Source organism: Lethenteron reissneri, chromosome 54, assembly GCF_015708825.2.
Source record: "Lethenteron reissneri isolate LAM-NWPU_2019-01 chromosome 54, ASM1570882v1, whole genome shotgun sequence".
NCBI lineage: Eukaryota > Metazoa > Chordata > Hyperoartia > Petromyzontiformes > Petromyzontidae > Lethenteron > Lethenteron reissneri.
Window position 1 is genome coordinate 3,503,375 of NC_083832.1, and position 133,107 is coordinate 3,636,481.

The window sequence follows — 133,107 nt, forward strand, 5'->3', positions numbered from 1 at the left end:
CTGTCAACTTTTCTCTTTTTTTTTGCAGTCGCCATGGCAGAAATAATTCGAGAAGGGTTTGTGGCACGTATGCAAAGCCAGAGGGCATTAGAATGGTGCTGCCACCGTGTGGCGGAAGGAGGAAGTTTTATGATTTATTTATTCTGACAGAGATAGCGAGCCATAAAACAGGTCCCTGCGGGGTGGGCTGGTAGGAACGAACAAGTGAATGGCTATAATAAAATGAAATGGTGGGGGTACGATACGAAGGGAGAGTTTGAGGCCTAGTTCTAGGCTTTAGGCCTAGCTGTAGGCTTTAGGCCGCTGTGAGTTAATTTTTAATTTAAATGTTTTAATTAAAAACTATCTCAGGGAATTATAAGGGAATGTTACACTTGATAAGCCAGGAAAGCCTCACTGAGTCTAAAGGTTTTTGTAGGGTCCTGCCAAGTGTTTGCAGTAGGGGGCGATGTTGCTACACCTAATTGGACATCGGACTGACGGACGGACGATATAATCTATTGTAGGCTGGTTCACTTCGTTCCTACCAGTATAACACATTATAAGAACGAAGCTGCGGGCCGTATGAAATCTGACCGCGGGCCGGACTTTGGACATGCCTGCCGTAGATATTACTGCAAGAGGAGGGGGGGAGGAGCCAAGGAGGACGGGTGCTGGATACTGTACCACCAAAGATTTGTCAATGAAGCCATACAGATATACAAACACAGACATAACTTCAACCGAGAAGATGGATTCAAATTGAGCAATTATTGGAAAGATGTGATTAACCATGTTAGACCTCAACCGCTACGCTCCCCCGCTCTGCGTCCCACCTCCACCATCCGTGACGCAGTCTTTTAGTTCCACCTTCACCTTCCTGGCTCCACCCCCATCCTGCACCTCGTCCTCCTTGGCTCCTCCCCCCTCCTCTTACCCTATATATTAATGCCCCATCACAAATAACTCACACTACAGTTATTTTGCTGTGTCCTTTTACACCTGATGAAGGAAGCTTGTGTTGCCTCCGAAAAGTCGTGATTGAATTTATTTATTTTCATATATTTTTTTTATTTTATTATAATTTTTTACCTACGTGAATTTACCGAAAAAACATCTAAGAGTACTTATCTAGGTTGTCACGTGGTGTCTGAATTGTGCGTTTTCACGCTGAACTCAGGCCAAAGCCATCAACTCGGTTGATTTGTCTTCTTGGTTCTTTCGGTAAAGTCACGTAGAAGGGAAGTAATAAAATAATAAAAATAAAACATAATAAAACAATTCTCACGACGTTTCGGCCACAACGCAAGCAGCCGTCCTCAGGCGAAGAATGAAACACCACCAAGCTTGGAGCGTATATTTAAGCTGGGTTAGAGGGGGGGAGGTGGGAAGAAGAGCGCCTAAACAAAATAATTTGCATATCAAGATGAATTCAGCATATGGAAAATGCGTAGGAGGTGGGCGGGGGGGGGGGTTCCAAATCAATACTATGCCCGTGCATTATGCAGGATTAGCAGCATCAAAAGGGGGGGGAGGGGGGTAGCATTAACAAAGGAGAGGAATGTTAATAGTATGTAGCTGCAGTTACTAAACAACCACGTAAAAAACTAAAGTATAAACTGCATAACAAAATAAAGTATAAACTACATAGCATCATCAGTATACTTACTATACTCTACAATAAGCTGAGTTACTAACAGTAAGTAATACATAAAAAATTTCTACGTTGTAAAAAATTATATAATATGCTTCTATCTAAACTTTATTCTCTTACATCACACGCGTCTATACCGTACTATATACTGCCATAGGCAAACCCAACATTAAATTACATACTGTATTGCTATAAACCACTCTATACCTTATACATTTTAATATAACACTATGTATTATTCTACCCACCCTAATGTGTATCAAAATGGTTTATTACGTCCTTCCAGTGATTGCTAAGCCAGAATCCATCTTCACGGTTAAAATTGTCTCTGTGTTTGTATATGTGGATCGCCTCATGAACGAATCTCTCATGATAGCCAGATGGCTTGCAGAGAACCTCTGTCTTGGAGAAGTCAATGTCATGTGAGCCCACTGAGTTGTAACAGTGATCTGCCACGGCTGAGGTGTTTGTCCTACCGTGTTTCAGGTCAGCTTTATGTTCACGGATGCGGTCCGAGACATGTCGTTTGGTTTCCCCAATGTAACTGCTACCACAGAGGCAACTTAGTTTGTAGACACCAGGGCACTGTTGCTTGCGTTGTGGCCGAAACTGCTGCTTGCGTTGTGGCCGAAACGTCGTGAGAATTGTTTTATTATGTTTTATTTTTATTATTTTATTACTTCCCTTCTACGTGACTTTACCGAAAGAACCAAGAAGATGAATCCCTGCAGTCACGAAAGCTTTAAATCGGTTGATTTGTTTTTATTTCTCTGACCGTTAATGTCTTGGCCAATAGTTGTTAGCTTTGCATAGAATAATCAACATTACGAATAGCAGGCGAATGTGCGTGTCTGCATTGTCGTCCGTCTGGGCAGCAACATCTCATTATTAGCACCGGAGCAAACAAATCCGTTCAACTCATATTGTTTGGGTAAAGTTATTCCTTCGTACCAGGCAAGAGTTGTATATTCTGTGTACCGCAAGGCCGGAGCCATGGAGTCAACATTGGAGGGGACCAAATCTTCCAGGGGATCTGGGGGTGCCCACCCCCCCCCCCCCCAGAAAAAAAAATCTAAATTTGAAAACGAATTTCCTGCCATTTCCTATCTAAAATATAAGAAAATTCACTAACGCATAGGATTGACTATTTATTTTTAACAATAATGTCTAATAGTGTATTGTATTTGTGTATTATGTTGCTCTGTTTTTTTTATCGTTTCTTGTTTCATTGTATGTAATGGTAAAAATGAGGGATTTATAAAGTACAACCATTGCCACAATCATATAAACAGAAATCTTTTTTATAGCAATATATTGGAAGGGAGGGGGGGGAAATTTTTAGCATATTTGAATATTGGGGGGGGGGGGGGGAATGTGTGTGTCCCCCCCCCCAATATGTATGATAATTACGGTCTTGGTGTACCGTGCCAGACCTCAACTCCGGATTGTTTTTCAATACGTGAGACGTGTGATGTGTGAGTAGCAATGAGTGACAGATGCAATGGGTGAGATATGCACTGGGTGAGAGATGCAATGGGTGAGAGATGCAATGGGTGAGAGATGCACTGGGTGAGAGATGCAATGGGTGAGAGATGCAATGGGTGAGAGACGCAATGAGTGACAGATGCAATGGGTGAGAGATGCACTGGGTGAGAGATACACTGGGTGAGAGATGCGATGGGTGAGAGATGCAATGGGTGAGAGATGCACTGGGTGAGAGATGCACTGGGTGAGAGATGCGATGGGTGAGAGATGCAATGGGTGAGAGATGCACTGGGTGAGAGATGCAATGGGTGAGAGATGCAATGGGTGAGAGATGCACTGGGTGAGAGATGCGATGGGTGAGAGATGCAATGGGTGAGAGATGCGATGGGTGAGAGATGCAATGGGTGAGAGATGCACTGGGTGAGAGATGCACTGGGTGAGAGATGCGATGGGTGAGAGATGCAATGGGTGAGAGATGCAATGAGTGAGAGATGCAATGAGTGAGAGATGCAATGGGTGAGAGATGCGATGGGTGAGAGATGCAATGGGTGAGAGATGCACTGGGTGAGAGATGCACTGGGTGAGAGATGCAATGGGTGAGAGATGCAATGGGTGAGAGATGCACTGGGTGAGAGATGCGATGGGTGAGAGATGCAATGGGTGAGAGATGCACTGGGTGAGAGATGCGATGGGTGAGAGATGCAATGGGTGAGAGATGCACTGGGTGAGAGATGCGATGGGTGAGAGATGCAATGGGTGAGAGATGCAATGGGTGAGAGATGCAATGGGTGAGAGATGCAATGGGTGAGAGATGCACTGGGTGAGAGATGCAATGGGTGAGAGATGCACTGGGTGAGAGATGCAATGGGTGAGAGATGCACTGGGTGAGAGATGCAATGGGTGAGAGATGCAATGGGTGAGAGATGCACTTGGTGAGAGATGCAATGGGTGAGAGATGCGATGGGTGAGAGATGCAATGGGTGAGAGATGCAATGGGTGAGAGATGCAATGGGTGAGAGATGCAATGGGTGAGAGATGCAATGGGTGAGAGATGCACTGGGTGAGAGATGCAATGGGTGAGAGATGCACTGGGTGAGAGATGCAATGGGTGAGAGATGCAATGGGTGAGAGATGCACTTGGTGAGAGATGCAATGGGTGAGAGATGCGATGGGTGAGAGATGCAATGGGTGAGAGATGCAATGGGTGAGAGATGCGATGGGTGAGAGATGCAATGGGTGAGAGATGCAATGGGTGAGAGATGCAATGGGTGAGAGATGCAATGCGTAAGATTGTCCAGAGGGAGGCGTGAGAGTGGAGGAGACGCAGGGAGCGATGGGCTTGAGAGGGAAGGGCGGAGCTGCGAACAGCGGGCAAAGTGCAGCCTCTGCCCTTTCCGCTTCGCTCTCCTCCTTCCCCCATCATCATCATCAGCAACATCATCACCATCAGCAACATCACCGTCACCGCCTCCCCACCCAACGGATCTTGAATTTATCCGCCACGACCGCGGAGAGGATTGTGAGCGCCGTGAGATCGACGAGAGAAGAGGATTAAACCCGACAAACACGGGGAGGGAGAGAGAGAGAGACAGAGGGACCGAGAGTGACACAGTGACACGGACACACACGGGGGGACACCGTGGGAGGAGGAGGGGGACGCAAGGTGAGATAGATAGAGAGACAGAGACACCGAGGTAGGGACACGGGCTGAGACACGGGGAGATGGAGGCCTGCGGGTGAACGGAGGGGGGGTTCCACAATGCGTTGATTCGAGCTCGCAGTGCGTGAGAGGGGCTGCTGCTGTCGTTGTTGAGAGAGAGAGAGGAAGAGAGAGAGGAAGAGAGGGAGGGAGGCTGCCCCAGCGATGGCGAAGGCGGCGAGAAGACGCGCTGCGTGGGCCACGCGAGTTCGGGACGTGGCCCTGTGGCCGGGCCCCGCGGGGACCCTGGGGGGCCTGGAGCTGAGCGGCGGTGCCGAGCGGGGCCTCTTCGTGTGCGTGGCCGCGTGGACCCCGGGGCCAGAGCGGTGCAGCAGCAGCGGCGGCAGCAGCAGCGGGGTGGAGCAGCAGCAGCAGCTGTGCCCCGGGGACGTCGTCCTCGAGGTGGACGCGACCCCCGTGGCCGGCTTCATCCTGCACGACGCGCGGGCCCTGCTGCAGCAGCTGGTGCAGCAGCAGCAGCAGGAGCAGCAGCAGCCGGTGCGGGTGAAGGTCGTGAAGCCTGGTGAGTCTAGCGCCCTGAGTCTAACACTGCGAGACTAACACAGCCTCTAGTGCCCTGGGTCCAACACTAGTAACAGTCTAGCGCCTTGGGTCCAACACTGCGGTACTAACACAGTCTCTAGTGCCCTGGGTCCACCACTGCTAACACAGTCCCTAACGCCCTGGGTCTAACACTGCGAGACTAACACAGTCTAGCGCCCTGGGTCCAACACTACTAACACAGCCTCTAGCGCCCTGGGTCTAACACTGCGAGACTAACACAGTCTAGCGCCCTGAGTCTAACACTACTAACACAGTCCCTAGCGCCCTGGGTCCAACACTACTAACACAGTCTAGCGCCCTGGGTCCAACACTGCGAGACTAACACAGTCTCTAGCGCCCTGAGTCTAACACTGCGAGACTAACACAGCCTCTAGCGCCCTGAGTCTAACACTGCGAGACTAACACAGTCTCTAGCGCCCTGAGTCTAACACTGTGAGACTAACACAGTCTCTAGTGCCCTGAGTCCAACACTGTGAGACTAACACAGTCTCTAGTGCCCTGAGTCCAACACTGTGAGACTAACACAGTCTCTAGCGCCCTGTGTCCAACACTGCGAGACTAACACAGTCTCTAGCGCCCTGAGTTTAACACTGTGAGACTAACACAGCCTCTAGTGCCCTGGGTCTAACACTGTGAGACTAACACAGTCTCTAGCGCCCTGAGTCTAACACTGTGAGACTAACACAGTCTCTAGTGCTCTGAGTCCAACACTGTGAGACTAACACAGTCTCTAGTGCCCTGTGTCCAACACTGTGAGACTAACACAGTCTCTAGTGCCCTGGGTCTAACACTGTGAGACTAACACAGTCTCTAGCGCCCTGAGTCTAACACTGTGAGACTAACACAGTCTCTAGCGCCCTGAGTCTAACACTGTGAGACTAACACAGTCTCTAGCGCCCTGTGTCCAACACTGTGAGACTAACACAGCCTCTAGTGCCCTGGGTCTAACACTGTGAGACTAACACAGTCTCTAGCGCCCTGAGTCTAACACTGTGAGACTAACACAGTCTCTAGTGCTCTGAGTCCAACACTGTGAGACTAACACAGTCTCTAGTGCCCTGAGTCCAACACTGTGAGACTAACACAGTCTCTAGTGCCCTGTGTCCAACACTGTGAGACTAACACAGTCTCTAGCGCCCTGTGTCCAACACTGCGAGACTAACACAGTCTCTAGTGCCCTGTGTCCAACACTGTGAGACTAACACAGTCTCTAGCGCCCTGTGTCCAACACTGTGAGACTAACACAGTCTCTAGTGCCCTGTGTCCAACACTGTGAGACTAACACAGTCTCTAGTGCCCTGTGTCCAACACTGTGAGACTAACACAGTCTCTAGCGCCCTGTGTCCAACACTGTGAGACTAACACAGTCTCTAGTGCCCTGTGTCCAACACTGTGAGACTAACACAGTCTCTAGTGCCCTGTGTCCAACACTGTGAGACTAACACAGTCTCTAGCGCCCTGTGTCCAACACTGCGAGACTAACACAGTCTCTAGTGCCCTGTGTCCAACACTGCGAGACTAACACAGTCTCTAGCGCCCTGTGTCCAACACTGCGAGACTAACACAGTCTCTAGCGCCCTGAGTTTAACACTGTGAGACTAACACAGCCTCTAGTGCCCTGTGTCCAACACTGTGAGACTAACACAGTCTCTAGTGCCCTGTGTCCAACACTGCGAGACTAACACAGTCTCTAGCGCCCTGTGTCCAACACTGCGAGACTAACACAGTCTCTAGCGCCCTGAGTTTAACACTGTGAGACTAACACAGCCTCTAGTGCCCTGGGTCTAACACTGTGAGACTAACACAGTCTCTAGCGCCCTGTGTCCAACACTGTGAGACTAACACAGTCTCTAGTGCCCTGTGTCCAACACTGTGAGACTAACACAGTCTCTAGTGCCCTGTGTCCAACACTGTGAGACTAACACAGTCTCTAGTGCCCTGAGTCCAACACTGTGAGACTAACACAGTCTCTAGTGCCCTGTGTCTAACACTGTGAGACTAACACAGTCTCTAGTGCCCTGAGTCCAACACTGTGAGACTAACACAGTCTCTAGTGCCCTGTGTCTAACACTGCGAGACTAACACAGTCTCTAGTGCCCTGTGTCCAACACTGCGAGACTAACACAGTCTCTAGTGCCCTGTGTCCAACACTGTGAGACTAACACAGTCTCTAGTGCCCTGTGTCCAACACTGTGAGACTAACACAGTCTCTAGTGCCCTGAGTCCAACACTGTGAGACTAACACAGTCTCTAGTGCCCTGTGTCCAACACTGTGAGACTAACACAGTCTCTAGTGCCCTGAGTCCAACACTGTGAGACTAACACAGTCTCTAGTGCCCTGTGTCCAACACTGTGAGACTAACACAGTCTCTAGTGCCCTGAGTCCAACACTGTGAGACTAACACAGTCTCTAGTGCCCTGAGTCCAACACTGTGAGACTAACACAGTCTCTAGTGCCCTGTGTCCAACACTGTGAGACTAACACAGTCTCTAGTGCCCTGTGTCCAACACTGCGAGACTAACACAGTCTCTAGTGCCCTGTGTCCAACACTGCGAGACTAACACAGTCTCTAGTGCCCTGAGTCCAACACTGCGAGACTAACACAGTCTCTAGTGCCCTGAGTCCAACACTGTGAGACTAACACAGTCTCTAGTGCCCTGAGTCCAACACTGTGAGACTAACACAGTCTCTAGTGCCCTGAGTCCAACACTGTGAGACTAACACAGTCTCTAGTGCCCTGAGTCCAACACTGTGAGACTAACACAGTCTCTAGCGCCCTGTGTCCAACACTGTGAGACTAACACAGTCTCTAGTGCCCTGAGTCCAACACTGTGAGACTAACACAGTCTCTAGTGCCCTGAGTCCAACACTGTGAGACTAACACAGTCTCTAGTGCCCTGAGTCCAACACTGTGAGACTAACACAGTCTCTAGCGCCCTGTGTCCAACACTGTGAGACTAACACAGTCTCTAGTGCCCTGTGTCCAACACTGTGAGACTAACACAGTCTCTAGTGCCCTGTGTCCAACACTGTGAGACTAACACAGTCTCTAGTGCCCTGTGTCCAACACTGTGAGACTAACACAGTCTCTAGTGCCCTGTGTCCAACACTGTGAGACTAACACAGTCTCTAGTGCCCTGTGTCCAACACTGTGAGACTAACACAGTCTCTAGCGCCCTGTGTCCAACACTGTGAGACTAACACAGTCTCTAGTGCCCTGTGTCCAACACTGTGAGACTAACACAGTCTCTAGTGCCCTGTGTCCAACACTGTGAGACTAACACAGTCTCTAGTGCCCTGTGTCCAACACTGTGAGACTAACACAGTCTCTAGCGCCCTGAGTCCAACACTGTGAGACTAACACAGTCTCTAGTGCCCTGTGTCCAACACTGTGAGACTAACACAGTCTCTAGTGCCCTGTGTCCAACACTGTGAGACTAACACAGTCTCTAGTGCCCTGTGTCCAACACTGTGAGACTAACACAGTCTCTAGTGCCCTGAGTCCAACACTGTGAGACTAACACAGTCTCTAGTGCCCTGAGTCCAACACTGTGAGACTAACACAGTCTCTAGTGCCCTGAGTCCAACACTGTGAGACTAACACAGTCTCTAGTGCCCTGTGTCCAACACTGTGAGACTAACACAGTCTCTAGTGCCCTGTGTCCAACACTGTGAGACTAACACAGTCTCTAGTGCCCTGTGTCCAACACTGTGAGACTAACACAGTCTCTAGTGCCCTGTGTCCAACACTGTGAGACTAACACAGTCTCTAGTGCCCTGAGTCCAACACTGTGAGACTAACACAGTCTCTAGTGCCCTGAGTCCAACACTGTGAGACTAACACAGTCTCTAGTGCCCTGTGTCCAACACTGTGAGACTAACACAGTCTCTAGTGCCCTGTGTCCAACACTGTGAGACTAACACAGTCTCTAGTGCCCTGTGTCCAACACTGTGAGACTAACACAGTCTCTAGTGCCCTGTGTCCAACACTGTGAGACTAACACAGTCTCTAGTGCCCTGTGTCCAACACTGTGAGACTAACACAGTCTCTAGTGCCCTGTGTCCAACACTGTGAGACTAACACAGTCTCTAGTGCCCTGTGTCCAACACTGTGAGACTAACACAGTCTCTAGTGCCCTGTGTCCAACACTGTGAGACTAACACAGTCTCTAGTGCCCTGTGTCCAACACTGTGAGACTAACACAGTCTCTAGTGCCCTGTGTCCAACACTGTGAGACTAACACAGTCTCTAGCGCCCTGTGTCCAACACTGTGAGACTAACACAGTCTCTAGTGCCCTGTGTCCAACACTGTGAGACTAACACAGTCTCTAGTGCCCTGTGTCCAACACTGTGAGACTAACACAGTCTCTAGTGCCCTGAGTCCAACACTGTGAGACTAACACAGTCTCTAGCGCCCTGAGTCCAACACTGTGAGACTAACACAGTCTCTAGTGCCCTGTGTCCAACACTGTGAGACTAACACAGTCTCTAGTGCCCTGAGTCCAACACTGTGAGACTAACACAGTCTCTAGCGCCCTGAGTCCAACACTGTGAGACTAACACAGTCTCTAGTGCCCTGAGTCCAACACTGTGAGACTAACACAGTCTCTAGCGCCCTGAGTCCAACACTGTGAGACTAACACAGTCTCTAGTGCCCTGAGTCCAACACTGTGAGACTAACACAGCCTCTAGTGCCCTGTGTCCAACACTGTGAGACTAACACAGTCTCTAGTGCCCTGTGTCCAACACTGTGAGACTAACACAGTCTCTAGCGCCCTGTGTCCAACACTGTGAGACTAACACAGTCTCTAGTGCCCTGTGTCCAACACTGCGAGACTAACACAGTCTCTAGTGCCCTGTGTCCAACACTGCGAGACTAACACAGTCTCTAGCGCCCTGTGTCCAACACTGCGAGACTAACACAGTCTCTAGTGCCCTGTGTCCAACACTGTGAGACTAACACAGTCTCTAGCGCCCTGTGTCCAACACTGTGAGACTAACACAGTCTCTAGTGCCCTGTGTCCAACACTGTGAGACTAACACAGTCTCTAGCGCCCTGTGTCCAACACTGTGAGACTAACACAGTCTCTAGCGCCCTGTGTCCAACACTGTGAGACTAACACAGCCTCTAGTGCCCTGTGTCCAACACTGTGAGACTAACACAGTCTCTAGTGCCCTGTGTCCAACACTGTGAGACTAACACAGTCTCTAGCGCCCTGTGTCCAACACTGTGAGACTAACACAGTCTCTAGTGCCCTGTGTCCAACACTGTGAGACTAACACAGTCTCTAGCGCCCTGAGTCCAACACTGTGAGACTAACACAGTCTCTAGTGCCCTGTGTCCAACACTGCGAGACTAACACAGTCTCTAGCGCCCTGTGTCCAACACTGTGAGACTAACACAGTCTCTAGTGCCCTGTGTCCAACACTGTGAGACTAACACAGTCTCTAGTGCCCTGTGTCCAACACTGTGAGACTAACACAGTCTCTAGCGCCCTGTGTCCAACACTGTGAGACTAACACAGTCTCTAGTGCCCTGTGTCCAACACTGTGAGACTAACACAGTCTCTAGTGCCCTGTGTCCAACACTGTGAGACTAACACAGTCTCTAGTGCCCTGTGTCCAACACTGTGAGACTAACACAGTCTCTAGTGCCCTGTGTCCAACACTGTGAGACTAACACAGTCTCTAGCGCCCTGTGTCCAACACTGTGAGACTAACACAGTCTCTAGTGCCCTGTGTCCAACACTGTGAGACTAACACAGTCTCTAGTGCCCTGTGTCCAACACTGTGAGACTAACACAGTCTCTAGCGCCCTGTGTCCAACACTGTGAGACTAACACAGTCTCTAGTGCCCTGTGTCCAACACTGTGAGACTAACACAGTCTCTAGTGCCCTGTGTCCAACACTGTGAGACTAACACAGTCTCTAGTGCCCTGTGTCCAACACTGTGAGACTAACACAGTCTCTAGCGCCCTGTGTCCAACACTGTGAGACTAACACAGTCTCTAGTGCCCTGTGTCCAACACTGTGAGACTAACACAGTCTCTAGTGCCCTGTGTCCAACACTGTGAGACTAACACAGTCTCTAGCGCCCTGTGTCCAACACTGTGAGACTAACACAGTCTCTAGTGCCCTGTGTCCAACACTGTGAGACTAACACAGTCTCTAGTGCCCTGTGTCCAACACTGTGAGACTAACACAGTCTCTAGTGCCCTGTGTCCAACACTGTGAGACTAACACAGTCTCTAGTGCCCTGTGTCCAACACTGCGAGACTAACACAGTCTCTAGTGCCCTGAGTCCAACACTGCGAGACTAACACAGTCTCTAGCGCCCTGAGTCTAACACTGCGGGACGAATACTGATTTTAGCACCATCCAACATCACACGAAGAGTCGAATGTTGATAGTTTAGCACAATGGGTCTAACGCAGCAAGTCTAACACTGAGTCTCTAACACCACCGGCTGTAACACCACATGGTTCCAAAGCATAACCCCACACACACAACCACGCAGCTACAACGACAACCCTTTACCCCTAAACACGTACCCTCTACTCCTAACACCACCCTATACCCTAAACACCAACCCGAAACACCAGACATTCACCCTAAACCCCTAAAATAAACACTGCCTCTCACATGCAAATACCCCAAACACTCTACTCTTAAGATTATGACTGTACCCATAACACGCATGCTATACCCATGACACCGACCCTGTACCCCAAACAGTGACCCCACCTCCCTTAACCCATGACCTTGACCCTTATAACAACACTGGTGGGTGGAGAGTGGAGACGCAGTCGCTAATTCACTGCGCAATGATCTTAGTGATCTGCGTTGGATTCTCGGCCACGGCTGACGTAAGTGACGAAGTGAGGTGTGAGCCGGTTCTGGGACCCATCTTCTTGGTTCTTTCGGTAAAGTCACGTGACTTTACCGAAAGAACCAATAAGATGAATCCCTGCAGTCACGAAAGCTTTAAATTGAGGTTCTGGGACCGTTCTCTGCACTGGGCTGCATCTACCAGCACGGCGAAGTATGGTCACGCAACCCGATGACCAACACGGCGATGGTTCTGTTCATGCTAACAACAATTCCCCCCATGCCTCCTGTCCAACAGCATCTACTCCGAGCCCAAACCCCAACACAAGCCTCGAGCGAAAGTCGCGCGTTGTAATCTGACTTTCTGGCTTTATTCAAATGTTGTTCAATGTAAACCCTGCAACTCGGTTGTTTCTCTTGTGCAAGGCAGTTGCACGTTACTGAGCCATGGCGATTAATTTGTGCTCGAAAGTGCTGCCCCCAACTTCGTGGACCAGAGGTGACTTGAAGGCGATCTCAGTGGAAGCTCTCTGATATCCACTTCTGCGGGCAGTTCTCCACCACGATGTTGTACGGTGCATCTGAATGAATTTAATCGTCTCGTGGTGCAAAACTGTGGGGGGGGGGGGGGGGAGACAAGTTTACAAAGAGAACGAATAAAATGGATTCGGTCACATTCCTAGTCTTTAATGGTTGATTCAGCTCAGGCTATAGAGGCCAGAGTGCTGGCATCAACATCCTCCCCTTGCCTGAATGCCCAGCCCTGGGAGCTCACCCGCACTCAGCAGAATCAGAATGTTTATTTATCCCCGAGGAATCCGATGAGCTATGAAGCTTTTTTTCACAGATGTCCAATAGGGACGGGTCAGAAAGTTACATAAATGACATGTGCCTACTTTGTATAAGGGTGCAATCATGTTAAGCATTTCAGATAAATGAGGTGCATATATTACATAAAGGCCCATTTACACGCACCTTTACATCAGCCGCACCTTAACGACTCTTGGAACCTCCGAGTTCAACCAGTCTACACAACAAAGGCTCATTCCTAACAGCGTGCTTCAGCCTCACCGAACCTCACAATAATAATATCCAGTGCCTACCTTGGCTCCTCCCACCCTCAACCAGTATATATACAAGGACTGTTTTCTTGGAATTTCTCTCACTTGATACAGCTATCGTGCTGTGACGGTTCCACCTGAAGACGGAAGCTTGTGTTGCCTCCGAAACATCGTTATTTTTATTTTATTTTTATTTTACTTTTATTAATTTTATTTTTTTACTTACGTGACTTTACCGAAAAAACCTAAGAATATGAATACATAAAGGCAGATTGATCACGCCCCTAGGCTATAATACAAATAAATCTGCCATGTTGAACTTTGATGAGCCATGTGCCCTCGTCTAGCCAATCACAGCACATTTGAACGTGCAAACTTCTGCAAATAAAGTTATGTTGCCAATGCACGTGCAACTGACATTCTCCCCAAAAAACCCAGCACATTCGACAAAAAACACTGGCTTTAAAAAGGACGAAAACTCGCCGAGTATATTGTATTTTTTAACACCACTGTTATTATTCATATTCTTAGGTTTTTTCGGTAAAGTCATGTAGGTAAAAACATAAAAAGTAAAATAAAATAAAAATAAAAATCACGACGTTTCAGAGGCAACACAAGCTTCCGTCTTGTGTTGCCTCCGAAACGTCGTGATTTTTATTTTTTATTTTATTTTACTTTTTATGTTTTTACCTATGTGACTTTACCGAAAAAACCTAAGAATATGAATCATTGCAGTCACGAAAGCTTCAAATCTAGAACCACTGTTATTGACGCAATGTTTTGCTTGTGCACCACTGCTAATGCAGCACCATCACCAAACAACATATTTCCCCCAGTGTTACCGCACACACAAATATGCCGTGCAACAGGACCAACACAGTGCTGTTAGCAACAATGTTGCGGCAACGTTGCACTGGTCAATGACACAAACCCCTACTCCTTTACTGTACCTCATATCCACGACCCCAGCTTTACGCTCACTCTGTCTCTTAGACCTGTGCCCTGACTAACCGCCTCAACTTGAACGCTGACCACTGACGTTCACATTAGCCCAAACACAATATCCACAAAACGGTATTTTTTTTTACGCTGCCCTTTTCCCATCTATTATTAGATGATTGCTTTGTGTATAATCCCAATTGAGTAATTTGAAGATAATTATTTGGAATTGATCACAAATTTGAGCCTGACACAGGCACACGATGGGCTACTTTTGTGAATGACGTCTGGGCATCGTTAGCGTCCACTCTGAGTGAAGTAAATGGCATGGATTACACTGGTCAACAAAAAAAACTCATTTTTTCTGGCTTGGACTTTTACAGCTGTTTTAGACAAATTTCTGGGTGCTGATTCCAAATCTGAACTCAGATTTGCTCTATCACATCTCATTTTTATGCTATCGCCATACCCCATTTTCATCGATTTTACCCGAAATTAACTCTGTCACTTATGATTGCAAGTTGTTGCGAGTCGGTGACTGCTTTAGTGTTAAAATTTGGTGCTGTATTTTTAGGATAGTGTGTTTTTAATATCATTTTATGTAGATATCCACATTTATTTAATATTTTTCTTCTGCAGTTTTTATTGAAAATGCAATATTTGATATCTCAAAAACCTGATGTGATAGACAAAAACTGATGCCAGATTTGGAATCGGCACCCCAAAATTACCTTAAAACCGTTGGAATACCTTATGCTAGAAAAAGTGTGTTGACCAGTGTTATTATTACGGTTATTCACACCCGCAGTAACGATCAGTACGATCTCTTAGTTGACTGCAGTTATTTTGACGATGATGACACCAAAATGCGTGTGAATCTTGCCCACGATTCAATCAGGAACCAGCGGTACCGGTTTCGCCCATCATAGTATCAGGCTTGAGCCACGCCAGGAGTTAAAGCCAGAACTCCCATCGCCTCGTTGTGGCACTTGGCTCCGTGTGGCACGCCCACCATCTCATTATTGCATTACTGTAAATTGCGTTTGATTGGAGACAGAATCGTGAGTGTGGCCGGGTGATTCAAAAGTTATTGGTAAAAGTGCCAGGTATGGTGAAAGTGCCCCGTAATCTAACACAGATGACCTTTGCCGATAAACGTCTGACAGTAGTTCACAGTATTTTTTAAAGCAAGGCTGACTGCTGATGAGACACCAAATGTCAAAACCGGTCCAGAGTTTGTAAGTATTAAACCAGTGCTACGAAAACATATCTATCCCCAGAAGGACATGTGGCTCATGGGATGTTTAAAAATATACATTTTTTTACGTGGAGAAAGAAATGTGGGAAGGTGTGTTATTGTCTGCTTAATTATTTTGACATTGTTGAGGTCATGGATTGAAATTCAGAAAACCAACAATGATTAAACCTGGTTTACAAGCGTAGTAAGTGTAAAATTAGTCACCCATGACTGCACCGAGTGTTTTTTCAATGTTATTTGCCTTCTCACGTTACTTAACATGAGCTGTCTTCTGAGGTTGTGGGCGACTACTTTGTAAGGAGCATACAGGAGCGTCGGTGTTGCACATAGGCCTATGGAAGTAATGCCAGGAGTGATTCCTAGTTTACCTGTCCCTCCGTAGTCTTGCCCCCCTAACCTCTCCAACTGAGTATGTATGATGTTCAACTTCTTTTGCACATTTCGATTAAAAGTTTTCGTGACTGCAGGGATTCATCTTTTTGGTTCTTTCGGTAAAGTCACGTAGAAGGGAAATAATAAAATAATAAAAATAAAACATAATAAAATTATTCCGACAGACCTGTTCTTCACCTGAGGACGGCTGCTTGCGTTGTGGCCGAAACGTCGTGAGAATTATTTTATTATGTTTTATTTTTATTATTTTATTATTTCCCTTCTACGTGACTTTACCGAAAGAACCAAGAAGATTATTTCGCACAGTACGTAGCCAACCGTGCTAATCGGATGTGCGGGGGAAGGACAAGCTAAACGTAAAAGTCATTTTTAAAAGAAATTAGTTTTAACTGTAGATTTAAAAGTGCATAGCTCCAGTGACTTTCTAATATCGGAAAGAAGAGCGTTCCAGACGGCCACAGAAGCGCATGTGAAAACACAAGATGCAGTGAGCCGTCTTTGTTCGATGGCAAGCCAAAAGCCACTGCGAGGATGACCGGAGTTCACATGATACCTTATGCTCCTTGACGAGATCAGCAAGGTACTGTGGTTCATTCGTGACAAGCACTTTGTGTGTAATGAGTGCGACCTTCTAATGTATTTATTTGGCAACCGGAAGCCAATGCAGCTTGGCGAGCACCGGATGGACATGGTCAGATCTTGCAGTTCCGTCACGACATATGTTAACGAGTGACTCGCTCCAAACATACTAACCCGCCTGCTTACTTGCGCGCCCTCTTCGCAGGGCCCACTCTGGCCTCCTCTGTGTCCTTTGCCCGCTTCAGGCCTCTATTGGTGGTCGCTCTTTCAGGAACTCCGCCACCGCCCTCTGGAACTCCCAACTCCACAACGCCCCTCCACCTCTTCTTGGTTCTTTCGGTAAAGTCACGTAGAAGGGAAATAATAAAATAATAAAAATAAAACATAATAAGGTAATTCTCACGACGTTTCGGCCACACAGACCTGTTCTTCACCTGAGGACGGCTGCTTGCGTTGTGGCGGAAACGTCGTGAGAATTATTTTATTATGTTGTATTTTTATTATTTTATTATTTCCCTTCTACGTGACTTTACCGAAAGAACCAAGAAGATGAATCCCTGCAGTCACGAAAGCTTTAAATCGAAGCCCCTCCACCTCTTTACTTCCAGCATCGATGCTTATACTTGATACCTATCTGTTTGACAGTCCATGCTTTCCACCCTTCCCAGGTTTCCATTTTTCCTGGCCGGTGTCCAATTCGCCCATTGTGCGGCGTTTGAAGACGTTTCGTTACGCGATTTAGCGCCGTTATCAATGGAAGGCATTGCTGTGTTGTGTTGTCTTGTGGGGCCGATAGCCGCTGCTGAGATACGCAGCTGTGATAACGAGGACAGAGGCTGAGTGGGGTAGCAGTGAGTGCTGTCTCGCCCCAGCTGTCGGGATGAAAGCTGCTGGGTGACAAGGAGATGGATAAACGTATTGCCATGGACACCGCTGGGTACATTTTGGGCCACATTGGGGGGGACCTTTCTGTGGTTACATGGCTAAGTTCACTCCAGGTCCGTTTTTACCCATTTAGCTGAGCACAGGCTTAACGATCTAAAGTCTCACTTGGCCAGTTACAATCAGCATGATCAAAGTTGTACTAGACAAAGAGTGTGACACGTTTATTGAATTGAGCAAGGTTATTATGAGAGCTTCGGGGAAAAGAGACGATGGGAAGGAATTCCAAAGTTAAACGAAACGAGGGAAGACGCAGCAAGCGAAGAAGTGTTATGACCTGCAATGTGGTGAGTGGGTAAGCAAGTGAGTGAGTGTGTTGTGATCTGCAGTGTGGCGGTGGATGACCAAAGTGTGGATGAGATGAAACAGTCAGTTTGGTAGACAGTCAATAACATGGCTAGAGGCATCAATGAGTGAAGTGTGCTCACACTCATCTCGATTCAATAGCGCCAGAGGAGATTGTTGCTTACGATTAAGCGAGCGATGAATTTGACTCGACAGTGTGGCGCACAGTGTCAACACTCGCGTCTCACAACAACGACTACCTGGGTTCGATTCCCGACTCGGGTCTCTGTCTGTGTGGAGTTATGTTCTCCCCCTGTCCTGCATGGGTTTCCTCCTCTGGGTTCTCTGGTATCCTCATAGTTTAATGAACGTACATTGTAACCAGTATTGGCCAAACATCCCAATAAGGCTGAAAAAGTTACCTGCAAATTACTCAATATGGATTACGCATAGCAACATCTCCTACTGTGAAACTTGGCAGGACTCTCTTGAAAATGGTCTTGAGAATAGTGGATACTTTTCTGGGCAATGCAGGTGGAATAATAATGAATAATTCTTTAAACTCGCCGAAGCAATGTTGCTTAGGTGTGAACCGGCCTAACAGGAATCACCGCTGACATCATCACCCGCGTCGCCGTTTAATATTAGACGGCTCTTCCCGTGCGGCATGGGTCGCCTTTCACCACGTGGCTGCTGCTGCTGTGGTTGACGTGCACGTTCTCATCTGGAACCACAAAATGCCAGCGCGTGACTGTGGTTCTCTCAGCCAGAGTGTGTCGGGTATTTTTAGATAAACCTGATTTTCCTGTCGCACCTGAGCAGCGCGGCATACCTGAGCAATGGCCACATCCGATATATATTCCTTCCTTCTGCGTTGTATAACAACCCAGATGCACCTACTGTGAGTTTACCTGGTCACGAGGTGTTCGCTACGTGCCGTGCGCATGACAAAGTGTGTTACAAGGCCGGATGTGGAATGCGACACCTCTTGGGCTGCATCTGCCGTTCACGTTTTCTCAACAACAGAGAAGGAATTGGCCTTGCCGAGCTTGCTTGGTTCTGTCCAGATAGTGATGGTTTTAGTTTACTGTTTGCTTCCCGCTACACTAAAATGGCTGTCCATGTTTCTAGATGGGCAACAGTTCATGGGTTTATCCAGCAACATTAATTCTGTGCTCACAACACACACATTGGAGCGTGCGTATGAGATTGGTTATTCGTGATCCATGGGCTAATGAAGCAAACAAAACTGTACAAATGAGTCAGACGAGAGAGGAGCCAGTACTAATGAGACAATGGTGCGTCCCCTCTGTGTTTGGTGGCCTATCTAGAGCAACTATCGGGGAATCAGTTGTAAGAGATGTAGCAAATAAATGGCATCGTCTGGTGAATTTCAGACACTCACCCCCTCACACTCACCCACTCACACTCACCCACTGCTCACCCACTCACATAATCACACCCATTCATGCACCCACTCACCCACTCACTCACTCACTTGCTCACACTCACTCACCCACTCACCCACTCGCTTGCGCACTGACCCATTAATCAGCCTACCCACTCGAACTCATCACTCACCCACTCACTCACCTACTCATCCACCCACTCACCAATTCGCTCGCTCACTTGACCCACGTACCCACACGTTTTCACCTTCCCACTCACCCACCCACTCACGCATCCACTTACCCACTCACGCGCTCACCCGCCGCCTTCATGTGTATATCTGGGGCAGAGTGTGCTTTGCATGGTCCATGGTTTGGAGTTCATAGCCTCAGTCACGCAGAGTAATATCGGCTTTGAGAGGAAGTACAACCGAGACGAAATTAATTAATTCTTGATTCAAGCTATGACCCTGACTCGTAACAGTTTGTGGATCCTCACGTGCCCAGTAATGTCGACGGTTATTGCTCCCGAGTGTCAGAGTCTCATCCCGGAGAGGCCGACACTGGCTCTTTGAAGTGTCTCTCCGCTCCAGCACCCATCCTCGCTCGGCACGTGGGCCCTCACGCGGAACGGGTTGGCACGCAACTCCCCGGGCACTCGCGCTACTCGGCTGTGAAGCCTACTCCTCGCAAGTGCTTCTTGACATGAAACAAACCTGCACGCGTTTCCTAACACGGCGCATTTAACCAGCTAGATCTCTTTGAGTGTTCTCTGTCATTTAATGGAATTATGGATGAAGTGGGACCCTTGTCTTTAGATCTACAGACCAGTGTCTTCGGGGTCTCGCGACAATACACTAGCAGAACTGTCTCTGACGGGATGTCAAGGCAGTAGATTGACAGGCCAGTCTGCGATGGAGTCTCTAGGGAGTAGACTGGGAGACCGTACTTAAAGAATTTCAATAACGTAGATCGGTGGCTCGGTCACTGGTCTCGGCCATCTGGGAAGAGCTGTGGTGAGTCATCAGAGCGATGCCCCACCGGGGTGAGAAGGTGGAGCGTTGTGGGTGAGAGAGGGTCGGCAATGGTTCAGGATTCTGTACAACTAATCATGCACGTTAATGACCCAAGCGCATCTGTGGCCTCGTACAAGCGACGCTCCCTCCGACTAAACTGGGAATTTGTGTAATTGACAGAAAATACATGAAGCTGCCTGCCAGCAGTGTCTGTGCACGACCTCCACTGCCACTGTCGCATATTATTACTGTGTGCCAGGGACTCTATGAGATGATAGGACAATAGTCTGAGTCCATAATTGGCAATAAGTAACGGCAAAGCAGTTATAAGTGACTCACATAATTGTGCGCAGTTGCGTATACAGTACACGACTTCCCTGAAGGCATTCACCTTCAGCGAGCTCGATGCCGATCACACAACGCGGTTCGAATTCGACCCTCGATCAATGGCTGCGCCATCGCCGCACACGCGTCGAATAAAAAGCAAGGGACAAGTCCTTAATTCCTAACAGCTCCTCTATCATTTTTCATTGCTGGAGGGGTTGCCCCCCCCCCCTACCTGAACATCCTGGCTCTGCCATTGGTTGCGATTGTGTGAGTGAGTGATGTGCATCCGCACGTGTTTATTTTATTATAGACAGGTACTTTAATTCTCAGCCCTAACATGAATTTATAATCAGAAGTTAACGTTTCGGACTGAAATCGCAATTTTTGGAGAATGAAAAGCCATGTGACAGTGCTGTGTGAGAGTGAGTGCAGTGTGCAGGCTGCACTGTGTGATTGTGCAGTGTGCAGGCTGCACTGTGTGATTGTGCAGTGTTCAGGCTGTTTGTGCGCTGCGCTCTGAATCCGGTGACCCGAGTTCGATTCCTGCTCATGACCAATAACAACGGAGATTATCTGAATCAATCTCGTGCTTCCCCAAGGTCTACTCAGCCTTAAATGAGTACCTGATGCGGTGTGTAAACATCGCCACTGGGGAGACAAAGTTGGCGTGGTGCTGGCCCACCCCCCACCCCCTCATGTGCCATGCCGGCCTTCGTAGGCGCTCGCTAACCACTTGCTCCAACAGTCGTAAAGGCTTAAGAGGAAGGGGGGATCCTTGTCCTTATGTTTGTGTCGGCAGTGGAGCTGTGCACTGTGTGCGTGAGTGAGCAGCGTGCAGGCTGCAGTCCCCCGATCGTTCATGCTGGGCTTGTGTTGTGTACTGTGCTATGAGTGCCAGGCCAGTGCCGGGCCCATTTCGATAGATAGCCCTGGTATTTGCTGAGAGCATTGGAATGCGGTGAATGTGATCCGGTTTGAGGGCAGCTCCAGCAGGCTGTGCGTGTGGCGGCGCTGTCCAGTCGGCACCAACGCTTGTTGACACATTCTAACAAAAGCGCGCTCGTGCCAGCGTCCAAACGGGGCGAGCGGCCGGGTTCACCGTGGCGGCCGCCGTGGTATGTGCGTCACCGCGGGTGATTGAGGATTGACAGGACCGGTGAAGGCCTAACTTGGGCATCTCTCTACTCCCACGGGCGGCACTCACCTCTGCGGCCGTGAGCCAGCAGAGGGGACATCACTTTCCCATCGTCGAGTTTACTGAATTTGTTACGTAAACGATAGTGAATGGTCCTTTTCAAATCCACTGCTGGATGAAGTCCTGTGCATGTCGTTTGGTTGTGGGAGCTGACCATAGTCGCCACCAGTGTCGAATAATTCAGAGGAAGGGCCCAGTACCGGTTCAGATACCACTCGCTCCTGATGTTAGCCGTGGCCATAAATCAACTCCAGATTGCTGAGTTTATCACGCAGTGCACCAAACACTGCACCACTGCACTACTTGAGCAATGAATGGCCTAAATGAACTATAATATACAGTGGTACCTCGGAATACGTCGTTAATTCATTTGAGAAGGTCGGACTTATACCGAAAATGACGTATACCAAACGAATGTTTCCCATAAGAAATAAAGGGAAAGGAAATAATCCGTTCCAGAGTATAAGAAATGATATTTTATATGGCATATTATACATTAATGGGGTTGTATAAATAATTTAAACACTACTTATTACATAAATAAAAATAAATGCATAAATACATTTAAATAAAAATAAAATTTAACATCACTTTACCTTGCTGAGAGTAGTTGACAGCCTACGAGGATGGTGGTGAGGAAGGGGAGGAGTGGTGAACGGGGTCTACGCGGGTACGCGGTGACTCATCCCGACCCATACAAGTTCTATCGAGCGCGTCGTATCCCAAGCAAGACGTCGTATCCCAAGACATTTTCTCTCTCGTCAAAACACGACGTATACCAAATTCGACGTATTCCAAAGTGGTCGTATACCGAGGTATGACTGTTCCCCAGTAGCGTTTGTCTCAACAAGCGAACTCTCAAGTCTCATCAGCAAGGTGTAGCCTCCTGGAGTAATCCCACTGGGTGGCATCATGAGAACACTGGCTTTACGTGCTCAGCAAAAAACCTCTCCTGCCCACGTCGCGTTCCTGTTTGAAATCTCTGCTCTCGCTCTGTGATATGAGCCGGTCGTGGGGTTGTGGTCGGTTTAATAGTAATAATAATGCAATTTATAACGCGCGCAAATTTGCGGACATAGCGGCCGCAACTCAGAGGCGCAAAGCCAAGCTCAGAATCGCTCGAAAGCGTGGTTATAGAGGTGAGTTTTTAAGTCTCTCTTGAAGGAGGCGATTAAGGTGATGCTGCGAATGTGCAGAGGGATAGTGTTCCAGACTGTTGGGGCTGCCACCGAGAAGCAGCGCATAGACACGATGACCATCCTGGATCTTGGTATCAAGAGGAGGTCGTGAGTCGCGCTGCGCAGGCATCTGCCGTGTGCTGAGCTGCAAGTTGTCAATAATGAAGAAAGGTACGGCGGGCAGGCAGAGAGTAACCTTTGTTCTGGAATCATGTCGGCACATATGGTGCATTCTGGGTTGACAACAGGTGTACTGCTTTGTTGGAAGCTACAAGCGTTCCCTCCTGAATTGTGCCAGCCGCTCGCCATGAGAATGTGGAATCTGCACCACTAGCTTGAGACAACGGACAAAGATGAGCCCCTTCCCAGTGTTTCCCATTATTTGTGTGAGCAGAGCAGACTTTGCCAATCCTCGCCACGTTTCTTTGTAAACCATTGCTAGCAGTGGGGGGATAAAGGTGGCTGGGCGCGGCCCTGCCCACACTGCCGACTCGTGTGCCACGCCGGCCTTAACAACAGAGGTTGCAACCGGGTACCCGATACCCGTACCCTACCCGATACCCGGCTACCCGTACCCGGCCGGGTACGGGTACGGGTAGCCGTTTGTGACCCTGGTGCGGCCGGGTACGGGTAGGCCGTGAGTCACTGGTGAGTAACTGTTTGTCACTCATTTCGGGTAGGGTACGGGTACGGGTAGGGAACGGGTACCCTTACCTGGCCGGGTACGGGTACCCATTTGCGACCCTGGTGCGGCCGGGTACGGGTACGGATAGGCCGTGAGTCACTGGTGAGTAACTGTTTGTCACTCATTTCGGGTAGGGTACGGGTAGGGAATGGGTACCCATACCAGGTCGGATACGGGTACCCATTTGCGACCCTGGTGCGGCCGGGTACGGGTACGGGTACCCATTTGCGACCCTGGTGCGGCCGGGTACGGGTAAGGAATCAAAACCCGTTTGGGACCTCTGCTTAACAGGCAGTCGCTAACAGCTCTTGTTCCAATCGAGCAGGTCTACAGGCCTAACAAGATACGTCTACAATATATATTTTTGGGTTAGATCTCGCAAATATAAATGTGTTGTAAATGTTGTGGATTTGCTCTCCAACACACTGTTGTGCTGTACTCGTAACGAATTGGCATGTTCTGTTCACGTGACAAACCTGACTAATTGTCTGGTGGGGGGTTTTTACGACACATTTATATTTATGCAATCTAACCTCAAAATAAAAACCTATATTTAGGATGATGTTGGTCGCGAAATCCTACGTGTTAAAGATTAGTCTGATGTGACACATGCTCCAATGCGAGCCAATCTTTAACGTTTGCGCTGGGCATAAAGTTGTCCGGTATATACATAAAACTCCAGACTCTACGTGGTAATTTTTACTTCACATAGCTAACCTAGCAGTGCCTAGTGGTCAGCATGGTCTCCCTGAACCGGTTGTCATGAGATCTGTCGCTGCACTTTGCAGCAATGCGCCAGTGTACGAGGGGATTGGACGAAGTCGGCTGCGTGGCGTCGATATAATCTCGAGTCCAGGTTACATCACCAAAGAATAGAGCATTACCTGTCACAGCATTGCAGCCAAGCCATTCAAGCCGAACCATCGCCCGCATGTAAAAAAAAAATAGAATTGCACCATGCCTGGGGGGGGGGGGGTAGCCATGGTTACTCAGGTGTTCAACAATTAATCTCGGTGGACTCTCACCCGCTTGCATAAGAGTCCCGGGCCTGACTGCACGACTTCAGCAGTCAACGTCATCCGACGCACCATGACGATCCACATCAGCCGGGTGGCAGTGGTGGCTATGCTGCATGTGGCCTGTAGCACTGCACCGTTGGAGCGGCGAGGGTTGGTGGGTCTCACAAATCTTGCGAAACTCTCTTCTCGTGGGCGTTGAGGTGGTGCCGTACCCTGACCCGCCAGGAGAATGCGGGCCCGCAAAGTGCAGAGTAATATAATCTGCACCTTCTGTACGGGATGGTGTTTCCCCCTCGCGTGCGTGGGATTCCTCACATTTATAAACATTCATTAATCTTAATATACAGGGGACCTCAGAGTTTGGGCAATTGTTGGTGCCGGCTTACCGTGTGGCGACTGCCTTACAGCTCCAGTCTGTGGCTCTTCAGTGATTGTGAAATGCAATTTGCATGAACGAAAACGCTACTTCTAACACTAAACATCTTCATTATGCGCTAGCTTCCCTGTCCTGCAGCAGTCACAAAAGGAAGTACCTCGCTTCATGCACAGTTATGTTTACACTGTGTCTATGAAGGGGTATTCCATTACGAAGGAACCACAGGCAGAAACTTGGCCTACGCTGTTTAACGTTGGGGTTACGTCAGAGGTCGCAACCGGGTACCCGATACCCGTACCCTACCCGATACCCGGCTACCCGTACCCGGCCGGGTACGGGTATGGGTAGCCGTTTGCGACCCTGGTGCGGCCGGTTACGGGTACGGGTAAGGAATCAAAACCCGTTTGTGACCTCTGGGTTGCGTTGAGGTTGGGCGGCAGGGTGGCGCAGTGGAGACACTGGACGGAACGAGGAAAAGGCGGTTGTGACGACGTGATGGCTGGGGTCACGCAAACTAGCAGTGGAGCGGGGCGTACAGGGCGGCCACTCGGGTCGGGTAGCCGCCGTGTGGGTGTCGTGGCACTGCCGTGAGGGTAGGGCAGCGCTGCGGCGAGTGACCCTGGAGGTCACCTGCCTGCTTTGTGTGTGAGCTGTTAGGCCTGGCCAAGCCTGACCTGCTTTAGCGTTGCAGGGATGCACCATCATTGGCTGGGACGAATGTGTGACGAGTATGTCCGCCGTTGCGAGCTGGGTGCAGCAAAGTTTGTGAAGTGGCAATGTTGAGCGGAGAGGATTGGGCCACGCGCAGAGTGGTGGCACAGCTGTGCGGGGCAGACGTCGCCACAGGCTGCGTCCTGCGCATGCCGAGCGTCGCCGAGTTTCCCGCTTCTTCTAGATTTGAAGCTTTCGTGACTGCAAGGATTCATATTCTTAGGTTTTTTCGGTAAAATCACGTAGAAGGGAAATAATAAAATAATAAAAATATTACATAATAAAATAATTCTCACGACGTTTCGGCCACAACGCAAGCAGCCGTCCTCAGGTGAAGAACAGGTCTGTCGGGAAGACAGGTCTGTGAAGAACAGGTCTGTCGGGAAGACAGGTTTGTCTTCCCGACAGACCTGTTCTTCACCTGAGGACGGCTGCTTGCGTTGTGGCCGAAACGTCGTGAGAATTATTTTATTATGTTTTATTTTTATTATTTTATTATTTCCCTTCTATGTGACTTTACCGAAAGATCCTAGAAGATGTCCCAGGATGTCTCTGGATGACCCTGCCGGCCGTGTTCTGTTTGCCATATGCCCAGTGGGGAGACGACCATGGGCAAGGCCATGGCCTGTGACTACAGCTGATGATGAGGAGCGAGGAGAGGGCTCATGCAGCGAGAGAGGGGGGGTCCATGCGGGAGAGGGAGGGTCGGCTCGTTTGGAAGATCAGGAGCAGGAGTTGCGTGCTGCTACGTTCTGCCTGGGCGTGGGCAGTTCCACAAATAAGGAACCTCAGTAAAAATGTCAAATTACCCTTGCAATATACATGGTTGTAGTAATGCTGTATATTTATGTAAGTTATATATTATTATTGACAATGAATGCCTTCTGGTATAAGTGAGCGGTTGGACACGTACACAAAACGGAACGCACTCGCTAGCCCAGCGAGGATGAAAAGATCCATTTGTGTGAGTGCCTCTTGACACTGCGGTGTTTTACGAGCGTACCTCCCTGGCCAAGAAGGGTGGACACAATGATTTCTGTCCGACTTGTGGTCTTTGTTGATGCATACTATGCCCGACTAAAAATCCACTTTGTGATTGCACTGATTAATTGCTCACACATTTACTGTGTCCGAGATTACGGAACCGCTCCTGTGCATGCACCATGACCCATGTAATGCCAACCCCCTCCGCTCCGCCCTCATCCTCGCTTCCCATGGACGGACGCCCCTACGCAGGGCGCGGCGGGGCCCACCTCTACCCACGGCAGCGATTGCCGCATCGGGGAAGTTCGCATGAATAGCCCAGCGTCCGGGCCTCACGGCCTAACACTCGGCGCTCGCTTTAACAGTGCATGCCCCAACGGTCTGCTGCAGGCTGCAAGGGGAAACGCTGTCTTCGGCGTGCCGATTTACGTTGTTTTAGGAAGGAGTAGCTCCCTTTGATCGTGGTTGTTACTTCCATGCAGACATCTCATGCATAATGAGTGAGCGCCAAAGAGGGCTCTTTGAGTCTAACAAACTCGTGTTTATTTCATGACTGTGTGATGATGGGAGGAGGTGGAAACCGTGGCTCTACTGAAGCATCCAAATCAAATCGACTTCTCCGTCTAGTAGAACTGCATGGCCATAAAGAGTTGCTTTCTTGTCGAGAAGCATCATCAGCAGCAGCAGGAGTAATGGTCAATCCACTGCTGGATTAAGGCCGCCCCAAGCTGTTGCCATTTTGCGGTCCTGGAGTGCAACATTCCATCTAGCATAATATAGGTTTTTGGGTCAGATCATGTTATTTATAAATGTGTCGTAACCCTCCACCACCCGACACGGCCAAACAGTAAAAAATGTGTCACGTTTTTCAAAGGACAAAATAATTCACTTCATTAGCCCACCGGTGTGTTGAAGAGAGAATCAACAGCATTTTAAAAATGAGTACGACGTTTCGCTGGTAATTACAATCAGCTTCATCGGGCAAGAATGGTGAAGCTCTCCTGTTGCTCCCGGTATTAAATAGAGCAGCAGCAGGGTGACGTCATCATTTAATTCAATCTGGTGCAGTGATTCGAGGCAAAGAGGGGGGGAGGGTATTGTGATTATATAGATTGGTAATATTGCTCCGTCTATGTGGTGGACGTTATTTCAGGTGCGTTCCCCTACACTAGACCACTGGACGTCATCCCTTGCCGCAATGCCCAAGGACAGTGACTTTCCTTGTCGACACACGTGCAGCGAGCGTGCTGGGCCAGGGATGGACGTGCATCGTGGGTGGAATTGGTGGGACTTGAATTGTTCATGTGCCAGGTGTGTGCCTGTGAGGTGATTGGGTAATGGCAGCACAGTGAATGTTCATCAGCATTATTGTTCATCAGCATCACACCAAATGTGTTGTTAACCTGTTTGAATGGATGTTTAAGTGTTTTCCTCGTTGTTATGCGTGGGCGTTGTTAGCACAGTTTGGTTTCCTATGAATCATATTGAATGTCTTCCAATGGAAGTGACCAAATTGTCCAATGCCGAGCATTCCTAAAAACGAATCTGTAGAATGGCCGAGGCTCCGTTGTCTTCGTTTTCTCTGCTTTCCACAACATCGAATCTTGTCGTTCCAGTCCACGCTCAAACCCTTTTACTGCGTCCATCACCGACACGTCAGTGTCCCCCGTTGTGGGTTGCCACCAGTCTTGAAAACGGCATCTGTGATCAGGTGGCAGGAATTGATTTGTACCTATATCTGGTACCCGTCTTCTGTTGAACGATATTGCACGATACTGCACAGTTTTGAGACTGGACCTCCCTCGGCTGGCTGAGAATTTCGTCTCGGGTCGATAGTGAAAAATGTGGCACTCCTAGACCTGCCCTCGACTTTCATGTTGCCTGCGCGGTGGTTCCGTGTCATCCCCGCCCTCGGGGCCCCCCCGGTTCCTCACTGCACGGCACACGGCATCTCGGTGCCACCGTTCGGGACCCTGTGGCAGAGGTCGCAAACGGGTTTTGATTCCTTACCCGTACCCGGCCGCACCAGGGTCGCAAACGGGTACCCGTACTCGTACCCGGCTGGGTACGGGTAGCCAGGTATCGGGTAGGGTACGGGTATCGGGTACCCGGTTGCGACCTCTGCCCTGTGGGCAAAGGCCCTTGCTGTTTTGTTGTGTGACGGTGTCCGCCACCTTGGCTGCACGCAGCCGAGGCGGCGGTGGACCGTGCGTGGAGCAGATGAACCCGTTTTTCAGGTCAGGAATGCACGCTCTTTTTAAGCAAACTGTTGCAGTTTTAAGTCACGTTATGGAAAAGTTTACAAACCAAACGAGCGTTGCATAATTTATTTCTATGTTTCTGCCCGGCCATGCTTGACAATGGTCACGTGCTGCAGGGGGGAGACCACGGGCAGTAGCGAGCATTGAGTCTGGATGCAGCCTACGCTGAACTTGTCTCACTTATGTGCAGTTTTGTTTGCTGAGCACAGGCCCATAGGCATATAATGTCAAACAGGCAGCAACAAACAGCACTATTACATGCATAATAGAGGTTTTTGGGTTAGATCGCGTAAATATATAGATGTGTCGTTAAAACCCTCCACCACCCGACACAGCCAACTAGTAAGGGTTGTCACGTAAACAGAACGTGGGTGCTCAGTTTGTAAATGTTGTGGCTTGGCTCTCCAACACACCGGTTAGTGCTGCACTAGTGACGAATTGGCCACGTTCTGTTTACGTGACAAACCTTACTAGTTGGCTGTGTCGGGTGGTGGCGGGTTTTAATGACACATTTATATATTTACGTGATCGAACCCAAACAACTCTATTATGGATGATATTGGTCGCGAAAGCCTGCCACGTGTTAAACTGAAACACTATTACAGTCGTTACAGTGTGAAATCAGTGAGTGCTGGAACATCAGGCAATCTGACCCTTGTGCATTTAGGTTGCAGTCAGAGTTCAAAGCCATTGGGACTGTGTTGTGGGTGGCAGAGGGCAGTGCAGAGAAACCCATTGTTGTGCTGTACTATGCTCCGCTGTCTGCTGCCCGACTATATCAACCCACACTGAGCAGCATGGGAGGTGGGGGGGGCGCCTGGTCTAGTAACCCCTTTGATGACCCGCACCACGGCATGGGGAGGCCCTCATCCAGCAGTGGACTGGCTAAAGGGGATGTGCATGCTCAAGTTCGTCGCAATAAGTCGACTTTTCTCATATCCACGGGATAGTATTTACTGCGACAGAATGTTGTTTCGTAGTGTGTGGGGTTTTCCTGCCATGTGTGTGTGAGCACGTGATTTCTGTCAAGTGTGGCGCTCGTATCTGGCTCCTAGCACCAAAATCTGGGCCTCTCTCGGTGAGTCCTGTGACACAGGCCTCCTCCTTGCTGATATAGCTGTGATGTTGTCAGTCAATAATTGCACTGGTCAACAAGAAAAAACATTTTTTTCTGGCCTGGACTTTTGAAGCTGTTTTAGACAATTTTCAGGGTGCTGATTCTAAATCTGATCTCAGATTTGCTCTATCACATCTCATTTTTATGCTATCGGCATACCCCATTTTCATTTATTTTACCCGAAATTAACTCTGTCACTTATGATTGCAAGTTGTTGCGAGTCAGTCACTGCTTTAGTGTTAAAATATGGTGCTGCATTTTTAGGATAGTGTGTTTATAATATCATTTTATGTAGATATCCACATTTATTTAATATTTTTCTTCTGCAGTTTTTATTGAAAATGCAATATTTGATATCTCAAAAACCTGATGTGATAGACAAAAACCGATGCCAGATTTGGAATCCGCACCCCAAAATTACCTTTAAACCGTTGGAATGCCTTATGCCAGAAAAAGTGTGTTGACCAGTGTTGTCTTCGTGGTTGGCTCCCAATGTTCTGAAGAGGGAGATGGGTGGGAGATGGGTGGGAGTTGGGGGAGGAAGGGACGCAGGGATTGTAGGCCACCTGCCTTATTTGTGGGCGTCACTGTTTCCTTTATTTAAGCAGGAGATGAAATGCAGGCTCATTGAGACGCAATGGCACATTACCACTTTGGCAAGAGTGACTTGGGTTACATCAGACAATTCACCTCCCCATATCTGTCCCATAAGTCTTTTACACATTTAATCAGCTAAGCAGCCTTCTGTGAGCCCATTTCATCGGCATTGCTTCAATACCAGCAACTCGTGACCGGTTTCAACAGTTCGCCACCAGCATCAGTTCAAGCTCGCCTGGCTGCTGATGAGACAGATGTCAAAACTTGTCCAGGCTTGCACTGATTCAGTGCTGCTGAAATTATGCACTTCCAGAAGGTCGTTTGTGGAGGGACAGATTGCGTGAATTTGCTGCCCGTTCATTTTGTTGCTTATGTTCTCCACAACGACGTTCATAGTTGCAATATGCTGTGGTGTGTATCGTTGTGTGTATTAGGGAGCGGTGGTGTAGCGATTAGCGTGCTGCGCTATGAACCTGGGGACCCGGGTTCGTTTCCTGCTCACGGCCAACATCTGTGGCGATTATCTGAACTGGTCCTGGGCCTCCCCTAGGTCGACTCAGCCTCACATGAGTACCTGGTGCGATGTGTGAACATCATCATCGGGGAGAACAAGTATAACCCGTAAAAACAAAGTTTTTCACTATAAATCCTTTATATGCGTGGCGGCTAGAGTCCTCTCGTCCTCTGGCTTGAGATGGCTGCCACCTATGGGTCAGATGATTGCATGGCAGCATTAAGCAATTGGTAATTAAATATAATATTTTTGTCCTAAAAAGTGTAAAATTTTGGGAAAAAAATTTCACGAACATTAATTGTCACGCACAACGAGTCTGTGTGCAAAATGTCGGCTCGATTGGATCACGGGAAGTGGGTTAAAAAATGACCGAAAGATTTGCACGGTCGTAAGCGCGCAAGCAAGCAAGCGAACTTAATATAAAGGATTTAAAAAGGAGGCCGGGCGTGGTGCTAGCCACCTAACCCCCTCGTGAGTCGTGTGCCGGATTTCATAGTGGCTCACAGTTAATATTTGTTCCAACAGTCTTTTCAGGCGATACGGGGTCTTTGTGTATTGGGAGACAGGAATGTTGTTCAATCGTGGGGTGTGTGGTTAGATTGGTGATTGCTGCTCACTCGGAGGAGGAGTTGTAAGCGCTCCTTGCTGAACCTGGAGTGTGCTCCTAAGAGGTGGGCTCTTAACCATCAGCCCCACCAAAACTAAGCACCTGCCTGGGTATTTTGTGTCACCAAACACTCCACCCCCTCAGCTGTTGATGGAGCAGTTGTGGAGAGAGTGGAGAGTTTTCTATACCTGGGCAGTGTGCTTATGACTAGCTCCAGTTTGACAGCAGAGGTCTCACTCCGAATCAGTCGGGTGGCATTCATTTCATCAGCTGCACAATGCTGTGTGGAAGCTACCCGGTCTGTTCCTCAGCACGAAGATTCGGGTCTTCTCGGCCACAGTCATGCCTTCCCTTCTCTATGCTTGTGAAACGTGAAACCCTCTAATGGAACATCTGTGCTGGTTATAAACATTCAGGCTGGAATGCCTACGATCCATCTTGGGTTTAACCAGGCTGGATTGTGTGAGGAGCTCACAAATTCTTGAAGGATATGTACACATTCCCATCAGTGAGCTCCTCCTGCAGGCAAGGCTGCATTGGCTGGGTTTTGTAGCCCGCATGCCCAGTCCACCGCATGCCCAAGCAGCTTTTCTTTGGCCGCATAGAAGGGGGCTAAACGGGCACGACATCGGCTGAAGAAGAGATGGACTGATGTGATACGGGAGTTTCAGTTTCATTTATTCGGTATAGCCCTGTGAGCCATGCGGCTCTTGACTCGGGTGCAACCGCAACAAACAAAAACATGAACGAAGAACATCTTAAAGTGACGACGCGCAGCAGAAACATCCAGGAAAAACCAGCAAAATTTTCCAGAAAATAGCACCGTATATCAAGGCTGTGTGCAAAAATCCCAGGGGGATGCAAGTCAAACAATAACAACCATAAGACATATTCATATTCTTGGTTCTTACGGTAAAGTCACGTAGAAAGGAAATAATGCATTTTCTTGCTGTGGTTTTCACACCTGATGGTGATTGCTTGTGTTGCAATCGAAACGTCGTGATAATTTAATTGTTTGATTTTTATTCTTTTATTATTTCCCTTCTACGTGACTTTACCGAAAGAACCAAGAATATGAATCCTGCAGTCAGGAAAGCTTTAAATCGAAACCATAAGACAATTTATATTAAAGTTATCAGGCTAACTCCGTACTTCAACAAACAAACATGGCTTCACCATACGTTTTCCGAAATTGTCAAAATAAAGCTATAAAAACAATGTAACAGTGATCATAGGAACTGTGATTCAAGTTTAACAATAAACGATATACATAACATGTATGACCCATCTTTGCAGCCATAGCTGGCTGCATGAGTCACTCCATAACAGCAGGAGTATCAGCAGAAGTATCAAAAATTGCAATGTACCTTTAAAGATCAGTACACTGTAATCAAAACTCAAGATCATACTTTGCAGCGGACATCCGGAGCGATACATTTGATTTCAGGCCACTCTGCATAGCAGTGGCAGCTAAGGGTGTACAGCTCCTCATGAGCAGTTTTGAATGCAGATCTCAGGTAATGATCCAAGTTGCAGTTTATTGGCGATAGCGTTCCAGACCCTGGGGGCATCAACAACAAATGCTCTTCCTCCAGTATTTGTACGGCAATAGGGAATGTGAAGCTGGTAAATGAACGAAGACCTTAGGTCAAATTTGTTTCTTTTAAACAGTGAGGAGATCCAGCAGGTAGTCTGCGGATTTTTTTGTAAGTACATCGTGAATAAATAAGAACTCATGATGCACAAGCCGTCGATCATTAAGAGATGTTAAGTTTGACCCAATGTAGAGATCGCAGTGGTTGGGTCCCATATGGGCAGTTCAATGCAAATCTTAAGGCCGAGTGATAAATTCGGTCAAGCTTCTTCAGTACAGTACTGGGGGCTGATTTATATACGATGTCACAGTAATCAAGTAGAGGATGTATGGTAGCTTTTATCAATTCCAAATGGAACACAGGGGGGAAGCAATGCTTGTGTCGATAGAGAAAACCAATTTGGATGTGGAGCTGAGTGGATTTGCTGACGACTGGTACCAGCGGTGTCAAGATCGGCCTCTGTGGAGGAGGCTCGTGAAGGACGCTACTGGGCAGTTGGAGGCAGTCACCCTCCAGCATCAACGGAGGGTGGAAGACCGACACTCACAACAACGAGCGGAGCGTGGGTGGTTAAAATGTTGGCACAGTGGGGGGTACAGCTGGTGCATCTTCCAGTCATCTCAGTCGGCCAACCCATGGCACCTGGGTCTGTCCCGAGACCTCGACACTTCACCTGGCCTAAAAGTGCACCTGGCCTGGCACAGGCGCCATGGTGACGTCACGGTCACTTAGTGGCGAATGGTGGGGCGGTTAGAGTGGTGTGTGTGTATTGGGAGACGGGAGTGTATATCGTGGTGTGTCTTAGAAGAGGGGTGTCTGGAGAGTGGGGTAATGAGACAGGAATGTGGTGAGAGAGAGCAGGGTGTGTTTTGAGTGGAGTGTGTATTCGGAGAATGGGGTTGTTGCTCGAGCTGGGTGTGTGTACTGAGAGACAGGAATGTGGTGAGAGAGCAGGGGGGGGGTGGTGGGTGTTGTGTGGTTGATCTTGCTATGTGGAGTACGGAGGCGTCACCGCGTTGCTGTGAGACCCAACGCGACCACGCGACCCTCCGAGCGCTGCTGCTGTTCTCACAGGTGGGGCCTGTGTGCGGAATGTGGCCCTGCCACTTTCCGGCAACACAACCTGGTCCCTCCAGGGCCTTGCTCTGCACGTGTGCTGCGTGCCGCTCGTTCCAACTCCCGCTGACCCGTGATGATGTTGCAACGTTGATAGTGCGGTTTGTTCCTGGTCACTGGACGTTTTGTTCCGTTAAGCCTGTACTCAGCAACTTTGTTAAATAGAAATTGTGTGCACGGTAGTAATTTGCGGAGTGCATTTGTGTGGGCTGTGTTTTGTTATCATGTGTGAAATGCATAGTCACGGTTTGACACGGAGACTTTCGCGAGCACTTTTACATCCATAATAGAGGTTTTTGGGTTAGATCGCGTAAATATATAAATGTTTTGTTAAAACCCGCCACTACCCGACACAGCCAACTAGTAATGGCTGTCACGTAAACAGAACGTGGCCAATTTGTCACTAGTACAGCACACCGGTGTGTTGGAGAGCAAAGCCACAACATTTACAATCTGAGTACGACGTTTTGCCAGTAATTACAACTAGCTTCATCAGGCGATAGCCAGATTTGTGGCGAAGTCTTACTGTTTTGTTCCTTACATAGAGGCTTAGATGTGGTGACCACGCTTCTGCGCGCTTGCATAATGTGGAGGAGGGGGGGGGTGAATTACTGAGTCAATGTACATTATGCATGTGCATTATGCAGGCCCTTTGAACTTGTCCTTCCTGTTTATTAAGATAGCCCTACCAACGGTAATCCCCGATTGAAGTACGCTGCCCTTTGTAGGCATGCATTTGTAGTGGATTCAACTGAGTCACAGACGTACTCTTTGGAGGCAACACATTTATTAACACCAACACAAAGGGGTAACTGCCCCTTCACCGGATAACAGCCTATGGTGGTGGACCAGCAGGCTAACTACACCCTATGGTGGTGGACCACCAGGCTAACTACACTAATCACACTGTGAGTAGCTACAACGGACAGGACCCCGTCTCGGACGTAGAACGTAGATCTTCAGGATGACAACAGCAACGCTGAACCCCGGTCCCTCTGGGGACCCGGCTTATATCCTCTGTGGCGTGGCTGGCCCCGCCCTTGGCCACGACCACCTCCAATCCTCTAGCAGGATCTCGCCCGGCACGTGACCACCCCTAGCCCCCACGTGGGGCCCCTGTGTTGATTTTACCTGCCACGTGCCTTCCACGGTGAACCAGAGTGCCATGGCCTACATTAACCCCATTCATGGCCGGCACCCTCACACCCCCTCCGATAGGGGACAGCACTGCACGCCGAGCGTGGTGCCACTCAGCGCTCTCCATCAGTGCTCACCGAGCCCCCTCTAGGGCTGGTACTACACCCACATGTACAGCGTGTCCGCGATGGCAATACATCGCACGCCGTGCCTGCTAGAGCCGGCATTACCCAGCGACATCCACTATACCGCCACACTTGTGATGTCCGCGATGGCAATACACATTTAAATAACGTATTATTTGATGATTCGCTTCTACGCAGCACTAAGGCGGTAGCTATCCGAACGGTTAAAGTTATTTTGACTTCTTTAAATTTCGATAGATTCTCTAATTAGTCTTGGCCAGTCGTAGCTAGTTTTGCACAAAACTTCAACGTTATCAAAATAAATTGAGTGTCCTTGTTGGCACGCATGTTTTGTTACTTCTGACAGTTGTATTTGGGAGAACTTATTATTTATCTGTTCTTTTAGTATCGTGCTGATCATTCGTCCTGTTTGCCCAACATAACATTTACCGCACGTGCAGTTAATCTTGTACACACCTTCTGTTGATAGCTTCGGTAATACATGTTTTGTATTTTATGTACCATGCCAAATCTGACTTGGATATTTGTTTTTCCAAACATCTGGCTAGTTTATAAGTTACTACTGCAATTGCTTGGGCAGTTTCACTGCTCTTGTTATTTGATTTGATATTCAATGCCCTGTTGATTTGTGCATCACTGTAACCGTTCATTTGCAGCGCTTCTTTAACATGTTGAATTTAACTTCTCCGACTCTCACCATCTGACACTTTCTTTGCTCGATGAATGAGCGTCTTGATAAGAGCAGATTTCTGTGCGGGGTGATGGTGTGACTCTGCATTCACATAGGCGTCAGTAAGCGTTTTCTTTCAGTAAACACTGTGTTATTTTACCATTTGATTTAGAAATGCATTCAGTGTATCTTTGCCGTGTGGCCAGACCACCAATGTGTCATCCACATATCTAAACCTAGCAGATGGTTTTAGTATGCTTGAAGCTATTGCTTTTGTTTAAAAATCTTCCATGTACAAATTCGTTATCACAGGAGACAAAGGAGAGCCCACTGTTGCTTCTTCCTTTTGTTTATAGAAGGCACCTTGCCACAAGAAGTAGATGTTCTTTAGACAGTGTTCAGCTCGTCTTGGGATATCTTTGGCTAATCCTTTGTTCGTTACCAGAGTGTCGAGTAATTTAATTGACTCGTTGACCAGAACCCTCGTGAACAGGGAGGTCACATCAATACTTACGAGAACATCATTAGGGTTAAGCTTAATATCTTTAATCATATTTCCGAGATGTTCAGAGTTTTTGAAAATGTCCTATCGATGTAGGGCTGTATTTGTTTCGTGCCGTATTGTGCTAATTTGTAAGTGGCAGAGCCGATTGTGCTAACTATGGCTCTTAATGGGACATCAGGTTTGTGAATTTTTGGTAGCCCACAAAGTCTTGGTGGTTTTGATGCCCTTGGGTTTGATCAGGTTTTGCTCTTCCTTGGGAATTGATGACTTGGCAATGATCGCCGTTGTTTTACGTTCCAAGGTGCTGGCTGGGTCTCGTTTAATTTTAACGCAGGTACCTTCATCGAGGAAATCTTTCATTTTATTATCGTTGACCTCACGGGGCATCACAACAGTCGATCGGCCCTTATCAGCAGCAAGAATTTGGATATCTTTGTTTGCTCTCAATTCTCTTCAGACTTTTGCTTCACTGAAGTTAATATTTGTTTTTGTCAATTTGCTGTTCTCAATCGTTTTGGCAACCTCATGACTATCGTTTCTGTGAACCAGGTTTCCACCGCATTCCCATGCGTTTGTAATCTCCCCGTAGTTTCCCTGGTGCTCGTCAGTGAAGGAGCTGGATTATGTGAGTGGGGCCTTGCCTGGCTGTCTGTGGCATTGGCGAATGAATTGTCCTAGTCTGGCTTGCCAGGCCTGGCACCTTAAAAACCCTTTTTTCCCCCATTGGAACCTCATTTGCCAGTAGCAAAATATGATAATTGTTTTTTTACCCTTTTATCTGGCAACAAAGCTGACACCTTTTTTTTACAAGGAGTCATGTTTGCATTGACCACAATACCTGCAGTCGGAATGCAAACAAAAAACACAATTCTGATAATGTATGCACTGTCCTTGAAATTGATTGGTCCACACCCGAGACAGCTTTCTTTAGAGCCTAATCTCACATAGTGTTGGACCAGATGACGCCAAAAGGCGCACAACTCAAGGAAAATGCACTATCAGAGTATGAGAGCTCGGGGTAAGCATTTACACCATTGGAACCTCATTTGCCAGTAGCAAAATATGATAATTGTTTTTTTACCCTTTTATCTGGCAACAAAACTGACACCTTTAACCCTTATCGCCATTGAGGTGAATGCTCGTGGTCTAAGTGGCTTCTTTCTCTATTACTCTTAGTTCTTTCGGTAAAGTCACGTAGGTAAAAAAGTAATTAAAATAAATTTCATGTTTTACCTACGTGACTTTACCGTAGGTGAAAAATGAAATTAATTTTAATTTCATTTTTTATCTACGTGACTTTACCGTAGGTAAAAAATTTAATGAAAATTAATTTCATTTTTACCTACGTGACTTTACCGAAAGAACTAAGAGTATGAATCCTTGCAGTCATGAAAGCTTCAAATCTAGAATTCTTTCTCTATTGCAATGGCACAGTGGCAAGTGCAGCGCGCTATTAACTCAACGACTTGAGTTAAATTCCTGGCCATCGCCGTGAATTGCCAGCAAGGTAGCGTAGTCAAAACACTCATGCCTCAGCAGTATGTATGTTCTTCGTCTTGGTTCTTTCGGTAAAGTCACGTAGAAGGGAAGTAATAAAATAATAAAAATAAAACATAATAAAATAATTTCGATTTAAAGCTTTCGTGTGACTGCAGGGATTCATCTTCTTGGTTCTTTCGGTAAAGTCACGTAGAAGGAAAATAATAAAATAATAAAAATAAACATAATAAAAATCATTCTCACGACGTTTCGGCCACTTGACAGACCTGTTCTCCACCTGAAGACGGCTGCTTGCGTTGTGGCCGAAACGTCGTGAGAATTATTTCATTATGTTTTATTTTTATTATTTTATTATTTTCCTTCTACGTGACTTTACCGAAAGAACCAAGAAGATAATAAAATAAAATAATAATAATAAAACAAAATAATTAAATAATATGGTAATATAATTGAATTAAATACTATTTTTTTATTATTTTATTACTTCCCTTCTACGTGACTTTACCGAAAGAACCAAGAAGATGAATCCCTGCAGTCACGAAAGCTTTAAATCTAAATTATGTATGTTCTTCCCCTATTCTGCATAGGTTTCCTACAAGGTGCTCCGGTTTTCCTCCCATAGCTAAAAGAAACACACAGGCAGTATCACTGAAAAGTTGGATCGCACACAGCAGCATCGCCCCCTATTGCAAAAACTTGTCAGGACTCTTCTGAAAAAGAGTCTTTGGACTCAGTGGGGAGAGGCGGTAGGGAAGAGGGAGTAGTCGTGAGTGTGGCTCCCACTGCCGAGGGGGGTGCTCATTGGAATGATAATGTGAAGGGTTTCTCCTGGAAATCTGTTATTAAGCACTGTGAGGCCTTGTGTGACTGGCACTATATAAAACTGAGTTTTACTTTAGGAGGCATCCATTGCTGTCTCTCGGCGCTGATTGTGGCTCGCTTGTGCCTTGCAGGGAAAGACATCAACAAGGACCTGAAGCTTTACCTGAACCAGCGCTTCCAGAAGGGCTCGGTGGACCACGACCTGCAGCAGACGATCCGCGACAACCTCTACCTGCGCACCGTCCCCTGTGAGCTTCGCACCCCCCCCCACCACCACCACTGTGTATGACACATTTCTGTGACCGTTGTGTGTGTGTGTGTACCCCCACCTCCCCGTGTTTGCGTGAGTGAACCCCCCCCCCCCTGAGTGAACCCCCCCCCCCGTGTGTGTGTGAGTGAACCCCCCCCGTGTTTGTGTGAGTGAACCCCCCCCCCCACCCCGTGTTTGTGTGAGGTGGCTCCGTGCACGGCTCTGAGTCCACGCAGCAGTCGCGCGTCTTCGCTGCCACCGCACACGGTTAGGGAAGGCCCACAGATTCGGCGATTTTAATTTGTATGATTACGTGGTGCAGCCGATCCTACAGGCGGGGTAAATGGTGCCCAGCCAACGGACGACCCGCCCTCGACTCCATCCACTCCCTCCACTGCCCATACAGCACCACAGTCCCCACACCCTCCCCCATACCACTTCCCAGCACCGCTCTCCAATTAACTAACGCATTGTAGATTATCATTAACGTCGTTTGCATTTAAATTTAAGTCTGCGTTACCACGCTGACGGCCACCTCGCATGGTTCTTCCATTGAAAACGCAACATGTTATCGTTTTATTTTGTAGATTTAGATTTGTGATGTAGAGTAAATCCTCCTTATGCACGAGTTCTGGATTCGTGAGTTTCGCATATTCGCAAGTTGCTAAATGCATACTAATTCCCTATTTTTGACCCTCCGAAAATCAGTATTCACTCGTGTACGTAGTGCCAGGCAACCTACACCGGGGAGGTGTGCGCAGAATGTTGTTACATTTGAAACTTTCTGGGAAAATGAGGCACGCTACCCTCGGCTGCCAACTTTGTTCTCAGTCGCGCAGTGATCCCGCTCTGAACTCACATTTTTTACTGAATATGTACTTGGTTGGTAATTTCCTTTTGTCGTGGTTCCCAAGCATCCAGTGAGAGAGGAAAGTGTGTCTTCTGAGAAAAGATAGATGAAAGTGATGCGTTTGAGTTAAAAAAGGTAAAAGTGTTAGATAAGCTAGATACCAGTGGGACTCCATCTGTGGTAGGCCGACATTTTGGTTTAAACGAGTCGACTGACGTCCTACTAAAAAGAAAGCCAATGCAGTCAGGGAAAGTGTTGCAGCTAGCGCTCACCAGAGTGTTAAAATGATAACAACTGTGTATCATATGAAACACCTGCATCTCCTGAGGAGTCATCCTCCTGAAATCTTCACCACCACCTCCATCGTCGGTATATAATCATCATCATCATTAAAGTAATACAAAATACAGTAAAACCTTGGATTGCGAGCATAATTCGTTCCGGAAACGTGTTTGTAATCCAAAGCACTCGTATATCAGTTGTGATCACGTGACGCTTGGCAGACAAAGCGTAGACACGTACTACTCGTATTGCAAGACCTCGCTCGTTTATCAAATTAATATTTATTTAAAAAATTTGCTCGTCTTGCAAAACACTCACAGACCAAGTGACTCGCAATCCAAGGTTTTACTGTAGTGTGCTTTATGCAAGATTATTTATTTGTTGTAGTCATTGTTATTCAACATTTACCATTTCCCCCCCTATGTTCACTCATACCAGGAACGTAACCTCATTTTTCCTGTTGAACAAGGTTTCTGCAATCTTGATTTGAAGCTTTCGTGACTGCAGGAATCCATGCTCTTTGGTTCTTTTGGTAAAGTGACTTTACCGAAAGAACCAAAGAGTCGGGTTTCTGCATTCGAGAATTCTGCATTCACGAGCGTTTTAAAGAACGCAACCCTTGCGAATAGAGAGGGTTTTACTGTGTTCTCGCAACTACTGTTCTAGGGACGTGACCAAAACGAGTGGTTTTCAGCTCGTTGTTTGAGTGGAAGAGGGAAAGTCTAGGTAGATAAAAAAAAATGTACGTGCCAAAAACCCACACCTCTTATTGTGCTTGGTGACATGATCAGCCACGTCACACTGGACGTGGCTTGCACGGAGTTTCCTGCCTTCGGAAAGCGGGGTGTTGTGATGATCGTGCTGCCGTGGCGATGGTGGTGGTGCTGTGCGCAGGCACGACGCGGGAGCCGCGTGATGGAGAGGCCCCGGGCCTCGACTACGACTTCATCTCGGTGCACGAGTTCCGCCAGCTCGAAGCCCAGGGCAGGCTGCTTGAGAGCGGCACCTACGAGGGTGCGAGGGCCCGTGGCCTAACTCACACACACGCGCGCACACACATGCTGTGTGTAATTGTGGCCAGTGTAACCGTGTTTACGTGTGGTGTGGCTGTGTGTGGACGTGTGTACTTGTGACCATGTGTACGTGTGGTGTGGCTGTGTGTGGCTGTGTGTGGCCGAGTGTACGTGTGGCTGTGTGTACGTGTGGCTGTGTGTACATGTGTGTATGTGTGTGTCATGTGTACATGTGGTGTGGCTGTGTGTGACCGAGTGTACGTGTGACCGTGTACGTGTGGCTGTGTGTACGTGTGTGTGTCGTGTGTATGTGTCATGTGGCTGTGTGTAGCCGTGTGTACGTGTGGTGTGACTGTGTGTGGACGTGTGTACATGTGACCATGTGTACGTGTGGTGTGGCTGTGTGTGGCTGAGTGTATGTGTGGCTGTGTGTGTGTGTGTGTGTCGTGTGTATGTGTCATGTGGCTGTGTGTAGCCGTGTATACGTGTGGTGTGACTGTGTGCGACCATATGACCGTGTGTACATGTGGTGTGGCTGTGTGTGGTCGTATGTACATGTAACCATGTGTAGGTGTGGTGTGGCTGTGTGCGACCATGTGACCGTGTGTACATGTGGTGTGACTGTGTGCGACCATGTGACTGTGTGTACGTGTGGTGTGACTGTGTGCGACCATGTGACCGTGTGTACGTGTGGTGTGGCTGTGTGCGACCATGTGACCGTGTGTACGTGTGGTGTGACTGTGTGCGACCATGTGACCGTGTGTACGTGTGGTGTGGCTGTGTGTGGCCGAGTGTACGTGTGACCGTGTGTGTGTGTCGTGTGGCTGTGTGTAGCCGTGTGTACGTGTGGTGTGGCTGTGTGCGACCATGTGATCGTGTGTACGTGTGGTGTGGTTGTGTGTGGCCGTTTGTATGTGTGACAATGTGTACGTGTGGTGTGGCCGTGTGTACGTATGGCCGTGTGACCGTGTGTACGTGTGTGCTGCACGCAGGGAACTACTATGGGACCCCGATGCCGCCGGAGGAGCCGGGCGTGGACCCCGCCGGGAGCCCCGCAGAGGCTGCTTGGAGGCCGGGCTCCCTGACCGCTCGCAGGCGCAGCAAGTCTGTGAGCAACATGGAACCTGTGGGCACAGGGGGCCGCGGGCAGCGCGAGCCCGGGCACCCCGCGCGAGCAGCCGCACTCGCCCATCAACAGCAGTGAGACGGCCAGCGTGCTCACAGGTGCTCGCCGCTCCTCACCGCCAGTAGCAGCAGCAGCAAAACCGGCAGTGCGCAAGCAGTAGAGAGGTTGTTTGTGGTGGGTAGGAATACTGGCAGCAGAGATGTGTGTGGTGGGTAGGTATACTGGCAGCAGGGTAGGTTGTGATTCTTCACTAAAGCTTTGTAATTATTCCATGACGAGTTATGGTGTGTCGAGCCACGTGACCACCGTGCCTAGTCTTGTGATCACAGCGCCGAGTCACGTGACCACTATGCCACGCCACGTGATCTTCGCGGAGAATCACATGACCACCACGGCCAATTGCGTTTGAGCAGAGAGTTAATTAGTTGGTTCTTTCGGTAAAAGTCACGTAGAAGGGAAATAAAAAAAGATATATTAAAACAATAACAAATTCTCACGACGTTTCGATTGCAACACAAGCAATCATCATCAGGTGTGAAATCCATTCTACGTGACTTTACCGAAAGAACCAAGAATATGAATCCCTGCAGTCACGAAAGCTTTAAATCAAAAGTTAATTAGTTATTTGACACCGAATATCACGAAACAATAAGAGACTCAATAATAAGGCCTTCAAACAAAAACACCCAGCTTCACACGACAGCCGAGTGTCAATTGTCCGGGGCTATGTGGCAGAGGGGTGGCCAAGGCAAAATAAACACGCAGGCAACGCAAACGCTCAGAGAATGCCGGCGATGAAGTCGTGCGCGTGAAGTAGTGTTCATATTCTTAGGTTTTTTCGGTAAAGTCACGTAGGTAAAAAATTAAAATTAATACAAGTAAAATAAAATAAAAATCACGACGTTTCGGAGGCAACACAAGCTTCCGTCTTGCCTCCGAAACGTCGTGATTTTTATTTTATTTTACTTTTATTAATTTACATTTTTTACCTACGTGACTTTACCGAAAAAAACCTAAGAATATGAATCCTTGCAGTCATTAAAGCTTCAAATCTAGAAGTAGCGTTCGCCTCCCGGATGTGGCGTCGACCCTGCGAAGCGCTCCGTCCTGAGGGCACGTTGTGCCGTGTTTTGTTTTGCAGACTCGAGCGAGCACGACGAGCAGCTATCGCAGCCGCAGCCTCCGCACGCGAGCCACGCGCGGTACGCGCGGGGCGGCACAGACGAGGAGGAGGACGAGGACGAGGAGGAGGAGGGTGACGACGTGAGGAGCAGGGGGAGAGGAGGGGAGCTCGACGAGGGGGCCCTCTTGCCCCCCGCGCACCATGTGAACGCGGGGATGGACGACGACGACGATGAGGATGACGACAGCCCCATGCCCGACAACTGGGAGAAGACACGGACAGAGGACGGCACGGTCTACTACATCGAGTATGCAGCCTCGAGCACAGCAGGGATTACAGCATAGAGCACGGCAGGAACTACAGCATAGAGTAGGCAGGGGTACAGCAGGGAGTACGGCATAGAATGCAGCAGGTTCAATATTGTCGATAGCAGCATCTATGGCAGGAACTACAGCAGGCACTATGGTAGGGTCTATTGCAGTGCCTATGACAGGGACTATATTAGGGTCCATGTCATTCTCTATAGCAGTGGTTCTTAACCTGGGGTGCACGCACCCGAGGCGTGTGAGATGCTTATTCTGGGGGTGCGAGACTCCCTTTCTGGGGGTGCGAGACATGCCATATTTTTTTACAAGGCAAATCATCGAAACACAAATTAAGCACGGGCACGTAAGCACAACTACTTTGTTCCATCAAACCCCTATGTCTTTATTAACATTATAAATGTTTTAACGGTTGAGAACCAAAGGGGGGTGCAAGGATGCAGTAAACGCTAAGAACCACTGGTCTATAGCGACAGTGTGAAGTGGACGCAGGGAATCTCCACGGAGTGTGTGGGTGCGTGTGCGCGTGCGTGACGGGTGTTTGCGTACGTGCGTGTGTGTGTGCGCCTGTGTGACTGGGTATTTGCGTACGTGCGTGTGTGTGTGCGCGTGCGTGACGGGTGTTTGCGTACGTGCGTGTGTGCGCCACAGCCACAGCACCAAGACCACCACGTGGCTTGACCCTCGCCTCAAAACCCAGCTCAAGGCTCCCTGAGGACTGCACCGAGGATGGTGAGGGCTGCACTCGCAAAGGCAAAGATCCCCCGTGTAGCCTTAACACACCTTTGGGGCAAGTGTTGTTAGCTCGTGCCCGTATAGGCTGGCACTGAGTGTGAGAGGTAGGTGGCCAGCACCGCACCCGGCTTCTTGTCTTCCCGATGCAGAAATATACACATCGCACCTGGTGGTCATCTACAGCTGAGTTAACCTAAGGGAGGCCCAGGAACATGGTTCAGATATCACTTGTCACTGATGTCTGCTGTGGCTCGGAACTGAACCCAGGTCGCTGGGTTCGTCGTGCAGTGCGATAACTACACCCAAACAAACACAAATCCTCCATATAGCCTCTAGCAGGCTGTTTGGGCAATGTATATATATATGTTGCACGGTACGTAGCCAACCATGCTAATGGGTAAGTGCTCTTCGCGAGCACTACACACATGGATGACAACACACACCCTCTTTAACCACATCAACTATTGGGGAAACCCCTGCTCGTGAGAACCCACTAAGGCTGGCACGACGCGTCGCGGGTGGTGACCAACAACACACTTATACCTTGGTCTTCCTGGTGCTGACGTTGAAAACCGGCACAAGGTGCTCATTTCAAGCTGGTGTCCACCGAAGATGCGCTCTGTCCCACCACGGAGTCCGTTACGCATTACATGGCCGTGCCAATGGAATTTACATTTGGTCCGGATATCATGGGAGGCTGATTGATACCTGGGCGCAGTCAAGGGATGGCTTCCTCCTGGTAAATTGTATTGTTTATGCTTGTTGTTGGTGATTGCTGCCCATTCAAATAAGGAATTAAGAAACCCAGGCTGGAGATTGCCACGTGCAGGTGTAGAGGAGTATTGTGAGTAACCAATAAGGGGGCGAGCAGAAGGAGGTGGGAGCGGGTTGACAGTCAAGAACGACGTAACGTCAGGGGTTACGCAAGGGGACTTTGGAGAGCCCCTTCGGGAACATGGGCGGAGTCGAGCCGGGGGGAGGAGCTGCCCAAAGGGTTCTTAAGGGGTTCATACTCTTAGTTTTTTCGGTAAAGTCACGTAGGTAAAAAAATGGAATAAAAATTAATAAAAATAAAATAATAAAAATCACGACGTTTCGGAGGCAACACAAGTCTCCGTCATCAGGTGGGACCGTCACAGCCAGATTTGCTGTATCAATTTTAATTTCATTTTTTTACCTACGTGACTTTACCGAAAAAACTAAGAGTATGAATCCTTGCAGTCACGAAAGCTTCAAATCTAGAATTCTTAAGGGTGACCCCGTGACGGAGGCGTGGTCGTCGTAGGGAGCCAGGGTAAGGATTGGCTGCAGAGGGTCTCTCCCTCCTCGTGGCGGAGCGGTGTTGGCTGAACCCCCGCTCTGGGCGGTCGAGTGAGAAAGCCCATAGGGTAGCCGTGGGTAGGACCCAAATAGCATTCAGTGTCCGAGGTAAAGGACCGTGAGAGAGTGCACGTACACTAGTGTGAGCGTAGGTTGTCGAGTGTAATTGTGTTTTAATAAACGGCAACAGCCCTTATAGAATTCCTCATCTCCGCGTGGTTCTCCTGGACTGCACAGGTGAGGCCTTCTCATCAGCCCCACAAAACGAATAGCTAACCTTTGCTCTCGCTGTCTGTTTGATTCATGGTGGGGTGGATGTGGAGGGGGGAATGGAGTTATTGTGGGGAATTGGTAGCAGGGAGCGGTGGCGCAGCGGTTAACTGCCCTATGAACCGAATTCGATTCCTATGCACGGCCAAGGCCAGTGACAGTTATCTGAACCAGTACTGGACCTCTCCTAGGTCGACTCAGCCTCAATTGAGTGCAGTAATACCAAGATGTATGTCCTTCCCTTTTACGTCGTTTTGCAAAAACAGTGATCCCTCGTTTATCGCGGTTAATGGGGACCGGAACCCCTCGCGATAGGTGAAAATCCGCGAAGTAGGATTGGCCCCCTAGGAATTTCCGTTCATGTGTGTGTGGGTACCAGAATGTTTAAAATATGTATATTTATACTTTATATATATTTTACTTAAATATATTTAATTATTAAACCTTAATATTATACATTCACTCTCTTTCTCTCTCATACGATACGTATTATGGTGTTCTACACTCACCAATGACAGTAGTATCTTGAGACTTGACTCTAGTAATGACGACGACGACGATGACAATGACGATGACAATGACGATGACAATGACGACGATGACAGACCTGTGCAGTTCGATGAATGTGATGATGAATGATGATGATGATGGTGTTACTGCACAGGTATAATGAGGCCTTTAAATCAGTTGGAAAAATCCGCGATGCACTGAGGCCGCGAAACTTGAACCGCGAAGTGGCGAGGGATTACTGTACGTCGTCATTTAATACCACTACCTGATTTTCGTTACCTCAATCCACGCTTACATCGCTGACAGCATCGTCCGTCCTTTCTCGTATCCGTCAACTCAGCCTTGGCCTCCACCTACCCTGTAAATAGCTTTTGATTGACCTAATTTCAATATTCGTCGCAACTTTCAGGAATGCATCCCCGATGTTAACCGGGGTATTACTGTACCTGGTGCGATGTGCAAACATTGCCACTCGGTAGATGGTGGCGGTCTGGTGTGGTGTTGGCCACCCTCCCCCTCGTGTGCCGCGCTGGCCTTCATAGGTGCTGCTCGCTAACAGCACTTGCCCCTACAGCCTGTTAAAGGCGATACAGGGGATGGCTTTGTTTGGAGTTATTTTCCCTGGGAAGAGTGCTCACGACCAGCTTAGGTTTTATGATCTGATAATTGCTGCTCACTCTGAGAAGGAGTTGGAGATGCTACTGCTGAACTTGGAGTGTACTATTAAGAGATGGGGCCTTACCATTAGCCCCACATAAACAAAGCACCTTGCCTGCGTATTTTGTGCCTAACTACCAAATCAATGAGTGATGGACTTGGGTAGTGTGCTAATGACCAACTCTCTTTTGGCAGCGGAGGTCTCACGTCATATCAGTCGAGCGCATCTTTTCATCAAATGCGTAACGCCTTCTGAAAAATGTCTGCCCTATCGCTCCATATGAAGCTTTGTCTCTTCTCAGCCACAATGAAGCTCCCTCTTCTCTGTGTTTACGAAACTGTGGAGCCCTTTATATGAATACCTGCGCCAAATTGAAATATTAACGTGCGCCTACGATTTGTGTTGTGTCCGTGTGTGGCTCAGAGCTGCCGTACGGTTGGGAGAGGATCGAAGACCCGGAATACGGAGTCTACTACGTTGAGTGAGCCCTGCACCCTCACCACCACCGCGACCCTTCTGTGTTAGAATCTGATCACAAAGCAGCAGTAACAGACAGCTGCTGTACCCATGTCACAGGAGTAACACTCGTGCCTCACAGCAAGAAGCCTTGGGTTTGAATCCTGACTCAGGCACTTTTCTGTGTGGAGGGTGTATATTTTCCCCCACGTCTGTCTATGTTTTCTCCAGATTTTCCGGTATTCTCATATAACTAAAAACACATGCAATGTAACTGGTATTGGCCAAACATCCCAATGTTGAAAATTAACATGTAAATCACGCACCGCTGGGGATGCCACTTACGCCCTGGGCCTCACTGACTGTGCCACCGCCACCCCCTCCACAGCCACATCAACAAGTGCACGCAGTACGAGAACCCCGTGACAGAGGCGAAGAAACCTCAACCAGGTATGGAGGGCATCGCAGCACAAGCACACACACAGACACGTGCACAGATATACACGCACGCGCACATATGCAGAAACGCATGCCTCGCCCGTTTAGCGCCCTTTATTAATAAAACAGAAGGTGCTTGGGCATTCGATGGCTGTACATGCAGGCTACGTGACCCAGCAAACGCAGCCTCGCCTGTCGGAGGAGCTCACTGATGGGACCATGTCTAGATCTTTCTAGGATCTGTGAGCTCCCACAATCCAGCCTGGTTAAACCCAGGGTGGATTGTAGGCAGGCCATCCTGAACGTTTCAAACTGGCACAGATGTTCCTTTAAAGGGTTCCACGTTTCTCAAGCATAGATAAGGGAGAGTGAGCTTAACTGTGGCTGAGAAGACCTAGGGCTTCGTGTGGGGTGATAGGCCAGACAACCACCACACAGCGTTATGCAGCTGATGAAAAGATGCCTAACCGGAGCTGGTCATAAGCACACTGCCCAGGTACAGGAACATCTCCACTTTCTCCACAATTGCCCCATCAGTCACAGAGCAAGCGAGGGCATGCTGTGGCTTGGCACGGGCCGAGGGTTTTGGGGAGATAACTGTTGATCAGACCGCCTGCCTGCCTAAGGCGATTACCCACGTGGCCTCTCCGTGACCTCAGTCCTTCGTTCAGACCACGTCTGTTTATCTGAGCAAAACAGGGTCACTGGGGTTTGCGCCGTTGTCTGATGCCGCAAGCTGCATGAATCGGGGACCGCGTGTGTGGGTCTAGCCCAGCTTATGGAGCCGGAGGGGGCTCCCTGTCATCAGATGCCGATTTACACTCGGCTCCATCATTGGCGTCGGTGATTAGGGCAAATACTGGTGGCACAGTTGGTTTGCACACTGCTTGATCATCCAGGTAACCCAATTTCAATTCCTGGCCAAGACTAACATCGGTGGCAGTTAACTTACCCAGTTATCTATAATGGGTACCTTGTGTATTGTGTAAACAACAGCATTGGGGAGACAATGTCAGACGCACGTGGTGCTGGCCACTCCCACCCACTTGTGTGCCGTGCCGGCCTTCATAGGTGTTCACGAAAAACACATTCCCCGACAGTCTGTTCAAGCTACACGGGGGGATCTTTGTCCTTACACGTGTATGAGTGGGGAGCGGTAGTGTAGTGGTTAGCGCGCTGTGCTATGAACCTGGCTACCCGGGTTCGATTCCCGCTCACGGCTAACACCAGTGACGATTATCTTAACCGGTCCTGGGCCTCCTCTAGGTCGACTCAGCCTCAAATGAGTACCCGGTGCGGTGTGTAAACATCGCCACTGGGGAGACAAAGTCGACGATCGGGCGTGGTGCTGGCCATCCACCCCCTCATGTACCGTTCCGGCCTTCATAGGTGCTCGCTAACAGCACTTGCCCCTACAGCCTGTTAAGGCTACACGGGGGATCTTTGTGTTTGCCACCATGTGCCACCGTGTGCGCGCTCGCAGCGGGGAAGCCGTTCTTTACGCGCGACCCCACGGAGCTGCGTGGCTCCTCGCTGAGCTCGCGGCTGCAGAAAAGTCAACGCGGCTTCGGCTTCACCATCGTGGGTGGCGATGAGCCCGAGGAGTTCCTGCAGATCAAGAGCCTCATCCCGGGCGGCCCCGCCGCCGCAGAGGGCCTCATGGAGACCGGTGCGTGCGTCTGTGCATGTGTGTGCGCGTCTGTGCGCGTCGGTGCGTGCATCGTGTCCTTGTGTGTGCATACAGCCTGTCTGTGGGTGCGTCTGTGCATGCATGTCTGTGTGTGCGCGTCTGTATGTGTACGTACGGCCTGTCTGTTGGTGCTTGTGCGTGTCTGTGCATGCGCGCATGTGTGAGCTGCCTTATGTTTGTTCATTCATGCTATGTGTGTGTGTCATGTTTGACCTGAGGGTGGAGTCCTTAAAACCCGGCAACCCGAGTTCAGTTTCGGCTCACATCAGTGACGAATATCTGAATTGCTTATTGGCCTCCCTTAGGTTGACTCAGCCTTAAATGAGTACTGGGTGGGGTATGTAAACATCAATACTGGGTAGACAAAGGCGACCGGGCATGGTGCTGGCCACACACTTCCTCATGTACCGTGCCATCCTCCCTCAATAGGTGCTCGCTAACAGCACTTCTCCCACCAGTCTGTTAGAGGCTACAAGGGGGATCTTTGTCTTTGTGTGTGTGTGTGCTGCCTTGCATCTTTGTGCGTGTTTCTTCATCTTTTTTGTGTGCATGTGACGGAGTACATGTGTATGTTCCTGTGTGTGGGGAGCTAAAGCACATGTGTGGTGGTGGTACATCTGCCAGTCATCTCAATCAGTCAACCCATGGCACCCGAGTCTGTCCCGTGACCTCCTGCCAGCAGCAAGAGCCTTCCAAACTTAATGCGCTGGCCTCGAAGTCGACCTAGCCTGGCACAAACACTGTTGTGACACGCAGACAACATATTTTAAAGTGTAAAATCTACTTTTATCTTCATTACAATTGTATTGTTTATGCAGAGGGACAGATTTATGAAGGAGAGATGTCGCTTGTTTATTTATTTGGCGTCATCTGGTCCAACACCAATGGAGATTGGGCTCTAAGAAAAGCTGTCTCAGGTGTGGACCAATCAACTTCAAGGACAGTGCATATCATTATCAGAGTTGTTTATTTTTGTTTGCATTTTGACTGCTTGTGTTGTGGTTATTGCAAACATGATGCCTTGTATAAAGGTGTCAGTTTTTGTACCAGTTGAAAGGGTAAAAACCTATCACTATAACTATATATGACTTATAGGATACCGTACTATTGTTGTTGTTCTGCCGGTTGTTGACGCCTCTCCAGGAGACGTGATTGTGCGGGTGAACGACACGTGTGTGCTGGGGCACACGCACGCCCAAGTGGTCGAGATTTTCAAGTCGATCCCAATCGGGCAGCACATCGACCTGGAGCTGTGCCGCGGCTACCCGCTGCCCTTTGACCCCGACGACCCCAACACGCACCTCGTCAAGTCGGTGGCCATCACGAATGAGCCGGTGTTCGTGAACGGCGGCCGCACCATGAGCGTGCGCAGCGCTCGCTCCTACGTGCCGGCGCCCGAGTACCGCGGTGGCACGCGGCCCGGCAAGATGAACCTGCCGCAGGTGAGCGGGGTCACAGCGGCCGCCGGGCGTTGGGTTGCATCGCGTGGGGTTGGCACACGTTGTTGCCCCGGTGCTCGTGATCCATCGTGGCAGACACCAGTTCTGCAGAACCAGCTGCCTTCTGCAGAGGAAGTCGACATTTGAGGGTCGATGATTTCCCCCCTGATTAGGGCTTAAATATCGAGGTGACAACCCACAGCGCTTTACAATGCGAACGAGGAAAGACAACTTGAGAGGATTGCAGCGGAGAATTTGGAGAGGGCTAACGAACCAAGAGAGAGCATCGCGTTGACGACAGCTTTGTCCTGGTGTTACAACTGTAGTGGGCTCAATTGATGCGCACACTCAACTTGGAGGCAACACTATTTCTTAATGCATAACAACCAACGTTAACATTATACACAAGGTGATGACCACCGTTCCTCACCTCACTAACACTCGGGGAATACTACACCACGTGACCAAGGCATGTGACGGGCTGCCTGGTCACTGACGACAATCGGAGAAGGGAAATAATAAAATAATATAAATATAAAACAAAACAAAATTCCCTTCTACGTGACTTTACCGAAAGAACCAAGAATATGAATCCCTGCAGTCACGAAAGCTTTAAATAAATAAAAAAGACGATCGGAGACTCGAGGACCGCTGATACTGTGTCTTCAGCCCAGGGTTGAAGAGCCCAGCTCTCTGTTCACCCCCCCCGTAACTCCCGTGGCATGGCTGGCTCTGCCCCAGGCCACGTCTCCCTTCTCGATCCTTCGAGAAGGTTCGGGCCCCCAACCACGTGACCCCCAAGCTGCCCCCCTGGGGCCCCTAGCCCCCCCTTTGTCCGGTCACGTGTCCTGTTGGGTGCAGGCAGAGTGTCACGGCTTGAGACGAGCCCCGTGACACCCGCCTACAGCACCCAGACCGAGCCAACACAGTAGTGACGTCATGTGTCCCTACGCCCGTAGTCTCGACACAGTAGTGATGTCGTATGTCACTACACAATGAACACGCGCGTGCAAACACACATATGAGATGCAACGACCAATCAGAGTCCAGAGAAGTCCAATAACGAGACAGGATACAAAGTGCAGATCGATCCACAGTCGACTGCACCATTCCTCAGAGCTGTTCATCCTCACCCAGTCCCCCACGCCATCTCATAGGCTGCTGTCTCTTACCGACAAATGTAAATGATGACAACTTACACTGGTCAACACACTTTTTCTGGCATAAGGTATTCCAACGGTTTTAAGGTAATTTTGGGGTGCTGATTCCAAATCTGGCATCAGTTTTTGTCTATCACATCAGGTTTTTGAGATATCAAATATTGCATTTTCAATAAAAACTGCAGAAGAAAAATATTAAATAAATGTGGATATCTACATAAAATGATATTATAAACACACTATCCTAAAAAAACAGCACCATATTTTAACACTAAAGCAGTCACTGACTCGCAACAACTTGCAATCATAAGTGACAGAGTTAATTTCGGGTAAAATCAATGAAAATGGGGTATGCCGATAGCATAAAAATGAGATGTGATAGATTTTTTTTTGTTGACCAGTGTTATAGATACTGGACGCTCTTCCCTCTCCACCAATGAGGCTGAGTGACTGCAGTCAGATGGTTAGTCGCCCCTTATCACTCTGTTTTCCCTTCTACCATGGGTATTGTATTTCCACGAACTTTAATTATTGAGTTCTCCACCCACCAGACTGTTTCCATCTCATCCACACAGCAGGTCACAACATCACACGCGCCCACCCATTCACCTACCCACGCACCACACACTTCAGGCCACAACACTGCTATATCTACGATGGAATTCTCTCCCCCTCTAAGTAACCTTGCTCAGCTCCAACACGCCACGCTGTCATCCATTACAACTTAGTGCTGTATCATGGGGCCTGTTTTGCCAGTATCAAAAGTATAAAAAATTGAAATAGGTTTTACCCTTTCTGGCAATAAAACAGGTGTTAAGATGTTCAAACACCAAATAAGTACCTTTTGCAAGGAATCTTTATTCATTGCCTTTGTAACTACTGTGCGCCTTTTGACGATCTATGGTCTAACATTGATGAGACTAAGCTATAAGAGAAGCTGTCTCTGGTGTAGGCCAATCAGATCCTCCTGCAGGCGAGTAAACGCACAGCGCCAGCATGCCTCACAGCGTCGTCCCGATGAATTATCTCCATTCTAGATTTGAAGCTTTTGTGATTACAAGGATTCATACTCTTAGTTCTTTCGGTAAAGTCACGTAGGTAAAAAATGAAATTAAAATTAAAATTGATTTTAATTTCATTTTTTACCTACGTGACTTTACCGAAAGAATTATCTCCACTCCGTCGACTCGGCGGATCCCTTTTCGCCAGCGTGGGCCGCCGGCGCCCTTCGTAGGCGCTCAGCGAGCATGTGTGCCGACAGGACAAGGCCCTGGCGATTACGTCACAACCCGAGCTCATCACCGTGCACGTGGCCAAGGGCGCAAGCGGCTTCGGGTTCTCCATCGCGGACGGGCCGAGCGGACAGCGCGTGCGGCAGGTTATGGACGCCCAGCGCTGCCGGGGCCTCAAGGAGGGCGACCTCCTGCTCGAGATCAACCGCGAGGGACTGCATGGCGCCAAGCACGCACAGGTCGTGCAGAGGCTCAAGGAGTTCAACGTTGGCAGCACCGTGACCTTCCTGATCCAGCGCGGGGGTGAGCACGGTGCCTGACGGGCTTCACACTCGCTCTGCGCTGTGTCTCTGTGTGCTATGTCTTGGCGTGTTGTGTCTCTCCGCGCTGTGTCTCTCTGTGTGCTATGTCTGGCATGCTGTCTGTCTGCGCTGTCTCTCTGTATGCAATGTCTCTCTGTGCTGTGTCTCACTGTGCTGTGTCTCTGCACTGTGTCACTCTGCGCTGTCTCTCTGCGCTGTCTCTGTGTGCTATGTCTTGGCATGCTGTGCCTCTCTGCTGTGTCTCTCTGTGTGCTATGTCTCGGCATGCTGTCTGTCTGCGCTGTCTCTCTGTATGCTATGTCTCTCTGCGCTGTGTCTCACTGTGCTGTGTCTCTGCACTGTGTCACTCTGCGCTGTCTCTCTGCGCTGTCTCTGTGTGCTATGTCTTGGCATGCTGTGTCTCTACGCTGTGTCTATCTGTGCTGTGTCGCCCTCCGCGGCCTATCAATGCAACCGCATCGTCACACCCGTTGGCATCATGGCTGGCAAGAGACGCATTTGATAATCGTGCGGCCAGCAGCAACGCCTGGCTGTGTCTAACCTGCGTTGACAGTTACACACTTCACTGCCTCCTCTAGGTTGGCTGTGCCTTAAATGTGCATCTCGTGGAGCGTGTTGACGTTAACGCAGCCAGGCATAGCACGGGTCCCACTGTGGTTCCGTGTCACTCCAGCCTAACGCCTACTTATGAACGTCGCACAGACAAACACCACACAGAGCAGCAGGCTTGGTGCAGGGGCCTCTCTCGTCTTGGGAATACAATGATTCCCACCCCCCCCCCCTCCCCGGGCCATAGCAATTCAATGACTCACCCCGATACGATTGCACAATGTTGTTTGTACCGATTTGGCAATACTCTGAGCCTAAAGGCACGAGGCACGTTAGTCTAACTGGTATCGATCATAAACAATTATCAATTGAATTGATGATTTTATGAAGTTAGAGATTTTATTTTGGTCGTGTCAAGTTTTGTTGTGTTTAACCGAGGTGAGTACTCGAGTAGCCAGGATGATACTCTTTGGTTCTTTCGTTAAAGTCACGTAGGTATAAAATTAAATAATATAAACCAGGATGAGTCTAATTTGCAAGAGTGACCTTGTTCACCAAAATGACAGAGAAAAGCAAATAAAATATAACAAAGTACAGCGATGAACTAAACAGCGATGAGCACACGTGGATGATCTACGCGTACCGACTGCGCTACATGCTGGTTTGTTTCGATTTGAAGCTTTCGTGACGGCAGGGATTCATATTCTTGGTTCTTTCGGTAAAGAACCAAGAATATGCTGGTGTGTCTCGCTGTCTTTTGGGAAGCAGCAACGAGAAAATAATTTTAGCCTTAACTCCACACCCTGTTTTAATTTGACATCGGTTGTGTGTGCGTGCACGTTGGCTCGTGTTGTCTGCTGAGCGCGTGAATTGTGCGCCCGGTGGTGAAGGCTGTGGTGTGTTCTTGTTTCCAGGTTCCTACCTTCAGAAGAGTCCCAAGCCGGTGAGTAGCCGATGCCTACGCACGTTTCATGCAGAGTTGCGAGAACATAGCGTGGCACTGCTGGGTGGTAGCGCTCTCCCAGTTAACCTCGTTTATGATGCCAGGCCTCCGCGCTCACTTTCTGGGCGTGCGCGTTGCCCGTGGCGGTTGCCATCTGTACCGAGCCCGGGCCTCCCCTAAGCAGACTCGGCTTCGGTAGGAGCCGGCGCTCGCCGGGACGGTGTTCCCTGTGTAGCACACGGCACGTGCGGCGAGGCCCGGGCATCGCTTGTTTGGGAGACCTCTGCTGGATTTAGGCGACAGCTCGTGTGTGTGTGTATTTAGGGGAGTGGTGGTGTAGCGGTTAGCATGCTGCGCTATGAACCCGGCAACCCGGGTTCGATTCCCGCTCACGGCCAACATCAGTGACGATTATCTGAACCGGTCCTGGGCCTCCCCTAGGTCGACTCCGCCTCAAATGAGTAACTGGTGCGGTGTGTAAACATCGCCACTAGGGAGACAAAGGCGGTCGGGCGTGGTGCTGGCCACCCACGCCCTCGTGTACCGTTCCGGCCTTCATAGGTGCTCGCTAACAGCACTTGCCCCAGCAGTCTGTTAAGGCTATATGAGGGATCTGTCTTTGTTGTGTGTCGGGAATGAGTGTCTGTATTTGTAGTAGTGTTTGTGTATTTGCGTGTATTTTTGGTGTATGTGTATGTATCTGTGTGTTTTAATGTGTATGTGTATGCATCCGTGTTTTAATGTCCGATGGAGTGGTGACAGTGGTTAGTGGACTACAAATCTGTTGGTAGGGGTGCGATTCCCAGCTCATTAACAGCACTTTCCCGAACAGCCTGTGTACGCCATATGGAGATATTTGGCTTTGTATGTGTGGCGTGTATATACAGTGTTTGAAAAAGATGGACCCAATTTCAAAGCAGTATAATACACGATGGCAACATGTTACAATTACACAAAGTTACAAAAGGTTTAATGAGTTATCAAGTTTTACTAACCATTTTATAAATGCTCTATGTGCCCTCCACCTGCTGTACGGACAACATCGAGACGATAGTTGAATTCGTCCCAAAAGCCTCTCAAAGTGTCTTCTTCCACTGACGTCACCGCTGCCCTGATTCTGTTTTTGAGGTCATCCAGATTAGTCGCTAATGGTGGCACAAAACCACGTTCTTTGACGTATCCCCACAAGAAAAAGTCGCAGGGTGTCGTGATGTCTGGGAATCTTGGGGGCCAAGAGTGTAGCGCCAAGTCTTGGGGTCCCGTACGACCTATCCAACGTTGAGGCAGTGTTGTCTTGCGGATGACTGAGGTTAGGGGCTGTTAGTGCGCTGGGAGAGGCATCTAGCGGCAATCATTTGAATCTTAATGCCCCGCCCTTTCAAGTGGTAAGAGTTTCATGCATGGGCGGTTCGTGGTTGCAGAGATATAGCGATTTCAAATCTGGTCTATCTTTTTTAAACACCTTGTGTAGCATTATTATGTTTCTGTGTGTGCGTGGGGAGGGGTAGTGTGGCGTTAACACGCTGCACTACAAACCCAGCAACCCGAGTTCGATTCCTGCTCACGCCCAACACCAGTGACGATTATCTGAATGGATCCTAGGCTTTCCCCTAGGTAGACTCAGCCTCAAATGAGTACCTGCTGCGGTGTGTAAACATAGCCACTTGGGAGACAAAGGCGGTCGGGCGTGGTGCTGGCCATCCACCCCCTCGTGTGCTGTTCCGGCCTTCATAGGTGCTGCTCGCTAACAGGGTACATTTTTCTTTGTGCGTGCATTTGTGTATGCATATCCATGTGTGTCTGTGTGTATCCGTGTGTGTGTCCACGTGTTTATACCTACGTGTATGTGTGTGTGTGTCTCAGGGCCCGAGGCGGCACGTTGTGCCTCAGTCGAGTCAGGACGTGATGCTCCCATCGCTGGTGAACCAGGGGCTGGCACGTGGCGGCGGTGGTGGTGGCCGCTCCGGCTCCCCCACTCCCTCCAGCAGCCCCGACAGCCGGCACCCGGACGCATACCGCCTGTACCGCGAGTCGCGCTCTATCTTCGACAGCAAGGGTCAGTGTCCCCATGCCAGGCTGCCTGGCCGACGGCACCGCCCCCGTTGGATGTGCGAGCCGTCTTAGCACCGGCTCCGAGTGCGCTGATTGCCCCCGACGCTCGTTAGTGCGGGCATTTTAAACCATTGCTGCGGCGTTGCAGAACCATCCCGTCTCGTTGACGGCCGTGCTCTTGCGTTGGCCGTTTGGTGCTAAACGTTGGACGTGTGACGTCTTGTGTGGGAGCAGTGGCAATACCGTGGAATGTTTATCTCGTGTGTTTTGGTTACCGTATTGTGTACAGCAGAGGGGTCTTCAGTTCCACTGGAAGTCATTTTGCCATGGCCAAAGAAACAGTCTCATCTTCTTGGTTCTTTCGGTAAAGTCACGTAGAAGGGAAGTAATAAAATAATAAAAATAAAACATAATAAAACAATTCTCACGACGTTTCGGCCACAACGCAAGCAGCCGTCCTCAGGTGAAAACCAGGTCCGTCGAGGCGACAGAGTCTGAATGAACAGCACAAGAAGATGAATCCCTGCAGTCACGAAAGCTTTAAATCGAAAAAGAAACAGTCTCAGTCACAGACTGGCCTACCACCTGATAACACTGGAGTGCGCTGGCAGCCCACGTGCCGACACACGCCATGTGCTGTCGGTGTAGTGGCTCGCTTGCTGATCCACGTGTGACCCTTCCTCTCAATGGAGTCGTAGGCGTGCACCTCTCCATCCTGTGCACCTGACCGCGAACGTGAAGTTCGCGTCTCCAGAGCTCTCATCTCTCGGGGTGGTGGGGCACTGCCCCGAGCGGGCGGGCAGGCGGGCAGGCGGGCAGGCGGGCAGGCGGGCAGGCGGGCGTTTGGCCGAGGGCAGCATGCACCCGGCTGCCTCTCACATGCCGCGTGTCTCCCCACAGCGGCGTCCGACTACAGGGAGATGGACATCCTGTTGCGGCGGCACGAGAGCGGCTTCGGCTTCCGCATCCTGGGGGGGAACGAGCCTGGAGAACCCGTGGGTGGCGCGGCACCACCACTGGCACTGTGCCATCACTGGCAGCATACCGCCACGAACACAGCCTGATGCATTGACACTGCATAGTTAACTTTGCAAGCAAGTTGGGTGTGGTGCTTTTTAATCCTCTCTCACATAAATCCTATCTGGTTCATCTGCACACTATGGCCCACACCAGGCCCTGCCTTTAACAGAGCGGCCACAAAAATGCTGGGATGCGCGTTTGTCGCGCGACACGATCGGTCGCTTGTGATGATGATTGTGGCGATCAGTCTACCGAGCTCGGATAAATTGCTTCTGGTTCGAGACGCCGCCACCCCCCGGCTCCTCTAGAGGGGAAGGAACTCCTGTGGGAACATCGCGTGGAGCGGTGCGAGGGAAAAAGCAGAATGGGAATTGTTGTGACCTGCAGCGTGGCAAGTGGGTGGGACAGTGATAGAGTGAGAGTGTGTAGTTGATGTGTGTGGGGAGCGGCACGTGAAGTGGGGAGTGCCTGTGAGTCCTTGTATGTATGCTTGTGTGTATATATGTAGTGAGTTCAACTGAGTCACAGACGTACTCTTTGGAGGCAACACATTTATTAACACCAACACAAAGGGGTAACTGTCCCTTAACCGGATAACAACCAATGGTGGTGGACCACCCGGCTAACTACACTAATCACACTGGGAGTATCTACAACGGACCGGGCCCCAGCTCGGGTCCAGGTCCACGTGTTGGAGAGTCTGTAGGACGTAGAACGTAGATTTCTTCAGGATGAACAACAGCAGCCGGTCCCTCTCGGGGACCCGGCTTATATCCTCTGTGGCGTGGCTGGCTCCGCCCTTAGCCACGACCACCTTCTAGAATCCTCGAGCAGGATCTCGACCCTGACACGTGACCGACCACCCCTAGCCCCCACCTGGGGGGGCCCTGTGTAGACTTTACCGGTCACGTGTCCTTCGGGGTCAACCAGAGTGCCATGGCCCTTAGTAACCCCATGGCCGGCACTCTCACACCCTAACCTGTAGGGGTCGGCACTGCACACAGAGCGTGGTGCCATCCAGCACTGCCAGTCCAGCGCTCACCGAGCCCCTCTAGGGCCGGTACTGCACCCACATGTACGTGGTGCCCGCGATGTCAACACACAGCACGCCGTGCCTCTCTAGGGCCGGCATTACACAGTGACATCCGCAATGTCACTACAAATATATATGTGAGTGTGAGGAGCGGTAGTGTTGTGGTTATTGTGCTGCGCTACGAACCCGGCAATCTGAGTTCGATTCTGGCTCTCGGCCAACACCAGTGACGATAATCTGCAGAGGTCCTGGGCCTCCCCTAGGTCAACTCGGCCTCAAATGAGGAACTGGTGCGATGTGTAAACATCGCATCTAGGGAGACAAATGTAGCTGGTCGTGGTGCTGGCCACCCACCCCCTCGTGTGCCATGCCAGCCTTCATAGGTGCTCACTAACAGCACTTTCCCTCAGTCTGTGAAGGCTGTGGATGGGTGATCTTTGCCATTGAGTGCGAGTGAGGGTGTTTGTTGTGACTTGGGGTTCAAGTTCAAGTTCATTTATTAGGTATAGCCCTGTGAGCCATTCGGCTCTTGAATCGGGTGCAACCGCAACAAACAAAAACCAAAAAACATGAACAAAAAACATCTTAAAGTGAATATGTGACTAAGTGCAAACAGAAATCCAAGGTGCAGTGAGTGGGTGAGTGAAGGTGTTGTTGTTGTGACCGGCGGTGTTGGCGTGCATCAGATTGTGATCGGCTCGATCGTGCCGCTGGGCTCGGCGGACGCGGATGGGCGCCTGCGCACGGGGGACGAGCTGGTGAGCGTGGACGGCGTCGCCGTGCTGGGCCAGTCCCACACGCACGTCCTGGGCCTCATGCAGCAGGCGGCCAAGAAGGGCGACGTCAGCCTCACCGTGCGGCGCCGGGGCTCGCCCGCAGGTATCGCCGCACCCTCACGGGGCTCTCGGGGCTCTCGGGGCTCACGGGTGCGTGTGAGAGCGCCAAGTGTGTGTGGCGAGCGGTGGCGCAGCGGTTAGCGCACTGCGCTATGAACCCAACATCCTGAGTTCGATTGTGGCCCTCGGCCAACACCAGTGACGATTATCTGAACCGGTCCTGGGCCTCCCCTAGGTCGACTCGGCCTCAAATGAGTACCTGGTGCGGTGTATAAATATCGCCACTGGGGAGACAAAGGTGGTTGGGCGTGGTGCTGGCCACCCACCCCCTCGTGTACCGTTCTGGCCTTCATAGGTGCTCGCTTACAGCACTTGCCCCAACAGTCTGTTAAGGCTATACTGGGGTGTCTTTGTGTGTGAATCCGTAGGTGAGTGTGTGCGAGTATTTTAACCCCCATCCCAACCGGCGAGGAGTGGCCGGAGTGATTCGATAATGAATCGGGTTTCAACTAATTTAGTTGCATTACAATTTTGCCGAATTGGGCAAAACCTCGATTGTAATTGGGCGCCAGATTTATGTGGACCCCTAACCTCTGACCCCCGACCCCCGTGCCACCACAACAGAGGGAGAGCAGTGGCAGGGGCACGACTCTTCGACGCTGCTGCACGGGGAGGGGTTCACCGGTGGCCGGGAGGGGTTCCCCGGTGGCCGGGAGGGGTTCCCCGGTGGCCCGCCAGGGTCCGGGAACGCACGCGCCCCGTTCGGGGGGGACGGGGCCTACACGGGCGGCACACGTGACGTCCTCCTGCACCGCGGGGACAACGAGGGCTTCGGATTTGTGCTCATCTCAGCGCTGCCCTTCCCAGAGAGCAACGGCACTCACGGGGGTACGGGCTGCACCCACGCTCGCCAGACACGCTCACGAACCACACCATACACGCCACACTCACCACCCACACTATATACACCACACTCGCCACACCGGAGTGTGCACAGCACAGCACCGACACTCGCCACCCATCCTCGCCACGTAACAAAGACAAAGGCTCGGTGGGACCACGTGGTGCGAGGCTGAGTGGGATTGTGGGCCTCGTGCAGATGGGGATGTCCCGCACAAGATCGACCGCATCGTGGAGGGCAGCCCAGCGTCGCGCTCGGGCCAGCTGGAAGTGGGCGATCGCATCGTGGCGGTGAACAAGCAGCCTATTGTCCACCTGAGCCACGACCAGATCGTCAGCCTCATTAAGGCCGAGGGCAACACCATCCTCCTACGCATCGTGCCTGCCCGTGGCAAGACCCCTCCCTCCTCCCGCTACACTCACCGCACTCACCGCGCTCACCGCACTCACTAACACAATAACTAATTTACTAACATGCCCACTAACACACTGGCTAATACGCTCCTGAACACTCGTTGGCACACTTGCTAGCACGCTCACTATAAAGCTTACGAAGACGCTCGTCGACATGCCCACTGACATGCTCGCGCCCACACTCGCGCCCACTACCGAGCCAGCGGTGGACGCAGCACGTTCCCACGCCGCGAGCGCGATGCTCACTTCCGCCGTGTTTCCTACAGACTCGGCCGCCCTCATCCCCCATCAACAACGACGACAACTTCTCCGGCAGCCATGCGTCCAGCGCTTTCCGCTCCACGGACACGCTGGGGTAACTCGCACGACGAGACGCGTCACAATGACAAACACGACGAGACACGTCGTGGTGACTCGCATGATGGGGTAACCGGCGCGTCTGGGTATAACAGGTGCATCTGCCAAGAGCCTACAGGCAGCATGGGGTTTTCTTGTAGAGGCAACGCACACAGCCGGTTTCTCACCTCTTTGGGAAAAGATTTGGATTCTCTCCCCTCGTATGCACGTCGCTTTCCTCCACCTCCCACATCAAACCATGACAGAGTTGAGCCGACGCCCGCACGTCCAGAGTAAACGCAAACTCTGCGCGGCGAGAGAATAACGAGAAGATTTCAATGTCGTGCAAGCTGAGTCGTGATGCCCTCTCCTGTGCCATTGCTGTCCCAGGCCTGACCCGCGCAGCAGGAAGGACGTGAAACCCGACCCCAAGTCCTCACAGGTGAGGGGGGGAAGGAGGGGGAGGAGGAGAGGTCATTGGGCACAGAGGGTCGGCACATGTCACCAAGATAGCCACATACAGTGTCTACGCACACATGTACACATTAACAAGTACAGTAAACCCTCACGAATGCAGAATTCGTGAATGCAGAAACCTTAATAATAGGTTGTTTACCCTTTTTTCTGGCAACACAACTGAAACCTTTTTTTTTACGAGGAATCATGTTTGCATTAACCACAATACCTGCAGTCAGAATGCAAACAAAAAACACACTGATAATGTATGCATCGTCCTTGCAGAAACCTTGTTCCATTGGGAAAAATGGGGTTACGTTCCTGGTACGAGTGAACATAAGGGGGAATTGCTAAATGTTTAATAACAATGACTACAATACATAAAGAATAAATAATGATATTTTTTAAAATATTACATTTGATGATGATTTTACGACGACGATGGTTGGTGCTGGTGCTGGCGAGGAATTCAGGAGGATGGCTCCTTTGGAGATGCCGGTGTTTGATAACACACAGTTATCGTTTTACCACTGGGGAAGTGCAGCAGCAACACTTCCCCTGATTGTATTCGGGTTCTTTTTAATGGACCTCGCAGTCGACTCGTTTATACCAAAATGTATAAACGATTTGAAGCTTTCGTGACTGCTGGTTCTTTCGGTAAAGTCACGTAGTTAGAAATAAATAGCATTGGCACTCGTGCACCGCCCGTGCTCCTGGTGCTGTTGATACACTTGGGGGGCTATGCCCATCCCCAAATCTTTATAAAGTTTGCCTTTAGAGGCCGACTTTTTTGCCTGATGACGACTGCTTATGTTGCGATCGAAACGTCGTGATTTATTTTATTTCATTTCTAACTACGTGACTTTACCGAAAGAACCAAAGAGTATCTATAAACGAGTCGACTGTAAGTACGTATGAAGTAAAAATGCACAATAGCTTACTGTGAGACTAAGCACTCAGCGGGCAGCTGAGGGTGCGTGCCGAATCTTCGTAGACAGTTTCAAATGTATCAACATTCTACACGTACCTCCCCGGTATCGGCGGTCTGGCACTACGTACACTCACAAATACAGTAAAACCTTGGATTGCGAGCATAATTCGTCCCGGAAACGTGTTTGTAATCCAAAGCACTCGTGTATCAGTTGTGATCACGTGACGCTCGGCAGACAAAGCGTATACACGTACTACTCATTGCAAGACCTCGCTCGTTTATCAAATTAATATTTATTAAAAAGATTTGCTCGTCTTGCAAAACACTCGCAGATCAAGTTACTCGTAATCCAAGGGTTTACTGTACTGGAGTCCGGCGGGTCGCGAATAGGGAATTAGCGTGCACTTAGTAAATCGCAAATATGTGAACTCGCAAATCCATAACTCGCGTATAGCGTGGGTTTACTGTGTACATGAATCAAGTACACAATAATTTGCTCTACCCTGTGAGTCGCACCAAGAGGTGTGCACCTTGCAGCCTATGGGTTCACTGAACCCAGCTGACGGTGCCACCCAGACTGACTTCATATTGGCCTCTACACTTTACATTAGGTATCAGATGAGTCTGAACTAATTAACTTGAAAAGACACTAACGAAGCACGGACCACACACTAACTACACCTTAACCATATATTCACCCCACACACAGACCACCCACACGCACTGCGTGTTTGCATTGGGCGGATGGGCCTACTGCTGCTGTGTGACGCTTTGCTCACCGCGATACGACCCTGGTGACTCGGGGTCGGCTCTGCCCGTGGCAGCACACGACCCCGCCGTGACCCCGGTGTAACCCCGCCGTGCACCTCACCATTGCCCCCGGGAGTCCCCTGGCTGGACTTGGTTCGAGCGCCAGACGCGATGGTGCTGCGGGCGCCACCGTCCGTCCTGGACAGGCGAGGCCTGCCCCCCTCTCCCTCGTGCGTGCCACGCGGACCTCGGTGTTCATTCAGCAGCCGCACTTGCCTTTTTCGCCGCCACCGCAGGTGTCCATGTACTATCTGGTGGACCTGGAGCGGGGCCCCTATGGGTTTGGGCTGAAGCTGGACGGGGGCCGCGAGTTCAACCGCGACCTCACCATCGTGTCGCTCGCGCCCGACAGCCCCGCCATGCGCAGCGGCAAAATACAGGTGACGTCTCCCGTGCATGCAGCTGCCTCGGCTGCCGGATTGTGCATCTCCTGGGTCATGGATCTCCTCGGGTCCTTCAGAACCTTTGCCCTCGGTATCCTGGTTTCTTGATATCCCGCGTCCATGGTCTCCTGCGATCCCTGGCTTTGCTTTCATGACATCCCAGGTCTCGCCGTGCCCCCGTGGGGTGAGTATCACCTCGCAATCGAGTTCCCCGAGTCCCGCTCTGCGTCTCGTATCTCCCGGATGACGACGTCGGTGGCTGACGCGAGTCCCCGTGTCCCGCGCAGGTGGGGGACCGCATCATGGAGATCAACGGGGAGAGCAGCAAGGACATGACGTACCAGCGCGCGATCGACGCCATCAAGGCCAGCGGGCGGCGCGTACACCTGCTCCTCAAGCGACGCGGCGCGCCCGTCACAGACTACGGTTAGCGAGGACGCCCTCACCCACAGGCATCGCTCCGGTGGCGATGAGTACACGCGTACCGCACACACCTCCGTGCTCGGCAGCGCTCACCCGTGCTCACCACCCTGCTGCTGTTGCCGTAAGCGCTGTCGGCGAGCACCCATTAAGACGCGCGTAGCACATGAGAAGAGCGGAGCGGAAAACGCTCCACCGAGCCTTGCTCGGGACTGTCCTGCTTGGACGCGTTTGACCTCTCGGGGAGTTTGGATCGCTAGCACAATACTACACGTGAGGGTATAACACTGAAAGCTCCGTATAAACGAGTGAGCAACCGATTTTCTGTCCACTGGTCATCGTGCAGCCTCTTGCACGCACGAACGCTTGCGCGTCACTCCCATGCATGCATGAGTCCATCATCTGTGCGTCGGATAGTGAACTCGCCATGCAACCAATAGCGGCTGCATCACGGCGCCCTCCAAGGAGGAGACCTCACCCCATCGGATGACTAAAAGGAGGCTCCCCACTGTCCGTAGCGGTCATCCCAACACCGCTGAGCGAGAGAGATGGTGCCACTCGCAAATGAGATCCCTGTTACACAGTTTCCCAAGGTTCTGCTGCCTGTGCGGTTTAGAAGGCTATACTTTCTGACCTTTATGGCTCTCGGTACGCGGTCTAGGCTCTTGGTAAACGTTCAGGTCGATGTTCACATAGGTAACTCTTTTGAGCCTGCAAGGCATTGTGGATTGGTCCGTAACTCTGTGCCCTACTTGTGTACTCTTTACCGGTGTTCAGACACATTCCAGGCTTTTACGTCACCTTGGCATTGTGTGTAAAAAATATTCCTGTAGTGATTTTTGTAAATGTGTAAGCGTGCAATGTCTTTGGTGTGTGGGTATAATGTGCATGCTGAATAGAAATCTGCGGAAGTAATACTGTACTGTCAACACATCTGTAATCCAGCCCTGTGGATGCAGGGATGGTTGGCAAATTGCAGAACATTTCACAATTTGGTTGCCATCGCCTGGCTTCCGGCCAGGGTATGATGGCAGTACAGCAAGTTAATTAAATTCTATCTGTACGGGGATTGAGTCTTTTGCCCCCTCTCGCACACGTGGATTTTCGCCGGATTTCCGGTTTCCTCCGGCATGTATAAACACCAATTATTGGTGCGGGCCAAACATCCCATATCGGACCACAGAGTTTGGGCAATTGTTGGAGCCGATTCTGATGGTCTGCAGATTCCTGCGCGTGCGTGCAAACACTGCGCGCTTTAGGAACTCTGCAGCGTTTGAGACGCAATTTGCATAAATGCTTCCGCGATAAAAATTGTATTATTGTGCTCGACACCAGATTCCAGTTGCACCCTTCCAAGTGAAGCGCTGAAACTTTATTGACAGGAATCCATTGTTCCCACGTGCGATTAGGGAGTTGTCGCTTCCGCAGATTTATATCAGGGCTTGTTGAGAGACGCCACGTGGCGTCTGTGCACCCTCGCTCCCCCACTCTCTAACTCTGAATGTTGGGCTCTCCTTTGTCTCCCTTCAGGGGTGGTTCCTTCCCATCTCTTCATGTATTTGCAAAAATGACACAAGTACGAACCCCTTTGTTCCCTCCTCCTCTGGGCCTCCCTGGGCGAGACGGTTTGTAAATGTTTGCAAGCCTCGCGAGCTCCTTGAATGCACGCCTGTCCGCCCGCTCGCCTCGACGGCTCACTTGCATGCACACTCGTTCTTCTGCTCGCGAGCTTGCACACTTGTTCATCCTCTGTCTCGCTCACTCACTTGCTCATCTGCTCACTCGCTTGTACACTCGCTCACTCGGTCACAGTCACTTGCTTATCCGTTCTCCTGCTAATGCACTCACACACATCCTCATTCGTTCACTCACCTATTCAACAGTCTGCTCATCAGCTCTCTCACCCGCTCACTCGCTGTCTCCACTCACCTGGTCATCAGCCCAATCACCCACTCACTCCTGCATGGTCAACACCACCACCACCACCTCCTCCACAACTCTGGTGGCTCTGCTCAGTTGCTCCTGTTGAATTGAGATGGTGTGGCTCGGAGGGAGGGTCCTCGTGATGATCCTGCGCAGGTCACACACACGCAGCCTGGATTTTGTGTAGAGAGGTCGAGGCTGTTGCTTGGGCGAGGGACAGAAGTGCGCGGGAGGATGGATTACACTACAACAGGGTCTCTCAGTCGGTTCGTTTCACCATGGCCCTGAGTGAACAGCTCAACAGCAGCATCTTGGGATCCATTGATTACTTGACTTCTGTAGTGCTGGAAAGTCCATCTCCTGGCCCGTGCTGCTCACTCTGCCACAGACCTCCCAATATAAACAGTGCAGCATTCGCAGCCCTGCTGACCACGTGCTCCACGGAGCCCTTCAAAGGCCTGCCAATAGCCACGTGACCCAAAAGCCACCCTGTGGTGTATGTCACATGGCGTCTTATTATCAGGTGACCAATCATACATGCAGCACAGACACTGGAGATGCAGAGACGTCCAGGTCGGGGTGGGCGGTGCGTGTGGGCAGGAAGGAGACGGGAGGCAGCAGAGGGGTTGGAATTCCCCAGTGCTCACAGAGCCACGTGAAGGAGCACTCCCATCCTGGCATAGCACGCACAGCACACATACACAGCTCGCACAGCATGCAAACACACAGCACGCACAGCATGCAAACGCACAGCATGCAAACGCACAGCATGCAAACACACAGCACGCACAGCATGCAAACACACAGCACGCACAGCATGCAAACACAGCACGCACAGCATGCAAACACACAGCACGCACAGCATGCAAACACACAGCACGCACAGCATGCAAACACACAACACGCACAGCATGCAAACACAGCACGCACATATGCAGCACACACATTGCACGCATACAGCACACATATGCAGCACACACACAGCACGCATACAGCACACATATGCAGCACACACACAGCACGCATACAGCACACATATGCAGCACACACACAGCACGCATACAGCACACATACACAGCACGCATACAGCACACATACACAGCATGCATACAGCACGCATACAGCACACATACACAGCACGCATACAGCACACATACACAGCATGCACAGCACAGATATACCCTGTGCACACACAGAGCAAACTGAAAATAGTTTTCAGTCCACCCAGGTCTATTTAAACTGTACAGTAGAGCCTCGCCAAGGCGTGATATTGGTTCAAAATTAGTTTTCACGATGGTGCTGCGAATCACATTTAGCCATCGATTTTTTAAAAATCCCCACATAGGACTAGAAGCGTGCATCACCATGGCCAGTGCTGATTATGTAGGCACAGCGGCATATACGGTGAGGACAGCTGTTGGGAGAGTTGGCTGCAGTTCGATTGTTTCCCACAGGGATTCAGGCGGTGATAGTGGCACGGCATGGATCTCACCGAGATCGGGTGCTCAACAAAACGTGTTGGCATCCATCGGTCAAAACACATCATGGCTCCTGAAGCATGGTGAGAACCAGGTGGATCTCACCTGAGTTCATCGCCCGAGCCAACGGTGGAAATCCCTCGTTTATTTACCAAGGACCACATTTTGTTAGAAGGACGGGTAATGACCCCCTGTACCAAGCGCCGCTGTCGGTGCCGCTTGGTGCATCGCAGCACACGGCTCCCACCCCCGTGTGCCCCACCGCGGCACCACGATTGCAGCACGGGGCGCGCCCTAGCCCAGACTCCGTACGGCCAGGGCTCCATTAAACGGTTCCGTGTCGCGCCACCACACGCACTCGCTCGCTACTGCTGCGCTTGCCGGGTGCAGGCGTAGTGATGCGCAAGGCCCGGAGCCTCGCAGTTGCTGACGCGTGTAGGTAGGTCACACACTCGCCATTCGATCCGTTCTCGTAACTCAGCGGTTTTAGTGTTTGGTGCCACCCGGGCACCGGTCCGTTGCACGTTCGACCAGCGATGACTGCACGTCTAGCGTGGGTGGGTCATGTCTGTCGTAATAATGCCCTTGATATCACACCACTGGATTGTTGGATAGAGTTGATTCAAGTTTTGGGTTGAGATATTACAGTTGTAAGGATGTGTCACAGGGTCGTGTCGTAGGTTCGTATTGTGTTTTAGGAGTCATGTCGTGAAATCGTGTCATTGGGTTATTTCGTAGGTTTGTGTTGAGTCGTAGGGCCGTGTTGTAGTGTTGTGTAGTGTCATAGTGTTGTGTCGTAAAGCCGTGTCAGGGCCGTACGGTGTTGTAGGACCATATTGTAGGGTTCTGTTGTAGGGTCGAGCCACGTTCTAGGGCTGTGTTGTTGTGGGGTCGAGCCGTATTGTTGGGCTGCGTTGTAGGGTAGTGCCGTGTTGTAGGGTAGTGCCGTGCTGTAGGGTAGTGCCGTGACGTAGGGTAGTGCCGTGTTGTAGGGTAGTGCCGTGTTGTAGGGTAGTGCCGTGCTGTAGGGTAGTGCCGTGCTGTAGGGTAGTGCCGTGTTGTAGGGTAGTGCCGTGCTGTAGGGTAGTGCCGTGCTGTAGGGTAGTGCCGTGCTGTAGGGTAGTGCCGTGCTGTAGGGTAGTGCCGTGCTGTAGGGTAGTGCCGTGCTGTAGGGTAGTGCCGTGACGTAGGGTAGTGCCGTGCTGTAGGGTAGTGCCGTGCTGTAGGGTAGTGCCGTGCTGTAGGGTAGTGCCGTGCTGTAGGGTAGTGCCGTGCTGTAGGGTAGTGCCGTGACGTAGGGTAGTGCCGTGCTGTAGGGTAGTGCCGTGTTGTAGGGTAGTGCCGTGACGTAGGGTAGTGCCGTGTTGTAGGGTAGTGCCGTGTTGTAGGGTAGTGCCGTGTTGTAGGGTAGTGCCGTGTTGTAGGGTAGTGCCGTGCGTAGGGTAGTGCCGTGCTGTAGGGTAGTGCCGTGCTGTAGGGTAGTGCCGTGTTGTAGGGTAGTGCCGTGCGTAGGGTAGTGCCGTGCTGTAGGGTAGTGCCGTGTTGTAGGGTAGTGCCGTGTGTAGGGTAGTGCCGTGCCGTAGGGTAGTGCCGTGTGTAGGGTAGTGCCGTGTTGTAGGGTAGTGCCGTGCTGTAGGGTAGTGCCGTGTTGTAGGGTGTGCCGTGACGTAGGGTAGTGCCGTGTTGTAGGGTAGTGCCGTGTTGTAGGGTAGTGCCGTGTTGTAGGGTAGTGCCGTGTTGTAGGGTAGTGCCGTGACGTAGGGTAGTGCCGTGCTGTAGGGTAGTGCCGTGCTGTAGGGTAGTGCCGTGACGTAGGGTAGTGCCGTGTTGTAGGGTAGTGCCGTGTTGTAGGGTAGTGCCGTGTTGTAGGGTAGTGCCGTGTTGTAGGGTAGTGCCGTGTTGTAGGGTAGTGCCGTGACGTAGGGTAGTGCCGTGCTGTAGGGTAGTGCCGTGCTGTAGGGTAGTGCCGTGACGTAGGGTAGTGCCGTGTTGTAGGGTAGTGCCGTGTTGTAGGGTAGTGCCGTGTTGTAGGGTAGTGCCGTGTTGTAGGGTAGTGCCGTGTTGTAGGGTAGTGCCGTGACGTAGGGTAGTGCCGTGCTGTAGGGTAGTGCCGTGCTGTAGGGTAGTGCCGTGCTGTAGGGTAGTGCCGTGCCGTAGGGTAGTGCCGTGTTGTAGGGTAGTGCCGTGCTGTAGGGTAGTGCCGTGTTGTAGGGTAGTGCCGTGTTGTAGGGTAGTGCCGTGTTGTAGGGTAGTGCCGTGTTGTAGGGTAGTGCCGTGTTGTAGGGTAGTGCCGTGTTGTAGGGTAGTGCCGTGTTGTAGGGTAGTGCCGTGTTGTAGGGTAGTGCCGTGTTGTAGGGTAGTGCCGTGTTGTAGGGTAGTGCCGTGTTGTAGGGTAGTGCCGTGTTGTAGGGTAGTGCCGTGTTGTAGGGTAGTGCCGTGCTGTAGGGTAGTGCCGTGCTGTAGGGTAGTGCCGTGCCGTAGGGTAGTGCCGTGTTGTAGGGTAGTGCCGTGTTGTAGGGTAGTGCCGTGCTGTAGGGTAGTGCCGTGCCGTAGGGTAGTGCCGTGTTGTAGGGTAGTGCCGTGTTGTAGGGTAGTGCCGTGTTGTAGGGTAGTGCCGTGCTGTAGGGTAGTGCCGTGCCGTAGGGTAGTGCCGTGTTGTAGGGTAGTGCCGTGTTGTAGGGTAGTGCCGTGCTGTAGGGTAGTGCCGTGCCGTAGGGTAGTGCCGTGTTGTAGGGTAGTGCCGTGCTGTAGGGTAGTGCCGTGCCGTAGGGTAGTGCCGTGTTGTAGGGTAGTGCCGTGCTGTAGGGTAGTGCCGTGCCGTAGGGTAGTGCCGTGTTGTAGGGTAGTGCCGTGTTGTAGGGTAGTGCCGTGCTGTAGGGTAGTGCCGTGCCGTAGGGTAGTGCCGTGTTGTAGGGTAGTGCCGTGCTGTAGGGTAGTGCCGTGCCGTAGGGTAGTGCCGTGTTGTAGGGTAGTGCCGTGCTGTAGGGTAGTGCCGTGTTGTAGGGTAGTGCCGTGCTGTAGGGTAGTGCCGTGTTGTAGGGTAGTGCCGTGACGTAGGGTAGTGCCGTGTTGTAGGGTAGTGCCGTGCTGTAGGGTAGTGCCGTGTTGTAGGGTAGTGCCGTGCTGTAGGGTAGTGCCGTGTTGTAGGGTAGTGCCGTGCCGTAGGGTAGTGCCGTGCTGTAGGGTAGTGCCGTGCTGTAGGGTAGTGCCGTGTTGTAGGGTAGTGCCGTGCTGTAGGGTAGTGCCGTGTTGTAGGGTAGTGCCGTGTTGTAGGGTAGTGCCGTGTTGTAGGGTAGTGCCGTGCTGTAGGGTAGTGCCGTGTTGTAGGGTAGTGCCGTGCTGTAGGGTAGTGCCGTGTTGTAGGGTAGTGCCGTGCTGTAGGGTAGTGCCGTGCTGTAGGGTAGTGCCGTGACGTAGGGTAGTGCCGTGTTGTAGGGTAGTGCCGTGTTGTAGGGTAGTGCCGTGTTGTAGGGTAGTGCCGTGTTGTAGGGTAGTGCCGTGTTGTAGGGTAGTGCCGTGTTGTAGGGTAGTGCCGTGCTGTAGGGTAGTGCCGTGCCGTAGGGTAGTGCCGTGTTGTAGGGTAGTGCCGTGCTGTAGGGTAGTGCCGTGCCGTAGGGTAGTGCCGTGTTGTAGGGTAGTGCCGTGCTGTAGGGTAGTGCCGTGCCGTAGGGTAGTGCCGTGTTGTAGGGTAGTGCCGTGTTGTAGGGTAGTGCCGTGCTGTAGGGTAGTGCCGTGCCGTAGGGTAGTGCCGTGTTGTAGGGTAGTGCCGTGCTGTAGGGTAGTGCCGTGCCGTAGGGTAGTGCCGTGTTGTAGGGTAGTGCCGTGCTGTAGGGTAGTGCCGTGTTGTAGGGTAGTGCCGTGCTGTAGGGTAGTGCCGTGTTGTAGGGTAGTGCCGTGACGTAGGGTAGTGCCGTGTTGTAGGGTAGTGCCGTGCTGTAGGGTAGTGCCGTGTTGTAGGGTAGTGCCGTGCTGTAGGGTAGTGCCGTGTTGTAGGGTAGTGCCGTGCCGTAGGGTAGTGCCGTGCTGTAGGGTAGTGCCGTGCTGTAGGGTAGTGCCGTGTTGTAGGGTAGTGCCGTGCTGTAGGGTAGTGCCGTGTTGTAGGGTAGTGCCGTGTTGTAGGGTAGTGCCGTGTTGTAGGGTAGTGCCGTGCTGTAGGGTAGTGCCGTGTTGTAGGGTAGTGCCGTGCTGTAGGGTAGTGCCGTGTTGTAGGGTAGTGCCGTGCTGTAGGGTAGTGCCGTGCTGTAGGGTAGTGCCGTGACGTAGGGTAGTGCCGTGTTGTAGGGTAGTGCCGTGCTGTAGGGTAGTGCCGTGCTGTAGGGTAGTGCCGTGTTGTAGGGTAGTGCCGTGCTGTAGGGTAGTGCCGTGTTGTAGGGTAGTGCCGTGCTGTAGGGTAGGGTAGTGCCGTGCTGTAGGGTAGTGCTGTGCTGTAGGGTAGTGCCGTGCTGTAGGGTAGTGCCGTGCTGTAGGGTAGTGCCGTGCTGTAGGGTAGTGCCGTGCCGTAGGGTAGTGCCGTGTTGTAGGGTAGTGCCGTGTTGTAGGGTAGTGCCGTGTCGTAGTGCTGTGTCGTAGGGCCTGGTTGTAGGGCTGTGTTGCGTGGCGCTTCGGCGCCAGTTTTGGCCTCGTGAACTCACGGTATCCGCTCTCTGTGTTGCAGATCCCAACTCCTCGCGGAGCCCAACGGCTCCTCGCCGCGCCACCTTCGGCTCGCCGGCCACCTCGGTCCCCACCGGCGCCGGCGGCGGCTCCACGCTGCCCCCCCGCGTGGAGCGCGGCGCCGACCCCCACGCGGCCCGGCTCCATGCGCGCGAGCGCGTGAGAGACAGGGAGAGGGAGGCCGAGGCGAGAGAGCGACAGTGGGAGGAGAGACAGCAGGAGAGAGAATGGCAGCAGGAGAGAGAACGGGAGAGGGAACGGGAGAAGGAGCGGGAACGGGAGCGGGAACGGGAGCGGGAACGGGAGCGGGAGCGGGAGAGTGTGCGGCAGGAGAGAGAGTTGATGGAGAGGGAGCAGGAGAGGCTGAGGATCGCTCGGGGCAAGGAGCAAGACGGCGTTGTAGCCAGCAAGTCGAGCGTGCAGGATGAGGTCGACCACCAGTCGGTGAAGTATGTTGGAAAGCAGCAGCAGCTCCGGCCCCCCAGGGAGAAGACCGCGGACGCGCTGGACGCTGCCGCACAACGCGTGGAGCCGAGCAACGGTGGCGGCGGTCATCCACGGAGGACGGAGGCCGGGCCAGAGACGGAGTCGCCGCCGGGCCCGGGGTCGGCGGAGCGAGGCGACGCGAGGCCTCGCGTGGACAGCGCGAGCTCGGGCTGGACCGACGATGGCACGGGCCGCAGGACCCTGGCGCCGGGGCCCTGGAAGGTGCCGGCCTCCGACAAGTACCCGGCTCCGCTGAAATCGTCACGTGGGAAAGCGAGCAGGAAGTGAGGCGCCAGGTCGATCGGCGCCGCTCGGCAGCGGTGGTGCTCAGAGACAGCGACAGCCGCCCGCCCGTGCATTGACACGGAGGACCCAAGGGCGTGTGGCCACTGATCAGAATTTAACTTTTTTTGTACAAGTCTGGGGAATGTCACCGTGCGTTGTGTCGCCATGGCCTCTGTTGAAGTGATGTGATTACTGTGGCTACAAGGGCTAAGCAGTGTGAGTGAAGCGGTTCATTGTGGGTACAGCACTGCTGATGACTGCCACGGGGACTGCACCATCCCTGCTCTCCCTCAAGAGTTTGACTCCATCTCCCCACCCGGACCCCTGAAGACGCCGCCGGTTCCCCTCTGCGTCCACCCTCTCTGTCGCAAGACTTCGCAGGCTCAGGGAGACCGCAAGAGTCCCAAACGAGGCTCCGCTGTCGTCTCGGTCACGTGGCCCACTCGGCACGCGTCCCGTCATCTGCAGTGATGGGGGGAGCGGTCGTTTCTGGTTTTCACAGATACTGCGTGAGAAGGCAAAGTCACACAATTATCACAACCTCAACAATCTTTACTCGAACGCTCGAATCATTCCACAGGGTCCCACGGCCTTTCGTGGGGGAGGTGAAATGCGCTCCGCGTCCGTGAGCGCCTTCCCCTTCACAGCGCCCGGCCGTCTCGCCGCTCGTCATCGCCACGAATTCTTCATCAGCGTCCGGCGGCGGGTGTCGAGGTGTCGTGCTCCCTGCGTGACGCCCGCGGCCAAGTTAGGCAAGGGATGGTCTCCCTGCGCCATGCGTGGTGAGGTTGGCACAGCAGAGCGCCGATCTCCGTCGCCGTCCTCACAACCGTGGCGCACCGGCCGGACCGAGACGAGGATTGTCGCTTCCATCTGGGATTTCGGAAGGGGGGGGGGGGGCTTCCCAGAAAATGTCGAATTTTTCTTAAAATAAAAAATAATAGTAAGCAGAAGCAGCTCCTCTGAGATGCAGTTCTACTTTACATTAATAATACACATAAGCAGATGGGAAATATAAACCTGTCACTAAGAAATTTTAGCAAATATGCACGTGACATTTTCTATGCTTTGTGGAAACTAACTCAATACAGAGTTGATTTAGAACTCAAGGGATTCACACTAATAACGCAGTAAGCAATGGGAAGTGATGTAAGTTGATTTACAGATGTGAATCTCTGTACGGCAGTTGCAGCCCAGGATGCGTGTGGATTGGCTCGCTATCATTGTGATTGGCTGATTCAGAGAAGGCAGGAAGAGACTCTCACCCCCTCCTTGGGCAATGTCACCTGGTACAGTGGAGCTGTTTGCCTCGCTCCACGCAGGAGGCGGTGAGAGCCATCGGACTCCCGAAGGATGGCACCATCGTGGACCAGAGGAAGTCTGCGTAGCTCCGTGTGCGACGCACGTCACTGTGGTTGTGACGGATCGGCCGATCCTATGCTCAAGTGCATGTACATGTCCATGTCCGTGCGTGTGTATGCGTGTGCCCATCGGGCAAGCCCATGTGCACATTTCTGACATTTTATCAGAAAGTGCTGCTTCCTTTAAAGAACTGGCCTGGCCCGTTCGTTTCTATTCTGTATGGAGATGGTTTTTATGAAATAATGCACGCACTGAGACGGTGGTTATAAACAATAGTAGCATTTGCACTGAGTGCGCGTGAGACGCTTGACGAGACTGAGGCCTCGGTTTAACGAGCGACGCAGGTGGGGGGCACGGCAGTCAACGCTCCCGGCGTCACGTGTGGACGCGCGGGTCCCCTGGGGAGGTCACCAATGGGACTCGTGTCCACTACGCCAACCGTGGTCACACGGGGTCCGCGTGTGCAAGCAACAACAGCAGCAGCTGTTTACGACGATCAGCTCCACGCTACCTCAATCGCCTGTTCACTGGCACAGGTGCTCGCACTCGGAGTGGGCTTGCTTTGGCCAGCACGCCCGTTCAAACGGCGTCCATTCACTTACGGCGTCAGCGTGATTTTATCCGATCAATTGCACAGAGCTCAAACGTGTTCCTGTGTGGACTCGTCGTACAATGTCCCACTGCACCTTGCATTTGAGCGTTTGGCCTTGAGAGGGTCATTGTTACGGCATAAACAATGATCGGTCAAATAGCATGGTTTCCCGCACTTCTGATTAGCACAGTTGGCTATGTATGGTGCGAAAGAAGTTCATACCAGTTGACTGGTTTATAATTTATTTGGGACTCTGCTACCCTTCCACCAAACTGTTCAGAGAACATCCGCTCCCACTCACACTGGGGATTTAAAAGTTTGAATTGACATCTCCTTAATTCTGATTAAAGAAGCGGGGCGAGGTTTTCTCCAGCCACTGAGAATTGTCATCAACTGGAAAAACTATTCAAGAACACGGCGTCAGCTGCAGATGCCGGACTTTCAATCCCACTTAACGGGACACCCAGTCGCTCACCGAACGTTTAAGTAATTTAAAAAGGGATTTATTAAATAGCTCAAGTAACATGAATTCCTTTAGCCGAGCAGTTCTCTGTATAAACAGAACCCTTTGCGCAGTTTTGACAGAAGTGATCCTCATCAGCAAGGTGTCACCTGTGAACTTGTGAAGAGCCCTAACACTCGGCCATTTCGCGAGGCTCCTGCAGCCTATCGAAATCCGTTGCTGCTGCATGTTTCAAGTTAATTTTGTTGAACCAGTTGAGAATCCAAGAGACCAGTTTGAGTCTCAATTGAAAGTAACCCGGGGCATTAGTCTCCCAGTACGGCCACGATTGCTGCATGCGATCCAAATTGAGTAATTTGCGGTGTCTTTTTTTCACCCTGACGCCAGCACACAATGGCCTACTCTTTGCGAATGACAGGGGATCTTTGACGTCGACCGATAAGCAGAATGCGCGTATTATTACAGTTTCCACCAGCAGTAATAACCAGGGCGGCCACTGGATGCAAAACGGAACCTGTGCAAAAAGCGGCACATGCGCCACCCCTTGACCACCTGTACAACTAATTTGTTTGGCAAAAGATGACGAGGCAACGTCTTCTGAATAACTTACCGAGTTATGGAATGGAAAGAAAATTATTAACAATTCAGGCCCAAGCCTTGCTGATGAGAAGCAATGATGTCCAAACATGATCAGTGATGCCGGGTTTTGGGAATTCTTTGTATTATTTCCAAAGTGTAAAAGTATATCATCTGGATCCTAGGTTAAGCCACTGCACTTGGCCCCTGTTTAGGTGGCGAGGTTTTGTCCGGCGAGTTCCTCAAGTGCTGTGTGAGCCGTGTGAGACGATCCGGGGTCGGTGTGAGCTGCCCCTGGCAGAGTGTTGGCCGTAGACTCGTGCACGGTTCCGCGTAGCGTCCGCTGCAGTTTGCTCTCCTCTCGGAATCGGCTCTGGGGATTGCACATTCCGAGCAGTTGTCGTGGTCCTCTAAATGCACCACTCTCGCTTTGATGGGAGCGCCAGGCCTCTCGTTTCGTGGAACCGCAGCTCGCTCCCACGTGGTGTCTCTTGTGGGGCGAGGGCGGCGAGCTAGGGAGGGCGGAGGCGACGAAAGAGCGCCTTCTCAAAGTTCTCTGGAGGTTTGACAATTGGCGACTTGGTGCACAGCGTAGTCGTGGCCAAAGGTGGCACTGTGAAGGATGTGAATGCACCGCTCTTGTGGGGTGATGACGACAATCAACGTGTAAAAGCTTTATCTCATAAACTCGAGCCATGCCCCCCCCCCCCTTTTTTTCTTCCAGCAAAGCCTTCTGGTCGCGCAATTCCCCGTTCTCTCGCGCCGTGGCCTCCGTTCCACGCGACCGCATCTTCTCCGCACAGTGCGAGGCTCCGATCTCAGATGCGGTTGCGACGCATTGTTTTTTTCCCAGCGCGGTTTTATGTCTGCAAGCGTGCGCGCTTGTGTGTGTGCGCGCAAACACACCCACGAGTGTGGTTTGGCTCCAAAATGCAGAGACGGCAGCACTTGGACATGCTCTTGAGACAACGAGCATAGTTTTGTTATGGAGTCTCTCCCGTTGCTTAACGCGCATTCAGTATGCGGCGAGTACTAAAATTGCACTTTACAAGGTGACGTGCTGCCTTGGAAATGTCTGGTATGGGAGTGCGATTCCAGCCGAGGCAAACTACAGAGCCGAGCAGCTCAGCACCGTGCCACGTTCACGCGTCGGGCCACGCCGATTTAACAAGTCGCGCTTTGAGATCACGAACATTCCTGGGCGCACCTCCCCACCCCCCACAGGCATCATGACCATGCGTGGACCCTGCATGCGCCACCTCGGTGGATTCACTTGCTGCGTTGACCATATTGATTCTAAAGCAACGGAACCCTTGAGTGTCGCTTCTGCTGCTGTTGCTGCTGCCAGGGCCACGAGGATGGGGTCAACCGAAGGGCATCGCTTATTCCTTGCCACTCGTCCACCCGACCCTGTCCCTCGCACCAACATTCCGATCGTTTCTCCCACGCTGAATGGGAAAAGCAGCGGCCACTGGGTTGCTAGGTATGGTCGTCACCTGTCAGGATTTGACCTGGACATTCTGGCAAATGGAAACGCAGTCTGGAAAAGGTGGTAACCCAAGTGCTAGGCCTGGCTGACACATGTATTAAGCGGAAAGCTCCCTTAATGGACACGGATTTAGACAACGAAGGGAATTCCTCATTTGAGTTTTTTTTCATATTCTGCATAAACACCGTGGGAATGGTTCTCTTGACCACACTGGGGTATGGCGAGCGGGTGGTGATGCTGAAGCCCTGAGCACAGCTCACGCAAGGGGGAAGCACACTGAGTGACGTGCAGCTGTAGCCCAACACCACCACTGTCGCACATCCACACCTAGGTAGGGTCCTTCCTCGTGTCCCTTGTATATTATTCCTACCATGGTACTCGTTGTTTATACTCTCCGTATACTGCATATGCATGTAACGAAGGTACGGCGTGAACGACAATTTGGAACTTGAGATTTTTACATGTCCACGAGTTGGCGTTAACGTGATTGCGCGCTGTATCGAGCGGGGCGGCGCCGTGCGGCCCCGGGGGTCACCACCCACAGCACCGTGGCACGCGCCCCGTCGGGAAACGGCCAAGGGGACATTTTCCCTCCTTGTGGGGGCCACCGTACCCTGCTGGTCCTCTGGGCTGCATGGGCACCGGCGCTGTGGATTTGTGGTGCCCCAGGCATAGGGTGGGGGGGCCCCTGTGCTGTGGGGAGGCACACGAGGAAGTTGTTCTGCTTGCCCTTGAATGCGCATTGTGGATTTTGGTAAGAATCGTATGTGCAAACACTTTATATGAATGGTTAATGCTCGTGTGCGCTGCTGCCCAGGGTGGTGCATCCGGTGTCCTATCGTGCAGGATGGCAGCGTTAGGATCTGGCGAAGTTTATTCCATAACGGTACAAGGTGTGGGACGCTAACTGTTGAATTCTTATATTGATTACGTATATATTACAAAAGGACTGGATTCCTTGAAAAATCTCATTATATTCATAGGTGAATAGACCAAATATGTTATGTTTATTTGTTTAATGAAGAGTGTTTTTAATGTTTTGTATGGCAGCTGGTAAGTTTATATTTGAAACAATGGAAATTCTGATGATTTTGAGTAAATATATAAACAAAGAATATTTTATGCTAAAAAGTTATACCCAAAATGCAACTTAGTGGTGTTACCGGGGCTGTGATCCATGCAAACGCTACAACCACTGATTTCTTATTCCAAGCCATCGTTTTCCAACTTAAATTTGCTAACCCATCTTGAGCAGGCAGGCGGTGAGCCACTGCGTTTAGAGGTCACCGAGTGCGGGTCTGGTCGGGGGAGTGTGTGGGACCGGCTCTACCTGCACTTGTATTCACTTGCATTCACTCGCCGCGTCTGCAGCCTTCTGGCTCCTACTCGCCTGCCTCGCCGCGCAAACCGGCAGCAGCAGCAGAAGGTGCCTTTGGCAATCAGCACAGGTGTGCCACGGTCCGCGCAGCTGTGTTTACACGAGGGCGCCAGGCCACAACGGACATGCTCTCAACCAAACCAATTCTAACTGGGGTTTGTTTAGGTTTAGAAAGCCCTGTCAAAGTCCATCCCCTTACGCCACCACTGCCCATACCCACGTGGTTTTATGTTTATACGACCACAATCTCGAATTCGGACATGCCACTTGTAGTAATCTTCCGTTGAATCTTGTTTTTTTTTTTAAAGCAAAAGTCCTACAAAATGTCCACCCGACAGAGAACCTCCCTGATGTAAGGAAGCCCTGGTAATTTCTCTGCCTGACCGTCGACCTTCCCTCCCTGTCTTCCCTGGAAACGCTAAGTCCTCCCGTCACACCAGAAGCTGCTTTAGGGCTGCCAAGCGTTTGTCTCCAGTCCACGTTGAGAACTGAAGCTGCAATTCCATTGCACGTTCTGATCAAGTCGGTGTTCCGAAGCGCCCTCGTGTAGGCACAGCTTTTAGTCTCATGGAACTGTACGATCGCACTGCTTTATGCAAATGTTTTCTCCCGGTACTCTGGTGTGCTCGCGACACAAACATGTAAAAAGAAAATTCGCTCGCGTCTCAATTGGTACACGGATAAAGAATTGCCTAGCCCTGCGAGGCTTCCCAGGGTCATCCGCAACTTGTATTTAACTTGTATTTAACTTGCATCCTGTATTCACACTAATCACTCTGGACATGCGTGGGGGAGGGGGGGCATTGCAGGTTATGGACACACATTTCTTTAAAGCGACCAAAATTACGTGTACAGTTTAAATGGTTTTCTCTTCAATTGTTACATTTTCCGTTTACAAGACCCACCTGCAGACTGCACTGGTAGAGTGTCATCTTTTGCAAACTCCTTACAGGTCACAGCCTTGCACCCTAATATATTTTTACTGTTATTTACCGAGTGTATTCTGTATACATGGACCCAAGCTTACGGAGTGATGAATTATTTGAAATGCGCAATCTCGTCTGCTCTGGTTTAGTTTTGTGTATACGGATTAAACTTCACTCTCGGACAGCGCGCTATTTCCCCACTCGTTTATTAATTTCGCGGCTTTACAGCGCGGAAGTGACAGGCCCAGCGCTGCCCGTGCTGTGCTGAGGCCGGCGGGTCAGCTCAACGCAGGTCCGCCGATTTGTAAATCAGATGCTGCAAACGGAAGCATCCTGGAGAACTTGACGATGCACAAAAGCGCCATTGTCCATAAAATACCAAGGATGGTTAAGTGTGGAGAGGTGCAAGAAAATTACGAAGAGTGGATTTCACCCTCGCTGATGAAGCCACGACGTAAAATCAAATGTGGGATAGAAGTTTTGTTTTTTGCAGGACACCGCTTAAATATTGATTTGAATCTCAAGTCAACATTGTGAGTGCACTGAGAACAGCGGACTGAACCTGGTCGTAATCAAAGCAATGAATTAATGAGGCAAAAGACAGCAGGCTGTTGCACTTTTGTAAATCCGAACTTGACAATGAAAATAAGACCAATGTGCACAAAGGCTGCTTTTAACGAGGCCAGACTACCCGCTGACATCAATCAAAAACATCATGAACAAAATGGAACAGAAATGTAAAACTAAGATATATGTACGATTGGAATAACATTCAGGGACAAAAAGAGGAACACGCGATTCGGGGAACATTCACAGGTCCGTCTCCCCGACAGACCTGGTCTTCACCTGAGGACGGCTGCTTGCGTTGTGGCCGAAACGTCATGAGAATTATTTTATGTTTTATTTTATTATTTCCCTTCTACGTGACTTTACCGAAAGAACCAAGAAGATTCACAGGTTATTGGAGACATCCTCCAAACCCGTTGACAAAAGTGGATTTGGGCAGGACGCATCGCGAGAAGGTACAATTTCCAGTGGTCAAAAATTACGGAGTGGCAATGGAGGAATGGAGTGCATCTGAGGGGGAGGTCCATGGCGATAGAGCAGTAAAACCAGTTCTTGTGCAGGTGTCAGGTTATTAGATGGCAGGATCACGAGAGATGGCAGCTTTGAGGCCTTCATCAGCGAATTACCATGACTGGTGATGGGGAAGCACTCTTAACTGAAACTCATTACTGAGAATGAGCGTTTTAATATCGCGTCATTCATCCAAGCTGCATATCACAACACCAGCGTAATCCGCAAACATGGAGGTGCATATAGATTAAGATGTTTTGGCCAGTCAATGATAATGTTTGAGAGTAAACTCGAGCACTGCACGAGGGGGTAACACTCCATCCGATACAGATGAGATATATTTGTTCACATTTTGCTGTACCGCATATTCCTTGATGCCTACAGGAAGAGAGTTTCGCAAAATGTCGTGCAATCCACCAACCCTCGCTGCCTCCATAGTGTTGGATTACAGGCCATGTGCGTTGCCACTGCCATCACCTGGTTAGTTGGCAATCATAATTCAAACAATTAACAAAAACGGTGATTTATCTTTAGAAGACCTGAACACACGAGGAATTCATGAAAAAGTACACGTGGGTTGCAGGTCTTTCCCCTACCACAAAATATAAAAGATCCCCCATATCGCCTTCACTAATGGGGAAGCGTTATCGAGCAGACTAGTGCACATGCGTGGACACCTGCACCAGGTACTCATTTATGGCTGAGTCGACCTAGAGATTAAAAACCGGTTCAGATATTTGTCACTGATGTTGGCTATGAGTGGGAATCGAACCCGGTTCTCCAGGTCCTTAACGCAGTGCGCTAACCGCTACACTACTGCTCCACGCACGATCGCATTCACATACACGCTGCTCCCCCATCCTGGCGACGCTCAGTAGAGCTTGAGGTGTCCCGTGACGCGGTCGACAGCGCCGGCGGGGCCGGGTCCGACCCCCAGCACCGTGCACGTCCCTGGCGCTACCTGCGTGCGCCCGGCGTCGCGCACCAGCGACACGGGGAGGCCCAGGGCGCGCGCGTGCGCCAGCAGCTCGGCCAGACCGACCTCGTCCGGCACGCGCGTCACCACCTTGGCCTGACCGCCCAGCTCCCAATGGCGCAGGGCGTCAGCGTGGCGCGCGCCCGCCTGGCGGAACGCCGAGACGGCCGCGTGCGCGCACTGCGCCGCCACCTTGCCCTTGCCCATCTTGAGGTCGGAGCGCACGACCAGCACAAGCTTCCACTCCCCGCCCTCGCTCATCACCTCCGCCGAGTCGCCTGCTCCCTGGGCTCCCTCCGCAGAAGGGTGCCCGCTGCTGCCCCCCGTAGCCGAACCCGGACGGGCGCCGCGGCCTCGCAATAGCAGGCAGAGGCAGAATCCGCACCCGAGGCCGGTGAGGAGAGAGAGCGTCACGGGGGATGTCAGCACGTCCATCCTGTGCAACAGCAGCACGCACTGGGGTCGTCACTATTTCCACAGACCGAGCCGAGCTGCTGGCTCCGTTGTTGTTGGAGGGCGACTACCTCCAACTGCGAGGGGCTGGTAACCCCTCCACCTTCAATAAATTACCACTAAACCACGACTAAAACACAAGTATATATACATTTCTATTGAAGGCTTTCGTGACTGCAGGGATTCATCTTCTTGGTTCTTTCGGTAAAGTCACGTAGAAGGGAAATAATAAAATAATAAAACATAATAAAATAATTCTCACGACGTTTCGGCCACAACGCAAGCAGCCGTCCTCAGGTGAAGAACAGGTCTGTCGGGAAGACAGCGTCTGAATGGGCACCACCATGCTTGGCACCACCAGGCTTGGCAGCGTGTATATATACACAATACACGCAATATATACACACACACACGCAATTGTTACACATCCCATGAGCCACGCGGCTCTTCCTCCTGTGAGCGCATCACTTCAGCAGCATTGGTTCAGAACAAGCAGACGCAGGGAGGCACCACCACCACAGTGGCCATGCACTCGCTCCGTCACTCCAGACCAGAGGTCGCAAACGGGTTTTGATTCCTTACCCGTACCCGGCCGCACCAGGGTCGCAAACGGGTACCCGTACCTGTACCCGGCCGGGTACGGGTACCCGTTCCCTACCTGTACCCTACCCGAAATGAGTGACAAACGGTTACTCAACAGTGACTCACGGCCTACCCGTACCCGGCCGCACCAGGGTGGGTACGGGTAGCCGGGTATCGGGTAGGGTACGGGTATCGGGTACCCGGTTGCGACCTCTGCTCCAGACGCAGTCACGGGGCCCATCAAACCGCCTCGACGCTACAAGTTGAGCTGTCGCTCGCCAGCCACGCCGGCCACGCGAACACAACACGTGCCGCACCGACACCGGCATTCAGCGTCTCGTCAGCAGCGGCAGAGCCAAGCCTGCTTGAAACAATAGCCAGATGCGTGTGTAACATTATACAACGGCGCAGCAACAGCAACACGGGAACGCAGTGAAACTCACTGTACAGCGCTCCCTCTCACTGTACCCGCCCTGGTGACGTCATCAGCCAAGCCCTTCTCTGAGTTCGCGGCCGTGACGTCACGCGCGGTAATGACGTCATCCCAAAGTGTGCTGTGTGACGTCACGTCACGCACGGTAATGACGTTACGTCACGCAACGGTAACGATGTCATCCCAAACTGTGCTGTGTGACGTCACGTCTCGCAAGGGGCTGCACGCGCTGAGCTCTGATTGGACGCGAGGGCAGGCAGGGGGGGGGGGGCTCGTCACCTTGACGACGCAGCGGGTGCGGACACAGCACGTGCCTCGGCTCGTTTGTAGGGACCTGCACACGCGTGTACACAGCACTATGGGGCCGTCCATAAATGACGTCACGCACCTGGGGGGGTCAGACATTTGTGACGATGTGTGACGAGAGGGGGGGGGGGTTCGAGAAATGTGACGTCACATCAAAATGCGCAACTTTAAATAAATATAGACAACACGTTCTACTTAATTAAATAGACTTTTTAATAAATGTTTTCTCCTACAACATCAGAGTGCAGCGCCACATTAAATACGCACTACAATGACAATATTTATAAAGCGACTTGAAGCATTATTTATTTGGGGGGGGGGGGGCAGACCTTTGTGACGTCATATTTGAGGGGGGGTCTGACTCTTGTGACGCCTGAGGACGACCGCTTGTGTTGCGATCGAAACGTCGTGATTTAATTTATTTCATACCTACGTGACTTTACCGAAAGAACCAAAGAGTATGGATCCCTGCAGTCAAGAAAACTTCTAATCTAGATTGTCTCTATCTCTCTGCGGAAACATTACGGAGTGGCCAAAGCAACCGGCCTGGGGCATGCCGGTTACGCACGTGTGGTCAATGTTGAGAGCAGTCTCGGCGTGGAGTCCCGGCACATTCACACTACTGCTCGCGTGAAGAATGTCTCAAAAATAATTGTCCACATTTCTGTGAACAGTTACTCATTGTAACAAAAACATTCTCAACCATCAACACTGCACTAAAGTCATTTGCCCTCTACTTGAGTTATTCCCCCCCGAGTTGATATACGTTTAACCAACAGTCTGGGCGGTGTTTATGGTCTGTGGTGTCCAATCATCATCATCTTCAAAAAAGCCAATTCAAATTCGGGAGTATCGTTTTGTTTGTACAGCGCTACGAGATGTTGTTATTAAAGACGTTTCATAAAATCAAGATTATAATTGCCAATTACCAATCGCTTACCATCACCCCCCCCCCCAAGGACGATAAAATGAGCAGTGTACGATGAAGCTGCACTGCATGTTTCAGTTTTTCAGGTTTCATTTATTAGGTAAGAGCCCTGTGAGCCATTCGGCTCTTGAATCGGGTGCAAACACAACAAACAAAAACAAGAAAACATCTTAAAGTGACTATGCACAAACACAAAAATGATCATGTTAGCAATGTGCCAGTGGTTAAGATATTCCATGGCATGTCGTCTAAAAATGTTGAATGTTCCACCTCCGGAATTTAAAGGTAAACTGGGCCCTCTCGAGTGGCTTTTGACAGTGGCGCATTGCCATGCCCCATCGACGGGAACCTCCCCATGTGTCACCTGGCACTACTGCCGTGAATGGAGACGTCGCTATCACAGTCCGTGTTGCTACCAAGAACTGCACGGGAGACCTGCGAGGCGGACTAATGCTCCGTCTAACACGGCACAGGGACAATGTCCTTGACTCTCGCATTTCCTTCCCGGAGCACCGAATCCTTGTCCCACACCTCTTTATAAATACCTATCTCCTCTCCCGCCAATACGTTTCTTTTGGGGTTTTCACCAAATCCCCAACTCGTTATTTTACAAGACGTGGACCCCACAACAGAACAACTACCCCTATAACACTGGTCAACACACGTTTTCTGGCATAAGGTATTTCAACGGTTTTAAGGTAATTTTGGGATGCTGATTCCAAATCTGGCATCAGTTTTTGTCAATCACATCAGGTTTTTGAGATATCAAATATTGCATTTTCAATAAAATCTGCAGAAGAAAAATATTAAATAAATGTGGATATCTACATAAAATGATATTATAAACACACTATCCTAAAACTACAGCACCATATTTTAACACTAAAGCAGTCACTGACTCGCAACAACTTGCAATCATAAGTGACAGAGTTAATTTCGGGTAAAATCAATGAAAATGGGGTATGCCGATAGCATAAAAATGAGATGTGGTAGAGCAAATCTGAGATCAGATTTGGAATCAGCACCCTGAAATTAGTCTAAAACAGCTGCAAAAGTCCAGGCCAGAAAAAAATGTTTTTTGTTGTTGACCAGTGTAATCATCATAGCCCATGGATGACACGATCACAGCGCCGTGCCTCTGTGAATCCCCGCCCACGTGAGTGTGTGGCTTGCGCGCGTGTTCGCCGCGGTCTCTCGTAACAACGCGACTCGTTCGTCGTTCGGGGACCCCTCCCCTCCCGCCCGTTGTTCGTCGCGGTCCCTCACCTCTCACCCCGAATCGTCACCGTGCCGGGTCGAACAGCAGCAGCAGCGGCGGCGGCGTTGGTGAGTTCCCTTCTCTGCTGACTTCCCTCCTCTCTCTCTGCTGCTGTTGTTGTTGTTGTTCTCTCATCAGCGCGAATCACCTCTCCCCGTAGCTTGCCAATGAATTACGCGAGCGGCAATTACACGGATCGTGTCAGCCGCTTCCAAATGGCGGAATGACCGTCGTGTCGAGGTCGCCGCGCTCTGTCCCCCTCCGCCGTCCATCGCCGGCGTCTCTCTCTCTGTTGGCGCTCTCGGTACCCGGCGTGTCACCACGCGCCTCACACCCGGGGGGGGCTTGCACGCCGCTGTTGTGTGTGTAGAGTGCCGTGTGGTGGTGTCTCCGTGTGTCTCTGTGTGTAGAGTGCCGTGTGGTGGTGTATCCGTGTGTCTCTGTGTGTCTCTGTGTGTGTGTACAGTGCCGGCTGGTGGTGTATCCGTGTGTCTCTGTGTGTGTGTCTCTGTGTGTGTGTAGAGTGCCGTGTGTCTCTGTGTGTCTCTGTGTGTGTGTAGAGTGCCGTGTGGTGGTGTATCCGTGTGTCTCTGTGTGTCTTTGTGTGTTGGTAGAGTGCCGTGTGGTGGTGTCTCCGTGTGTCTCTGTGTGTCTCTGTGTGTGTGTAGAGTGCCGTGTGTCTCTGTGTGTCTCTGTGTGTGTGTAGAGTGCCGTGTGTATCTGTGTGTCTCTGTGTGTGTGTAGAGTGCCGGCTGGTGGTGTATCCGTGTGTCTCTGTGTGTGTGTCTCTGTGTGTGTGTCTCTGTGTGTGTAGAGTGCCGGCTGGTGGTGTCTCTGTGTGTCTCTTTGTGTCTGGGTGTGTCTCTGTGTGTGTAGAGTGCCGGCTGGTGGTGTCTCTGTGTGTCTCTGTGTGTCTGTGTGTGTCTCTGTGTGTGCAGAGTGCCGGCTCGTGGTGTATCCGTGTGTCTCCGTGTCGTCTCCGTGTGTCTCTGTGTGTGTGTGTGGCGTTATCTGTGTGTATCCGTGTGTCTCTGTGTGTGTGTAGAGTGCCGGCTGGTGTCGTCTCCGTGTGTCTCTGTGTGTCTGTGTGTGTGCAGAGTGCCGGCTGGTGGTGTATCCTTGTGTCTCCGTGTGTCTGTGTGTGTGTAGAGTGCCGGCTGGTGGTGTCTCTGTGTGTCTCTGTGTGTGTGTAGAGTGCCGTGTGGTGGTGTATCTGTGTGTCTCTGTGTGTCTCTGTGTGTGTAGAGTGCCGTGTGGTGGTGTATCTGTGTGTCTCTGTGTGTGTGTAGAGTGCCGGCTGGTGGTGTCTCTGTGTGTCTCTGTGTGTGTGTAGAGTGCCGTGTGGTGGTGTATCTGTGTGTCTCTGTGTGTGTGTAGAGTGCCGTGTGATGGTGTATCTGTGTGTCTCTGTGTGTGTGTAGAGTGCCGGCTGGTGTCGTCTCCGTGTGTCTCTGTGTGTGTGTGTCGTTATCTGTGTGCGGGTGTCTACGACCAGCTGCGAGTTCCTCTTTAAGGTGATGATTGCTGCGCCGCATGACGACTGACGGACGGGGAGGGAGTCACTACGCACGGACAGTCTCACTCGCACAACAACAACAACAGCAGCCGACATAAGCCACTAAGTGGCCGTGACGTCACCACGACGCTTGTGCCAGGCTAGGTGCACGTTGAGGTCACGTGAAGTGTCGAACGCCCGCTGGCAGGAGGTCACGGGGCAGACCCAGCAGGTGCCACGGGTCGACTGACTGAGATGACCGAGATGACTGGCACATGCACCACCGGTGCCCTCTAACTGTGCCAACTCGATGTGCTTTAGCCACCCGGCGCTCCGCTCGTTGTTGTGAGCGTCGCTCCTCCGCCCTCCGTTGTTGTTGGAGGGCGACTGCCTCCAACTGCTCAGTAGCGTCCTTCACGAGCCTCCTCCACTGAGGCCGATCTTGACACCGCTGGTACCGGTCATCGGCAAGTCCACTCGGCTAGTCTCACTCGCCGACACTGTATCAGCGACAAAGATCCCCCCCATATCTAGCCCTTCACGGACTTTTGGGGAAAGTTTGCGAGCGTATGAAGGCCGGTACGGCTCACGAGGTGGTGGGTGACCACCGCCTTTGTCGCCCCAGTAGCGATGCTTACACAGATGATTAAGTACTCATTTGAGGCAGAGTCGACCTAGGAGAGGCCCAGACAATCGTCATCGGTGTTGGCCTTGAACTGGGACTCGAACTCGGGTGACCGTGTTCGTAGCGCAGACGCGCTAACCGCTACACTACCGCTCCCCATTCGCTCCACTATACTCACACAGACACTCACACAGACACTCACACAGGCACATACGTGCACACACAAGAAGCACAACAACAGCCGACATTCGCCACTAAGTGGCCGTGATGTCACCACGACGCTTGTGCCAGGCCATGTGCACCTTGAGGCCACGTGAAGTGTCGAACGCCCGCTGGCAGGAGGTCATGGGGCAGACCCAGGTGCCATGGGTTGATTGAGATGACTGGCAGATTTCACTAAATTAAAAACTACAACTATTTATATTTTTACAGGTAAGGCCCACTGAGCTATACAACTTTTTGAGAAGCAACCTGGCCGCATATGATAGCTCAGCTAAGTTCCGTATGATGTTGAAATGTTAAGCAGCCAAATACTGTAAGGGGCCGTCCATAAATGACGTCACGCACCTGGGGAGGTGGGTCAGACATATGTGACGATGTGTGACGATGGGGGGTGGTTTGAGAAATATGACGTCACATCATAATGCGCAACTTTAAATAAATATAGACAACACGTTCTACTTAATTAAATAGACTTTTAAAATAAATGTTTTCTCCTACAACATCAGAGTGCAGCGCCACATTAAATACGCACGACAATTCCAATAGTTTAAAGCGATTTGAAGCATGTTTTATACTTTTCTTTGGGGGGGGAAGCATGTTTTATACTTATTTGGGGAGGGGCAGAGCTTTGTGACGTCGTATTTGAGGGGGGGGTCTGACTTTATATGATGCCGTGTGACAAAGGGGGGGGGGGGGGTCAAAAATCGTCAAAAATCACGTGACGTCATTTATGGACGGCCCCTAAACGCGCATTTAGTGTATTTGTTGAAATATAGAGGGAAAAACCGGATGAGCCGGAGAAAAATCCACGCGACCACAGGGAGAACATTCAAATTCCAAATTTCCAGGCGTCACGGTCGGGATCCAACCCACAACCTCGTGTATATCAGGCGAGGTCGTTCTATCGCCACTGCGGTGCCCCTGATGCACCAAATATGCTCCCTACTGTGCCAAATTGCTCTGTTTTAGCCTTCCGGCGCTCCGCTCGTGAGCGTCGCTCCTCTGCCCTCCACTGTTGTTGGAGGGCGACTGCCTCCAACTGCTCAGTAGCGTCCTTCACGAGCCTCCTCCCGAGACGCCGATCTTGACACCACTGGTACCAGTCATCGGAAAGTCCAATCAGCTCCACATCCTCCTGTACCACATCAGCCAATCTCTGCTATAGGCCGTACTGCGCCCGTTGTATGTATGTTGAACTTCTTTCGCGCCGTACGTAGCCAATCGTGCTAATCGGAGGTGCGGGGGAAACAACAAACTCAACACATAAAAGACTTAATGAAGAAATTCGTTTTAAATCTACATTTAAAAGTGCATAACTCCAGTGGCTTCCTAATATTGGAAGGAAGAGCGTTCCAGACGGCCGCAGAAGCGCATCTCAAAGCGTGCGTCTTTGTTCGATGGCTAGGCAAAAGTCGCTGCGAGGATGACCAGAGTTAATGTGATAGTTTATGTTCCTTGAGGAGGACGGATCACCAGATCATCCTTCAAATCCTACGGAACCCATCCTGTGGTCCAGACAGTTGTGATTATATCATGTAGAGCAGTCTGCAGGCAAACGCCACCCTTCATGATAACGTTTTTTGGGTTAGGTCGCTGTTACTCCAACACCTACTGCTACTGCACTTTGGATGTACTCGCTGCTGTCAATTACAGTGTTCACTCTGTTTGTGTTTTACAGAGCGATCGCTGCCGGTTTAAGTTGTTCATTCAGCTATGGCACTTGAATAGCGCTATCCCAGAGGGGAGAGAGGAGAGGAGGCGGACGAGTACAACTTAGGTGGCACAGAGCCCAGCCTCGTCCCGACTCAGGCGCTCCGCACATCAAGCTGCGTCGACTGCACGGGAGCCAAGGCCGTACCCACATGGCCGTACCTCACAGTGGAGCCACGGTCTCTGGGCTTGCAGAGCGGCATCTCCACTGAGGCCACTGCCGATTTCGCGAAGCCACCGGCGGCGTGGAACCGAGAGGACGGAGTGAGTCAGGGAGGCCCTGCACCGAGACCAGGTGACGTTATCCCTAAGGTGAAGGGTCGTGCAGAACCTCCTGTCCTTCCATGCCTTGGAGGTTGGGATGGGAGGTGTGGAATGGGTGTGGGGTTTTGCGGCTGGGATTGGCGATAAGGCCGCAAACCATTAAGTAATTCATAGATTGAATGTTGGTTCGAGCATCGGTGAGAGCTGCAGTATGTATTTTTATCTTCTGTCATACCGTACATAGCCAACCTTGCTAATCCTTGGGGCAGGGTCTGCAGGAGGCAGAGAGACAAGGAGGCCTCAGCAGGCTGCCTGCAGATTGCAAAGCGGTGTGAATACTCATCATTCCCTGTGATTCGATGAATTGTCACAATGCAGAGTTGTGGTCTGATTCAAGAATCCATTATCTTTTTACATCGTGAAAGCAGCTACCACTGGTCCCTCCAAGGGTCACATAAACCCATTATATACAACATATATTATGTATACAATCATAGTTAGCTGTTCGTCAGTGTTGGCTATGGGGTTTGTTTGCAGGTTGGTTAACAGGAAACCCCACAACCATTTCAGACTTCACTTGGCAATGATGTAAGTCATGGCCGGGAATCAAACTCAGGTATCCAGGTTCACAGAGCATTGTGCTAACCGCTGCCCGGCTGCTTTTTCCATACAACAGATAGGAATGGGAAAACATCAACGCGTTATTAGTTTTAATATTCATACATCGATTAAAAGTTCCAACCTCCTAGTAATGGAGGTTTGGGTTTTCTCTGGCCACTCAAGTTTTTTGTTACATTTACAAAATGTACTATGCAGGAAACTGATTTCATTAACATTTTCAGTAGCCCTGAGACTCAATAAAGCTTTCCTAAGTAAATGTCTCTAAATGAAAATCGTTGTTGCTAGTGTAGTTAATTTTGTTTTTCAAGTGCTGTGGTAAATGTGTATTTTGGCTTTTTGCTTTCCATTGGGTTGCAATTATGCCATGGGTATTAAGTCACGAGACTACTTTCCACCCTAAACTCTTCACAGTGAGTCGTGTAGTGTTACATTGTGTCCTGAACTCTCACAGTAAAGGGCGCAGTGTTACATCGTGGGGCAACATGGCGCTGAGATGTTTTCTCCCTTACCTGGTATGCAGGAGTAAGTGGGTTTGATCACAACCCTGAAGCCTGTATATTTGGAAATTGCATGTTCTCCCCGTGGTCACGTGGATTTTTCTTCATGTTCTCCGCTTTTTCGCTCCACTTGTAGAGACATGCGTTTAGATAATTTGGCTGCGACTATACATTCCTACATGTGATAAGCCACTCGTTGAGTTATCATTTGTGACCAGGTCGCTTCTGATAAAGTTAATGGCTCAGTGGGCTTTACCTGGTAAATATAATAGTTTAGTTTCAAATAGTTTAGTTTACATCGTGTCCTAAACGCTCACAGCGAGCGGAGCAGTGTCACATCGTGTCCTGAACCCTCACAGAGAGGGGTGCAGTGTCACATCATGTCCTGAACCCTCACAGCGAGGGGTGCAGTGTCACATCGTGTCAGAAAACAGCTTTGGAAGATTACCTCAGCACCACAGTTGAAGTCCTTTCACTAGGCCTCTTATCCACACTCAGGGTAAAAGGATCTGTGTTTATTAAGTGCTTAACTGCCACTGTATCTCCAAACGCTTACAAAACACAAGCTACAGCAATCACTTGGGCAAAAGAGCAAAGGAGAGCGTTCTGATTTTGATATTGTGTCCAGGTTTAACTCGATTTAGTTGTATGCAATTACCGTTGTGTTCAGACGCTGTGGCTAGTTTTGATGATATTTGATGTGTCCTCTGTGCTATTCGCTGTAGATAATTGTTCCTGTACAGTGTGTAGTATCCTTCCAGTATTAATGTTCCACATGAATATAAATTATTGTTATTATTCGAGAGGGGAAAAGACAACAGATTACGACAGTAAGGGACATTACAGATGCAAGGCTAAAGGGCAATCCACGCAAACCAGGTCACATCAGTCACTGCTAAGACCCTCAGCATTAAGGTGATAGTGCAGAGGTGACTCTCATGCCTCGTGGCATAAAGTATCTGGGTTCGATTCCCGACTCGTGACCTCCTGCCAGCGGGCGTTCGACACTTCACGTGGCCTCAAGGTGCACATGGCCTGGCACAAGCGTCGTGGTGACATCACGGCCACTTAGTGGCGAATGTCGGCTGTTGTTGTGCTTCTTGTGTGTGCACGTATGTGCCTGTGTGAGTGTCTGTGTGAGTGTCTGTGTGAGTATAGTGGAGCGAATGGGGAGCGGTAGTGTAGCGGTTAGCGCGTCTGCGCTACGAACACGGTCACCCGAGTTCGAGTCCCGTTCAAGGCCAACACCGATGACGATTGTCTGGGCCTCCCCTAGGTCGACTCTGCCTTTCTTTGTGGAGTCTGTTCTTTTCCCCTGTTCTGCATGGTTTACCTCCAGCGTCTCTGCTGTCCTCCTATAGCATAAACCATACGGCGTAACTGGTATTGGCAAAACATCCCAATGCCGAAAAATCAGCTGCAAATTACTCTGTTGGGATGACACACAGCAGCAACATCGTCCCCCCTACTGCTAAAACTTGTCAGGACCCTCCTGAAAAAGAGTTGAGACTCGGCGAGGCTTTCCTGGACAAACCCAACAGAAAAATAATAACACAAATTAGAGTCCAGCAACAAGAGAGAACTAAATGACTGCCCTAATCTGCTGTCCAGGCACCCCCACTCAATCAGCACCACCCATTCTCACCGACCACCACCCACCCACGCCACCACCCTGCTGTCAGTGGCAAGGCCTAGCAGAGTCTCGCTGTCATTGGCACAGGCTATTGGCAAGGTGGGGCAATGTGAGCAGTTGGACAGGTCTCTCCGTGAGAGATGCTCAAGATTGAAATAAGTAGGATGAAACTGGATAGATGGTGGAAAGCCCAGGAGATTCCCCTGCACACTCTTTTGTGATGTACCAGCGGCAGATCCTGGGGTCCCCGTGCCACCCACACACTGCCGTAATGCAACTGGGCAGGCCCTGGGATCAGACGCAATGGCAGTGATAAGGGTGAGGGCCAGCAATGACCAGTGTGGTGATGTTTGATTTAACAACGCCCACGACCAACTGTGGATTGATAAAAGGGCTGAAAATCTTTATTATAAAACATTCTATTGTGTTCCAGAAACGCCCGTTACACATTTACATGTAGGAATGCCGTTGTGGGTTTGGTGAGATTTTGAACAATGAAACCTTCTGTGTTGAGTTCACCACCAGAGCCTGTTATAGCAGCTCGGCACGTGGTGGCTGGGAGGAGGCGCGGGTCGCGCCAAAGGAAGCAGTGCCATGGGCGTCCAATTCAACCAACACTCCACGTGACGCTGGTCACAATGATCACAACCATGAATCCCTCGGTGCCTCCCCTGCCGTCTTTAGCTGGCAAACTAATCGAAGACCCGGCGCAGCAATGAGCCGGCTTCGGCGTGCAGTAATTTCCAGGTCATTTTTCAGCATTGGGATGTTTGGCCAACAGCAGTTACACTATACTCTTTGGTTCTTTCGGTAAAGTCACGTAGGTATAAAATAAATCACGACGTTTCGGGCACAACACAAGCGTCCGTCATCAGGTGGGAAAGCATGGTCTGCTGCTGAGGCAGACTGTTTTAAACGGTGACGGAGCTTGTGTTGCGCCCGTAACGTCGTGATTTATTTTATACCCACGTGACTTTACCGAAAGAACCAAAGAGTATGGATTCCTGCAGTCACGAAAGCTTCAAACCAGTTACACTGTATGGGGTTTTTTTAGCTCTGGGAGGAAACCAGAGAACCTGGAGGAAACTCATGCAGAATAGGGGGAGAGAGAATGTACAAACCCCATGCAGAAAGATGCTCCAATCAGGAATCGAACCCAGGAATGTATTTCTGTCAGAAACGAGTGTTACCATGGCACCACCACCCTTGCTATTGGACGAGTTCATTCTGAGTGCCTGCAGCTGTCATATTGAGATATCTTGCACTGCCAAGCAAACACCTACATGTATCGTAAATGTCTCACCCTTCTGTAATGCCATCTCCCAACAACGTGGGGCAAAGCGGAGCACAGTTTGAGGTGGGTAGTGGTGAAGAGACAGTTCCGCATTTTACGAGCGGTGCCAGATGCAGACTAAACTCTCTATTGTATGGAATTTAAAAATAAACTGGCAAAACATAGCCACGTGTTGAATCTGGTAAACCATGCGATGGCATCGGGAGCTGCTTGATGCACAGCGTTTGTTCCTCTTTATGTAAGCTTGTAATGGGCAGTGCTGGTTTATGTGATGAGCAGATTGCACTTAACCAGATTCACAACATGGAACCTCTTTCATTCTCCAATTGTGAAGGAAATAGCAACTGCTGCCATGCATTATGCACGGACTCATTGAAGCTCTCGTGAAGTGCCATCGCATGGATTGCCAGATTCAACACTCGGCTATAATATTTTGGCAGTTGCTTTTCAAATGCCATACAATAGAGAGCAATTAGTCTGCATTTGGCACCGCCCGTAAAATGCAGAGCTGGCTCTTCATCACCGCCGACCACAAACTGGGCTCCGCTCTGCCCTACGTTGTTGGGAGATTAGAGAAACAGTGAGACGGGTATGATACAATTCGGTGCTTGCTTGGCAGTATAAGAGATCTAAATACGCAACTGAAAACTGTACTGCCATGAGAACCATCAGCGCAGCATGGCGATTTGCGATTTGACACGCGTGTCCTGCATGTCCTCGTGTAGACGTGCTGCCCGCAACGATGGCGACTCTGCCGCAGGGCAATGGGCACGTCCCCGGCGAGGCCCCCGTGCCCTGCATCTGCGTTGCGCTCACGAGTCCCCCTGTGCCCAACTGCGTGGCGCCCATGTGTGCGAGGGGCGATGACGCCCATCTCGAGGAGGTCCCGGGTTTTGGCGAGAAGGTGAGCACAACGCTCGGTGCCGCGCGCCCATCTGTCCTTCCGTGCGTGCTTGTCAGCCGATGGCGCGCACGTCACATGGCTCGGTGTGAGCGTGGAGGCTGTCGGGTGCTACACAAATACACTTTGAGGACATAATGTGGCAGTTTACCTTGGAATCTCCTACCCTTTATTCGAGGTGAGGCATTGCTCGTGGAGTGGCCGGACCTGTATATTTAACAGGGAAAGTGCAAAATCACCGACTGCCTTGCACGTGTGTAATGTGTGCACGTGTGCACGTGTGCTTGACTCGTGTGTAATGTGTACACAATCGTGCTCTCGCCTGGCATTGTACAGTGGGGAGATGTTGACCCCCCGGGGGGTGACGCGGTGGCGAGCAGTGCGCCGCACTCACGGTCTCCGACCTCGCTGCCCGTGACCTCTGAGGGAACCGTGCACCGATCACACTGCACTGCCCAGGACGGGCAGGAGAAGGCGGTGGAGGCGGAGGAGGACATGGGGGTCCTCGCGGTGCCGCCCAGCTGCGCCGAGGGTCTCCCCGGCAGCCTGGCCCCTCCGGGCCCCGCGGACGGAAGCCCCAGCCGTTCGGAGAGCCCCGCTCCGGGTGAGTGCGTGAGCGGTGCGCGCTCGCTTGCCCCGCTCAGCCGGAGCGGGGCTCTCCGAGCGGCTGGGGCAAGCGAGAGCACGCCGCTCTGCTGTTGCTCCCGGCCAACCACAGCGGCGACGCGCCCGCCCTCACCCTGTGGACACTCCCATCCATGCCTACCTTCTCCACCTCAGTCTGCTCTCTTGCCTGCGCTCCCCACACTCACAACCAAGGACCCCTATTAATAGCCCCCGTCATCTTAATTCAGTCGGAGGTCGCTGATTCTCTTCTGGTGTCGCCCGTTTCTAGATCATCCTGACTCTGGCTGTTTGCATCGCTGCCTCCTCCCCTTGTTCGGTTTCCTTTTTAAATCCTTTATATTAAGTTCGCTTGCTTGCTTGCGTGCTTGCTTGCTTAGGACCGTGCAAATCTTTCGGTCGTTTTTTAACCTACTTCCCGTGATCCAATCGAGCTGACATTTTCCACACAGACTCGTTGTGCCAGACAATTATTGTTCGTGAAAAAAAATTCCCAAAATTTTACACTTTTTAGGCAAAATTTTTTTATTTTACATATATTGAAATAGAACTCATTCTTGGCTTTGGCTGAACGTCACAGTATAAGAGCCCAGAGCGTAACCCCTCCACAGGCCGTGGCGGAGTAGCGCAGTTGGTAGCGCCCTCGCTTCCCATGCCAAAGGTCGTGAGATCGATCCCCGCGTCCTCCACAGGCGAATATATTTTTAAATCCTTTATATTAAGTTCGCTTGCTTGCTTAGGACCGTGCAAATCTTTCGCTCGTTTTTTAACCCACTTCCCGTGATCTAATCGAGCTGACATTTTCCACACAGACTCGTTGTGTGTGACAATTAATTTTTGTGAAAAAAAGAAAATGCCAATTTTTACACTGTTTAGGGAAAACAAATTAAATATTTAATTACCAATTGCTTAATGGTGGCAGACAATCATCTGACCCATAGGTGGCAGCCATCTCAAGCCAGAGGACGAGAGGACTCTAGCCGCCACGCATATAAAGGATTTATTGTGAAAAACTTTGTTTTTACGGGTTTACTTGTTTGCCTCTAAAGTTTACTTTTCTTGACCCCACAATCCCTTTACCATCTCTTCTGCTTTGTATGCTCATGTTCACTCTGCTGCCACCAACTACCATTAGATGTCCATCTTCTCTGCGCGTCATCTTGAGATACCCATATTTGATAAATAATGTGCTTTACATTCTAAAAGAGACCTTGCTGTTACCCGACTCAATAGTGTCAATGCCGGCGGAGTGGTTTAGGAGTCCTGAATCATTTCTGTTGTAGCAGGAGCCCCAGTCATTGGTGCTTGTGCTTGTGCGAGGCAGTACAGCAAGTCGTTTTGTGGTAGCAGGACCCTCCATATAAAATCCCTGAGGTTCGGTGAGGCTCTAAATCGGTCAGGTATTACGTGTCCTTGTGTAACTGTAATATCCAAGGGTACCCTTTCAGATTATTCACTAAAACAACCCTTCGTGATCGTGTTATCAGTGTAGCGACGCGTGATGCAATGTGGCAGAGGAGGAGCACATGCAGCTGTAGTTTTCGGAACCCACGCTCCCCACACACCGTGGGCCGTGGGCGGAGGGCATCTCACTGCCTCCCTGGCCCCTGGCTACCGGCCCATGCCACACGACCATGTGGATGTTGTAGCGAGCTGTCAGGATGTGACAGGAAGCCGTCAGGGTGTGTGGTAGTGTGCCATCAAGGTGTGACAGTGAGCCATCAGGGTTTGATATAGTGGACTGTAAGAGTGTGATGGTGAGCTGTCAGGGTGTGGTAGTAAGCTGCTTGGGTGTGATAGTGAGCTGTAAGGGTGTTCTAGTGCGTTATCTGGGTGTCGTAGTGAGTTGTCAGGGTGTCGTAGTGAGTTGCCAGGGTGTTGTAGTGAGTCGCTAGTGTATGATAGTGATCTGTAAGGGTGTTGTAGTAAGCTGTCATGGAGTTGTAGTGAGCCGTAAGGTTGTTGTAGTGAGTTGTTAGGGTGTTGTAGTGAGTTGTTAGGGTGTGCGGTTGTGTGTCGTGCGTCTCACTTGGCGCGTCATTCCCACTTCCCGCCAGGCGCCATGCATCACGAGCGGAGCTCCATGTTCCTCACCGTCAAGACGTACGCCGATCTGCTGGGTTGCGACGATCCCGGGGACGCGCAGCCCGGAGCGACCGCCGCCGGTGACGGCAGCGCCCGGCAACCACGCGACGCGGCGTCTGTCGCGGTGCGGCCGATGGCGCCTCTCGGCGACCACACAGACGGCACGGTGGCGCGGTGAGGGACGCCGGCGCGCACGGACTCCTTTCTCCCACTCTCCACGTGGTGCACAGCCACTGGCCGTGTGTTTGTAATCCGGTCTCGACGCTCACACGTCTCATACAAATGAGATGTAAAACTTTTTTTCTGTGTTTTTACAGTGATATTCCCCCCTTGCGTTGTGGGCATCACACCACGACGTGAAGAATCCCTAGGGAAATCTCCCGTTTGTTTGAGGATGGCCCCCAGACGCATGTTTTCTATACATTATTGTGTGATCCCTTCGAATTACCCTATTATTCCGCACTCCAAAGCGGTTCATTTTCCTCCACTCTGCTAAGCGAGATATTTTTGTCCTATAACAGTCAAACCAATATTTTCAATTCTCAGATCCGTAATGTATTACATTTTTTATGAAAAACCAAAATTAATCAAATGATTTCGTATCTCTATTGTTGCCTGGGTTGAGACCATCAACTCGCGACACTTGAAAACCCACTCGTTAGTTTAATCACGGGTGGCTGAAATCCAGTAGTGTTGTGTCAATCCTGTCATATGAGAGCCACCTGGCTACCGACCAGAAGAGGAACGCCAGTGGCCATTATAACTCAAGGGACATCGGCAGTCAAACGCTAGACATTTGATCGTTCCCCTTTGCATCTCAGCATGAACTGGTGAAACACCGGTTCATTTCGTCCTGGCTGTGCCCTGTTTGGCGTAGCTGTGTCCGCGTGCACGCAGGCCGCTCGAAGCGGACCAGTTGGGCCGCATCAACGCTCTCGTTTCCGCAGGCCCGAGGGTGGCGATGCCGCCGCCGGTGACGACGACGACGACGACGACGCGGGCATCGTGATCAGCCCCCACGACGCCGACTTCTTGTCGGAGTCGGACGTCTCGTCGGAGCGCGACGCGGCCAATGGCGCCGAGTCGGACTCGGCAACGGTGGCGGCGGCGGAAGAGGAGGCGGCGTCGCGGGACGGCGAGGACGTGACGAGTGCCGAGTGGAGGCAGCACCGCAAGCACATCTTCGTGCTCAGCGAGGCGGGGAAGCCCATCTACTCGCGGCACGGCAGCGAGGAGGCGCTCTCCTCCATCATGGGCGTCATGCTCGCGCTCGTCTCCTTCGTGCAGGCCAGCCGCAACGCCATCCGCTCCATACACACAGGTGACGAGGACGCACGCCCTGCGACGCACGTTGATGTGCTGGCACGCGAGCTGTACTGGGGTTGTCGGTTGGGCCATGAGAGTCGTGACGATTTCAGGAGGATCCTGCCCAGATTTTAAAGTAGGGGGTGAGGATGGCCACGTAGATGCCTAATCCTAACCCTAATATAGTTAAACCACTGTAATATTGACCGCGAAAGCCTACGTGTTAAACTAAACCACTAATATTGACCGCGAAAGCCTACGTGTTAAACTAAACCACTGTAATATTGACCGCGAAAGCCTACGTGTTAAACTAAACCACTGTAATATTGACCGCGAAAGCCTACGTGTTAAACTAAACCACTGTAATATTGACCGCGAAAGCCTACGTGTTAAACTAAACCACTGTAATATTGACCGCGAAAGCCTACGTGTTAAACTAAACCACTGTAATATTGACCGCGAAAGCCTACGTGTTAAACTAAACCACTGTAATATTGACCGCGAAAGCCTACGTGTTAAACTAAACCACTGTAATATTGACCGCGAAAGCCTACGTGTTAAACTAAACCACTGTAATATTGACCGCGAAAGCCTACGTGTTAAACTAAACCACTGTAATATTGACCGCGAAAGCCTACGTGTTAAACTAAACCACTGTAATATTGACCGCGAAAGCCTACGTGTTAAACTAAACCACTGGAGTCTGCACTCCCTCAACGAAGGAGGAGGAACAGCAAAGCTACTGATGCCCTCTCATGACAAGTACACCCCAACATTGGCATCTAGCTCCTGAACATATTGTCATTCACAAGTATAGAATAGTGTTGTTTTGTTTTTGCGCAGTTGTGGCATCAATATTGGTACTTATGTCCATATCCTCGCCGTTTCCCGGCACGCAGGCACGCACGTCGTCGTGTTCCTGCAGCGGGGCCCGCTGGTGCTGGTGGCCGTGTCACGCAGCCGCCAGTCGGAGCAGCAGCTGGCGCAAGAGCTGCAGTATGTCTACAGCCAGATCCTGAGCGTGCTCACGGCTACGCAACTCAACCGCGTCTTCCAGAATAAGCAGAGCTACGACCTGCGCCGCCTGCTCGCCGGCACGGAGCGCTTCCTCGACAGCCTGCTGGACCTCATGGAGACCGACCCCTGCTTCTTGCTGTCGGCTGTGCGTTGCCTGCCGCTTCCCGGCTCCCTGCGTGACTCCGTCAGCCAGAGCCTGCAGCAGGCCAAGGACAAGGACTTGGTGTTCTCCGTCATCCTGGCCAAGAACCACCTAGTGGGTACCAGTCACTGCGGAGTTCAGCATGGATCTCGAGCCGAATGTCTCCCTAGTATTTGCGTGTGGGATGAAATTCCTCATCGAATGATCAATAACCTACTTACGATGCTGTTGCCTCCTGGCCCCCTCGTATCCTCACACGTTGTGCATGCCACACTCTTGATGAAGTCTGCAGGTCCACCAGTCCCACCACAAAGCTTTAGAAGACAGCCCTGGCATCACCAAGCCAGAGGCTTCTTCACTGCCCTGTGCTTGTGTGTTTGGCTGCACGCGTGTACATGTGCACGTGTGTATGAGAGTGGTGGCGCAGCGGTTATCGCAATGTGCTACAGCCCTGTGAGTGATATCTGAACTGGTCCTGGGCCTTCCCTAAGTCGACTTAAATTAATACCTGATACGGTTTGTACTAAACATGACTACTTAAGAGACAAAGAGGTTCAGGCGTACTGCTTGCCACGCCTCCGCTTGTGCGCCTTGCCGACCTTAATAGGTGCTCACTAACAGCGCTTGCCCCAGCGGTCTTTCAAAGGGTACACGGGGGGGGATCTTTGTCTCTTGCGCAGGTGAGCATGGTGCGCCTGAAGGAGCAATCGCTGCACCCGGCCGACCTGCACCTGCTGCTGAACCTGGTGAGCGCATCGCGAACCTCGTTCAGCGAGGGCGAGGTGTGGCTGCCCATCTGCCTGCCACAATTCAACTTCGTCGGGCTTCTTCTACGCGCACGTCTCTTACCTGGACGACGCCTGCAACCTGTGCCTGCTGCTGCTGTGCGCCGACCGCGAGGCCTTCTTCACTGCCTCCGACTGCCGGCGCCGCGCGCTAGAGCGCATGCGGCGGCAGGACGCGCTGAGCGGAGTGCTGGCGGCGCTAGGCAGCGACTCGTACAGCGTGGCGCAGACCGGCATCCCGGACCTGCGCCACTTCATGTACAAGTGCCGCAGCACCTCGCAGTTCACCAGGTGAGAGCGGGTGGGGAGGGGGTCACAGCGCCGGTGCAAGGCGATTTGCACAGCGACTGAATGCATTCGATACGGTCCATGCCTAACGCGTTGGCTTTCGTAGCCGATATGATTCATAATTAAATTATAATATTCGCCTTACTAACAGCACTTGCCCCAAAGTCTGTTAAGGCTATACGGGGGACCTTTGTGTGTGTGTGTGTGTGTGTATCCGTGCGTGTCTCAGCCCTGAGCTGGAGGCCCCGTACTGCTCGGCTGAGTCGAGGCAGCGACTCTTTGACCTCTACCAGCAGCTGCACGGGCGCGTGCACAACGCGGCCCGGCCGCTGAAGCTCATCTACCACGTGCGCCAGCAGGAGACGCTGCTCGCCTGGGTGAGTGCTAACTGGAGGCACACGTGGGGGCATCCTCCGTGGCCTCGCGCTGCCGCCCGGTCACTCGCGGGTCACTCCGATGCTTGATGAGGGCCGCCACATGCAGCAAGGGTCGTGGCGGCCATGTAACAAAATCTCGCTCTGCTGGTTGGTGATGGCGGGTGGCGTAGATTCCGGACCATAAATGGAAAGTACAACAGCGGATTTTGCCACGCCGCTCTACGCCCACCAACGCACACAGCGATTGATCCGGGCACTCTCCAGGCTCAACCCCGCTTATCTTCTTAGATATGATGAGATTGGGTGCATTCCAGGTGATGTGGTCATGGGCACAAACTTTATACACTCTCCATAACCTCTCATTCATCCGTTTTGTTCTCACATGTAATTATCTCGCAGTGTAAATGCAGGGCTCACGATTGATGTCCGAGTACCGAACCAGCGCAGCACAGGTCCCGGTGTGGTTCCACGCCATCGCTGGGCTCCAGCGGGCCTCAGCGACAACACAAGAAATCGTCATGACACACGCATTGTCGAATACATATTGTAGAATACACATTGTGGAATACACAATGCATCCAGAGGATTGGGGGTTCACTCAACCATAAACATTGTGCAGTGAGAAAAAGCATTCTGGGCAATGAAATAAACATACGGACAAACGTGCGTGCTCGAGGACTGATGAGTAGAGCACTCGCGATAGAGTGAGCTGCAGGTACCGTGGGGAGGACTATTGAGATTTCTCTTCAAATGACTGGCCGACTGCCATTCATTGCCACAGAGGTCGATCTCCCTCAAGTTTATCACAATACGGTCAACGTAGGAAGTGTACGACCATCACGTTAGTCACGGTTCAGATGAACGTCTTCAACGTACAACTGCTGTGAAGTGTGTGTGTGCTTAACGTACTTTTTAAAAGCACCTTCCTGGTTAATAAAGCTCAGTTACAACAGTGTGATAGTTACAGCGATGCTCTCGATGCCCGCGTGTGTGCCGCGCAGGTGACGAGCGGTTTCGAACTGTACACCTGCTTCAGCCCTCTGGTCACCAAGGCGGCGGCCATCAACGCCATCACCAAGCTGCTTCGCTGGATCAAGAAGGAGGAGGAGCGCCTCTTCATCATGAACCCCCTCACCTACTGACGCGGCCGCCCGACTCGCGTCGTTGACGTCGCCCCCCGTCCTCCGCCCCGCCGTCTTCCGTGAAGACGCCCCCAGCAGGACGGTGCGCGCTGCGCGTTTTGTAAAAGCCGGGGCACCGCGGACGCCGTGTTCGGCGGCGAGAGCACGGGTTTAGACGGTGCCCCCTCATGCTAGTGCTTGAGGCATCGTCGGAGCGGCATGACGAGGGAGGCGGTGGTTCATCGCAAGGTCCGTCATCTTATGCTCACGTCCACGGTATCGCTGGGTTGCGCCTATCTGCTTTGCCGGCGTCGTGCGTTCTTTCACAGAGAGGCATCGAGACGCCGTTGGATTGGCGCCACCACGGTCCTGCATGGCGACTTCCCGGGGAAATGCTACGCACGCCTATAAATCATTCACACTTCACTTGCAGGAGCAACCCAAACAGCAGTGTGCAACAAACTGCGGACGCAACTAAGCCGTGCGTCATCGGTCACCTGACACGAGTGCAATGAATCGCTACTGGGGAGGGGTATGCTTTGTTAAGTGGAAATCCGAGGCGTGAGGGATTAAAAATCTGAATCTTTTTCACAGATGTCAGGTAGGACGTCCAGTTGTAGTAGGGTCAGTCACCGAGAGGAGGGGGAGATTATTGTGCAGCGTTTACACGTGGCGGCCATGCATCCCACAAGTTCGACTGCAGCACTTTGACGACTGGAATTCCGAGGCAGAAGGAAGTGTCACCTGAGCATAGACTGATTTATATGAAGCAGGGGCATACCTCAATGAAAATCTCATCGTAAACATTTAAAATGTTTATAAATGCACCCTTCATTCTACGAGCGCATTGTAAACTTGCACAATAAGGGACCTTCAAACCTAAGCCCACAATTGTCATGGTTCACTTGTGCTCTCTTCCTGGAGTAAAGTCAGCGAAAGTGCTGCTCCACTTTGACATCGCAGCGTGCAGAAAATGACAGCTGCAGTGGCGCTGGCACGTGGGGTCACGGCGGAGCCAGTAGGGGGACTGCCACCCAAGTCCCGCGTCTTGAGATGTTAAGGTGTGGACGCCATGTCCACCTGAGCTGTTCTTCTCTCGATTTTTGCTCGTGTTCCAAACCCAGATTCCAACCTGGCTGCTGAAGCAATCTCTTGCCCAATGTTCGTGACATTTGGACACGACAGGACATGAACTCTGTTAAAGTTCGGCTGCGCACTCGGCACATCCGCTCGAAAAGGGCCTTGGCAGCTACCATTTCAGTTGAGGAATAAAGTGTAATGTTTATGTGTTAAAATCCTATTTTGGCTGCCAAATCACGCATTTAAGCAAAACAATGTACACGTTTTTGGGTTGTTCCTATAAATGTAAATTTTAAAGTGACCCTACTTTGATTGAGACGAATGCAGAAGTGGTTGTAGACCGTTGCGTGTAACGGTCGCTCCAGCTGGAGCCGGGGGATAAGCGTGTGGTGTAGCCCGGCGTGTAACTTTTTCAGATATTTTGAATTCACTTGACTTCGATGTAAGATAGCTGACACGAATCGTTTTTATTTGTAGGATACGGCTGGGCATACGGGTTTGCTTGAAGTTTTATTCAGCGGCAAGTTTACCATTTGTAAAATACTGATGACGTGAGACAGTGGCTGCAGGCGGCGTAACGCTGGCTAAGGCCTGGCAGCCCGCGTGAGGGCTTAGAGGCGCGTGGTGCATGCGCAGCGTTCACAGGCCGACAACGGGCGATGCACGCCCAGCAAGCTCACTAGGCACTCTACGAGGTCGCATCACTGTTTTACGTTGCAAAACGCCGGCTATCTTTGGCCAATAAATCCATAGGTTGGTGTGTGACCCCTTTAGGGGGGGCTAAATGGGGGCTCGTGCACATCAACTCTGTTAGAATGTCCACAATCGACTGTCCGTCTTTGACAGTGACGACACATTGCCCTCTCACCCCCCCCCCCCCCCCCATGCGTCCCTTGGATCTTCACAGTCTGAAGGTGATGAGACTCCGAGTCGCTGGTTACTATGGGGGTGACACTTGGAGCTGTTATCGCCCTCTTGTCGCCTGTAGAAAGTTCCACATGCAACCTCAACTTCTGTGTCTGTCATAAGTCTCATAATTGCACTTTTTAGCGAGTGTATTCTAAAGCCTTGACTGTTTCAATAATCCCATCTGCAGATATAAAAATCTATGCATCTTGCACAGTGTTTCGTGAACGTCGTGAGTGGAAACCTGCAGAAGCACGTCTGGACATGGTGCCCCCTTGCACGAAGCCTGGCCTTGATGAGTCTGCAGTAGAGAACGTCATCATTGGTGTTGCGTCTACTCTCAAGCATGGCCAGTCACTCAACATTGGTTGTTACTAAAATGTTGAAATTAAATTAAATTTTAAAGTAGCTGGGGAGGTGGCTGGGTGAGTTGGGGGCTCAATTATTGTACCAGATTAACGAGGCATCACAGCCAGGATCCTGGGTTCTAACTCGGGACGTGTCTCCTACTGTGTTCACGGTGGCTGAGCTGCCTCGAGTGTGGACATTGACATGAGTCGGATAATGTTAGATGGCCAATGACGGCACAACATTTCACCGATTGTTTTAGTTCACTCAGTTCAAGCCACCACTTGATGCGTGAAATTGATGAATGTCGGTTATTTGACCACATATTACAGAACATGAAGGTGTGTTCTATTAGTTTCAAGTTTATTTTGTTTAAGCAGGTAAGATTTCAAGAGACCAGCATGAGTCTCATTTACAAGAATGACCCGGGGCATTAGTCGGCCAGTAGGGGATAATGATTGATATGTATAGTTCCAATTGAGTAATTTGCGGGTTATGTTTAAATTTGACAAATGTGGACTCTGACGTCCACTGTGAAGCAGACGGTCCGTAGTATTTTGACGGTCATTACAACCGCAGGAATAATCAGGACTGTTGCTGGATTTGAACCATGAACCTTTGCAACAAACATGAAACGCGCTACAGTTGGTATTCTTCACCACCCATGGCCTCGTGACGAGTCACTCCACTGGCTTGGTGTCGTCATTCTCCGTGGGCATTCCTTGGCCTGACACGAGCCTCGGCTGATGGAGGCAGTTCTTAAATCACGTTCATTCGATATCGGACTCCCGACAGCGCAATTGGGATAAAATTAGTGACAAAATGTAGACATTACACTGGGTTACGCTGCTGTAGGATTCCATTATCAGATGTTTAGATTTTAGATTTGAAGATTTCGTGACTGCAAGTATTCATATTCTTAGGTTTTTTCGGTAAAGTCACGTAGGTAAAAAATTAAAATTAATAAAAATAAAATAAAAATAAAAATCACGACGTTTCAGAGGCAACACAAGCGTCCGTCTTCAGGTGGAACCGTCAAGTAAATTTACTTGATGCAGCTGTCGTGCTGTGACGGTTCCACCTGAAGACGGAAGCTTGTGTTGCCTCCGAAACGTGATTTTTATTTTATTTTTATTTTACTTTTATTAATTAAATTTTTTATTTTTTACCTACGTGACTTTACCGAAAAAACCTAAGAATATGTTTAGATTTACCACGCATGGCTGCCCTGCATGGCTATGCTGTGACCGGGCCGGAACGATGAACCACAAGCAACTCAGAGCTGCCCACATAAAGCCTTCCTACATATTGCAACGTCCATCCCGTGTTTTGGTATTGAATTTAGAATGTATATTTGCGCCTTGGGTTGTGATTGGGTTGGCATCTCATAAAAATGAAATTACTACATCACACCACCAACAAAAAAAAGTACAATTCATGAGCAGTTTCAACCACGTTTTACACGGAGTGCCGGAGCGATGATGCACGTCTAATCCAGTTACAAAGTAGTCAGGTTGGTGAATTACACGGGTGAACTCGTGATGATGTGCAAAAAATACCCCCACTTCATCGGCTTGAAGGCAATTTCTCTTAAGGGGCAGTACAGAAAATGGTTTGAGCGTTCTTCCCATGTGGATTTTCTCTGGGTGCTGTTTTCACACGCATACAATGTTATCGAAGGATTTGTCAAAAATCCCAAAACCCTTCTGAATGGTAATCTAGAAGCCTTAGCAATGTTTTTTTTTAGTTAAGAATTCCAATTATTCAAGGTCAAGAGGTCATCGCGACAGGTGCCACTAATATCACCATACATCGCAATTGCTTCCGCTAATTACTACAGTTGCTGTCGAGTCGACATCTGACCATCAAGGTCACCGACCTCTGCGCGCCATAACGATGCCTATCTCGGTAACTGGCCCTTCTGCACCCTCCGCACGCTTCCTACCCATCTTCGTTACATCTACCACACCGTTCCCTTGTTTTAAACCAAATTTAAAAGTTTCTCACCCTATTCTTCTGAGACATTCTTGGCAGCATCTGCATGCACGTGTATTAAAAGGCCAGAAGGTTATTTTATGGTTGGCTTTCAATGGACAAATCCCTGACCCATACATTAACGTTGACATTACTGCTACCTCAAACACTCATCTGCTAACACTAAGGCTGACAGCTCTACCCTTCCAACGTGGTTTATCTTGTCCTTAAAACACTGCCACTACCAGACATCTCATCAATTCTATATCACGACACCCTGTTTTAAGCCAAAACAGATTGCTGTCAATTCACTGTCACCAGCTATACACTCGGTGTGTTCATGGCAAAGATGGACAGATTGCTGTCAGTCATCCAAATGGGCAATCGGCAGGTGTGGCACTTGTGCAGACAGTTCGGTCAACTTGTCACTTGGGCCATCAAATAATCGATGAGAGCCACGGCGCTGAGAAACGTGCTCTGAGAAGAGTGAGACCCTGTGCTGAGTGAGCTGTGGGCTGGAACTCGTGGCAGAAGTTGATCGAAGTGAATGAAGGGGGGGGGGGGGATATTAATTAGCAAAATAATTGTCGAACAATTTACAAACGTTGCTGTTATTTCTCACTACAGCTGCACAGGAATGTGTCCTCATAGCTTGAAGTATCAATTCTTATCCACACCCACGAACACATTTCTAGAGACTCATCCGTGTTACTATTTATTCAATATTAATTAAAACTCACTAGCATTATTATTATGTAACTTGAGTCAGCAAGCATCTCCACGACACTGATATCACTCGGTGCAGCAAATGGTTGGATCGTAATATGCCACGTCAAAGTACCGGAGGCGGCTTCCGCGCATCAAAGCCGGTGTCCAAAGTTTAGAGTAGAAACATTTCTGTAGGAATCGGTTTCATTTTGTCACCGTAGCATAGATATTGCGATATTGAAACAAATTAAAGGGTACTTAAATTTTGATTTAAAGCTTTCGTGACTGCAGGGATCATATTCTTGGTTCTTTCGGTAAAGTCACGTAGAAGGGAGATAATAAAATAATATATATATAAAACAATAAAAATTCTCACGTTTCGACTGCAACACAAGCAATCATCATCAGGTGTGAAATCCACAGCAAGAAAAATGTGAAAAATGTTCTCCCTTCTACATGACTTTACCGAAAGAACCAAGAATATAAAGGGTACTTGTTTGGGTTGATCCTATGGTTTTGACCTCTTGGCTTTACTGGACCTGGTGAACCCAGCGAGGACGGTTTGCGGTGAAGAGGGAGCACGCCGGCCAAGGAGCAGAAGAGAGTTGGGGGCATCGGCCGCACCACGCGGTGCGTTAAGTTGGAGGTGCTTCTGTCTTGAGCGGAAGATGACCTCAACACTCATTATTTTGGCTGGTAAATTCAAAATTTTGCTCGTTGATAAAATTAGTATTCAATTGTGGAAGAAAAAATATCCTGCTGAAGTGTGATTACAGCGAACTTCGATATCTCCGAAGGGATTGGCCTCAAGCGTGTTGCTTTTGCTCCACCCGACATCATGCTCACTTTGAGAACACCCCTCCCGCTCCCGATGCAAGGTTTGACATTTTTGCTTCGGCCTTACCAGTTTTCCCTTCTCCCGATGGCTGGAGAGCCTGGTTTCCATTGCACAATCCTTTAAATTGTGGCAATTCAGCTTTTAACCAGAGACCCCTACAGGTTGTGCAGAGGGCTGTTTTCAGTCGCAGTACGAGAGTGGGATAGATCTGAGACTGACGATTGAGGATGCATGTTATATCGGTACACAGCTATTGTAGCGTCACACAACGAAATTGGACATCGGTTTTGATGTCATGCTTGTTCACTTCAAGTTTAAACGACTACACATGCTCAGCTTAGTTTTTTTCTCAGCAGCAGTGTTAAGAGGTTGGCTCGGGCATTTTTGGGTCCCAACGAGTTCACATGATGACCCGGCTTTGCATTTATAAATCTATTAAATGCGATGGCATCTCCGACCTTAAACCTTTACTCGGCGTTTGTGTTGAGGCTAAGCGAAACAGCAGGATTATTGTCCGTGGTGTTTGTTGCGATTTCCAGTCGTTGCATCGCTGCCTACGTTAACGATCGCAATTTTATGTAAACGTCGTTGCTTGCAACATAGCTGCTCCAGCTGAAGGCCATGAACCCAAAAGGCCGAGCTCATGGGGCCGGATAACCCCCTCCCCCGTCCAAGGGTCTCGCTTGTGTACCACGGCAGCACTAGCGAGACCTCGGCATGAGACTCCAGGCTGCTCACATCTGCTCTTAAATTCAGACATCGCAGAAATGCTGAATAAAGTTAAATTAGAAACGAACTTTTACATTGTTTTTATTCAATTGAAAATACTTCAAACGTGTTTGTGTGTAATTCAATGTTGGTATGTTTTGCAGGAACCAAACTCTTTTCACTTGAGTAGATGTGCTTTGGGGAGTTGTGAATGGGTTTTTATTTACCATGGTTCTCATTGATGACACTTTCAATTTCAGCAACTCTGAGCAAAGAGGAGTGTTGCCTGTAGCAGGTGCAGCAAGCAGGTATATTATGCAAGGCTGCCTTCCAATAAACTGGTCACTTGCTCTTATGTATGGTTATTTTTCGGGAATCATTCCTCCTGAATATAAATATAAAAATGGGTAAATATTCCAAACAGGACCCATCTGAACGAGTGGTAAAAGTTCGGGTAGCCTTCAATTGGTAAATAGTTTTAAATGTTAATTGAGTTTTGGGAGCTCTTTAATGTTCAAGTGAAAGAAATATGGTTTCTTTAGTTCTAAAACATAATTGAAACACTTTATTCGAGGTATACATTTGGCATGTTGAGTTCTGCACCCATCTCGACATAATCCAAAACCCCAATCTCGCGAGTACCTAAGCACGAGGAGCAATTCACCATCACAACCAAACTGCAAGTTGCACGGAGGAGTGTGGCGCTTAATGCTGCGGAGGCCTGTTGTATATGTTGGTTATGAAAATTTGTTATGTTGTATGCGTGCGTGGGTGAAATTATTATGTTGTATATGTGGGTTATGAATATTCAGTGGAAATAATAATAATTAAATGAAATTTGGCCAAATGTGTAATTATCCGGAAATATGTTAATTTATGTAATTACGCACATTTTAATTATGCCAATTCGAGAGGTAATCGTATTAATTATGCGAGTGGGTGTAATTATGATAACGCAAGTCGTTATGATAACCAGACCCCGGTTCACCCCGTTATCGCTTTAACATTTACTGAGTATGTATTAGTGTGTTTATTAAGGTCACCAAGTTCAAATCTCAACGCAGAAGCAGATCTTATGCATAGATTTCAGGAAAGAATCACACAACCACTTCTGTATTGATCAATTTATTACTAATTCAACCTTAACTATGATATAGTATGCGAACTCTCAATCCCGGAACGTCAATACGGCATCAATACAGTATCATCAACGATTGTCGGATTTCACTTCGACAACTGCACATGGATCCCGCATAACGCGATGGTTGTTAGTGAGAGAGAGAGTCGTTAAAACGTGCAAATACTATGCTAAGAAAACCTTAACGTTAATAAATGATTATACTCAATATTGTTCACGCAGTACCGCACTCCTTATTGATCATACGCAACCCTTATCACGTTGTTAACACCTTGGGTCACGGAACAGTTGAATATTCTGTAGAGGATGCGAGTACGTGCGGCGATTATGACTGAAAGATACTTGAAAGATTATACGGCGATAAAAAAAAACACAATCAAAACAGTTACTATTCTTAAAGGCACCAATCTCAACAGATACATCGGCAGGTTATCTGACAGCAGAACGGCTCGGAGTAAGGGCCTGCGACGGTGCTCCTTTTCCGAAGATCGTTATCTTATACCAAGTTTACTAATTGGGGACCAGATCACCTGATAAGGATCCGGTGGCCACCACTCCCCACGTGAGCGTGGCTCGGCGGAAGGAGGTGCCAAGAATCAGTTCGTATTGATGGATCTGTTGGGAATTTATGCGATTAAGAGTACAGCCCACTAAATATTAAAGATAAAAATTAAGAATACTCTTATACGACGGAGGCCACCACTCGGTCTCGTTGTGATGCCTTCCCAGCCACGGATGACTTATGGGTTCGAGTGTGTTTGAGTGGTAAGAGTTGTCTTGAATAGTCAGTGTTCGGAGTCGATTCTTTATGTCAAACAGACGCCTGGTGGTCGTGTGGTGAGGGGGCGGTGCGCGTCATACGTATCAGGCGCTCTCCTGTCACCGTGGTGAATTGGCTCGGATGGCTGTTGATACGCTGTCGCAGTTCGGAACCCGGTCGGTAGGTGGCGCCCACAACTCGCTCGTAGCGTGCAGCGTTGGATCGTCGCCAAGTCGCGACGCTCACCACCGGCGGCAGCGGAGATCTCCGGCGGCAGCAGAGATTGACGAGCTGAAGATGAGTCGAGCCGACCCGCTGGTCGCAGCTCGCTCCTGAGTCGACCCTCCCGGTCGAGCTCGCTCCTGGGTCGACCCGCTGGTCGCCCTCGCTCCTGAGTCGACTCTCTGGTCGCACTCCTGAGTGGACCCGCTCTGGTCGCACTCGTTCCTGAGTCGACCCTCCCGGTCGAGCTTCTGAGTGGACCCTCCCGTCGCACTCCTGCTGAGTCGACCCTCCCGGTCGAGCTTCTGAGTGGACCCTCCCGTCGCACTGGTTTCCAATGTTCAGGATCCGTTCCTTTATGCTGAAAAATCCCCCTGGATCCCGCCCACAAGGCGGGGCTTCCGATTTTTGCTGTGTCAGGATCTGTCCGTAGGCAGGTGTGTCCATGTGTGTGTCCGTATGTCCTTGTGTGCATCACTGACGGTATATTCCGTTGTCAACTCCCTCCATAAAACCCACGAGCAAACAACCAGATGTTACAAATTGTCTCGAAGTCGTCTCTCTGTCTGGGTGCAATTTATCTCTTGTCTGGCCTTCTTCATGAACCCAAAACACAGACGTTACAAATCGTCTCATAGGCGTCTTTGTTCGTGTTGCACAACCTGGAGGGGGGGGCAACACTCTCTCCGACCCGGCGCACAAAGAAATGGTTAAAAGTTTTAAGTTAACATTTGTCCCTTACTATTTCACAGTTATGATTCTGTATGTAACCTAAGGTCTGTCGTTTCCCATCGTGGTTCCCGACCCAAGTGTAGGTGTTTCCCCGAGCGTACACACACTCCTATCCCGCGCTGCGGGGATACAAAGACGGCCGGGATCTCCCTTTCTCTCCGACCCTGGGTTTAACATTGTTTTTTTTTTTATGTATTTATATTCGACCTGGTGGTGATTCATCCCGTTATCCTGGCTTTTCCATAAGTTTTACTTTGTCTTTTCATGCATATACTTATTACTATTAATTTATTTCCGATATCTTAGGTTAAGGGGTAAGTTTCTTGATCCTAGGAATTCGTATTCCTTGGTGCCTGGATGGTTATATAAGCGGAATATAGTTTACGGTGAATAGCGTTAACATTGATGTTATGTGCGATATTATGTATTGTGATGTCTTTAACTTAACTTGTTTGTCAGGGCTTTACTGACACGAAGTTGCATTCCATGGTCCGCAGTCTTTGCCCCACCCTATCTCTGCTCGCCGTTGTTGTTGCCTGCCGTTAATTCAAGGCCTCATTAATTTCCGTCACTCCTGAGTAGGTGAGGGCGGTTGAACCTTGGAGTCAGTTCTGGTTTTTGTCTGCCTGCTTCTTCTTGTGTCCCCTGACCCCGGGAGTTATTATTCTACTTTATGGCCTGTCGAAGCCCCACTCGCTGTTGCTGGGCTGGTGTTGTTCCCGGCTTTTTGCTTACGTTTGCAGTTCGCCGTGCTCTTGATTTCCTTCCCTCTTCAACCTTATATTGACTATTCGCTCCTGTCTGGGTGCGATTCAATTTTGACTTAGGAAGGTTCTGATTGTCATATGCTTCGGGTCGAATTGTATCGAAAGTATTGAAGTATGGAAATAACATTTCATATTGACTTAATAATGGTGATGGTTCAGTAGGCGTAACTTGTGGCCTGGTTTAATTGGAGTGGGTGTGAATATCGATAACTTTAGCCTACCCTGTTGTTAAATTCCGACTTTAACGTTACTTTAATAGCAATACAGAATAATTGAGCTTTTTGTCTTAACTAGGCGAATGCGAACTTCTGGTGACCCCCGCAGCCGTGTTGTTCAGCTGGGTCTTGTGCCTTGAGAGATATACAACCCTCTTTTAAATCACCTCTCCCCCTGTGCAACCTTCTGCTCTGGGAGTGTTTATTCTTGATTCCAGGTCCAAGGCCCCCTCACATCCAGACGCGCAGGGTTGTTTACATCAGCTCCCCCCCTGTGCACGTGTTCTAACTAGCTCGGAATTCCTGAACACACAATCAGTGATGATTCCTGGCTTTCTGTGGTTGTGATTTAGACGAAGGCGCCTCTGTTTCTTCCATTGCCTTTGAGTCGACACTGCCCTATTATTTGCCCATGTGCTGAGGTCATAGAATTCGTTTTGACTTCAGTAATATTAACATTCAGTATTGGATTAGCAAATGGGCAATGGTTCATTGATGTAGCTCGCAGCCTGGTCTCCAATTTGAGCGAGCGCGAGGATCGATAATTTAGCCTACTCTGTTGTTGAATTTCTAATTTTGACGTTACTTTAAAACCATGCAGGATGATTGGGCTTTTGCCTTAACTATGTCTGGCTGACACTCCCACTGTCTCTGCCGCCTGCACGGGTGACATGTGCCCGTTCATCAGGCCTTATCTTCCCTTGAAGCAACGTTGTAAATTCTGCCATCCTAGCCCTCCTCCGGTTCATTACTTAACAACACCTGGTGTTTTGCAGTTTGCTGCGCTTGGTGTGTTTCACTCATAAAAAAAACAAGTAAAAAGATAATATATAAAAATCATCAAATATTATTAATCTCAATTATGGAAGAAGGGTTAGTATACAACATTCCGCCCTTTTAAAAATGACCAGTGGTCAAATGGCCACGGGTTATTTTAAAAAAAAATGTATACCCTTCTTCCATCATGAACCATCGATTGTCCTCAAGTTTTGCTGCTATTCCTTACAACGCGCGCGTACGTGTCACAACTTAACATGGTTATTTTGAATTGAGCAAAGAAAATTAAACAAGCGTTAAACATCGATATTGCGTTACATCGGTTCTGATACATCATGACTCCGACGAATATTCATTTTTGTTTTTGTTAAATCCTGGGAAACGCTAGGTAGCGGTTTCGAACGCATTTATGCGTTACTTTCCTCATGTTGCCTCGTTCACCACTTATCACTTCGATAATTCGATCACGGTTTTCGGGGTTCGTTTTTGTAGTTTCTTCTCTCACTCTCTGTGTCGTGGGAGTGTGTGGTGAAAAATTGTGCTGCACATAACCAGAATTCGCGCACCCGACCCACTTTGACCCTTGGTTCGAGGCATTCGCTCTCTCTGCGATTACATGCACATTTGCCGAGTCCGTGTGTCGATTTAATTCTGTCCCTCGTAATGTTGCCCTCTTTGTTTTTACTAGTGTGTTGGATTTCAACACCATTCCCGATACGTCATGGACATTCGTCTCCATTTTAGCACTCCGATCCACATAATTTTTGGTTTCCCTTGGATATTTTCCATTCAAAGGCTCATGCCTGCGCTCCTCAGGGCGTGTCCCTGCTGTCTGTTTTTGTACTGTCCGATCACGCTTCAATGCAACCCTGTCCTTGTATTCGATCCGCGCGTCATTTACGGGAGCACTGTCCACGTTTTTGCCCGCCCTGTCACTTGCAGCCTGCCTGTATTTCACATTGAGCGCCGGGTTTAACACCTCGGCGGGTGTGGCGCGTATGGGCTGCCCGCTCTCAATCACTGTGGATGGTTCATCACGTATTTGGACCGTATTCTGTGTTATTCCTCTATTCCCTCCTGGTATAGCCGGTGGAGGAATTGGTCGGAATTGTATCGATTGTGTTTGACCTCCCATCCTGCGATTCTCGTGAATGTTCGCATCCATACCTCCGCGGTATGTGTAACACCTTCCCGCTAGGTGGTTATCTTCCCATCTCTGTGCGTAATTTGAACCTTGCGTGTGTCGTGGGATGGGGTGTTGATATGGTTCTGTTCTGAACCTCCCCCTCCTACGATTCTCCTGCACCCTTGGCCCAGTGTTTTTCCCATTTGGGTGCCAAATTTTTCCTGGATTGTTACTTCGCCATCCCTGTGGGTAATCTTGACCTTGCGCATGTCGGGGCATGGGGTGTTGGTATGGTTCTATTCTGAACCTCCCCCTCCTGCGATTCTCCTGAATGTTCGGCTTTGTGCCGCTCTCATTCTCGTGCCAACCTCTCTCTGGGTTATTTTGCCATGTGTGCGTGCGTTTCTGCTGCTCTCTGCATGGTGGGACTGCTCGGTGATTTTTATTCCTCTCTGAGAGGCTGGGTTCCTCATCCCTCTCCCTGTGTTCTGGATCCGAATTATGATTCTTAGCTCTGTATAACCATGCCATGTACGCCTTGCTCTCTATGCGGCGTAAGGATGCGGTTTCTGGATTCAAAACCATTCTCACCCTTTCTGTAATCTCTGGGCTCAAGGATTCAAAAAACATTATTTTGAACATTTTATCCCCTTCGTGGTATTGATTCACATCGCCTGCGTAATACGCTCTTTTAAATTGGACGAGGTAGTCACGTGGATCTTGGTCCATGCCCTGGGTCATCGATTTTACAGCATAAAACCCCTCAGTGAGTGTCGAATATTCTCCAAACTTCCGAATCACTGCCAGGCTCAATTGTTTAAAATCATTTCTAACCTTGTGTGGTAGTGACTTTACCCATGGAATAGATTCTTTATGTAAGGTCCGTTTCAACAAACTCGCTTTTTCATCCCGTCTCCTCAGCCCTCTAATCATTGCCTCCTCTTCCACTGTCGCGATATGTGTGTGGATATCCATAGTCTTATTGTGGGGGTCAAAATCGGGAATTCTGACTAGAGCCTTGTCCATCAACTTAAGGGTTTTACTGGTGAACAGGTATTCCGAAAGTTGATTGCTGACAGCGTCATCATCAAACAAGTTATCATCAGGCAATCTGTCACTTTGGTCTGTGCTGTGTCTCCTGTGTTTAAGTGGTGTGCATTTCCTGTGTGCGCGCCCAGTGCCGTGTCGCTCGTGTTGCCATTTCCCTTCAGTTTTTGCCTCTGCCCTTAGTGTACCATGTCCTGGCGATTTTACTTTAACTTTTGTGCGATCAATCCCTGGACTCTGTCCACGTACCCAAGAGAGTGATTTGATGTTACTTCCATATTTATTTTGTGGCTCAACGTCTGTGAGTTTCGCTGGTGTCGCGAGCTTTGACTTCTCCTCCCTCTCGAGGGCGTCTGCTGCTTCAATTTGTTGTTCTATTTGTTCTTCTATTGTAAGGACTCTTCCCTCTTGGTTTGGATCTAGGGCCTTCGTGGTTTCGGGCGGCTCAATTGAAAGTTCCTTTTGCGTTACTATCGGTTGAGTTGCCTTGGCTTCATCCGAGGGTAATACGCTCTTGCCCTTGGGTTCTCCTTCATCAGTTTGCAGTTCGTCGGTTTGGCCTCCAGGGGGCGGTATATACTCCATGAGGGGACGGTCTTTCGGTGATACTGACTCTAAGTCGGCTTCCTTTCGGACTTCTCTCAGTCTGTTAGTCATTAGCTGAGTGATTCGAATTCCTGCGGGGAGCTTGTCTTCGTTCCTGATTGTCGTTGATAGGTCGTCGAGCTCTTGTGTTATCACTTGGATTCCCGTGGAGTCTCTCATAACGTCTTCATCTTCTGAGTCCCTTTGTTTCTCCGGCATTGACTGTGCCCAAATTTGTCGGGATTCAAGGTTCACAATGGGTTTCAGGCGATTCAGTAGTTCGATCCCAAAAATCAGTTCTTTACCTGGGTATTGTACGACATATAGTGGATGGTTCATGTTGATTTTGTTGAACGTCAACTTCGTCATAACTTTGCCCAATGGTCGCATGTGGGTCCCTTCACATCCTGAGTAGGTAAGTTTACTTGGCATCATTTGTAGTGTTTCATTCTTCCTCTGGAGGGCAGTCTGGAGTTCGTCAAATAATTCTCTGGATATCATGGATATTTCTGCTCCAGTATCACAAAGGCCCTGGCTGGTCAGGGTGTCTTGCAGTATTACTTCCACGTGGACTCGTCCGACTGGTCCTACGGGAATCAATTCCCCCAGATGGTACCCTTTTCCCTCTGGTACCACTTCGGTGATTGCTTCGAGGCTTCTTGTCTTCTCTACGTTCACTTGGGCTACCTTTGCTCTGGGTGTGTCCTCCTCCTGTGTGGGTATAGTTGGTATTCTTCCCTTCGCTACTTGCATGGAAGTCTTCATACTCCCTAGGAGCTCTTTTTCCATCCTAATGTGGTGAGCATATCGATTCCTGTTAGCTAACGGTGGTCTATGCTCTATTGCTAGTGGAGGCGGCAGTGGGGGACGATATGGTAACTGGTTTGGTGGGTGTCGGCCTCCGCGGTGTAGGTATGGCCCGTCACTCTCTCCTCCTCCTCCATAATTCCAGCCTCCGCCCTCTTCTGCATTCCATGGTGGTGGCGGCTGTGGGTGCCATGTTCCTCTGGCCTCGTTCCTCCTCTCACGTGGAACGTTATTCAGCGTGTTGTGGACGGGTGTTGATTCTATTGGGTTAGGCGCCCTCTCCTGGGGGAATTCATGTTCACCCCGTGTGGCGCTAATATTATTCCTTGGAGATTCGCTTCCCTCCAGATCGAGGCATTCTTTATCTCTGGTGACGATGTGGGTTTTGGCTATGCCAGTGGTTTTCCGTCCGTTCACCCAGGCCGTGTGGGCCTTGCTTTCAATCTGGCGTAGGGAGGCAGTCTCGGGGTCCAACATCATTCCTACTATTCTCACTATTTCAGGTCTCAATGATTGGAAGAACATCACTTTTAAGACTGTCTTATCTCCCTGGGCATTGTCCACGTCCCCTGCGTAATATGCTTTCTTAAGGCGCAGGAGATAATCTCGTGGGTCTTCGTCTACACGCTGGGTCATCAACTTTGCCGCGTTCAATCCCTCGGATAGTGTGGAGTATTCCCCAAATCTCTTAACTACTGCTCGGCTCAATTGTTTAAAGTCACTCTTCACCCTATTTGGCAGGGAGGCTACCCATGGTCTGGCGGGTTCATGTAGGCTCCTTGATAATAAACATGCCTTTTCTGCTGATTTACCCAGACCCCGGATCTTAGCCTCCTGTTCTACTGTAGTTATGTGAGTGTGGATATCCCTGTTTTTGTTATGTGGATCGAAATAGGGAATTCTCACGAGTGCTTTGTCCATTAGTTTTAGTGTCTTACTGTTAAAAGTGTGTTGTTCGTCATCAGTGGTGTCGGTTCCTGAGGAGTGCTCCCTTGAGCTACCCTTGTCTCCACTATCACTGTTGTCATGTGTCCCGTGTCTGTGTCGTGATCTCCCTCTGTCCGAGGATTCGTATCTGTCCCGTTGCTTGTGTCTCTTGTTTTCCTTATGTGGGTCTTGTGATTCGTGCTTGTGGGTTGGTGTGCGTGATCTCCTTGAGCGGTGTCTATGTGGTGAGTGTTTTTGTCCTTGACCTTCATGCTGCCTACTACGTGTGTGGTGCCTGCTAGGTGAGGTGTTGAATTTATGTTTGTCTCGTGCTTCATGGTTATCGGGATTCCTGTCTCTGGGATTTTTTGTGCGGGTGGTTTTGCGTGGGTGATTTTTACATGTCATGCGTCCCTCTGGTGAGCTCTCTCTGGTACCCATGTCGTGTTGGTCATTGTCAGAGGAGTCAGTGTTAGATGAGCCGTCACCATCACGGTGGCTCTGCTTAACATAACTTTTGTAGTGCCTTTTGCACCTGTTACGTGGGTCAACTTGGCTCGGTGATTTCTGCTTATCCCATGGCTCATGCTTGTGTGATGTGCGTCTCTCTGGTGAGCTCCTGTTATCCGTGTCGTGTTGGTCATTGTCAGAGAAGTCAGTGTCAGATGAGCCGTCACCATCACGATGGCTCTGCTTAACATCACTTTTGTAGTGCCTTTTGCACCTGTTACGTGGGTCAATTTGGCTCGGTGATTTCTGCTTATCCCATGGCTCCTGCTTGTGTGATGTGCGTCTCTCTGGTGAGCTCTTGTTACGTGTGTCGTGTTGGTCGTGTTTGTGCGAGGTGCGTTTCTCTGGTGAGCTGTCTCTGTCATCTGCATCATGTCGGTCATACTTGCGTAGCGTGCGTCTGCCTGGTGTTCTGTTTATGTCATGTTTCCCGTCTTGCACCAGCTCCGCCCTTTCCCGCTCTATCATTACAGTGTATCCTGATGACTTAGGGTTAATTATTTGTCTCTCTCTAACGTTGGGGTGGTCGGCCTCATGTTTTCCCGTTTGTATTATTATTTCCTCTTCTCTCTCCTCGATTTGCGAGGGTGTTACTTTATCAAAATTGCTTTGCATAGTAGCCACACTCATTGTGGGATCTGGCCCTGGGCTACGTCCCCGTGGCTCGGAGTGTGGTAAATTGTTACTCCCGTATGTGTTCTGTGTATCAACGTCTGGGTGTTTCACTGGTGCATTTAGTGCGGATTCTTTCTCTCTCACGAGGGCGTGCAGACGCTCTACCTGCACCATTAAGGACAGTTTCTCTTGTCTCTCCCTTTCAAATTTTTCCTCATTCCATAATCTTTCTCTGTCTGTCTGTGCGATGAGATACGAGTCTACCCTCGCTATTTCTGCAATTTTTACGTCACGTTTGGCTTTGCCACATTTCATCACGTCCTTAAGTAGTTTCCTTCTATGGGCCTTAACATCTTCTGTATGGCTCCCCTCCCATATATCTCTCTGCTCCGTCTGCTGGCTAGCAGTCCGTCCAGTACGTTTTAACACAAATTCCCGATATTGTTTTTCCATAGATTCCATCTCCTCCTCAGAGGTCCACTCTGTATCAGTGTTATGCGTTGGTGTGTCAAACTCAGAATGTTGTGGATCCTGTGCCATCTCTATTATGTAGTGTGGTTAATAGACTTAAGAGTGTATCTTAATTCTAACATCTCATGTGCGTCGTGAGTTACTCTAGAATTCCCTTTCAGAGCACATATAAACAATTGTATCACAGGATGCGTCAGTTTAACTCGAGCAAATAATCTCAGCCCAGCTGTCTTTTTTATACTCTGCTACTCTGGTACCTCCCTTCAGAGCGCGTTTTGTTTGTATACCCCCGTTTACAATCACAAGGCAACGTTAGTTCACAACACTTTGATTAACACATCAGTGATTCGTTCCTGAATTCATGCATAACTGTCTGCGAGAGATCCCGGAAGACGAGCCCCCATTATGTTGTATATGTTGGTTATGAAAATTTGTTATGTTGTATGCGTGCGTGGGTGAAATTATTATGTTGTATATGTGGGTTATGAATATTCAGTGGAAATAATAATAATTAAATGAAATTTGGCCAAATGTGTAATTATCCGGAAATATGTTAATTTATGTAATTACGCACATTTTAATTATGCCAATTCGAGAGGTAATCGTATTAATTATGCGAGTGGGTGTAATTATGATAACGCAAGTCGTTATGATAACCAGACCCCGGTTCACCCCGTTATCGCTTTAACATTTACTGAGTATGTATTAGTGTGTTTATTAAGGTCACCAAGTTCAAATCTCAACGCAGAAGCAGATCTTATGCATAGATTTCAGGAAAGAATCACACAACCACTTCTGTATTGATCAATTTATTACTAATTCAACCTTAACTATGATATAGTATGCGAACTCTCAATCCCGGAACGTCAATACGGCATCAATACAGTATCATCAACGATTGTCGGATTTCACTTCGACAACTGCACATGGATCCCGCATAACGCGATGGTTGTTAGTGAGAGAGAGAGTCGTTAAAACGTGCAAATACTATGCTAAGAAAACCTTAACGTTAATAAATGATTATACTCAATATTGTTCACGCAGTACCGCACTCCTTATTGATCATACGCAACCCTTATCACGTTGTTAACACCTTGGGTCACGGAACAGTTGAATATTCTGTAGAGGATGCGAGTACGTGCGGCGATTATGACTGAAAGATACTTGAAAGATTATACGGCGATAAAAAAAAACACAATCAAAACAGTTACTATTCTTAAAGGCACCAATCTCAACAGATACATCGGCAGGTTATCTGACAGCAGAACGGCTCGGAGTAAGGGCCTGCGACGGTGCTCCTTTTCCGAAGATCGTTATCTTATACCAAGTTTACTAATTGGGGACCAGATCACCTGATAAGGATCCGGTGGCCACCACTCCCCACGTGAGCGTGGCTCGGCGGAAGGAGGTGCCAAGAATCAGTTCGTATTGATGGATCTGTTGGGAATTTATGCGATTAAGAGTACAGCCCACTAAATATTAAAGATAAAAATTAAGAATACTCTTATACGACGGAGGCCACCACTCGGTCTCGTTGTGATGCCTTCCCAGCCACGGATGACTTATGGGTTCGAGTGTGTTTGAGTGGTAAGAGTTGTCTTGAATAGTCAGTGTTCGGAGTCGATTCTTTATGTCAAACAGACGCCTGGTGGTCGTGTGGTGAGGGGGCGGTGCGCGTCATACGTATCAGGCGCTCTCCTGTCACCGTGGTGAATTGGCTCGGATGGCTGTTGATACGCTGTCGCAGTTCGGAACCCGGTCGGTAGGTGGCGCCCACAACTCGCTCGTAGCGTGCAGCGTTGGATCGTCGCCAAGTCGCGACGCTCACCACCGGCGGCAGCGGAGATCTCCGGCGGCAGCAGAGATTGACGAGCTGAAGATGAGTCGAGCCGACCCGCTGGTCGCAGCTCGCTCCTGAGTCGACCCTCCCGGTCGAGCTCGCTCCTGGGTCGACCCGCTGGTCGCCCTCGCTCCTGAGTCGACTCTCTGGTCGCACTCCTGAGTGGACCCGCTCTGGTCGCACTCGTTCCTGAGTCGACCCTCCCGGTCGAGCTTCTGAGTGGACCCTCCCGTCGCACTCCTGCTGAGTCGACCCTCCCGGTCGAGCTTCTGAGTGGACCCTCCCGTCGCACTGGTTTCCAATGTTCAGGATCCGTTCCTTTATGCTGAAAAATCCCCCTGGATCCCGCCCACAAGGCGGGGCTTCCGATTTTTGCTGTGTCAGGATCTGTCCGTAGGCAGGTGTGTCCATGTGTGTGTCCGTATGTCCTTGTGTGCATCACTGACGGTATATTCCGTTGTCAACTCCCTCCATAAAACCCACGAGCAAACAACCAGATGTTACAAATTGTCTCGAAGTCGTCTCTCTGTCTGGGTGCAATTTATCTCTTGTCTGGCCTTCTTCATGAACCCAAAACACAGACGTTACAAATCGTCTCATAGGCGTCTTTGTTCGTGTTGCACAACCTGGAGGGGGGGGCAACACTCTCTCCGACCCGGCGCACAAAGAAATGGTTAAAAGTTTTAAGTTAACATTTGTCCCTTACTATTTCACAGTTATGATTCTGTATGTAACCTAAGGTCTGTCGTTTCCCATCGTGGTTCCCGACCCAAGTGTAGGTGTTTCCCCGAGCGTACACACACTCCTATCCCGCGCTGCGGGGATACAAAGACGGCCGGGATCTCCCTTTCTCTCCGACCCTGGGTTTAACATTGTTTTTTTTTTTATGTATTTATATTCGACCTGGTGGTGATTCATCCCGTTATCCTGGCTTTTCCATAAGTTTTACTTTGTCTTTTCATGCATATACTTATTACTATTAATTTATTTCCGATATCTTAGGTTAAGGGGTAAGTTTCTTGATCCTAGGAATTCGTATTCCTTGGTGCCTGGATGGTTATATAAGCGGAATATAGTTTACGGTGAATAGCGTTAACATTGATGTTATGTGCGATATTATGTATTGTGATGTCTTTAACTTAACTTGTTTGTCAGGGCTTTACTGACACGAAGTTGCATTCCATGGTCCGCAGTCTTTGCCCCACCCTATCTCTGCTCGCCGTTGTTGTTGCCTGCCGTTAATTCAAGGCCTCATTAATTTCCGTCACTCCTGAGTAGGTGAGGGCGGTTGAACCTTGGAGTCAGTTCTGGTTTTTGTCTGCCTGCTTCTTCTTGTGTCCCCTGACCCCGGGAGTTATTATTCTACTTTATGGCCTGTCGAAGCCCCACTCGCTGTTGCTGGGCTGGTGTTGTTCCCGGCTTTTTGCTTACGTTTGCAGTTCGCCGTGCTCTTGATTTCCTTCCCTCTTCAACCTTATATTGACTATTCGCTCCTGTCTGGGTGCGATTCAATTTTGACTTAGGAAGGTTCTGATTGTCATATGCTTCGGGTCGAATTGTATCGAAAGTATTGAAGTATGGAAATAACATTTCATATTGACTTAATAATGGTGATGGTTCAGTAGGCGTAACTTGTGGCCTGGTTTAATTGGAGTGGGTGTGAATATCGATAACTTTAGCCTACCCTGTTGTTAAATTCCGACTTTAACGTTACTTTAATAGCAATACAGAATAATTGAGCTTTTTGTCTTAACTAGGCGAATGCGAACTTCTGGTGACCCCCGCAGCCGTGTTGTTCAGCTGGGTCTTGTGCCTTGAGAGATATACAACCCTCTTTTAAATCACCTCTCCCCCTGTGCAACCTTCTGCTCTGGGAGTGTTTATTCTTGATTCCAGGTCCAAGGCCCCCTCACATCCAGACGCGCAGGGTTGTTTACATCAGCTCCCCCCCTGTGCACGTGTTCTAACTAGCTCGGAATTCCTGAACACACAATCAGTGATGATTCCTGGCTTTCTGTGGTTGTGATTTAGACGAAGGCGCCTCTGTTTCTTCCATTGCCTTTGAGTCGACACTGCCCTATTATTTGCCCATGTGCTGAGGTCATAGAATTCGTTTTGACTTCAGTAATATTAACATTCAGTATTGGATTAGCAAATGGGCAATGGTTCATTGATGTAGCTCGCAGCCTGGTCTCCAATTTGAGCGAGCGCGAGGATCGATAATTTAGCCTACTCTGTTGTTGAATTTCTAATTTTGACGTTACTTTAAAACCATGCAGGATGATTGGGCTTTTGCCTTAACTATGTCTGGCTGACACTCCCACTGTCTCTGCCGCCTGCACGGGTGACATGTGCCCGTTCATCAGGCCTTATCTTCCCTTGAAGCAACGTTGTAAATTCTGCCATCCTAGCCCTCCTCCGGTTCATTACTTAACAACACCTGGTGTTTTGCAGTTTGCTGCGCTTGGTGTGTTTCACTCATAAAAAAAACAAGTAAAAAGATAATATATAAAAATCATCAAATATTATTAATCTCAATTATGGAAGAAGGGTTAGTATACAACAGGCCTCTCTTGAAAAATCAATGCAAGCGACAACACTGGAATTCGCCAATGCTGATATTTTCTGTGTTTCAGTCTCCTGAACATTGGCCAATTCATATAGTTGGTGAATTTAACTTGGCGTGGTGGCAATAACTTGTGTGTTCAATATAAATGTAGAATGATGACGTTTTATTTGATGATAATAAATCAGCACCAAACCGCTGTGATTGCAATGTGCATTTCAGTTCTATTCAGAGCAATATTCATGAAAAAATGAACCGTTTCTCTCTGCCATATGTTTAGTGAAAAATACATGCGTGGTTTTTTTTCCGTGGTTGAGGGTAGGATTAGCTCCAGTCTGAGGCCCCAACACCGAGCAGAGTTCCACAGTTCTCTCCGTTCGGCACCAGAGATGGGCGCAGCTGACGTTTGGAGCAGCTCCACTCTCTTCTGTCTCCACTGTAGGGGTGGGGAGCCTTTTAATCTGCCAAGGGTCATTTGGATATTTATAACATCATTCGCGGGCCATATAATATTATCAACTTAAAAATTAGCCCGTTATATTTGGTCAAACATTTAATTGACTCACCCCTAATGTGATGGCTGGAACTGCTTATCGTTGGCGAGGCGTGTGATGTTAGCTGCTATTGATGTTGTTTCTACTCGCAACTGCTTTTCCAGGTTTGCTCCTAGATTTTTTGATTTTCGAGTCCCGCCTGCGGTTGCCTCGGCAGGGCCACACCAAATGATTTCGCGGGCCTCATACGGCCCGCGGGCCGGACGTTCCCCACCTCTGATCTATTCAAACGAAATCCTGACTTCCACGGTTTAAGTAGTTGATGTTTCTCTTTGGTTCTTCCGGTAAAGCCACGTAGAAAGAAAATAAATAAAATTATAGAATATGACGTTTCGATTGCCTCTCAGATTTAGTCCTACCTGATGGCGACTGTTTGTGTTGCAATCGAAACGTCGTATTCTATTATTTAATTTATTTTCTTTTTACGTGGCTTTACCGAAAGAACCAAATAGTAATTCCTGCAGTCACGAAAGCTTCAGATCTAGTTGATGTTTAAATTCAGACAAGTGCCACCGCCATCACATCTCACTGGGTGAGCGGGCACTGAGGAAGTCATCTCTCATATCTCCGTGTAATCCTATAATTTCTTATATCTCCGTGTAATCCTATAATTTCTCATATCTCCGTGTAATCCTATACTTTCTCATATCTCCGTGGTAATCCTAGAATCTCTCATATCTCGGTGGTAATCTTAGAATCTCTCATATCTCCGTGTAATCCTATAATTTCTCATATCTCCGTGGTAATCCTAGAATCTCTCATATCTCTGTGGTAATCTTAGAATCTCTCATATCTCCGTGGTAATCCTATTAGTTACACATTCCATCAGCCGCACGGCCTTCTGAGAGTGCATCATTTCAGCCGCACACTGTGCGACGATGGTCATCCAGTCTCCAGATCGGACCATCCAACATCTAACGGCGCAATTCCCGATCCACAAATACGAAGGAGACGTCGCAGCGATACACTCCCGTTACTCCTGACGCGGTTATCGGACTTGACCACCCGAATGTGAAATTGGAGTTGTTGTTCTGCATCTACATCAGCCTCACGAAAGAGGAAGATTATTTTAGCAGAATTGGTTCAACAAGCAAACTCTGGAGCAGTTATCAATATTCAGTGTTTCATCACCAGTCATTTGCTTGAACCAACGCTGGCGAACTGTCAGACGTTGAATGGGTGGGTGAGTGAATGGGTGGGTGAGTGAACGGGTTGGTGAGTGAACGGGTGGGTGAGTGAACGGGTGGGTGAGTGAATGGGTGGGTGAGTTAATGGGTGAGTGAATGGGTGGGTGAGTTAATGGGTGGGTGAGTTAATGGGTGGGTGAGTTAATGGGTGGGTGAGTTAATGGGTGGGTGAGTTAATGGGTGGGTGAGTTAATGGGTGGGTGAGTTAATGGGTGGGTGAACCAACGCTGGCGAACTGTCAGACGGTGAATGGGTGGGTGAGTTAATGGGTGGGTTAGTGAACGGGTGGGTGAGTGAACGGGTGGGTGAGTGAACGGGTGGGTGAGTTGAGTGGGTGGGTGAGTTGAATGGGTGGGTGAGTGAATGGGTGGGTGAGTGAATGGGTTGGTGAGTGAATGGGTGGGTGAGTGAGTGAATGGGTTGGTGAATGAGTGGGTGAGTGAATGGGCGGGTGAGTGAATGAGTGGGTGAGTGAATGAGTGGGTGAGTGAATGAGTGGGTGAGTGAATGGGTGGGTGAGTGAATGGGTGGGTGAACCAACGCTGGCGAACTGTCAGACGGTGAATGGGTGGGTGAGTTAATGGGTGGGTTAGTGAACGGGTGGGTGAGTGAACGGGTGGGTGAGTGAACGGGTGGGTGAGTTGAGTGGGTGGGTGAGTTGAATGGGTGGGTGAGTGAATGGGTGGGTGAGTGAATGGGTTGGTGAGTGAATGGGTGGGTGAGTGAGTGAATGGGTTGGTGAATGAGTGGGTGAGTGAATGGGCGGGTGAGTGAATGAGTGGGTGAGTGAATGAGTGGGTGAGTGAATGAGTGGGTGAGTGAATGGGTTGGTGAGTGAATGGGTGGGCGAGTGAATGGGTTGGTGAATGAGTGGGTGAGTGAATGGGCGGGTGAGTGAATAAGTGGGTAAGTGAATGGGTGCGTGATTGCGTGAATTAGTTAATGGCTAAGTAAACTACGAGGTAAGTTCACGGGTGGGCGAGTAAGGGGCCGTCCATAAATGACGTCACGCACCTAGTGGGGGGTGAGAAATGTGACGTCACGCCAAGTTGCGCATGGGATTCCTCCATTATCCGAGCTAACCCCCTTCTCCCTACAACGGAACTAATTAGCTAAAAACAAATTAACGTTGCAAATTGACAAATGGGATTACTGTACACATAGCAATCAATGCCACTACTCGCCGTTTTTACGCTTGCCCTTCACCAAAGCTTAATCTTCATGCAAAGCGCGTTGGTGCCATGCACGCCTTGCGCTGTAGAACAAAAGAATATTTAAAAAAAAAACCCTCGGCCCGGCCAGACCGCGGTCCCGCGCACTCCTCCCTCGTGGGAACACGGAGCCAGGCGCGATCGTGTTCGGGAGGCGCGGGGCTGTCGCGGTGAGAGCTGCGGAGTTCGCCGCGCCGGATCAGTCCCACCAGGTTTCACGCAGCGCCTTGCGGCCTCGTCTATCCGTTCGGGTTCATCACGTCCAGCGCGGTCGGGCCGAGCTCTCACCGCCCCCGACTCCCCATTGGGAGGTGGGGCTCGCTCTGCCGCTGTCATCATCTCGAGCCCCCCATCGCGGAGGGGCTCGATCAAATAAGATCATGTGTAAGTTGTAGAAGTATCTCGAGGGGAAACGGCGCCGCACACACACGGACTCGCACATGTGCGGTGTGTGATCTAAGTGTAGGCTAGGTGCAAAGGTTGTGTGTTGGTGAGTGTGGTGGTGAGTGTGGTGGTGAGTGTGATAGCGAGTGTCGTGATGAGTGTGATGGTGAGTGTGGTGATGGTGAGTGCAGTCAGTTGTGTTTCACACACAAACTCTCTCACTCCACGCCGCTCCCCTCTGACCCCACCCACCACGTGCTGCCGTATTTATACCCGCGCGCAGGGCAGTGTGGGTAACAACTACGGGGCGCGGGCAGCCAATTGCGTGAAATAAAAAATCGCGTTCTGTCTCGTTCACCACCTGCGCATTCAATGACGCGTTAATTGAGCGATTAGTGAACTCACCGCCCTCGTACTCACTCGCCATTCAACTCATCCACACACTCGTTTACTCGCCCACCAGTGCAGTCACTCATTCCGTCGCTCACCAACACTCTCCCACGAACACATTTATTTTCCTGCTTAGGGGCCGCCCATAAATGACGTCACGCGATTTTGGACCCCCACCCCCCTCGTCACACGGCGTCACAAAAAGTCAGACCCCCCCCCCTCAAATATGACGTCACAAAGCTTTGCCCCCTCCCCCCCCCAGACATTTGTGACGATGTGTGACGAGGGAGGTTGTGAGAAATGTGACGTCACGTCAAATTGCGCAACTTTAAATAAATATAGACAACACGTTCTATTTGATTAAATAGACTTTTAAATAAATGTTTTCTCCTACAACATCAGAGTGCAGCGCCACATTAAATACGCACTACAATGACACTAGTTTAAAGCGATTTAAAGCATGTTTTATTTTGGGGGGGGGGGGGCAGAGCTTTGTGACGTCATATTTGAGGTGGGGGGGGGTCTGACTTCTTGTGACGCTGTGTGACGAGGGGGGGTGGGGGGTCAAAAATCGTCCAAAATCGCGTGACGTCATTTATGGACGGCCCCTAAGCAGGAAAATAAATGTGTTCGTGGTAGAGTGTTGGTGAGTGACGGAATGAGTGACTGCACTGGTGGGTGAGTAAACGAGTGTGTGGATGAGTTGAATGGCGAGTGAGTACGAGGGCGGTGAGTTCACTAAGCGGTCAATTAACGCGTCATTGAATGCGCAGGTGGTGAACGAGACAGAACGCGATTTTTTAATTTCACGCAATTGGCTGCTCGCGCACCGTAGTTGTTACCCACACTGCCCTGCGCGCGGGTATAAATACGGCAACACGTGGTGGGTGGGGTCAGAGGGGAGCGGCGTGGAGTGAGAGAGTTTGTGTGCGAAACACAACTGACTGCACTCACCATCACACTCACCACCACCACACTCACCACTACACTCACCACTACACTCACCACCACACTCACCACTACACTCACCACTACACTCACCACCACACTCACCACCACACTCGCGACCATACACACACAACCTTTGCACCTAGCCTACACTTAGATCACACACCGCACATGTGCGAGTCCGTGTGTGTGTGTGGCGCCGTTTCCCCTCGAGATACTTCTACAACTTACACATGATCTTATTTGATCGAGCCCCTCCGCGATGGGGGGGCTCGAGATGATGACAGCGGCAGAGCGAGCCCCACCTCCCAATGGGGAGTCGGGGGCGGTGAGAGCTCGGCCCGACCGCGCTGGACGTGATGAACCCGAACGGATAGACGAGGCCGCAAGGCGCTGCGTGAAACCTGGTGGGACTGATCCGGCGCGGCGAACTCCGCAGCTCTCACCGCGGCAGCCCCGCGCCTCCCGAACACGATCGCGCCTGGCTCCGTGTTCCCACGAGGGAGGAGTGCGCGGGACCGCGGTCTGGCCGGGCCGAGGGTTTTTTTAAATCCTTTATATTAAGTTCGCTTGCTTGCTTACGACCGTGCAAACATTTCGGTAGTTTTTTAACCCACTTCCCGTGATCCAATCGAGCTGACATTTTCACACTGTTTAGGGAAAACAAATTAAATATTTAATTACCAATTGTTTAATGCTGGCAGACAATCATCTGACCCATAGGTGGCAGCCATCTCAAGCCAGAGAACGAGAGGACTCTAGCCGCCACGCATTTAAAGGATTTAGAGTGAAAAACTTTGTTTTTACGGGTTATACTTATTTAAAATGTTCTTTTCTACAGCGCAAGGCGTACATGGCACCAACGCGCTTTGCATGAAGATTAAGCTTTGGTGAAGGGCAGTCGTAAAACGGCAGGTAGTGGCCTTGATTGCTATGTGTACAGTAATCCCATTTGTCAATTTGCAACGTTAATTTGTTTTTAGCTAATTGCATTGTAAGGAGAAGGGGGTTCGGATAATTGAGGATTCCCATTCGCAACATGGAGAACATCCCCCGTGTAGACTGAGGCCGTGGGGCGTAATCGCTGTTAGCGAACCCCTAGGAAGGTCGGCACGGCACACGAGGGGGTGGGTGGCTGGAATCTCAACCAAAGTGACGGTGTTTACACATCGCAAAAGTACTGTATTTTAACGCCGAGTCGATCTAGGAAAGGCCCAGGATTGGGATCAGATACATTGTACTGATGTCGGCCCTGACTATAAATTGAACCTTCGCACTGCAGGACAGGGAAAACAAACCCCACAGGCTAGGCCTCGGCAAGGTAAGGTAAAAGTTAAAATGTAAAAACAACGAGTTTACCTTACCTTTTACCTTACAACAATACAATCACTCTACCCTACCTTTTACCCTTTAGCAGGTAAGGTAAAGGTAAAAAGTAATCAGCCTACCTTTACCCTACCTTTTACCCTTACACCATACAAATTACCAGATTACAGGGTAATTACTAGGGAACTACACATGAACAAGGTTTATAACGGTAAATGCGAGGTAGAGCACTTTATTCATATAGAATACTCTCGATTCCAATTTTACACGCTTGTTGATGTCGTATCCTCAAATCTTCTAACTCAATTTTAACCCACTTCCTAATGTGGTATTGACTATCGACTGCAAACTTGGTATACTTATGTCATACTGATGACAATATATTCTATCATAAAAATATATATTTATAAACATTATTTTTTATATGTTATGTTTCGGCTTGGGTTTAATTGTCCACGGTCAACTGACGTTGGCTGTTACGTTATGGCAAGCTTCGGGGCCACTTCCTGGAGTCGTGGAGTTCTGCCATTACTAGTACATTTAATAAAAGCATGTTTTTTTAAAGTTTTTAAAAATATTAAATGGAGGCCACGGACTGCGCCACGGAGCTTTCAGTGGTAAACAAGGTACCGTGTTTACCGGGTAATACTTTGCGCTTCCTTTACCCTACCGGGTAATTCCTCCGAGCTACCTTTACCCTACCCTTTACCTTACCCCTTGGCATGTCGACATCTTTACCCTTTTACCCGGTAAAAGGGTAAATTACCTTGCCGAGGCCTACCACAGGCGTCCGTGTCGGGAACCGAGCAAAGGTCCTTGACAAATGCTACCACTGAGCTGCCATCCGCAATTGTAGGCAACTCTTGCGTTTTGTCGTGTTGATAGCATAATGCAATCCCTGAAGGCCGCGATAGGATGCCAATACCCGTATGGTGTTCTCCACAGCAATGCGAATGCTTTGTTAGATGCCCTTTGCCGATTCCTCCACCCATGTGCGATTTCATGTTTGCCAGACTGACTTACCCGTCCGTGTTCAGCTAAACTGCAGCTGACTACAAGACGTCTGTTTCCACAGAAATTCCCCGAAGTTGGCAAAAAAATACGCCTAGCCTGCACCTCGATCACGAGCAATACCCATAGCCACATATCGTCAGATCTTCGAAGCAAACCAGGGTTGTTCCTGGATATACTGAGCGGCTTGTGTGGGCCACCACCCTACAGAACACGTGTTGTGGGCCCACGTGGTGCCGAGTGCGGCCACCACAAGCCATTGTGTTGCTCCCCGCCTTGGCCAGTGGGAAATGTAGGAGACGCCTACGTGGGGAGGCCATCGTTCAGCAGTGGATTGATCAAGACGCTGTCTAGTATAGTTGGGATGATAAAACAGTGGATTAA

At 50.1% G+C, this 133,107-nt stretch overlaps 3 protein-coding genes across 3 annotated transcripts; 2 read left to right on the plus strand and 1 right to left on the minus strand.

Moving 5' to 3' along the window:
* The first annotated feature begins 4,480 nt into the window (after positions 1–4,480).
* Positions 4,481–81,206, plus strand: LOC133356398 (membrane-associated guanylate kinase, WW and PDZ domain-containing protein 1-like). Its single transcript, XM_061573905.1, is given in 25 exon segments — positions 4,481–5,340; positions 39,266–39,382; positions 41,411–41,530; positions 42,522–42,664; positions 42,666–42,753; positions 43,797–44,085; positions 44,753–44,810; positions 44,812–44,833; positions 48,018–48,075; positions 48,439–48,500; positions 49,972–50,157; positions 51,322–51,620; positions 54,039–54,312; positions 55,796–55,824; positions 57,688–57,880; positions 58,777–58,871; positions 60,616–60,808; positions 61,390–61,653; positions 61,865–62,056; positions 62,346–62,359; positions 62,361–62,434; positions 62,806–62,857; positions 64,849–64,992; positions 65,283–65,421; positions 73,471–81,206. Coding segments are annotated over 25 exon segments (4,236 nt in total). The 5' UTR covers positions 4,481–4,982; the 3' UTR covers positions 74,244–81,206.
* A 426-nt stretch (positions 81,207–81,632) lies between these two features.
* PTRH2 (peptidyl-tRNA hydrolase 2) lies at positions 81,633–84,618 on the minus strand. The gene is made up of 2 exons (XM_061573913.1): positions 84,558–84,618; positions 81,633–83,515 (listed from the first exon to the last, which is right to left on the minus strand). Exon 2 carries the CDS (start codon positions 83,512–83,514, stop codon positions 82,975–82,977), a length of 540 nt encoding a protein of 179 aa, XP_061429897.1. The 5' UTR covers position 83,515; positions 84,558–84,618; the 3' UTR covers positions 81,633–82,974.
* Positions 84,619–87,037: 2,419 nt separating this feature from the next.
* LOC133356494 (vacuolar fusion protein MON1 homolog A-like) lies at positions 87,038–107,320 on the plus strand. Its single transcript, XM_061574026.1, is given in 11 exon segments — positions 87,038–87,107; positions 91,060–91,386; positions 96,126–96,304; positions 96,638–96,905; positions 98,983–99,184; positions 99,958–100,331; positions 101,215–101,588; positions 102,155–102,289; positions 102,291–102,550; positions 102,777–102,924; positions 103,926–107,320. Coding segments are annotated over 9 exon segments (2,064 nt in total). The 5' UTR covers positions 87,038–87,107; positions 91,060–91,386; positions 96,126–96,142; the 3' UTR covers positions 104,067–107,320.
* Positions 107,321–133,107: the final 25,787 nt, after the last annotated feature.

Excerpts from the sequence above, each read along its gene's own strand:
- PTRH2 (XM_061573913.1), bottom strand. The coding sequence starts at position 83,514 with ATGGACGTGCTGACATCCCCCGTGACGCTCTCTCTCCTCACCGGCCTC.